This window comes from Eschrichtius robustus, chromosome 20 (assembly GCF_028021215.1).
Source record: "Eschrichtius robustus isolate mEscRob2 chromosome 20, mEscRob2.pri, whole genome shotgun sequence".
Classification (NCBI taxonomy): Eukaryota; Metazoa; Chordata; class Mammalia; order Artiodactyla; family Eschrichtiidae; genus Eschrichtius; species Eschrichtius robustus.
Genome location: NC_090843.1, coordinates 1,610,786 through 1,753,284, shown reverse-complemented (window position 1 = coordinate 1,753,284; position 142,499 = coordinate 1,610,786). Strand labels below are relative to the sequence as shown.

Sequence of the window (142,499 nt, the reverse complement as noted above, 5' to 3'; positions counted from 1 at the left end):
CCACAAATGTCTTGCTGAAACACAACTATACTGTATCTCCATCATTCTCCTGATCTGTAGCCCATTACCTCCACGAAAAACTAACTAGAGACAGTGCAATTTGCTCTTTGCCAACAAGGGCCCCAGGGGCCTTCACTTATGTTTGTAAGAGCTCTTGGGGCCTCTCTGTCTTGCTCTGTGCTGCTGTTTCATTCTCATTTCTACCCCAGGCTTCCACTGCCTGCTCAGACTTTGTCCCCTTCCTAACTTTAGCTCACCTATAGCTTTGCCCCACCATGGGCCTGATTCCACCTCGGGGCTTCTTTTCAGATTCTGGCCGCCTCTACTACTGGCTCACGTGGTTCCTCCAAGAGTGATAATCTGGTTGGCCCAGTTCATCATTTGACATTTGGCCATGTTACAGGTTGTTGGCCTTTCTATGGACTGGTGGCCTGGGTCAGGTGCTCCAGGGCCCCTGGTCCAGTTAGCCATGGGTCAAGTGACGTGGTCCAAAATATGAGCCAGGGAGTCGGGGGAAGGGATGTGGAGGAACCTGTAGGTGAAACCATTTTCCTCACGACGAGGTTCAAGTCCTGCAAGCAATCAAAGACCCACCAGGTGGGCTGGCTCTGAACCCGGATTCGCTGCTCGCTCTTCCATCTCCAGCCAGTCGTTGAACCTTTTCCTCATCTTATCAATGAGGATATTGTACCCTCGTTGTGCTTCTTCTTTGTGGGGGGGGGGGTTGGTTTTGGTTTTAAGATTACTGAGCTAATACATATGATCTCACTTATAGGTGGAATCTAAAGAAGTGACACAAATGAACTTATTTACAAAACAGAAACAAACTCACAGACACAGAAAACAAACTTGTGGTCACCAAAGGGGAAGGGGTGGGGATAAATTAGGAGTTTGGGATTAACAGATACACAACACTATATATAAAATAGATAATCAACCAGGACCTACTGTAAAGCACAGGGAACTCTACTTGATATTCTGTAATAACCTATATGGGAAAAGAATCTGAAAAAGAATGGCTATATGTCTATGTATAACTGAATCACTTTGCTGTACACCTGGAACTAACACAACATTGTAAATCAACTCTACTCCAACATAAAATAAAATTTAAAAAAAAAGCACTTAGAACTGTGACTGACAAGTGTCCTAGATGAGGGAGACATTGTAGGGTAGGGGACACGAATACGACTGGAACTCAGGACACCTGGATTCTGATCCCAAATCTATTGCGGATCCGCTGGGGGACGTCAGGCAAGGCACAGGTGACACGAAGTGATACAGATGGCCACTCTAGATTCTAAAGTTCTTTTCTAGTTTACAGAGCCCTCTCACATCTGTTACGTAACTTACACAGCATAAATATCCAATGACTAGATGATCTTAAAGTTCTAGCTTTTCAATAAAATCCGATTCTCAAGTAAATACACACACACACACACACACACACACACAATCTCATAATAGACAAATCACCGTCTAACCTAATTGAGAAAAAAGAGAGAAAGCCCAAATCAACAAGATAAGAGAACGGGGAAACAATTACAGACTCACACCAATTTAAAACGATTCTGAAATTACTTTGCTCTGCCCGTCCCGTTGAATTTGGGAACCTGGATGAAATGGGCGGTTTCTCGCCCTCTGTCACACACCATCGCAGGGCCTCGCCGGGGCTGGCGCTGCATCTCATTGCTTTCTGTCAAGTCATTTCCCTGTGAATCAACCAGACCTCAGAGTCTGGTTTCTGAAACGCTTATTCTAGCACTTTAACCCAGAGCTAAGATGTCAGAGTGGCGTGGCAGGAACTCGGCTCTTCCGCTGGGATGGGAACCAGATTATCTGAAGACTTGTTTGCTGACTGCCCCTCTGACAGCAACTGCCCACCCGCCCTCTTCTGACGTCAGCGTTATCTGCCACGCTCCGGCGCCCAGCTCTAGAAGGAAAAACAGGCAAGTCCCTGGTCCTGAGAATCCTGCCTCCTAGACCTGGGAGGTCTCACCCTGTCGGAGACTGGATAGCTCTAGTCCCTCCTTTATAGATGAATAAATTGAGGACAAGGGGAATGATGTAGCTGTCAAGTTGAGACTATTTTCATTCATTTTGTGCTCTTTCTATTACACTATCTTTAATGATACTAATATTAATAATAGTAACAACTGATATCTATTGATTTGTGTACTCCTTTATCTCCCCTTAACAACCCTGTTATGTAGGCGGTCGTTGTGCCATTCCCATTTTACAGAAACTGAAGCACAGAGGGGTTAAGTAACTTGCCCAAAGTCACACAGTTTGTTCGTTAGTAAATAGCAGAGTTGAGATTTGATCCCATGTAATCTGACTCCAGAGTCTGTACTCTTACCTCCATTGACTACTCCAAGACTTCTTGTATTATTCTGGGATAATATAGGTCTCGGACTATGGGTATAAAGAAGACACTAGGGATGGTAATTTTTAAGAATCCCAAGAGACATAAGACAAACTATGGTTTATTTGACATTCACCATGTGTCAGTCACGGTTCTGTTTTTTTTTAATTTAATTTTTATTTTATATTGGAGTATAGTTGATTTACAACGTTGTGTTAGTTTCAGGTGTACAACAAAGTGATTCAGTTATACAGATACATATATCCATTCTTTTTCAGATTCTTTTCCCATATAGGTTATTACAGAATATTGAGTACAGTTCCCTGTGCTATATACAGTAGGTCCTTGTTGATCATCTCTTTTGTTAATATATATAGCAGTGTGTATATGTTAATCCCAACCTCCTAATTTATCCCCACCCCTTCCCCTTTGGTAACCAGAAGTTTGTTTTCTGTGTCTGTGAGTCTGTTTCTGTTCTGTAAATAAGTTCATTTGTATCATTTTTTTTAGATTCCACTTATAAGTGAGATCATATGATATTGTCTAAGTGCTTTTTACATGTATTAGCTCAGTAATGTTAAACCCAAATCAACCCCCCCACGCACACAAAGAAAAAGCACAGGGAGTGTGCACCGTCCTCATTGACAAGATGGGGAAAAGTTTCTGTAACCGGCTTGAGACCGCACAGCCAGTGGAGATTCCGGGGTCGGAGCCAGCCCGTCTGAAGGGGCGGGGCAGCATTCCTCACCGCCAGCCACACTTCACTGCCGATTAGCCCGGAAAGTCATTCTGTCCTCATAGTACCTGACACACAGGTGTCACTTCCCACTCACTCACTTGCTTTTCTCCCGTGAGATGAGGAGACAGATGCTCTTAAGCAATTTGCTAAGGCCCATGCAGGGAGCTGGTGGCAGCCCAGCCCGGGGTCCAAGGCCCGTGATGCACTGTTTTCACTCCCCGACCTTTGGTGCTGCGGTCCAAGCTCGCCCTCTGGGGCAGAGCCTCCCACGCGGGTCCCGGGCGCGCGGGGCTCACCTGCGGCTCCGCGGGCCCCGGCGGAGCCCGACACCGCCCCCTGGCGGCAGGCGGGCGCCGGCGCGGAGCACGCCCGGCCCGCGGCGCGGCGCGCTGATTGGCCGGCGCGGATTCGGGCAGCTTCCCGGGGGCGCCGCAGGCCGCACCACCCCGCCCGCGCACGGGGACGCCGGCGCGCTCTCCGGGGGCTTCCTCTTCCCTCCGGTTGTGTCCACGTTCCGCGTCTGCCAGGGTCCAGGATGACAGTCCGACACCAAGGCCAGCACTACAGGCCGAGGATGGCATTTCTGCGGAAGGTGAGCGCGGTCCCATCACCTGGGCGCGGGAGGGGCGCGGGGACCAACTCCGGGAAGTGCCGGCGGCGATGCGGGGAGGGGCGGGGGGCAGCCCTTGTGGTCTTAATAACCACAGGATATCAGTTTCCAGGCTGCCTCTTGGTCCATGTAGGGCGGTGAGAAGCCCGTTACCAGAAGCTTCCTCCCCACTGGGGCCGCACTGTCCTGGGGGTGTTCTGCCCTCCATGCTCTTGCTCCCAGAGGCTCCCTGTAACCCCAGTGACCCACGGAGGGGGGGAACCTGCACACCTGCACAGGAATGCACGGGGTATTGCCCTCCTTTCTTTCCCAGGCTCCCTTTCCAACCACTATGGCCACTTCCGGCCGTCAGTCCTCCCACTGACACTATAGCAATAGGTTTGACAATTATCCCCATTTTACAGGTAAGGAAACTGAGGCGAGTAAGGACCAGCGCTGGAAGAACGGTCGGTGTGATACAGTGAAGCTGGTCTCGCTACAAGGCTAGGAACATAAAGTACAGCGTCTAGTGGGCAGGGGCTTCGGATTCTACTCCAGGAGCAGGAGAGGCCCAGCAGAGGAAGAGCCTTGAATCTAAGACTGAAGGATGCTGCATCGGGGCTTCTGCTGGGCCCAGAAGAGGCAGAAGGAAGGCCCAGGCAGCGGGAGCAGCGTGCGTCAGAGCAGAGGTGTGTGCGAGTCTGGTGTGTTTAAGGCAAGTTGTTCCTTGTTGCTGAGATTTTTATACACGGGGAGTGTGAGGCCAGACAGGCAGGCAAAGATCCATGGTAAAAATCCCCTGTGCCTTTCAAAGGTGGTCTGATTTTTCCCAAAAGAAGCCACGGAGGAATTTGGAGCAGGCAAGCGATGTCAGATTCGAGCTTAGAGAGTTTGCTCAGGGTCCTCCGGTGTCCACTCCAAGTCCAGGTGCTTAGGAAATGACAGGCTTGTGACAGGGCTGGGGGGAACGGTGCTGGTCAGAAGGACCCTTCTTTCTCCTGTGGCTCCCAGGCTGCCATCTCGGGCCCAGTGCCACCCCTACGTGCTCGTGACCACCAGCCCCACGTCTGATTTCTTTTTGCACAGCCTGGTGATGGGCGCCCACCACGGAGGGTCCTGGGCTTGTTTAAGATGTGGCAGAAAGAGCTGGAGTATCCAAAGCCAGGAGCTTCACCTGGTGGAGTTAGCTGATGACACACAGTGGTCCGAAGAGCGTGGCCTCCGACACCCGCAGGGCTCTGTTCCCGGTCCAGGCTGTCATTTCCTGTGTCCCGGCAGCCCTGACCATCTAGGGGGAGGTGGGACAAAACTTGCTGCAGCCCTCTGAAAAGCTTTCCTCTTGATTTAGGGAAACAGGTGGTCCTGGGCGAGGACTGCAAGGAATAGGGATCATAATGAGGCTTGGGCTGATTTATTTATTTACTTATTGAAGTGTAGGTGACTTATAATGTGTTAGTTTCAGGTGTACAGAACAGTGATACGTACATATATATGTGTATATATATCACGTAAATATACACACGTGGCCTTTCTCCGAGCCCCCCATCATCTCTGTTCTGTGTGCATCCCTCCTGCGGGTCCCCTTTCATCAGACACAGGGAAGACCCCCTGGCCCTTTCCCAACACACAGACACACAGACAGACACACACCGAATTGACCCTGCTTTTTCAGATTCTTTTTCAGATTCTTTTCCCTTACTCTACAAAATATTGAGTAGAGTTCCCTGTGCTGTACAGTAGGTCCTTGTTGGTTATCTATTTTATATACAGTCGTGTGTATATGTTAATCCTAGACTCCTAATTTATCCTTCCCCCTCTTTCCCCTTTGGTAACCACAAGTTTGTTTTCTATGTCTGTGGGTCTATTTCTGTTTTGTAAATAAGTTCATTTGTATCTTTTTCTTTTTTTAAGATTCCACATACAAGCGATATCATATACTTGTCTTTCTTTTTCTGACTTACTTCACTTAGTATGATCATCTCTAGGTCCATCCATGTTGCTGCAAATGGCATTATTTCATTCTTTTTTATGGCTGAGTAATAGCCCATTGTATCTACATATACATATGTATATATGTACCACATCTTCTTTATCCGTTCCTATGTCGATGAGCATTTAGGTTGCGTCCATGTCTTGGCTGTTGTGAATAGTGCTGCTATGAACATTGGTGTGCATGTATCTTTTCAAATTATAGTATAGGGTTGGGCTGATTTAGAATTGCTGGTAGCATTTATACAATCCTCCCACAACAAGCATTTATTAAGCACCTACTATGTGTCAGACATCGTTAGATGCTGGATAACAAAGACAGTGGGGCCGTGGTCCCTGTCCTCAGGCGGCTTCTAGTCTAGTACTGGGAGGCGGTCACGTACACCAACCCGATGGCACATCACAGGTGCAATGGCAGATGCCCGGAGGGTAGAGGAAGCGCCCTTGCAGGCATTCACTTTATCCTGGGTGGAGTGTCACAGAAGGGTTCTGGAAGATTTGGTGGTAGTTTAGCTGGAGCTTGGAGGATGTTCTTGAGGCTGATGGGGCGCCGGAAGAGGACCAGGACGCAGGAGGAGGGACGTGCATAGAGCCGTGGATCTATTGCCTGTCTGTTGTTGAGTGGAGCCCAATGGCGATGGCCAACAGGCAGTTCTGTTTCTAGAGGGAGGCTCTGGAAGACTTGACAGTGGTTCTCAGTGGTTATTGGGGATGTAACAAAAGTTATATCGAGGCTGGATGCAGCTAAGAGGCCACATGGTGGGGGGCTTGGGCATTTGGGCTGTGGACGGCAGCGCTGTAGTTGGGACACGAGCCCTTATGAGGAAAGCAAGATCACTATTTACAGCTTTGCACAGCAAAGGGTGTGATGAGTCTTGTTGGCAGGGAGCCCTCTCTGGTTCATGGGAGCACCGCTCGCTGATATCTCGTGGAGAATGACAGCCACGTAATGTGAGAAGAAAACATGAGTGTGGGTGGACGGATGACGGATGTTGAAGCCATGGCTTCTGATACTTCTAGTGACTGGATTCCTTGAAATGCTTGATGTCATACCTCAGTGAGCTGGAATCTGAGAGCGGAGACGCTAGGCCTGCTGTGGGGTCTGACAGGTCAACGATGACCTCTTGTTACAGCCGGGAAGCTGTGATCTGGTCAACTCTGTGTGTGTGTGTGTGTGTGTCTGTGTGTGTGTGTCTGTGTCTGTGTGTCTGTGTGTTGGGAAGGGGCCAGGGGGTCCTGCCTGTGTCTGATGAAAGGAGACCCGCAGGAGGGATGCACACAGAACACAGGGATGATGGGGGGCTCGGAGAAAGGCCACTGCAGCATCCTTTCTGAAGAGCTTTAAAATCAAGGCAGATTTTCTGTTGTTGGTGGACAGAGTTTCTGCTTAAGAAAAGGAGATGGCCGAGGTTGCCTCCCTGAGATCCTAGGAGTCAGTCATATTTTTTTTTGCACTTTACATTTATTATAACTTTTTAAAAGGGAACCACTTAAGTGAATTTACAGAGGAAAATTATTCTGTACCCTAATGGGAAGACTCCTGTCTGAGTCCATTGGGGCTGCTATAACAAAATACCACAAACTGGGTAGCTTCCAAACAACAGAAATTTATTTCTCCCTCTTCTGGAGGCTGGAGGTCTGAGATCAGGGAGCCAGCAAGCAGGGTTGGGCTCTGGTGAGGACCCTCTTCCTGGTCGCAGACTTCTGGCTGTGTTCTCACATGGTAGAAGGGGCGAGGGAGCTTCCGGGTCTCTTTTATTCGGGCACTAATCCCACACATGAGGTTTCCACCCTCGTCACCCCACCTGCTGTGGGAGATGATTGCTTTGGGGGTTAGGTTGAATTTGGGGGGGACACAAACATTCAGACCATGGTAACTCCCTAAGAACATACATGGTGCACACATGTTCCCCGCTTCCTGGCAAACCCTTTGTGCAAAGTGGGCCCTCCCTGCTGGAAAGAAATTTGTCTCTGTTGGGTTTTTGAAAATAGCTCTTGTTAATCCCCTTTGAAGGGTTTCAAATTCTTTGTAGATTGATTTTTTTTTAACACAAAGGGAAAGGAATGAGCCTGCTGATTTTTTTTTTTTTTTTAATCAGAGGAGTTTACATTTCTCACTGGCGAAGCAGGTAAAACGCCTAACTAGCTCCCCCTGATTCTCTACTAAGAAGCTGGTGGCTTCACCCAGCGAAGTACAGCATTTTCAGGAAGAGTTGTGTGTAACCTGCAAAGCTATGAGGGAGAGGATGGAGCTCTAAGCCCTGTCATCAGAAATGAGCGTAACAGGTGTGTGTGTGTGTGTGTGGTGGGGAAGGAGTGACCCCTGCCGCCCGTGGCTCCTCGGTCCCCGCCCACGTCCGGGGGAAGCAGCCGCCCTCCGGCCACCTCCTGGGGTGTCCCCATGCCCCCTTCTCCGCTGGGAGCTGCTCGGTGCCCCCGTGGCCCGAGACGCCCCCAGGCCCCGACCTTGCAGGAGGCCAAGCGCTGCAGCTCCGAGTGGAGCAGAAACGCATCATTTCCGTTCCAGAAGGATCCCGCGAGCCGAGAGCGCGTCTGTGCGGACGAGCTCACGGTGGGTCTTGCACGAGGAGCCCCGGGCGCCCCTGGGCCCCGGCCGGTCCCGCGGGCGGCTGAGGGGCTGGCGCTGGGCCCGGAGCGGCCGTGACCTTGGCCCTGACCTCGGCCGCTTCTCAGGATTGAGGTTCCGCTGCCGGTGCTGGTTTAGCAGCAGGTGGAAATAGGACAGCCCAGCCCTCGGCGCTGACCTAGGACGTCATGTGTCCCGCCCTCCTCCCGCCCTGTGGACGTGGGGGGCCTGCCAGCCTCTGGGGTGGCGGGTGGAGTGTCTCCATTTCAGGGCTCCCCGCATGACCTTTCACCTCCAGCACAGCCAGGTCAGTGGGCACCCACCCCGGCCTGGCCACATCGTGGGCTCCCTTCAAAGTCCGCTCCCTCCAGGAAGCACCCCTTGACCATCCAGAAGATCTCCGCTCCCTCTGAGCTCCTGCGCAGGACCCGTACGCCCAGCTGCGACACGCTTTATCCTGTGCTGTGTGTTCGTCTCTACCTGTCTCCGTATTTTGCTGACCCGGCTCCCAGAGGACGAAGATTGTGTTGTTTATTTGTAGCAATCATACAGTTGGCTCCAGGGGAAGCACTCAGTTCAGTCTCTCTCTTTGGATTTGGTTGTCTGGCTGAGCTTTTCTCACGTAACCTTATTGGTTGACCCCTAAAGGGCATCATGTGACAATAACTTCTATCACTGCCACTCCCACCCCAGATGTCACTGTTCCTACATTGCCTTAGAGATGATACAGCTGTTTCACATTCAGTATTTTCATTTGATCTTGACAGCTGCTTTTTTAAGTAGATGAAGCGGGTATTGCATTTTTTCTGCAGTGGATGAAAACCCTGAGGTTTTCAGGGTTCAGAGAGGTTAGATGACGGGCCCAGGGTCACAGAGCTGGCAGAGAAAGCTTCCGCGAGGCTGGGAAGACCACTGCCCCGTTCAGACCGCGGGTACCTTCATGCCTGTGAAAGGGCTTTGTGAGCTGAGGGTTTATACAAGGTTACGTGGAATTGGATGAACTGCAGGAGCATCGCTGGAGTGAGACAGTGAGATTGAGGGAACAATCGGTCTGGACGGCTTTGACCAGGTGGGCAGGAGGCAGGGCGTTGGTCGCATCTGGGGGCCCCCGCTGGGCGTGCGGCAGCAGGAGGTAGTGGTGGTGGGGGGGGGGGGCGGGAAGGGAGACCCGAGTCCCGAGGGCCGTCGTCCGCACACACGCTGACCCCTCCAGCCCCCGTCCCTCTGCTTCTGCTCTGCCCTCCCCCTGGCTGCCCGTCCGCCCTCCTCCCCCGGAGCTGGGGGCACTGTTTCCAGTCGTCCCCTAGACATTCTGATGACGACCCAGCAGCACGGCGCAAACTGAAATCTTCCTCTTCCGAAGCAGGCTGCTGCTCTTGTGCTTCCTACGCTGGAGCCTGGACACCTTGCGGTCATGTTCTCTTCCCCTCCCCAAAGCGAATCCAGTCTCCAAGGACCAGCATCCCCCCAGTCTCCGGCCTCCCCGTCCTTGCGCTGCCGCCTGAACTGTTGCGCTCACCCGCTCTCTGGGCTCCCACCTCTGCGTGCCCCCCTTTGTGTTGCCTTCTGTGATCTTGTGAATCGAGGCAAACGACGACGTTCCTCCCCGACGGCTTCCACGTGCCCGTTGTCCTGGGCTGAATTGTGTCCCCCAGATTCACGTGTCGAAGCCCTAACCCCCAGCATCTCAGACTGTGACTGTATTCGGAGACTGTCGTAGTCCGTTCAGGATAGCTACGTGCTGGGCGGCTTAAACAACAGAAATCTATTTTCTCGCCGTTCTGGAAGTTGGGAAGTTCAAGATCAAGGGGCCGGCAAGGTGGGTCTCATCCTGAGGCATCTCTCTTTGGCTTGTAGGCAGCTGCCACCTCTCTGTGAGTTCCCAGAGAGAGAGAGGGAGAGAGCAAGCTCTCTGGTCTCTCTCCTCATGAGCTCTAATCCTATCAGATCCAGGCCCCATCCTTATGACCTCATTTCACGTTAATAACTTCCGAGAGGCGCCACTTCCAAATACAGTCACATCGGGTGTTAGGGCTTCAATATATGAATTTGGGGAAGGTGCCAACATTCAGTCTGTAACAGAGATAAAGCCTTTAAAGAGGTGATTAAGGTCCAATGATGCCATTCATTTGGGCCCTAATCCAATTTGTCTGGTGTCCTAATGAGAGGAGATTAAGACACACGGAGAGACACCAGGGGCACGTGGGCCGAGGGATGGCCGTCTGCAAGCCAAGGAGAGAGGCCTCAGGAGAAAACAACATTGCTGGTACCCCAACCTCAGACTTTCCGGCCTCTAGAACTGTGAGAACATAAATTTCTGAAGTTTAAGCCCCACAGTCTGTGGTATTTTGTTACGGCAGCCCGAGCAAACTAATACACCTGTGAAATGATCGTCAAGGCCTATTGGGTCCTAGGTCTCTTTGCTCTTAACGTTGCATACCATGCATTTTTATCCTCTCATGCCTTTGCACGTGTTTGCTCCTCAGTCTGGAACGCCCCTTTTCTCAGTGGCAGAGGCAAAAAATTCCCACCCAATATCCCATATGCTGTCTTAGAACCAACAGACTACAAGCAGTAGTGATACGTGTGGTTTCCAGGCTAAAAGCATTGAAAGGCAGGTGCACATTCTCCACTTTTGGTGTCTTCCCTGCACAGCACTCGTGAAGGCATGTGGACCATGCATGGTAGCAGCCTGCATCCCTGAGTCATGGCATTGAGGGAGTGCCCTGGACATTGCCAGGACAATGAATTAGCATTTGCATAAGAGAAACAAATCTTTGTTGTGTTAAACCTTTGTTACTGCAGCATAACCCAGTCTGTCCTGACTAACACACTTTCATTCTCTGCTGGTTAAAATTGTCATCGTCTACGTTCCAGTTTAAATGCTGCTTCTTTCTTTAAAGCTCTTCTAAACCAACCTAGCCCCAGTCAAATTAATCTCTTTCCTTTACACTTTCACAGCATGTGTAACTTATGTCAATTTGACACTTAAAGCTTAGTATTATGCTTAGTGATCCACACATAGAGTTAGTGACACAGAATGAGTAAGACTGTGAATTCGGGAACCAGACTGACTGGGTTCATATCTCAGCCCTGCCATTTATCAGCAGTGGGACTTTTGATGAGTTACTTAATCTTCCAGGACCTTGATTCATATTTGTTCTTCTAGGACCTGCCAGAGCACCTGGTACAATAATTAATTGTTCCAATAGTACCAGCTTGCTAGCCGCCTTCTGTTTTGTCTTGCAGATCGAAGCATCAGTAAAAGACATGCAGAACCAGAGACAGGGGTCAAAATGCAAAGCCAGAGGGTCCTGTAATCAGGGGTCCTTGTGACTTAACAGGTGATACAGCCTGTAGCTCAGGCCAGGCCAGGCCTGGAACAGACTGCAGTTTTCTCCTACAAATTAACTCAGACTGGAGGGGTAGGACTCAGAGGGAGGAAGGAAAGATACATCTGATCTTACTTCTTGAAACCACTTTCCCTGAGGTCATCATTTTTAGGTGTGCACCAACATGGTTTATGATTCTTTTTTCTACTAATGTGATGACTTACCTTGATTGATTTTAGTATATTGCATCACTTGCATTCCTGAAATAAACCCTAGCTGGATGCTTGATTTTATTTGCTAGTAATTTATTTAGGATTTTGCATCTAATGTTCACAAGTGAGGTTGTTTTCCCCCTCCTGACACCCACCAGTTCTCTAATTCTCTGACACCAACTGGGTGTCTTAACAATTCAACTCAATTTTGCCACTGTCGACTGAAAAGAAAAAACGCACAACCTAAAAGTTGTGAGTTATGTTTTATTCTGGGACCTTACCGAGGACTATGGCCTGGGAGACAGCCTCTCACATAGCTCTGGAGAACATTCCAAAGAGGCAAGGAAGGAGTCAGGATATAGAGGAGTTTTTGCTGAAAAATAAATTGTGTAGTCGAACATCAAAAGATTACTGCTACTCACAAAAAACAAACACGTCAAGTAAATGATTTTAGTCCTTTTCTATGTATGGGGAGATGCAAGGGTCTGGGCTCATTGAAATTCCTTAGATCTGCATCTTAACCCTCTGGGGCCAGTAGCCTGTTTTTCTCCATCTGGCGTTCCCCCGACTTGGCCGCGGGCACCATTCTTTGCTTGCTGAAATGGCCGGCCACTTTTTTTTGTCTGAAATCCTAACTACCTGGAGTTAGGTGTGGGGGGCTCAGTCCCACAAGACCCCCCCCCACTTCAGACACCAGTCCCAAGGCTCAGGTCGCCGGTGCTTCTGACCAACTGGCTGTAAACTGGGGGCTTCCACATACCCGCCCCCACCCCGCCCACCAAGTTTAGATATTTCGTTAAACGACTCACGGAACTCAGGGAAGTGCTTTCCTTACTGCTGCCGGTTTATTGTAAATGACAGGGTTCTGTAATAGGCAAATGGAAGAGAGGCGTAGAGCAAGATACGGGGGTGAGGGCACGCTTGGAGGCTCCATGCTGTCTCTGGGCAGGTCGCCCTCCTGGTTCCTTGATGCGCTCGCCAACCCAGAAGCGCTCTGAACCCTGTCGTTTAGGAGTTTTTATGCAGGTTTCATTATGTAGACACGATCATCGATTGAATCATTGGCCGTGGGTGATTAGCTCAATCTCCATCCCTCTTCCCTCCCTACAGCTTAGGGGGCTGGGCTGGAAGTTTCAGTCCTCTAATCAGGCCTCCTCCTTTCTGGTGACCAGCCCGAAGGGCCTCCAGGCACCAGCCACCTCATCAGCATACAAGGGACACTCTTGTTACCCTGAGATTCCAAGGGGTTCAGAGCTGTGTGCCAGGAACCTGGACAAAGGCCAAATATTTACTTTTATTATATCACAACGTGAGTGACTGGCCAGTGATTTTTCCTTCTTGTAAGATTCTAGTCCAATTTTCTATCAAGGTTATGTTGGCCACATAAAGAGTTGGGAAGTATACTCTGTTTTTCTATTCTCGGGAAGAGTTTGTGCAAGATTCGTGTTATTTAAATATTTGCAAGAATTAACTGGTGAAACCATGTGTGCTTGGAGTTTTCTCTGTGGGAAGTTCTTGAATAACTTCGATTTATTTATTAGATATTAAAATTTTCGTTTTCTTCAGTGGGCTTTGGAAAGCTGCATTTTTCAAGAAAATTTTCCATTTCATCTGAAATTCCAAAATTTTAGTGTAAAGTTTAAAAAATAATATGTTTATTAATCCTTTTGATGTCTGTAGGCTCTGTAGTGACATTCTTTTTCATTTCTAATATTGGGAATTTGTTTTGTTTTTGTAGGACAGTATCGTTAGGAGTTTACCATTTAAAGATATTTTCAGAGAGCCAACTTTTGATTTTGTTGATTTTCTCTGTTGTATATTTGTGTTCTACTTCACTGTTTATCATCTTTCTCATTTACTTCCTTTTATTTTCCTTATATTTAATTTGCTGTTCTTTTAATACATTCTTGAAATAGAAGAATAAATCACTGATTTTCAGCCTACCATTTTTCTAACGTGTACTTTTTTTTTTTTGATGTCTTTCTTCCATTGAATTCTTTTTTTTTTTTTTAAATATTTATTTGGTTGCACCGGGTCTTAGTTGCGGCTCGTGGGCTCCTTAGTCGTGGCATGTGAACTCTTAGTTGCGGCATGCATGTGAGATCTAGTTCCCTGACCAGGGATGGAACCCGGGCCCCCTACATTGGGAGCGTGGAGTCTTATCCACTGCGCCACCAGGGAAGTCCCTCTAATGTGTACATTTTTAAGGTTATAAGTTTCTCTCTGTGCCCTGCATTAGCTGAATCCTGTGAGTTTTTATATAAGTTATGTCTTTATTATCATTCAATTAAAAATATTTTCTAATATCTGGGGGTTTTCTTTAGTTTATGAATTATTTAGGAATATATTTTTAAATTTCCAGACAATGCATATAATCTTTTTATTACTGATTTCTAAGCTTAATTCCACTGTGGTCAAATAACATTCTCTGAATGATTTCAATGTTTTGAAATTAGTTGAGGCTTTCTTTATAATCCACTATATGGTCAATTCTGGTATGTGTTTCACTTACACTTAAAAATGTAAATTCTGTCATTGTTGAGTACAGAATTCTACGTATAAGCCACCAGGTCAAGTTTGTTGTGTGTGTTTTATCTTCTATATCCTGATTGGTCTTTTATCTGCTGGTTGTATAAACTATTGAGGAAAGTGTCTTAGTTTTTCACTATGATTGTGGATTTGCCTCTTTCTTTGTTTAATTTTTGCTGTATGTAGTTTGAAGTTATGTCATTGACTATGTACAGATTTGTGACTTGTTATCTTCTTGTTGGATTGACCCATTATGATATTTCTTTAGTTCTAGTAATGCTTCTTGCCTTAAAGTCTTATTTGATACTGGTATAGATACACTTGACTTCTTTTTGCTAGGGTTTGTGTAATCTGTCTTTTCCCGTCCTTCTACTTTAATCATTCTGTCTCTGTATATTTAAAGTGTCTCTCTTAGAAGTTACATGTTTTTTTTTTCTTTATCCCATCCGACAATCTTAGTCTTTTTCTTGTATTATTTAGTCCGTTTACATATAAAGTAACTGCTGATATAGTTGGATTTATTCCTACTTTCATAGTATTTTTTTTTCTATTTGGCTAATCTGTTTTATGTTCCACTTTTCTTTTTTCTTGCCTTCTTGTGGATTAATACAATATTATCTCTTACTCTATTCCCCACCCCAAACTTGTAGGTTATATGTTCTGTTATTATACATTATTTTCTTTTAGTTGATATCCTAGAGATTAGACAATATGTAATCTTGTCTTATTTCTGTCTAATACAATTTATTACTTTTACCAGTTTCCCAGTACTGCTAGAACCTTAGACAACTTTAGCTTTCCTAAAAGTTTATCCCTTTCCTCTTTTTGTGTTGTTTCATACATTTTTAGTTCTACACATAAATTTAACTCCACAAGACATGATAATTGTTGGGTTGACATTTAATATTTATTAATAATTCCCCATATTTTTATCCTTTCTGGTATTTTTCATTCCTTCCTGCATTTCCATGTTTCTGACTAGGATGATTTTTTTTTTTTAATGATTTTATTTATTTTTGGCTGCGTTGGGTCTTTGTTGCTACATGCGGGCTTTCTCTAGTTGCGGCGAACAGGGGCTACTCTTTGTTGCGGTGCACGGGCTTCTCATTGTGGTGGCTTCTCTTGTTGCGGAGCACAGGCTCTAGGCGCGCAGGCTCAGTAGTTGCAGCACGCGGGCTCAATAGTTGTGGTGCATGGGCTTAGTTGCTCCACAGCATGTGGGATCTTCCCGGACCAGGGATCGAACCTGTGTGCCCTGCGTTGGTAGGCGGATTCTTAACCACTGTGCCAGCAGGGAAGTCCCAAGCATGATTCATTTTCATTCTGCAGACCTATTGACAATGAATTCTCTCTTGCCTGTTGTGACCAGGAAATTATTTTTAAAATCTTTGCTGGTTGTTCTAATGAAATTAATTAGCAGAAAAATTATATTTGGACTTTCTCTTATGCCCCTTCCCTATTCAGACCATTCTCAATCATAAAATTGGGGAACACTGTAATGCCTCTTATGGGGTGAAGGTCAAGGGCCTGAAAAACATCAATTGCGAATATATCAATAGATTGAAGGTGAGGGAGATCTAAGTAAAACGCATTTTGATTAGCATGTTATATGTACGTATATTTTAATCGAAATATATTCACTTAGAAAAGACAACATATACAGATCTTTCGAACATGTTTTCACAAACATGATTTTCACAAACAGAATGTGGTGCATATATTTTAAATCATTAAATTCTGTTTAAAGAAGCAGAATTTTGCATCGCAGGCACACGTTACTCACTGTTCAAGCAGATGGCTTCCTGAAGAAACCTGTGTGACTTTGCACTAAGTGGCCCTCTCCATCAGACCTCCCTGACTGCCCCAGCTGTGATCTTTCTTCTTGTCAAGGTGCCCTCCGCAATCCAGTTCACCTGTGCTTCAGGCAGACAGAGACAGGGTCTCCCAAGCAGCCTTCCGGCTTCCTCTGCCCCCAGGGAGGAAAGTCTTCGTGTGACCACTCAGTACCCTATCTTTCTGCCCCAGGTGCAACTTCACGGAGGTCCAGCTGGATGGGGGCTGTAAACAGAAAAGATTGAACCAAGTCACTTGCATTGTACTCCAGCTCGAGAAAGAATATGGGGAGAGCATCTCTGAAAGAGATGTTCAAAGAGACAAAATGGCTTATCTTGTCTCTAGCACCATGGATGAGAGTGCTTTCACCCAGGAACATGAAGATCTAGCTAACCTGACAGGTACATCTGTAGGGTGAAGACACCCAGTGCCATTAAACTTGGGTATCATTCTTGTCCTGATTCCATGCCATGTGTCTCCAATATGATATACCCATAGTATATGAATCTGGACTCCCATGTAGATCTTCTTTCAAGAAGGAACACACTGTTGGTGAATAAAGTTTGCCAGCTGCCTGATAGTTACATTTTTCACTAGAAAGGAATTACCTTACACTCCAGGTTTATACATTGGTCCCTTTTGAGTTTGGTTAGCATTAGTGTGTCCTCTGGAGCCTGGTTATCTCTGTGCGAATGGTGTAGGTTTCTGGCCCTACAGGATGGAGGACCAGACACTGGAACAAGGACACTGTAATGTCTTGTTACTGTCATCCTTAGGCAGGTCCTGCTTGAAACTGCAAGTTTAGTAACATACTGGTAAGTCACTTCAAAGCTCCCCTTGATAGAGGTTTGCACCAAACACATGAAATTGCCTTAAGAGCTTCTGTTGTTACTTCAGCAGCTAAGTCATCGTGAATAAAGCTGAAGACAGTCCCTGTACTAAATTTTATTCTATAATGTTAGGGCAAGTTTCGAGTGAATGTCACTTCATATATACATACAACATACTTAAGCGTTTCTTAGCTACATTCTATTTATAGCAGGAAATGTTAATCATGTTTTACTAAAGTAGGTCCTTGAACAAATGTCCACGGTTTGTCATTCAGAAGCCCTGAATTGTAGAATTTCCACTTGGAACGATCCGTGTTTTTCAAAGTAATTATTCCTATTGCTTTATGAATAATATGCTGATAATACGCTGATAATACTGGCGCAGTGACGTTAAGATGTTATTTACTGTCCATGATGTACGAAGGAGGAAGCGTGAGGAAGGTTCACTTCCTTTTCCGAATGTTAACGGCTTGTAGTACTTCATTATTTATGGACCAGTTTCTCCAATGTCTGTAAAACTGAAACTATCCTTACTGAAATCCAGTCAGGTGATTTTCAAAAAGTAGTTCTGAAATGTCTTTTGAGAAGTGAGAGTGACTCTTGCACAGGTCTGTGCTCACGTGAATGATTTATGTCAGCGTCTCCCAAAAATGTGTTCTGGTCAAAACCGCGTTGGGGAGATATTAATAGGGTGTTACTCAAGTTTCTGTGGTCAAATGCTTGAGAAACACCCGGCCCAACAGAGTTAGATGAGTTCCATTACTGCAGAGCTTCTCAGAACAATTTAATATTCTATCAGTAACTGTGGCGAGAGACCGCAGTTCAAATCCCAAACTTGTCCATCTTTTATTTTCCCCTCAGGAACACACTGCGGTGAAAGTTTCTTTCTATGAAACATTCCCCCAACACAGTCTTCTAGTATCAGAGAAGGTAAATCCGGTTCACTAAAGAACATATGCTACAGTACAATCAACACACAGTAGGACAGGATTACACACAGTAGGACAGGATCACATATGGTAGGACAGGATCACACAGTAGGATGGGATCCCCCCCAGTAGGACAGGATCCCACACAGTAGGATAAGATGATACATAGTAGGACAGGATCCCACAGTAGGACGGGATCTCCCCAGTACGACAGGATCCCACAGAACAGGATGGCCGATACCATCCTCACTTTAAAATCGAGGACACTGAAGTCAAAGTCTAGGCAGTCAGCGCCTCTAGCGAGCGCGGTCCTGGAAGAGGAAGAACCGCGGCCAGTGCTCCGCAGGGATCTAATCGCCAGGCCCACTTCCGGGCGAGAGCTCGGTTCTGAGCCTCACCCTGCCCGCCCCCCGCCGGGGGAGGCCGTGCCGACCTTCCGGGCCGCCCTCTCCCCCGGCGCCCAGCTCCTTCCAGGGCGCAGGGCCTCGTCGTGCGCCCCAAGTCCTCCCCCCGCATCTGCACACGACGAAACACGAAGACACACTTGTTTGTTTTAGCTACTTGACTGTTTTTCACACAGGCAGCCGGGCGTTCTCTCAGATACACCAAGACAAGCCTAAATCACGTATTTTTAGGGCGGGTTTCACCACGGCCTGAGGAGTTGTAACGAGGAAACAAGTCCCCAGGGCTGGGGGCTCGAGGGGCCAACCCCGAGCCCCCATTTCTGGGAAAGGGCCCCAAACTTCCGGGGTCCGCGCCGCCCACTAGCTCCCCGGAGGAGACCCACACCCAACCGGCGCCCGGGCCCGGAGGGGCGGGGCCGGAAACGGCCGCCGCCGGAAGTCCGCCGCCGGGAGCCTGCGCTTCCTCCCTAGGACTTTGGAGGCATCCGCGCCTCTATGGTCTGGGCCGGGCCCGGCCCCTCTGCGGGAAGGGAGGGGGCGCTGGGGACCGCGGAACCCTTCCCTGCCCTTTCGTATCTGCGCACCTGGCCGCACTGCTAGCAGAGAGGCGGAAATTCCCCTCATCACGATGTTTAAAAACGGAGATGCAGGAACACAGTAGGGTTCCCCCAAACTCCCCATCAGTTTTCTAGCCGGTTTTTACCAGGGCAGGCGCACATCCATTTTTTAATGACGTGGAGTCTAGCTTTCATGCAATCACACAGCTGAAATGACCCTAAATAATTTTTTTTAAAAAAGGTTTTACACCGAAGTGCCTTTTGAACGTGAACCCCAGTCTGGGTGCTGGACCTGCGGCTCTTGTTTTCTTCTCCCAGACGCAGCCCTCTTGTCCCCTAAAACGGCAGGGATGAACGGGCACACCTGTCCTTGCCTCGCGCCGGCGCCCCCTCTGGCTCACCTGTGGATTCAGAGGGTCACGTTAACAACTTTGAGATAGTACCCTCTTATTTGGATTTTCTGGTCTAAGAAGGGAAAACTATGCACGTACAAATACAGAATCTAGAAAAATTAGAATTGTCTAGGTATAAGAAACGTAATAGCACCCAACACAAACAAGGGCGTGGTGAAATTAGTTCATTTTGGGCAAACGGAATGTAAATATGCGATCCTGCTGAAAAACTACTTGGCGCTCTGTGTCAGAAGCCATTGAAGAAGTAAGTTCAGACTCTTGACACATGAGATGACCATCTGTGGAAAACTCATCCCAGTCCAACAATCCGAGAGAGAGGAAAAGCTGCATTTTTGAGGTGACTCTACCATGGACAGCTGTTGATTTTGTTTGCCTAGCACCCAGTGTTCTCTGTTTCTGGTTTTCACACCATGATTTTTCTGTGGGAAACCAGCTAGCTCTCAGTTCACGACTGAGGCGGGCACGGGACGCAGTTCCTGGCCGATCCGAGGACCCTGGCATCGCGTGGAGGTGAGGTGTGAAGTCAGAGGCCAGGCTGCCTGGGTCCCAGTCCTGGCTCTGATGCTTAATCGGGGCAAAAACTTCAGCTTGTTATTTTTTCTCTTTACTCATTAAAAAAATTTTTTTAAATTTTATATTGGAGTAGAGTTGATTTACAAGTGATTCATATATGTACATCTATTCTTTTTCAGATTCTTTTCCCATATAGGTTATTACAGCGTATTGAGTAGTGTTCCCTGTGCTATATGGTAGGTCCTTGTTGCTTATCTGTTTTATATACAGTAGTGTGTGTGTGGTAATCCCAATCTCCTAATTTATCTCCCTCCCCACCTTTCCCCTCTCTTGACTCATTTGTTGACTGGGGGTCTTAATAATAGACAACTACTCCTAGGTTGTTGCGAGCCCTCAGTGAGTGGGTAGGTACACTAAGGCCTGTTATGCGAAACCATTATGATTTCATCTGAGCAGTCTCTTACCACCTTTCTGTTCTTTCCTTTCCTTTTTTGCCTTCCACATACTCCCACACCATCCACTGCACTATCCCAGAATTATATTTTATGTCTTTCTTTTCTACTGGAGACATCTTCAAGGCAGGACCGTGTCTTATTCACCTTTATACCACGGGTGCTTGACATGGTTCCCAGCCCAGAAACGGTGCTCAGTCAAGGTTTGTTGAACAAAACTGAGTACTCCCTGACACAGAGCAGAGAACGCTGGAACAATGAATGAAAATGTCATGAATCCTAGAGGAGAAACAAAAGGGAAATGGTGAAAACCACATGAAACTAGAACAAGTTTCTTAACAAAAATGGTGTGATCCCTGGAGATTGCAGACTCCATTTCTTCCTGGCCCTGGACTTGCTCTCTTATGGTGGGCAGGTGAGTTCCAGCAATAGACTGGTACCCCAGACTGACTTTCTGAATTCCTGCTTCTTTTTTTCTGCCTTGGAACCTATTTCTTCCCTTGGGGACTGGCCAGGAGAAATAACCACCGCCTTCAAGGAAATCAAATCTACCCGCAAGATATCAGACACCGCCCTGCAGGCCCAGCGTTCATGTGCAAAACTTCACACATACGATGCAGAGTGAAGAGTGGGCTTAAAAGGGCAGGCTTCCTTAGGTGCGTGGAAGAGGTGGATCGGGGCAGCCAGAAAACCCTTTCTAAGGGATGATTGCCCAGCCTTTGAGGGTGATACTGGGTGAGTGATACCAGCCATACAAGACTCCCTTGGAGCCACACCCATCTGAGACTCAATCATTCTCAGAGTCGGAAGAGATGCAGCCATTGAGTGTAGTGTAGGTCTTGTCTACAACATCCTAGACCATGGCCTCTTAAGCCGCGAATATTCCAATGACTCCCGGTTCTCCTGGTCCATGAGATCACCTCTGAAGTTTCTGGAACAGTTCTAGTTGCTATAAAGTTTTCTGCTCAGTCTTTATGTAACGATGCTCTGGTTCAGGTTTTGCTAATCCTTAGCAGTTTTTGGTGCTGCAAAATGAATCCAACAGATATAGAAGGACCTTCACCTCCCGTCCAGTGATTCTGTGGTCACTGATGTCACATTAACAGGAGTATTTACACCTCAGAGATTGGCAGTGCCACAATCAGATCTACCCCCTGCCAGAACCAAAACCAAAACCCAGAGACCGCTGCTCACAAGCTGCTGGCTGACCTTATTCTTGGTGAAACTCATCGATTAGCAGGGGATGTAAGATGTTCACCAATGATGTCCCACCCAAATTTGTGCATGGAAGAATGCCACGGGGATGGCATCAACTCAGTGGTGAAGGAATGGGGAGGAGGGAGGTGTCAGCAGAACCTGGCGGGAAAGACTTGGGGGCAGAAAATCCACCACAGGCTGGTGAAAAAGCAGACTTCAAGGCTGGCGAGAGAAAGAAACTCCATGTCGCGGGGCAGTGACACTACAGGTGACAGTTCAGATCGGGCCAGACTGGGAGAGAATGAATTTCATTAGGGAGGTGATGGAGAGCCGCTGAAGATTGTTGAGAAAGAGAGGGGGCCTTATAATAGCAAAACCTGGGGAAAATTATTTCTCTGAGCTTGCACTTTAAAAAATTGAGGTATAATTCCCATACCATTACAATTCACCGTTTTCAAGTGTACAGTTCTGTCCTTTTAGTCTATTCACAAGGTCGTGCAACCATCACCACCGTCTAATGCCAGAACATTTTCATTATCCCCAAGAAGAAACTCCATACTCATTAGCAGTCACTCCTTCCTCCCCTAAAGGTTTGCACTTTTTGCAAAACACCAAATTTGGTTTTCTGTAAAGTGACTTGAGTTTGAACCCAGGAGGGCTGTGTACCAAACATAAAGAGGGAAAGGGAAAGAGCAGAACTGGCTTTTCCAAGGTTCAGGTGATGTAACCAGACATTATCTATCTATCTATCTATCTATCTATCTATCTATCTATCTATCTATCTATCTATCTATCATCTATCTACCTACCTACCTACCTAGAAAGAGAAGAGAGAGAGAAGAGAGAGAAAGCAGTACTAGACCCACACATGGGAGCAGAGAGCATGGGTGAAGTTGATCTTCAAATGCAGCATCTGGGTGACGTGGAAGCTATGGGTGTCAGAAGAAAATTCTTTTTTATTTTTTATTTTTAACATCTTTATTGGAGTATAATTGCTTTACAATGGTGTGTTAGTTTCTGCTTTATAACAAAGTGAATCAGTTATACATATACATATGTTCCCATATCTCTTTCAGAGAAACTTCTCTAGTAACGAACTATAGAAATGATCCCTGAAAGTATAGTCTTAGAAGAAAATTCCTGCATGGGCTAATATTTTTATTTCCTTGGCATCTCCTGTAGCGTTCATCTTCCTGTACCCTTCCAGACATCGCTGTTCCTGGGGAATCCAAGGGAAAGAGAAGACGCAGGAACTTTGGAAGCCCTAAGAAAGACACTTGCTCTCCGTGGACAGAGGTGGCCGCTGGGAGCAGGACAGGGGCTGGGAACCCAGGGTTTTGGAGGCTGAGCCACCCCACAGGCAGGGGGAGCATCTGAGTGTCAGTAGACGACCCTCGCTGGCATGCTTTGGGTTTAAAAATCCTTCGCTGGATGGGCATGTTTGACAAAAGAGAAGGATTTCAGTAAGATTGACGCAGATGGGGTGCACCAAGTAATACATTTTCTTGGGGTCTCTTCTCCTAAGGTGGGTCCCTCTTGCCCCTCTCCCCCACCCCTCCCCGAGCACGTGTGGCAGGAATGGTTGGGGGCACGTCCATGGTGGCACTCAGCTCTTCGGCTCTTTTGAATGTCTGCCACGTGGAATCCCGTTTTGGGGTGGCTGGTCTAAGTCCAGAGAGGCCTCGCTTTGTAGGGAGCGCTAAATCCCACTCTGCCAGACTTCAGGCTGATTGAGCTGTGTATTTATTTACCTTCACTTATTAAAGTCATGTGACTTTCAAACTGGAGGGGAATTTTGAATTCATCAAGTCGGACTCTTTCTTATTACTACTGAGAAAGTAGAGACTTGGAGAGATTACGTGACTTGATCAGATTAACCCCTGCCACTAATTCACGGTGACAGAAAGCAGGTCAGGGGTTGCCTGGGGACAGCGGGGGGAGGGATCACAAAGGGCATAAGGAAACTTCGGGGCGTAACAGATGTGCTCCCCATCTTGACCGTGGGTGTAGTTTCATGGGGGTATGTATATATCGAAACTCATCAAAGTGTGCACTTCAGATACATGCAGTTTAGTGTGTGTCAGTTATCCCACAATAAAGCTGTTAGAAAAAAGTCTCACATCCGGTGAGAGGCTGAGCAGGGACCAGAGAGGCCTTCACACTTCCCCTGAAGCCCTCAGCTGTCTTAAAACGAAAGCCTATTTCAAGTTGTGAAAATGCCTTTTCCCATAATGCCATTTTTTCCTTTTTTAAATTAAAATTTTTTAAAAAAATTGCAGTACAGTTGCTGTACAATATTATATAAGTTACAGGTGTACAATATAGTGATTCACAATTTTTAAAGGTCATACACCATTGGTAGTTATTATAAAATATTGGCTATTATGAAGTATTCCCCATATTGTACAATATATCCTTGTAGCTTGTTTGATACCTAATAGTTTGTACCTCTTAATCCCCTACCCATATTGCCCCTCCCCTCATCCCCCTCCCCACTGGTAACGACTAGTTTGTTCTCAGTACCTGTGAGTCTGCTTCTTTTTTGTTACATTTACTAGTTTGTTGTAGTTTTCAGATTCCACATATAAGTGATATCATACAGTATTTTTCTTTCTTTGTCTGACTTATTTCACTAAGCATAATGCCCTCCATGCCCATCCATGTTGCTGCCAATGGCAAAATTTCATTCTTTTTTCATGGCTGAGTAATATTCCATTGTATATATGTACCACATCATCTTTATCCATTCATCTGTTGATGGACACTTAGGTTGCTTCCATGTCTTGGCTATTGTAAACAGTGCTGCTCTGAACGTAGGGGTGCTTGTATCTTTTCGAATTAGTGGTTTTTTTTCTTTTGGATAAATACCCAGGAGTGGAATTGTTGGGTCATATGGTAGTTCTGTTTTTAGTTTTTTTTAAATTGAAGTAGAGTTGATTTACAAAGTTGTGGCAATCTCTGCTGTACAGTAAAGTGACTCAGTTACACACGTATCTACATTCTTTTTTTAAATATTCTTTCCCATTAGGGTTTATCCCAGGAGATTGGATGTAGTTCCCTGTGCTCTACAGTAGGACCTTGGTGCTTCTTCATTCTAAACGTAACAGTTTGCATCTACCGACCCCAAACTCCCAGTCCAACCCTCTCCCTCCCGCCCTCCCTTGGCAACTACAAGTCTGTTCTCTCTGTGAGTTTGTTTCTGTTTTGTAGATAGGTTCATTCGTGTCATATTTTAACATTTTTTTTTATAAGAGACTTATTTATTTATTTATTTATTTATTTATTTAATTATGTTTGGCTGTGTTGGGTCTTCTTTTCTGTGCGAGGGCTTTCTCTAGTTGCGGCAAGTGGGGGCCACTCTTCATCGCGGCGCGCGGGCCTCTCACCATCGCGGCCTCTCTTGTTGCGGAGCACAGGCTCCAGACGCGCAGGCTCAGTAATTGTGGCTCACGGGCCCAGCTGCTCCGCGGCATGTGGGATCTTCCCAGACCAGGGCTCGAACCCGTGTCCCCTGCATTGGCAGGCAGATTCTCAACCACTGCGCCACCAGGGAAGCCCCGTGTCGTATTTTAGATTCCACATATAAGTGATATCATAGGGTATTTGTCTTTTTCTTTCTGACTTAGTATGATAGTCTCTAGGTCCATCCATGTTGCTACAAATGGCATTATTTCATTCTTTTTTTATGGCTGAGTAGTATTCCATTGTATATATAAACCACATCTTCTTTGTCCATCCATCTGTCTTGGTTATTGTAAATAGTGCTGCTATGAGCATAGGGTGCATGTATCTTTTAGAATTAGGGTTTTTTTGGGGTTTTTTTTTGTTTTTCTTTTTTGGATAAATACCCAGGAGTAGAATTGCTGGGTCCTATGGTAGTTCTGTTTTTAGTTTCTTGAGAAACCTCTATACTATTTTCCGTGGTAGCTGTACCAATTTACATAATTGTCATTTTTAAAAGGTCCATAGCTCCAAATTTTCTATAATGAAAAACAGTACTGCCCTTAACAAAAAAAAAAGTTGCAGATGCCATTTACTCGTTGCAGCCTGACCTGCTCCACAGGTAGACAGAAGTGCACCCAACGGAGTTGGGAAGAGGGTGGGGACAGAGGGAGGCGCGATCGTGTTCTATTTTCCTGTGTTTATCTCTAGCCATGCTTGTGAAAAGTATCACCTCTGGATGCATCCAATGCATTTAATTTAGGAGAAAACAGATAAGGATGGGATTTTTATTCTAGGACTGTACTTGGTGGTGGTATCTGGTAGCCCCTGCTGGGCCAAAATAGTTTGCGAACAATCTCCAGTTGATGAAGAAGCAGGAAACCTTCCAGAAAAGTTCCCCAAAGTTCCTCTTTTTCTCCCTCTCTCCCAGGTCAAGCACTCAGAGCCACACCAGGTGTGGTCCGCTTCTGAGGGTCTCAAGTAGCTTCTTGTGGAGAAGGTGAAAGGCAGGGAGAAGCGTAGGTGTGGGCTACGTAGGGCTCCACCCACACTTCCTTCCCTTTATTGCTGAACTGGCGCTGACCAGTGAGTGTGCAGAGAGGGTCTGTCCACAGGCCCAGTGTGCTCACTGCGTGGAAATTAAGGCCCTCTGAGTTCCCTCCCAGAACTCAGCTATTGCCTGAGCTATTGCTATAGCTATAGCTATTTCATGAGCTATTGCCTCTCTCAGGGGAGCTAGGAAGAAACATTCATGCATCTAAGGTTTTTTTTTGCATATATGACTTTTTAGAATCGCCAGTGTAATACACACTTGTGACAAAATGCAAACGAGACAGAATTATATGAAATGCGAACATGGCCCAGAGCATGGGCAGTGGCCCAGGGAGTCAGGTGAATTCAACGTGACTTCTATCTGAGTCAGGGAGACGTCTGTGCGGGGTGGGTGGTGCTGTCACCGAGCTGTCCAGAGCGCTTGGGGACACAAAATCCAAGATCTGTGCTCTGGGCGTCCACGCTATCGAAGACATTGAACCCATGGTGCTGCTTCTTCACGATTTGCCTCCCCTAAGTCCTTCCCACCCCCAACCCTTTGCCCTTCTCTGCCTGGCTGTGTGCCCTGGGAGGCTGATCTTGACAGGCTGCATCGCCGGGCCTCTATCACCCTCTGGCTTCCGGTCAGGACTGACAAATGGGAGGCACTCAGAGGAGAGAGAGTCGGGGTATTTATTCCGCCAGCACCCTTTCTAGCCATGGCTGTGTCCCTCCAGGATGACAGCCCCAGCATGGCAGCCCCCCACCAGGGCTCTGGCTCGCCATCCCTCGGGCCTGGGTGAGGGCAGTGGCGTCCCACGGTTGCTCTAACCCTCACCCCTCTAAGAAGGTCTCTGCCTGCAGGCAGTCTGAGGCATCCGTCATGGAGAGATGAACTGCTGATGATTCTGCCCTTCCTCCCAGTGTGGGAGGAGGGCACAAGGGCTGAGAGCAGGACGTTTTAAGTTTTATCTCCTGAGCGCTAAGCACAGTGGACTGAACTGAATTGTTGAGTTGACCAGAGGTGTTGGGACATTTTCCTGGGAGGTGACCTTGGAACTGGGGTTTAAAGGGCACTGCTATGTAAATGACCATATCATTGTGCTTGGATGAGGTTTATCCTACAGGGGCCAGGCTCATGGAGATCCCATTGTACGGTATCCAGGGCAGCAGGACCCCCATATAGGTCCCGAATCACACCTCTGTGTTGATGAAGAGGAGGCTGCGGATGACTATAGTGATGACAGTGGTGATGGTGGTGATGGTGGTGATGGTGGTGGTGATGATTAGATGTCCACCTACCTGACCGAGTCACAGGAGAATTTCATTTTAGCACGATGTCCCTCTGCTGCCTTGCAAGATAATACTTGCTTTTTTGGGTCAGTCTTTTTATTGAGGTATAGTTTACAGACAATGTCATGCTCCAGTTTTAAGAGTACAGTTGGATGAGTTTTGACAAACATGATTACCTGTGTATAACCATCACTCCCATCCAGATATAGAGCATCTTAAACAACAAGGATTTACTGTAGAGCACAGGGAACTATATTCAATCTCTTGTAATAACCTCTAACAGAAAAGAAACTGAAAAAATAGACCAGGCAGCTGGCCCAGCAGGGACTTCAACTTTCCTTCTTTATTCTTCACGTCCTTTCTTTTGTTAACCAACATCTTACCAATTCCACGTAGAATTTGCTTTTCCCCTAAACACTTCTAAACATTTAAAAAATTTTTAATTTTTTTATTGGAGTATAGTTGAGTTACAATGTTGTGTTAGTTTCAGGTGTACAGCAAAGTGATTCAGTTATACGTATACATGTACCTATTCTTTTTCAAATTCTTTTCCCACTTAGGTTATTACAGAGTATTGAGCAGAGTTCCCTGTGCTGTACAGTAGGTCTTTCAGGATTATCTATTTTATTTTATTTTTGCCATAAATGTCCTTTTTCTAAAAAATAAATTTTATTGGGGTATAGTCGTTTTATCTATTTTAAATATAGTGGTGTATATATGTTAATCCCAAACGCCGAATCTATCCCTTCCCCCCCTTTCCCGTGCCTTGTCGCCCTTCCTAACCGAAGTCCCATCCTCCTTAAGGGCTCGCCCTCGGCCACAGAGCCTCCCACGCGGGTCCCGGGCGCGCGGGGCTCACCTGCGGCTCCGCGGGCCCCGGCGGAGCCCGACACCGCCCCCTGGCGGCAGGCGGGCGCCGGCGCGGAGCACGCCCGGCCCGCGGCGCGGCGCGCTGATTGGCCGGCGCGGATTCGGGCAGCTTCCCGGGGGCGCCGCAGGCCGCACCACCCCGCCCGCGCACGGGGACGCCGGCGCGCTCTCCGGGGGCTTCCTCTTCCCTCCGGTTGTGTCCACGTTCCGCGTCTGCCAGGGTCCAGGATGACAGTCCGACACCAAGGCCAGCAGTACAGGCCGAGGATGGCATTTCTGCGGAAGGTGAGAGCGGTCCCATCACCCGGGCCCGGGAGGGGCGCGGGGACCAACTCCGGGAAGTGCCGGCGGCGATGCGGGGAGGGGCGGCGGGCAGCCCTTGTGGTCGGTTAGTGCCGCTTGATGTCATTAAGTGACTTACTTGCCTTGTGTTTCTGTCTGTACGTCTTTTCAAGACTCTAATGGTTGGTTAGGTTTCCTTGTTACCTGTTTATAGTGGAGAATCTGCAGCCGAGGGCGATTGCCGGCTGGAGGCTGGAAACAACCTGTTACTTGGGAGAGGAGGCGGGAAGGCAGTTCAGCCAGGCTGGGTCAGATTTGAGACAGCCTCCTGATACTGTTAGAGGCTCCCAGATGTTAAATTAACATGTTTGCTGTTTTTCTGATTCACCACTGCAGTATTTTAAAGCGCGTGTGTGTGGTGAGTGTGTACACGTAGACCGTGAAAACGGTGTGATTTGCAGGCTAAAGGGACACCCCACTTGCAGCGCCCCTAGATTCCTTATTCAAGTGTGTGTATTTGTGGATCTCAGGTCTGTGCGCAGCGTAAGTCAGGACCCTCCCCATGCAAAGGCTTTCTCAGGGCAAGTGGCTGGGCACAGGGGGTGTCCATACTGGGGACTTGTGCGGGGTGGAACGCACCTTGTGGGGTGATGTATTTGGGGATGAAATGGCTCGTTTTGTTCTGGGCTTTTGAGATGACCAGTATCAGAATAGGTCAGCAGAGGATTAGGTCCTGGGTCACTTGCCCGCCCTTCCTCCCATTTGCAGCCACTTTTCACAGTGTGGTGTCCACCGTCTTAGGCTTGTCTTGAGTAGAATTAGCTGAATGCTTTGTGACAGTAAGAGCCCTGCCCCGAGCCCTTGGAGCTCAGCAGATTGGCGTAGTCAAAACTGTCCTGATTTGTCTAAGACTTTCAACGTTAAAACCTGGACAGTCCTGGACACCCTGGGACAGTTGGTCACCCTCGGTCCACCTGCTTCAATAAGCTTGTGCGTATTCCAGGTGGTAGAGGTGTGAGGATATAAAACAGAGGCGGAGTGTGGTCTCGCTGGGAAAGAACCCTGAGAGCCTCTACTGCAGACACCAGCTCCTAAAATCAGAGAAAACTGCCCAGACTGGATCTCTGAGAGCCGTCAGTCATCTTCTAGGATTTCCCAGGACTGCCTTCTTCTCCCAGACAGGGCAGCTCTGGCGCTGAGGCTCTGAGAGCAATTGTCTGGAGACATGCTGTTTGTTTTTGAACCTCAGACATTGTGTTTCATCATGACTGCTATGTGGTCGACGTTCCTGTCTTTACCTGGGCCTTCTGACTGGTGTCTTGGTCTCCAGCCCATCCTCTTCCACCCCAGCCTCCTCTTTTCCACCCCAGTCTCCCGTCCTCCACCCCTGCCTCCTCTTTTCCACCCCAGCCTTCCGTCCTCCACCCCAGCCTCCCGTCCTCCACCCCTGTCTCCTCATTTCTACCCCAGCCTCCCGTCCTCCACCCCAGCCTCCTGTCTTCCACCCCTGTCTCCTCATTTCTACCCCAGCCTCCCGTCCTCCACCCCAGCCTCCTGTCTTCCACCCCTGTCTCCTCATTTCTACCCCAGCCTCCCGTCCTCCACCCCAGCCTCCTGTCTTCCACCCCTGCCTCCTCATTTCCACCCCAGCCTCCCATCCTCCACCCCTGCCTCCTCTTTTCCACCCAGCCTCCTCTTTTCCACCCCAGCCTCTCATCCTCCACCCCAGCCTCCCATCCTCCACCCCTGCCTCCTCTTTTCCACCCCAGCCTCCTGTCCTCCACCCCTGCCTCCTCTTTTCCACCCCAGCATCCTGTCCTCCACACCAGCCTCCTCTTTACCACCCCAGCCTCCTCCTTACCACCCCAGCCTCCCATCCTCCACTGCTGCCTCCTCTTTTCTACCCCAGCTTCCCGTCCTCCACCCCAGCCTCCCGTCCTCCACCGCTGCCTCCTCTTTTCCACCCCAGCCTCCTGTCTTCCCCTCCACCTGCCGGCCTCCACAATACCATTCATCGGCATGTTGGGTTTCTTTCCCAAACTGATGCGGATCCCCTCGACCTGAAACCCTCCGCTGATTTCCCACATGCACAGGGTGACGTCCAGCCTTCCCAGCCCGGCCACAGAGGATCCTGCTCCCAGCCACCCCTCTGGCTTGACCTCCCGCCGGCCTCCCGCACCTGCCCTGCAGGGACACAGAACAGAGCAGCCCCCCTCACTCAGGGGGGCTCTGGCCTCAACGACCTCCTCGTCTTTCCCGGAACCCTGTGCCCTTCAAGCCTCAGATTCCTCCACTGGGAAAGCCCTTCTGCCCCTTCTCACCGGCCGAGCCCCCGTCCCCCCCACTCCCAGGCCCAGCTCAGGGGCCCCTCCCCTGTGGCGGCCGGCTCTCCCCGCCCCCTCTGCCCTGCAGACCCTGCCTGCACCTCAGCGCTGCTCTTTCCCTTTGCCTTGTTGGATGGGGGGAGACCCCCGTCTGTCTGTGTCTTCTGAGGTCCTTGGTCAGATCACAGAGCAGGTCCCAAGAGCCTGTGCCGGGGGGGCCCTCAACCGTGAAGCAGCTGAACGAGGTGCCCAGCCTTCGGAGAAGGACCCAGGCCTAAGGAATGTGGACTTGGGTGCAACTGTCACCCACCACTCAATGGATATTTTTGAAGTAGGCTGTGTCCCCACTGGGAGCCGTACATGCGTGTTCTCGTCTGTTCCATGAGACAGAGTCATCATCACCGTTTTACAGAGCAGGAAGCTCAGAGAGGTGAGGCCACTCGCCCCAGTCGTAGCCGCTAAGTGGTGGAACCAGGAAAAACACAGGTTGTCGCCAAATGTGATCCAGTGCTGTAAGCTTTCCTGTGATGTTGGGTGCAGGGGAGGCCGTGGGAAGGCCTGACCGAAGGTGCCTGGCAGACGCGGAGCTGAGAACTGAAGGATAAACGGGGGTTCTAGGCAGAGAGAAAGAAGACTGTTCCAGGCAGGGGAACGGCGTGTGCTGAGTGCATGTGTGTGTGTGTGTGCGTGTGTGCGTGTGTGCGTGTGTGTGTGTCTGTGTGTATGTGTGTGTGTGTCTGTGTGTGTGTATGTGTGTGTGTCTGTGTGTGTGTGTGTCTCTGTGTGTGTGTGTGTCTATGTGTGTGTGTGTGTCTCTGTGTGTGTGTGTGTGTGTGTGTGGGATGACACACGGTGGACCACCTCCCGTGGCTCCTGTGGGCTCCTGTCCTAGTGCTGGCCCGTCCCCCCCCATCTCCCCCCCCCCCGCCCCTCCCCCGTGATGTCCGGATCTCCATACCAGCCAGGAGCAGCTGCTGCCCTTGGGATGCGCCTCAGGACTGACTGTCTTGGTGCCTCATGGAGAAGCCTCGACTGCTCTGCTTTCCTGTGTGGCGGCCGGCATCTCCTTTTGCTGCAGGGCGAGGGGGTGTGGAAGCAAAAGTGAGGAGACCCGGGCAGAGCACGGGATCTTTCGCTTGTATCATTCTTTCATTCAACACGTGCACAGGGCCGTGCGCGTCTGTGCTGGGCGCCGTGCCTGATGCTGGGGACACTGTGGGATTAGGACACAGCCCCTTCCTCCTGGAGCTTAGGGTCTAATAGAGAAGGACCGCTGTATAAGCAAGAAGAATGTTCTGTAGGTCGTGGGAGACGTCGTTAGAGGAGATGCACGTGTATAAAACACAAAGCAGGGAGTGGTCAGTGCCATCTGGGGTGGGGACCAGCAGCCTTCACAGGGGGGCTTGTAACTGAGTGGAGGTGTGAAAAATTAGTAGGTGTTTTTTTTTTTGCCAGGAGGATGGGAAGATGAGTGGCATTTGGGGGAGTGCAAAGCTCGGAAGTGTGGAATAGCGCTGTGCCGTGGGAGAGTCTTCAGGGGTTGGGGTAGCTGGCTGGGGGGCAGGGGTGGGCAGGAATTTGGTGATGGAAAGGCTGGTAGTGAAGGAGGCTCCAGAACTGGGGGCTTCGCACGTCCAGCCGGGGGTTTGACGCTTTCTGTGTTCGCTGAGAAGCCATTTGACGTTTTAAAATCGGGGACGAATAAAATGAGTTGGTTCCCATGTTAGAAAGATGATTCTGATTAAAGGGTAGGAGTGCTTCTCCACCCTGGCTGCACTTTAAAAAACATTGTTATCAGGTCACCATCCTTAGAGTTTCTGGTTTACTTAGGAGATAATTAAGTAGTTAAGTCAGATGGAGTCCAAACATTGGGTTTTTTTAAAAAAAAAAAATTTATTTATTTATTTGGCCGCACCGGGTCTTAGTTGCGGCATGCGGGCTCTAGTTCCCTGACCAGGAATCGAACCCCCTGCATTGGGAGTGTGGAGTCTTAACCACTGGGCCACCAAGGAAGTCCCGAAACATTGGTGTTTTCAAAGAAAAGCTTCCCATGGACTTCCCTGGTGGTCCAGTGGCTAAGACTCCGCACTTCCACTGCAGGGGGCAAAGTTTCCATCCCTGGTCAGTGAACTAAGATCCCGCATGCTGTGCGGTGCATATATATATATATATATATATATATATATATATGCATATGTATAAAATCAAATACAGAAGAGCTTCCCAGGTGATTTGAATGCACAGCCCAGAGGAAAGCCCCAGGACATTTGGCGACATCTGGGGTTGTCCCAGCTGGGGAGGGGGCTACCCCTGGCAGCTGGAGGGAAGAGGCAGGAACGCTGCTAGACACCTACGGTGCACAGGACAGCCGGCCCCAAATGTCAACAGCACCACCACTGGAGGGCGCCCTGGAGGCTGGGGACCTGCCAGGCCCAAGGCAGAGGCCAGTTGGGCCGAGCCTGACGGTCCAGGAGGGAGCTGAGACGTTCCACAGAGGCCTGTTAGGAGACAGGTCAGAAACAAAAGCAGGGTCCGCAGAAGCTGGCCGGGGTCACGGAGGGTGCTTCCTGGGCTTCTGGCTGGGGTGGCCTAAGCACCGACCAGAGTGTGTGTGGTGCCCCCGAGGGTCCGAGAGGCTTCGGGGTGAGATGGCCCAGGGCTCCGCTGGCCTCTGGGCGGACAGGCTCCTTAGTGGGAGCCTCTTCTGTTTGCCAGACAACCCCGTGGTTCCGGGTCACTTGCTCCCTCCCTGTACAGAAAAGTACTGATTATTATCATCCCCCGGGGAACCTTCTCCGGCTCAAAGGAAAATCCCAGCCCGAGATCTCGCACAGGGAGTGACAGCCAGGAGCGGTGTGGGCGTGGAAGGTGGGACGTCGAGGCCTTCGGGGCCGTTGTTCCTGCTGCTTGGTGACACGCCTGCAGTCGCGCGGAGACACGTGGCATCCGACGCCCCCATCCCGCCCCCAGCTCGGGGTTACCCGGGGTTCAGCACCGCCCGGTTACCCCGCTGTCCTCGTGTGGCCCAGGATCGCGGGGAGCTGAGTCTGGGAGACCGGAGGGGGCCTGACGTTTGGGGCGGGGGTGGCCGTCCCTCCCCGTCTCTGGAGGGATGCCCACCAGGCACAAGGAGGAGGGCGTGAGAGTTGGCAGCAGTTGGGAGCAGACAGGCAAGGGTTCCTCACCCTCTGGGGACCTGGGGACACAACTCGGATTGTCCCCTGTCTGGGATGGGCAGAGGGGCTTTTCTGCTGGAAGCAGAGCTGGAGCGCAGAGCCTGTATGGCTGGGCTGGGGCCGCCACGGCAGAGCACCGCAGGGCCCAGGCAAGGTGTGGGCGGCGTGCTTTCCGGCGGCCTCTCTCCGTGGCCTGCAGATGCCGTCTTCTCCCCGTGTCCCCACGTGCTCGTCCCCCGTGGTGTCTGTGTCCTCATCTCCTCTTCTTCAAAGGACACCAGTCACACTGTCACAGGGCCGCCCTAGTGACCTCCTTTTAACTCAGTTACCTTGTCAAGGACCCTCTCTCCCAATCCAGTCACATTCTGAGGTCCTGGGGGGTAGGACCCCAACCTATGAATTTGAGGGATGGGCGCCATCCAGCCCATAGCACAGTTTCTCAGAGACGGGACCACCAGCCAGAGTCCTACGGTTTCCTTGTTGGGTGCCTGGGGAGACCCCTCAGAGGAACTGATACAAGGAAAGTTCTGAGGAAAATGGATCCAAACCCCAATGGGCTGAACTCCCTCAGAATGTTCTCGAGGCCCCTGTGACGCGCCCTGCTCCCCCAGCCCTTCTCTTCTGTGAAGGTGACACACCTGCCAGAAAGAAATCTGACTCCCCCTCATTTGTGTTTTTAAAATAACTCTCATTACTCCTCCTCTGAAGGTTATTTTCAAACTCTTTATAACTAGATTTTTTTTTTTTTTTTAATGCGGAGAGAACGAATCAAATCCCCTGACTTTCTATCGGAGAAGCTCAGGTTTCTAACTCATAACGGGGGTTTCTATTTCTTCTCCAATATATGGGCGCCCTGACTGCATGAAATGCTGCTGTTTCAGCTGATAAACGTTTTGGAGCAAATGTGGACGTTCCTCTGGCAGTTACCATGGGCAAGGGGGGGGCCTGGGCTCTCATGTCAGAATGGCGGGCACTTCTGGCAGGAGCAGGTGAATCCGAGGCTCACGGTCAGTCAAGAATTCCAGAAAACCATAATGGGAGAGGATATGTATAAAAAAGAATGTCTGTATGTGTGTAACTGAGTCACTTTGCTGTACAGCAGAGACCTGCCCAGCACTGTAAATCAACTGTGCTTCAGTTAGAAAAACAAACTCCAGAAAAGGTGACCCCTGCCGCCCATGGGGGAAGCAGCCGCCCTCCGGCCACCTCCTGGGGTGTCCCCGTGCCCCCTTCTCCGCTGGGAGCCGCTTGGTGCCCCCGTGGCCCGAGACGCCCCCAGGCCCCGACCTTGCAGGAGGCCAAGCACTGCAGCTCCAAGTGGAGCGGAAACACATCATTTCCGTTCCAGAAGGATCCCGCGAGCCGAGAGCGCGTCTGTGCGGACGAGCTCACGGTGGGTCTTGCACGAGGAGCCCCGGGCGCCCCTGGGCCCCGGCCGGTCCCGCGGGCGGCTGAGGGGCCGGCGCTGGGCCCGGAGCGGCCGTGACCTTGGCCCTGACCTCGGCCGCTTCTCAGGATTGTGGTTCTGCTGCCGGTGCTGGTTTAGCAGCAGGTGGAAATAGGACAGCCCAGCCCTCGGCGCTGACCTAGGACGTCATGTGTCCCCCCTCCTCCCGCCCTGCGGACGTGGGGGGCCTGCCAGCCTCCGGGGTGGCGGGTGCAGTGTCTCCAGTTCAGGGCTCCCCGCATGACCTTTCACCTCCAGCGCAGCCTGGCCATCTCTCTCTCTCTCTCTCTCTTTTAAAAAAAATTCTGTTTTATTGTGGTGAGAACACGTCACACAAGAAACTACCCTCCTACATTTTTTTAAGTGTATAATTCACAATGTTGTTAATTATAGAAACAATATTGCAGGGCAGGTTTCTAGAACTTACTTCATCTTCTTGACTGTAACCTTATGCCCAGTGATTGCATCTCCCCGTCTCCCCCTCCCCCAGGCCCTGGCAACTGCCCTTCCACTGGTTCTGTGAATTAGCCGATTTTAGGTAGTGGAATCGTGCAGTCCTTCCGAGACTGGCTTATTCACTTAGCATAACGTCCTTCAGGTTCATCCGTGCTGTCGTGGGGGTCTGGCAGGAGGGGTGGCTGAGGTGGTCTGCCCGCCCCTTCGGTGGTGTTGAGCACAGGGGGCCTGCGCAGGACCCTGCTTTTGCTCCCGGCTCTTCGGAAGTGGCAGTTGGGTTTTTTTGGCCTTTTTTGTATCTTTTTGTCCAGAATTTGCCCCAACTGTGCATGTGCGCAATCATTTTTCGTCCCTTATAGTTTCTTTGTATTTTGTTGCTTGAGGCAACGTGTGTCCAGGTGCGGGCACTGCAGCAAAGGGCCCCAGGTCCCAGCCTGTCTCAGTTCTATTTTTAATTTTGGGAGGAACCTGCATACATTTTGCATTCCCACCAGCCGTGCCCGAGGGTTCCAAATTCAGCCGTTCACTTTCCTGCGTCAAGCATCCTGGGGCCCCTCACACCGTCCCTCCTTTTCAGTACAGCGGCCGGCTGGGAAAATCCTTCTCACTCTCTGCGTGTGATTTTTGGGGATCATCTCAGCCATCCTCTTCTTCTCCTGGCTCTTACTCCCATCACTGCTTTCCCTATTTTTTGGTGCACAATTCAGTCTGCAGTTGCCGTCTAATAAATTCTTTGTGCGTAGCACGGTATTAGGTGCTTTCAGTGCTTCATCTCCTTTGATCTTCACAACATCCGTCTGCTGATGTAGGTACTGTGCTCATCTCTGCTTTACAGAGGATGAGTCTTAGTGAAGTTTAGTGATTTACCTCGCCTACTCATTGGAGGGGGATTTGAACTGGACTTTCTTCGCACGCAGATCCCTAGTGTTTGTCTTAGTTCATTTGTTTATCTTCATACCAATATCTTCCCGACCCTCTGAGGACTGGGAGGCTGTCTTTTACCAACCCCCCTGCCAGGGCTGGGCACCTAATACATGCTCAATAAATACCTATATTTGGATGATTGGTGGAGCGGGGTTTTTATTCCCAGGCATCTAAAGACAGCTCTGCGTGCAAAATTTTAAAGATGCACTGATTATACAGACACTACTGATGTTAATGATTCTACCCCACAAACACTAACAAATATCTCTCCTTATAAAGTATATATCTTTATGCTTATATATCTTTATATATCTGTCCTTACAAAACAGTTTTACACAATTACTTAGATTCTAAGAGGTAACAAAACGCTATCAATCTCGAATATACTGTCATTTTATGGTAGAGGACGGGAATTCAGAGAGGTGGAGCGGATTCCTGCAGGTAGGAGAGAACCTTGAGGTCATGAGAATCTTGGGTTCCTTTTCTCTGGGCCACCAGCACACGCAAACTCTAAAAGGACTCTGGAAATTGTAAAGGGCCGTACAGTGTGAGGATGAGTTATTTTATGAAGCTGCAGGAGAATAAGGGTCATGTAACCAAGCTAGTTAAACTGGGGGAAGCGGTGGCTCAGTGAGCCGTTTTGCTTTGGGTCGTGGTTGGGACGTGGGCAGGTTGGGTTTGAGGGGCGACCCTCCACGAGCATCTGTCCAGCCGTGCGCAGCTGCCCTGACCTCAGGAGAGGGGCTTCCAGCCGGAGGAGGACAGGAGAGGTCTTTGTTTCCACCTACTCGTTCGTATTCTGTGTTTTTGCTTTTGCTGCTCACTGAGCCTTAGGGTCCTTGCCTGCCATCCTTTGCCCTTTCTGCCTCCTAATTCCTGTTCGTCTTTTTACGACCACTCCAGGAGTGCCCCTCCCGGCCACCTCCTGGCACAGGTGTGTTCTCAGGACACCGTGGCCTCACCCTGGTCGCTGTACTTCCCGTGTCGTCCTGTAATATCCTTGCACTAGACGGTGAACTCCTTAAGCTCAGGGACCAGATCTCTTTATCTTTGGTTCCCTGAGTCCACCATGGCTGCCTGTTTGTTGAACGACGGACTGATCGTTTGCAAGCACCTGGGGGGCTGGGGGTGTGCACGGTTTCCCCCTCGCGAGGAGTTTCCTGGAGGAGCATGAACTTTGAAGCGTCTGCATGTGAGGCTTTGTCAATGCCTGTCATCAGCATTGACCAGAGAAGCGCTTGGGTGTCTTTTTGCAATTGTGCCAACCCATCCGGTTTGTTTTAAAATATCCTTCAGTTAAGTTTACTCCCATTAATTTTTTCAAGTGGAAAAATATTTTATATTCATCAATGTTAAAAAAATACTCTAAAGACAATCAGGGCTGTGCTTGGGTGTCTTCCTGCACTTCCAGCTTCCTCCGATGGTTCATGGATTCTCTCTGGTGTCAACTCTCGCGTCGATGTTTGTGAATCGAGTTCATATCTCTGACCGTCGTGTCCTTTGAAGTTGGGACATTCGTTTCCAATTGCCTTCCAGACGTTGTGGCTATCTCAGCAGCCCTTCACAGTCAGCATTCCAAAAGCCGAAGTGTTTGCTCTCTCAAAGTGCTCCTCCTTATGAAGTTTCTATTTTGGTAACTGGCAACTCGGATCATATAAGTTATAAACTTTGCCGTTATTCTCTGCCACCCTGACTGATCCAGTCAGTCACTTGCATGCGCAGTTAATTCTAGGTAATTAGAGTCAGAACGAGGGCTCTAAAAGCCATGCCTTCTTATCACCTTCTCTGCCCCTGCCTTTATTTATTTATTAATTCATGCGCCGGCTGTTTACTGGGTACTGTCCGTGTGCTGGGCGCTGTTCCAGGCAGTCAGAATACAGCAGCAAACAGCAACAGACAAAAGATTTGCCCTCGGGACCTCCCTGGCAGTCCAGTGGTCAAGATTCTGTGCTTCCGCTGCAGGGGACGCGGGTTTGATCCCTGGTCAGGGAACTAAGAACCCACATGCTGTGCAGCGCGGTCAAAAAATTAAAAAAAAAAAAAAAAAAGATTTGCTCTTGAAGACCTTACTTTCTAGGAGCGAGGAAGACACGTGGCAAACGTTATGATCAGCGGGTAGATTATTTCATACGTTGGAAGGTGAGTGCTATAGGAATGCCCGGGGGGAGTCCGAGGTTGCAGCACGAAGTAGGATGCAGCTGGGGGTGGCTCCTGAGCCTATTAGAAGAGGAAGGAGTTCGAGGTTGCAGCACGAAGTAGGATGCAGCTGGGGGTGGCTCCTGAGCCTTTTAGGGGGAGAGTCGGGGGGAAGTGATCCCAGCCATGTAGACCAGTAGGAGAACTTGGCCCCTGACTGAGTGGAATGGCCCTTGCGGGGTTTCAAGCGGAGGAGAGATACAGCCTAAAATAATTGAAAGTCTCGCATGGGCTGCCCTGCTCAGGACAGAACGAGGGGCGGAAGTGGGAGGGGTGGAAGCCCCGTCATCTTGTGCCCGGACTATTGCAGTAGTGTTGAACAGGCCCCTGCTTTTCTCTGTTGGGGCGGGTTTCTTCATGCTTCGATGCGCCTCTCTCAGGTGTGGGCCACGTTTCCAGATGCGGGCCCGATGGCGCTGCTCCCCAGCCAGAGCTGCTGGGACAGAGCCCACCCTCTGGTGGGGGGAACATCTGAGGCCCCCTGAGACCCGGCCCCTGCCCTCCCCCCGTCCCGCTCCCACCCGGGGCGCTGTCGTTCTCCCGTGCCTTGTAGCTCTCTCACTTTCTATCCAGCAAAACCCGTTTTTTGCCAAGTCCCATCTTCTCCTAAAAGCCTCTGCAGCATCTCCTTGTCGGAATGAATCCGTCCGAGCTCTCACACCTGGGCGGGTGTTTGTGCCTCTGATGCACGCGTTTAGTTCTGGCTGCCCGACAGCTGCGCGCTGCCCATCTAGGCGGTGGGCTCCTGGTTATACGTGCCCCGCGTTCCGCTTTGCATCTTTTGCTCCCTCGGTGCTGCCAGAAGGGCCTCACTCAGCCTTCGAGATGGTTCTGCTTAGCCAGCTTTGGCGGTTCTGTCTTGCAGATTGAAGCCCTCGTCAAGGACATGCAGGACCCAGAGATGGGGGTCAGAGTGCAGAACCAGAAGGTCACGGTCATCAGCGTCCCTCACGCCATGACGGGTAATGTATCTTGTGATTTGGTCTTGGCCTGGAACGGCCCGTACACAGAGGTTGGCAAACTATAGCTCGTGGGCCAAATGCGCCCCGTGTTCTGTATCTGTGAATAAAGTTTTATTGGAACAGATACACGCCCCCATTTATGTATTGTCTGTGGCTGCTTTTACTCTGCAATGGCAGAGTTAAATAGCTGTGCATAGACCGTAACGTGGCCCACAAAGCCGAATATACTTACTGCTTACTTGCCGATTCATGCACCACAGGGTCCTTCTGGGCAAGGAGTCAGAAAGGAAAGAGAAAAGAATCCAGTAGGTCACCTTGTGAAGCCATTCCTCCTCCCCAGGAGATCATTTTAAAAACCTTTACTGTTGTTTTTTATTTGATGGTCTTGTTTGATTTGTTTTAATAAAATCAAGTAGCAGAAAAAATACTATTTGGAAAAAAAAAAAAAAAAGAATTGGCCTTTGTTTTCTCCATCCTTCCCTGTCTTCTAATTCACATTCAGACCCTTCTTGACTCCCCCAAGGGCAGGGCACCTTAGTCTCCTTTCTCTGGGGGTGGGATAAAGGGCGTCATTTCAGGATATTGGCAGAAGGGGCTGGACCCCCAGATAAGAATGCATTTTGATCCGTGCGTTGCGTTTGTTTTGTGATTTTGGTTTTGCAGTAAAGAGTCCCTTTCCCACCGAGTCGTGTTGTTGGCAGAGGGGCGCAGCTTCTCAGAGCACGTGCCTGGGACTCGCCGCTGTGCTGAGTCCCCTGTGAGCCCTCGCTCTTGACCTCACCCATGACCTGAGTATTTGTCACTCAAGGTACTGGGGTCTCTGCAGAGGCAAGCCAGCCGGAAGGAGGCGTGTCCCAGCTAGCACAGCGTCTCTTGGGTTCCCTGAGTGTGAGCAACAGAAGGCCAGCTCTGGCTGGTGGGAGCAGTAGAGGAATAGATTGGCATGCGACAGGCTAGCTCACAGAAGAAAAGAAAACTCCAATGGTCTAGACTTGGGAAAGACTAGGACCCAGAGGAGCCTGGGCACCCCAAGACTTTGCAGGCTGTCTCTGACCCCTGACCCCACCCCCTCTCGGCTCCTGGTCGTCATGAATTCTGGCTTGAATTCTCCACTGGATTGGGCAGCCCTCGAGGGGAGAGATCTCGTCTAGCTCATCTGAGTAACCCCTGCGCTTAGTGCAGCTGGGGGTCAGGGTGGAAGTTTAATAAAAGTTTATCGAGTGCATGAATCAATCCTGGTCTCGAACTGTCCAAAGGGCGCTGACGTTGAGTCAGGCACCCTGGGATTGAATCCTTTGGGTGCCCTTTCTTTTTTTTTTTTTGCTGTGTAGCCCTAGTCTCCATTTCCTCATTTTACAAGCAGAAGTAGTGATCCCTGCCCCAGGGGATGCCTGCAGGAACCAGACAAGGCTCTCGTGTACACGTGGCCGGTGCTCAGTGACGCTCCACGGGCCCCATAGCTGGCAGTGTCCCGCACTGTGTCACCCACGATGAGCATAGGGAGAGATGTGACCCCCCCAGCCCTTTCTTGCAGCCGGGGACACGGAGATGCAGAGTTCCAGCATCTTGTCCCCAGGTCACTAAACGCACCCAGGGCTGAGCGTGGGCTTGAGCCCAGCTACACAGCTCCAGCGTCCGTGCTCCCATCCCCCGTCCGGGTTTGTGAGCTGCTTTCCTTCCTGGCACATGGGGCCCCTGGTTTCCTGGATTGGTTCGGGGGCTGCCCACCCAGCCATGTTCTGCCTTGTTCCTCCTACTCGGGTGAATCCCAGCTGCAGTTGGAACCCAGGAGGAGCCCTGTCCTGCAGTGTCGGCACTAATCAAAGCAAACTGCATCAGTGCCACCCGCCTCCTCAGAGAGCAGGTGACTCAGGGCTTAAGGGGACGACGGTGGCCGATGGGGGCGCTGAGCAGCCTGTGGTGCTGTCAGCACAAATCGCGTGGCGGACACACCAGGACCCCCGTAATCTCATTCCATCTATTTCAGGAAGCGGTCAAGTGGACGAGAAAACCTTCAGCCCCTTGGTGGGGAGCGCTAAGCCGTCTGCTGTCCGCCGGGGGCGCTCTTTCCTGGTCTGCACACCACCGTCTAGAGACTTGGGGTGGAAAGTCTAAAACACCCAGTCCTGGGATTTTTAAGTAGGGTTTTAGGTGAAGAATTTTGCTTTTGAATAAGCAAAGCGCTGACTAAAGCCAGGAGCCACAGGGGACCCTCTGAAAGCCGTCGCGGGGGGCACGTGGGCGTGGAGAGCTGTTGGCTGGATGTCTGTGGCCCAGGGCGTGCGCAGGAAGGGCAGTTACAGGGGGTCCATCCTCAGCCACACTGCGGGCAGCTCCTTTAGCCCAGAGAGGGGGGAGGGGCCCTAAGCCCTCCCACCCCCCTGCGGGCGTCAGAAGAAACGCCCCTTCGCCACCTCCAAGCAAGCGAGGAAGTGTCCTTTGTGACAGTCCAGCTACAAGGACACAGGCAGGCGGGGTTTCAGACCCTGACCCTCCTCCTTGGTGTGTTTCGTGGGCCGGTTTCCACGCAGGCAGGGGACGCAGCTCGGCCTCTGGAAAGCAGGCCGGGGTGGCTGGAGAATATGGTTGTTGGCATTTGCAAGATGACGTCGGAGTTGGGGTGCACCTTCCTCCCGAGATGATCCCGCCTGCCTCCTACAAGGAGCGTGTGTTCTGCCGATGGGGCCAGAGGGCCCGGGCCGAGGAGGAGGCCGCAGCTTCCCTGGGGTCCTGCATCAGCTCTGGACTTGGTGGGACCCGGCTTGCCTTGGCCCTTAGGTCGATCTGAACACTTGTGGGGGGCGGGGGGTGCACATTCCCTCCTGATCTTATCCCCGTGTGCCTCCCCCGATTTCTTCCACGCCGGCCTGCGGTCTGCGTTGTTCCAGGCCAGCCCCTCGGCCTCGCAGGGCCCAGGGCGAGAGGGCACACAGAGCCCGCATTCCATGGTCTGAAGTTGTAAATCAACCCACAAAGTGTTCCTAAAAAAGTGTCTCATCTTCCTGCTTTGACAAAAGCGTCTTTACAACGACCTGGGAAGCCAGGTTTGGATTTAGAATTCTCTGACCCCTCAGAGTTCTGCCTGGGAACTTGGGAGTGTGGGAGAACCAGCCCTGCCCTTGGCGCACCCCTTTCCCCTCCCATCCCTGGCTCTGATTTACTCCCCTGGGTCCGGGCTCCATCCAGAGTTCCACGGACAGCTTGCTTTGGGTCTGTTTTTTTTTTCATTGTTAAGTCTGAGTCTGTTTACTTCCTACTCGGTGAATGACAGTCCAGGCACCAATTATTGTAAAGAAAGAGAATAAGTATCACAAGAGAGGTGAAGCCTGAAGGGTGTAGGGGATGTTAGGCTGGAAATCTGGCCGGAGTCAGATCATGGACGGCCCTGAATTATGGGCTGCAGGGTTCGGGCTGAACTTTGTTGGGGGGAGGGGTGGAGGGGCATCCCTGAAGGTTTTGAGTGGAAGGACGAGATCACGGCTGAACAGGGAGGAGGCCAGTTGGGCAACCGTGTGGAGGAGGGCGTGGAGGTCGGGGAGGCTCTGACGGTGGCCAAATGCTTCTGCTTTGCAGGGAGTGATGTTCTCCAGTGGATCACCCAGCGGCTGTGGGTCTCCAGTCTGGGTGAGAGCTCATCTTTTCCTCCTAGACCAAGGGGTGCTGTATGCGCGTCACCCTCGGGGCATCCCTGGAGGGTAGAAGCTAAACGGGGGCTCAGCCCGCGTCTCTGAGAAATTGACATTTTAATTGGAGAGATGAGAACTTCATGGGTAATCAAGAAAGACTTCCTAGAGGGGGTGATGCATACGTACCCTTGGTCTCGAAACAAGTGTTGCCTGTGAATCCTGGAGGGAAGCTCAGAGGGTCTGTCTTACCAGCGGGGAAATTAGCAAAGACGTAAACGTGGAATGAACGAGGAATGGAGCGGTAACAGGGGAAATGGGGAGTAGTGACTTCAGCTGGGTGTGGAGGGCAGTGGACGGGTGGGGTGCACCTGGTACATTCTTGGATTCCAAATTTTATCTGGGAGAGAGGCAGTGTAACCCGTGGAGGGTTTTGCAGCGTGGCAGTGTGTACAGTAATCAGATTTAAGCTGGGATGTTAGGCAGCAGTCTGAAGGATGGATTGGAGCAGAAAGACTCGGGCACCTGACTTGCCACTAGCGAAAAGGCTGTTGGTACAACGAGGGTCTGGTCTCTGATAGAGGGAGGGAGGGTGGGGAGGAAGCCTCCCCACTCCTGGGAGGCTGACCTGTGGGACGGGATGTGGGTTGGGTCCCTGGGCCTGCAGGATGGGAGGGCTGGGATTCTCTCTTGATGGTAGAAAGACACCTGCTGTCATTGGTGCCTCTGAGAATGAACCAGGACAGTTTTCCTTTAATCGGTGCAAATCCAGAACCAAGACTGTGTTTCTGAGCAGACTGGAGGCGGGTGGGAGTTGAAGGGAAGTGGCAAGGAGCCGAGGGTCTGGACCCAGGGTGCAGGCAGAGTTGAGCTTGGGGTAGAAGTTGGCCATAAACACAGCCTCCCCTTCCTGCCCCTCTCGGGATGAAGACGTTCTCTCCCTGCTCCTCTGGACTTCTCCAGACCCAAAGGGCCCAGCGGTGCTCCTCCAGGATTTCCCCATCCGTCACCCCAAACGCCTGCAGTGGATGACCTGTGGCGCTGTCAACACTGGGGTCACTGACTCCCCTCCAGACTTACTGAGTTGTCATTCGGGGGTTGGGCTGGGGGACCCTCCTTTTAGCCTTGGCTACCCAGCTGGTACCTGTCCACAGCTAAGTTCAGGAACCACTGTCCCCACTTCTTGGCTGAAGTGCTGTTAGGATGGGGGTACCTGCCTTGAGTTTGGGGTGCTATGCGGGGGCGGGGCTGTGAGCTTCTGCCCTTGGCCTCCGCTCTTAGCTTCCTTGTCTCAACCGCTTCTCCCCAGAGGCACAGAACTTGGGCAACTTTATTGTCAAGTACGGCTACATTTACCCCCTGCAAGACCCCAGGAACCTCGTTCTCAAGCCTGACAGCAGCCTCTATCGATTTCAGGTGAGCCTTGGCCTTGACCTTGGGTGTTCACAGGGGGTTAGTGTCATCTGAAAAGATAATTGGTTGGCTTCACATCCTCACAGATCTTTAGAAACAGTGGAGGGGGCTGAGGCAGCTTTATGTTTTAAGCTACAGGGCTGGGGGCCAGGGGTTCACAGCCCAGTGTGTAAGCCTGGTTCCCTGGTTTCTCTTGTAGACACCGTATTTCTGGCCCACCCAGCAGTGGCCGGCTGAAGACACAGACTATGGTAAAACTCCGCCCCTCCTCCTATGCCTTGGGGAGGGCTTACCATGCTGCTTATTTACTCGCTGCATTTTGGTGACATTTGTCTTGCTGTCATCACAACAGTCAGTTCTTTACGTCAGTTCTCATCTGTATTAGGAGTGATTCCCAGGGGAGGGACTGGGTCTGCTGAGTGTCCCCTTCACTAAGCTGAGCACAACAGGCTCACGCATAGAGGGGTTTTGAAATATGATGATGATGGAAAATGTCATTGTTTTCTTTTCCAGCCATCTATCTGACCAAGAGAAATATCAAGAAGAAAGGGGTTTTAGAAGAATATGAAAAGGTATAGAGATGCTTTCAAGTATAGGTTCTTATAATTGAGTGGAATATAGTCTTGAGTTGTTTTCCCCTGTTCCCCCCATTAATCGATTCATATGTACCCTCATCATCCATCCATCCCTCATCCATCCATCCCTCCATCCCTCATCCATCCATGTCTCATCCATCCATCCATCCCTCATCCATCCATCCCTCATCCATCCATCCATGTCTCATCCATCCATCCATGTCTCATCCATCCATCCATCCCTCCCTCATCCATCCATCCATCCATCCCTCATCCATCCATCCCTCCATCCCTCATCCATCCATCCCTCATCCATCCATCCCTCATCCATCCATCCATCCCTCATCCATCCATCCATCCCTCATCCATCCATCCATCCATCCCTCATCCATCCATCCATCCCTCCCTCATCCATCTATGCCTCATCCGTCCATCCATCCATCCCTCATCCATCCATCCATCCCTCATCCATCCATCCATCCCTCATCCATCCATATATTTAGAAGCAGCCGGCTGAAGTAAATTCTCCTCCATGTGGAGGTTCAGTTTCTCCTGCTGTAACTTAAGCCCTTGCCTCAGTAACTACTGGGTACACAGTAGCTACCACTTTCCTTTTGCTGTCCCAAAATAATAGGACTTAATTAATATGTGTGATAATGCATATTACAGGATGGACAAATTTGAACTTGAGTTTGAGATGGGAAAACAAGAGTGCAGACTTTTGTTTTAGGCAGGATGAGTCATATTTCTCAAAGAACACACCCTAACCCTCAAAAGTCTAGATTTCTGGGCAGAAAGCAACAATCTTGCTGTTTTTTTTTTGCTTTTTACAAACATGTTTTTAGAAAGCCAGCATCACACCAATGTTAGGGCTTAGCTTTGTGGATTTGTTATGCTATGTTGTTGAATATTAAGTTCCCATATTCTCCTCCACGCTACCCCCCTCTTCCTTATCAGATTTGGGATACATTTATTAAAACAAAATCCAACCCGAGGGTTAAAAACAAAAACAAAAACAAACAAACAAAAAATCCAAGCCAACTTGTGGCTTCTGTTTTGAAGGCTTGTCGAGAATTCGGTGCTACCCTTTGAATGACTGCCTTTGCACAGCTGGGCTGGGAGACCGTTTGGCTGGGTCTCGTTGTTGACTTAGGACTTCCTGCCCTCTGCACACAGCGTAGGTTGTGGGGCTCAGTGTTCTCATTTTGTTTTCCTCCTCTAGGAAGATTATAATTTCTTGAACAAAAAAATTAACTACAAGTGGGACTTTGTCATCATGCAGGCCAAAGAGCAGTACCGGTGAGTCAAAGATCTTGTTGGTCCCCTAGGTGTCTTTCCTCCTCCCTTCCTTCTTTGTTTCTTTTTGATAAAATTAACTTTTATTGGGTGTGTATGTGTTAAACAGTGGGTGAGGCATAGGGAAGGTAGAGGCATCGTCTAGGGAGCCCGGCAGACAAGCAGACAGGCCATGATGCCTCAGTGAATTGAGAGCCCCACGTCGGGGTTTGGAGAAGGAGCTGCAGAAACAACATTGAATCTGGAGGCTGCAGAGGGTGTATCCAGGTGAGGGATGGTGGTGGTGGATGGAGAGGAGAGGAGAGGAGAGGTGGGAGGGAGGGTGCTCTAAGCAGACAACCAGAGTTTGCGGGCATGGGAGTGCCCGCCTGATGCCGTCCCTTGGAGCTGGCACAGAGAGTGCAAAGCCCCAAACTGGCGGAAGTGAGGCTGGATGTGTTAGCAGGAGCAGATAGGGAGAAGGTTCTGTGCTCAGGGCTGTGGGGAGCCATAGAAGGATCTTAAACAGGGGACAGCTGTCATCAGAGTCACCTGTTAGAGCCACTCACTGCTCGCCCTCATTTGTCGGTTCAAAACTGGACCTGAAGTTCCCCCTGGGGGCCCTGCCTTGTCTGTAAGGGCCAGCTGTACATGTTGGGGAGTGTGTATCAGGACGAGGTTAGGCTGTCGTAACAAACATCACCCAGCAATCAGAGGCATGAAACCACAAGGCTCATTTCTTGCTCGTGTCACGTGTCCACCGTGGGCCAGCTGGGGCCCTGACATGCTTGCACCCACTCCAGGACTCACGTCACTTCTGCTCACAATTCACTAGCCAAGGCAGCTCATGTGGTTATGCCTGCTTCAAAGGAGGGTGCACGGGGTGTGCAGTCCTCCTGTGTGTCTGAGATGCAGGAGAGTCAGGAATATCTGGGGACCAATACCAGTGATCACCAGAACAGTGAGTCCAGCCGGCCCGGCCTCACTCACCCTGGCAGGTCCAGACCCCGGGAGGTCTAGAGTGGCTGGCACATGGTTGGGCTGGATGGTGGAGACCCCGTCCTCCTGAAGCAGCCCTGGAAGAAGAGTAGTGGTGGGTGAGTCAGGGTTCTCCAGAGAAACAGAATCTCGATGTATTGATCTAGCTAGAGAAGAGGTGGGGGAGGGGAAGGAGGGGGGAGAGAGAGGAGAGAGACTGAGATTGAGATTTATTACGAGGTATTAGGTCACACAGTTGTGGAGGCTGAGACGTCCCAGTACCTGCAGTCGGCCAGCTGGACCCCCAGCTGATGTTTCAGCTGGAGCCTGAAGGCAGGAAGAGACCGATGTCCCAGCTCGAGGCCACCAGGCAGGAGGCACTTCCTCTTCTTTGCAGGAGGATCAACCTCTTTGTTCTATTCAGGTCTTCAACTAAAAGCACCCTCATCCAAAGACACCCTCACAGACACCCCCAGAATAATGTTGACCAATCACCTGGGCACCCCTGGGCCCATAAAATTAACCATACCAAGTGGTGAGCACTGTTATGCAGGAGGGCCATCCGGGAAAAACAGAAATCCGAAAGGCAGAATGGCTTTATTGCTCACGTGGGGAAAATCTGTTCTCAGGCCTTAATTCATGCGGAGGGGCATTATGGGGAGAGCTGGCTCTGCCCTTTCACCACGAACATGCCTCTGCCTGGGTATTTTTGAGACAGAGCGGCAGGGGGGCAGTTTGCTAATCTTTTGTCACGTGCATTTGTGTGTGAGGCTCCACTGGGTGGGTTCCGTGCACTGTCTCATCCCACGCTGGGGCGAGGAAATGCCTGGAGCAGTAATTCTTGTCGCCCCTCACATCTGCAGCTGGGGAAATGGAGGCTTAGAGGGGTCAGAATACTTGGCCAAGGTCACTTGGTGAGGTCGTGGTCCAGCCTGGCCTAGTGTTACTCCCATTCAGTGGGCGGTTTTTAGTGCCTACTGGGTTCCAGCACTGGGCCGGGCCCCAGGGACACAGAGTTGGCTGGGATGTACCCGCGTCCCACCCCTGACCCCTCTCCATCTTCCTCTGCCTCTCTGCTCCGAGCAGGATGAGCCCATGACCCAGAGGACTGTGGACCCGCGAGCTGCCTTGCAGCACAGAGGTACCCCCAGTGGCCCCCGCGAGCCCCACCACTCAGGCCTGAGTGTAAAGCTCTGAGCTGCCCACATCATGGGGCAGCCCCTTGGCCATTCGCTTCTAGACGCCTTGGGATGAGCGCTTCCTGAAAGCCACTCTCCTCCTGAGATGCTGGCTTTTCCCCACTGATTCCGTTGCTTCACTCAAAGCCTGCCTCAGATTTCAGGTTTAGGATCTGTGATGGTTAATTTTATGTGTCCGCTTGGCTGGGCCACAGTGCCTAGAGAGTTGGTCCAATACCCATCTCAGATGTCACTGTGAAGGTGTTTTTTAGATGAGATGAGTATTGAATCGATAGACTTTAAGTAAAGCAGATGACTCCCCGCAACGTGGGTGGGCCTCATCCAAACAGTTGAAGGCGTTACAAGACTGAGGTTCCCAGAGGAAGAAGCAATTCTGCCTCTAGACGGGCTTGGACTTGAGTTGCCGCATCAGCTCTTTCCTAGTCCTCCAGCCTGCTGGTGTGTCCTGCAGAGTTTGGACTTGCTGGCCTCCTCAATCGTGTGGGTGAATTCCTTGAAATAAATAAATTCTGTCTCTGTCTCTCTCTGTTTATTCTCCTACTGCTTCTGTTTCTCTGGAGAAGCCTAACTAATACAAGTACAAGATCTCACCACAAAATCAGGTTGGCCGTGTAGTCTGGCTCATGAGGCACCCGTTTCGTTCCCCTGAGTCTCTGCACACAGACCTCTCTCCTGAATCCCAGACTCAGCATCTCAGCTATAAACTCAACTTCTCACGTTGACGTCACACCTCAGCCTGACCTTGTCCATGCTTGAATGTTTTCCCCTTGCTCCCCAAGCCTTCTCTCCCTTCAGCGTTATGCGTAGCAGTACAACGAACCCCCATTCACCTCTCCCCGACCCATGTCCTGTGTTCAGTCATCCAGTCTCGCTGGTACCGCTGGCAGAACCCCTCTGCCACACCTGTCCACTTCTGTCTGCTTCCGTCACCCTGGAGCCAACCTCACTGTCAGCTGGACCGTGGCAGCATTCTCTGCTCCCACATGCCCCCAGTTTTGAAACACAAACAGGATCCTGACCCACCCTTTCGAGAGAGAACCCTCCGTTCAAATGTCATGTGCTCAAAGAAGCTTTTATTTCTTTTTTTGTTTGTTTAAGTTTTATTGGGGTATAGTTGGTTTACAATGTTGTGTTGGTTTCAGGTGTACAGAAAAGTGAATCAGTTAGACATAGACATATATACACTCTTTTTTACGTTCTTTTCCCATTCAGGTCGTTACAGAGTACTGAGCAGAGTTCCCTGTGCTGTACAGTAGGGCCTGATTAGTTATCTAGTTTATATATGGTAGTGTGTGTATATCAGTCCCAATCAAAGAAGCTTTTCTGATTAGCTGTTATTCTGCACACAATCATCCTGAAACTCCATGGCTCAGAGTGGCAACAGTATTTTATTATCTCTCAAGTGTTTTGTGGGTCTGGAGTTTGGGACGGCTGGGCTGGGCAGTTGTGGATCAGAGCCTCAAGTGCTTGCAGCCAGAGGGCTGGAAGGTCTGCCTTGGGCTTCCTCACAGCACCAGGCATATAACACTGCCTACAGGTGGTTGGAAGCCCCAAGGGCAAATACTTCACTGAGGAGGGTGGCAGCTGCCCCACCTTCGATGGCCCAGCCTCAGAAATCACACAGTGCCGTTTGTGATATGCTCTGTTGGTCAACACAGCCACAAACCCCATCTGGTCTCAGTGGGGGAAGACATAGACCCACCTGGCAAGGGAAGGAGGGTCACAGGACTGTAGACATACTATTTAAAAAGTACCACACTGGCCATCGCTGATTCTGCACTATAGTACACTGAATGTGTCCTCACAGCTCACGACACAATTTGTAATTTTATATTTATTTCTTGACTATTTGTGGAATGTTTAGACCTAAAGGTACTCAAGGAAGGGCAAGAAATATGTCTGTGTGTCAGTCTGCTCAGGCTGCCGTATCAGAGTATCATAGACTGGGTGTCTTAAACAACAGACATTTATTTTCTCACAGGTCTGGAGCGGGGGAAGTACAAGATCAAGGTTCTGGCAGGGTTTGGTTTCTGATGAGGACTCTCTTCTCAGCTTGCAGACAGCTGCCTTTTTGTTGTGCTCTCACATGGGGGAGAGAGACGGACAGACAGAGAGACAGAGAGACTCTTCCGGTATCTCCTATTACCAGGGCACTAATCCTGTCATAAGGGCCCCACCCTCATGACCTCATCTAATTACTTCTAAACCCTAATTCCTTCTTAAAGGCCCCATCTCCAGATACTGTCGCATTGGGAGTTAGGGCTTCAACGTATGAGTTTTTGGGGGACGCAAACGTTCAGTCCATTACAGTCTATTTGGTTCACCCGAATTCTCCCAGTGTTTGGAACATAGTGGAGATCAGTAAATACATGATTGAATCAAAGTGTCATTGACGAAGGGATACCGTTGCTGTAAAGATCACAACATGACAAACTAAGATAATTCTTCGTTTACTGGTTCTCTTGAATGCCGTTCATCACCACTCTCCTCCAATAACCTCTGTCACACAAGAGCACAAGAGCAAAGCCAGAAAGGGCATTGCAGTAAATTAGCGATCAACTCTATTGCCAAGGTGGTCCAGCATTATGGAAAGTCCACAGTGCCTCAGGCCATCTGCAGCCCATCTTCCTGAGGACACGGGGTAGTTAACGCGGTAGAATATCCATTTCAGTTGGCAAGGGGGAAGTTGGAGTGACAGTGTTTATAGTTAATTTCCAGAGGAGGCTGCAAAACACCCCACTGGAAGGGCACTCTCCACCCACCTGGCTCTCTGGATATTATGTTACTCACAATACATGAGCTGGCACATAAATCCGCCGACTCTGTCTCGAGGAGGGCGCGTGCGTCATCCTGCGTTGCCTGGGCAAACAAGCATCACCGAGCGGAGCGCAGGTCGCCGTGGCAATGGCACTGGATGGGGTATGATAATGAGCCCTGCCTCACCCCTGTCATTTCCTACCTGTAATGGGAAAGAGGGAGACTGGGAGATGAGAGGGAGCGTGAATAACCTTTCACAGTAATCAGCTGGGCTCAGAGAAACCCTGACTTGGTGCGAACTCTTTGAAGTGACAGAGTGGAACTGACAGAGAGAAACCAGAACTCCCCAGAGCCCGCGTTTTCCCCATCCCAGGCTCTGGCATTGCCGTTGCCTCCTGACTCAGGTGTTGATTATGTTGTTTATCAGAGCAGGGAAAGATCCGGAAGCCAGGTGGGCCCAGAATGTCATCCACGCTCACTCCAGTGGCGACGCTGGTGGAGGTGGTCTGATCATGGTGGCACGATCGCATCTCACGCTGCTGCTCTCAGGGGGAGCTGGACTCTGGGACCAGATTCCTGGTTCAGGTCCCACCTCTGCCCCCTGGTGACAGCATGACCCTCAGTGGGACATTCAACCTCTCTGTGCTTCAGCCCCTGAACTGCAAATTGAGAATTGCTCACTGGCAGGATCCGAGTTAATATGTATAAAAGTATTTAGCAGGGTATTTAGCACATAAGTATGATATTAATGTTCGCTATTTTCATTATTCTCATTATGGCAAAAGCACAGATTATTTGGGCAGATTGAGAGAGTGGTCCGGAATGCGGTCCAGCAGGAAGGGGGTCCATCAGTGAGCAAAAGATGCAAAACCCTACTGGCCTTTAACGTGGCTTTTGGCTTTTCAGGGCTGGAAAGGAAAGGAAGAAAGCAGACAGGTACGCACTGGATTGCCAGGAGAAGGCGTATTGGCTGGTCCACCGATGCCCCGTGAGTGCCATCCTCCCTGGTTTCACCCATCTGTTCTTGCGCCTGACCACTCCCAACCTTACTCCCCATCCCCCTTTTGTGGCTCATCTCTGCCTGGAGCTAGAATTGAATCTGCAGGAGTTGCTGCTCAGTGTTGATTAACATCCAAGGGCCTCTGGCTGGAAGAGGAAATTCACCATCTGGATGGAGTCCACCGGTGGCCCATCCCTTGCTGTTAGGACTGAGTGCATTTCCATAGCGGAGGGACCTGAATGAGTCTGCCTTGTGTGAGGGCTAGGACTCGATGCCTTAGAGGAGGAGTGTAAGAAGAAAAAAGTAGGACACAGGCTCCACCGCAGGAAAAAATCACACGTGTAGGGAACCGGAAGCTGGCCTCGCCACGGCCATGCTGTGTGTCTCTTGCTGCCCTCCTTTTCCTCTCTGGATCTGGTCCCCGGCGGAGATGGGGGCCAGGGGATAAATGTGTGCTCAGCCTCATGGCTTAGAACACGTGGCGTCTCTGGCTTTGGGACGTTAGGTGGCCTAGAGGCACAAGCTGTACATACGAGATGCGACTTGTAGCAGCTCATTACTTGGGAGGGAAGCCACATCCCCAGCGTGGAGAAGCAGGCTGTAACCGCCACCCACCGCGGGGGCCTCTGCCTCCTCGGTTCCCTCCTGCATCAGACCCGTATGCTGCCTCCCGGGCACTGGAGGTGGGAGATGTGGAAGGAATTCTGCAAAGTGGAGCATTCGGAACACACGTTCCTCTCTTCCTCCTTTAGTTTTCTTGCCTGGCCGGGAACCAAGTTCTCAGAACCAGAGAGTGAACTGTGTCCCTCACGGGGCCAAAGCTTCTGGAGTTTTGAACTTGGAGCCCATCAGATTTGGGCCGTTTTGCTACTTTTCTTTCTGCATTCAAGACAGGCAGCCCATAAGGTGTTCCAGCTGCGAGGGCATTGGTTTGGATGCCTTGTTGCCGAGGTTAAGGCCCTGGGGTTGAGGCGTGTTTGGTTTTGCTTTGTTTCAGGGCACCTCCTCCAGCTAGACCACTTGGCTGATGCCCGACCCAGGTCCCTGGGGGCCTGAGCGGAAGGCTGGTTGACCGAGCACAGGGTCCCGGAGGTCAGAGCCCACACCCGCCGTCCCGCTGGTAGCGCAGGAGTGAGATCTTTGTGTGAGAGGGAGCCAGACCTTGCTCAGCCCATATTGTCATCTGATCCTGAAGGGGGGGGACCCTTGGTGAGGAGAATGGCGAATGGTGGATAAGCCTCTCAGATGGTAAGGGGCGCTGGTGCCCTGTGGCACCCATGACCGAGGCGGTCCTGCTCCTTGTAGGATGGAAAACGGCCTCCGTATCACGTGTGGAGACTCCATGCTGTGGGATGCCCGTGTGCCTGCATCCCTTGCTAGGCGACAGAGTCTGACTGTGCACGCGATCCACCCTGGGACCCTTTCCTCCCCTCTGTCCCTGCAGCCAGGAGGTCTACAGGGACACGACGAGAAGCAGATTATCCGCGTTGTTCCCAGGCCTCCTGGGGCAGCTCTCAGCCCCGACGCCGGGCAGGTGGCCGAGTGGCTCTTCCCTATGTGATGCAGAAGCACAGACGTTCAACAGTGTGTCCCTGGCAATGGCTTCTACCACCACCTCCCCCGTGGTCCCCACTTCCTCCACCTCCATCACCTCCGTTGTCACGGTCACCGTCACCGCAGACCTGAGTGGAGACCTTACGGTGCCCCGGGCTGTGCGCCAAGCATCGTTCTGCACGCACTTTCTCGTTCCACCTCTGCGGCCCTACCTGAGAGGCCACGTAATTAGTCCCGTTTTGCTGATGAGAAAGCAGAGGCCCAGGGCTGCTGCTGACTTGCCAGTGACAGCCAGTGAGTGAGCGCCAGGGGACCTGGACCCACAGACTGCAGAGCCTTCCCTCCTGGTCTCCATGCTCCTTTGCCTCCGATGACAGTGTCACGTGATGTTGTTGTGCGTTTAGGGTCTTTTGTCACTAGAGCATCACGTGGTTGCTGCCACTGTCATGCACATGGTGCAGGGTTCAGAGGTGCCTGTCCCTCACTGGTGGCACTGGGGAGCCCACGTTCAGAAGGAGGCCTGATGTGCTTGGAGCAGACATGAAGCTCCCCGGACACAAAACCTCTCTCCCCGCCCCGGCCCTCTCACCGACGATCCCCTCGCCCAAGACCGGACCAGGAGTCGGGGACGGGCCCGGGTGGCCCTGGCTCCTTCTCTCCCTGACTTTCGTAAAACCTTCAGCCTCTCGGTGGCCCAAGAGCGTCAGGATGAGGGACGTGTCCTGTTTGAAGAGCACCCGGTTTGAGGTCTGTCTCGGCTGGAAACTGAGCGATCTGACTGACAACCCAGCAGCCCAGGCGCTTGGGGGCTGTCAGACCGTCTCCAGGGGCCCCAGACACACTGTCAGCTGGGCGGGAAGAAGCCAGCCGGGCAGACAAAGCGTTAGGCTGGGTGGGGTGACTGTAGCCAGCTGCTGTACTTACTGAGCAGATTCATCCCCTGTTCGCTGGTCTGTCCCTGAATCCGTGAAACCTTCCTGGGGCCCTGAGTCTGCACCAGCCGAGGAGCCGGGCGCTGGGCGTGAGGTAACAGCTGAAGGCCGCTGAGTACCTGCCACGTGCCTGGGTTAAGCTCTGGCTTAAGTGCCTGGCTGATCCCATGGACCTGACAGAAATGCTGTGGCATACGGGTGTCATTGCCCCGTCGTTCAGGTGGGGACATCGAGGCTCGGGAAGCTGCAGCAGCCCGGGCAGCGCTGGGACGTGAACACACCTCTGTCTGACACGCTGCTGCCATGGAAGGTGCACCCACGGGTGGGCCCCTCTCTCAGCTCAAGCAGCTCCAAGTCCAAACTGCTGACCCTGGTGAGCCACGCCCTCCCGGAGCTGAGACCTCAGTGTGAGGGGCACAGCGAGGGGGGATGGATTCAGGGAGTGGGGGGCATCCTGTCACGAAGAAAAACGAGGTTCCTCTCACATTTTTCCCCAGTGGAACAGGGTACAGATCTGGGCACGACGCAAACAACGGTTCATTGTGTGTAAACGAACAGAAGGAGAAACGGTTTCTTTAGAAAAGTCATCTTGGGGCCTCCTGTGCATCGTTGCTGTGGCATCCGTGTCTCCCCAGGATACAGGCCGCTGACACGTGGGCCATGGGTACAAGGAGGGTGTGGTCTGGGGACAGAGGCGGCCTGTGGCACGTGTGCTCTAAGTCGGGCGGTTGCTGGTCTGAGCGTCGAGCTGAACGGCCTTTGTTTCAACCACAAGTGCAAACACTCAGCCGAGAGGATGCCTGTCCTCCACTTCCCGCTGAGGTTGGACTGAATGTCCAGAGAGGGGCAAAGTAAATTAAGTTCTAGCTCCGTGACTGAACGCTGTGACACTATGAAAATAATATTTTCGAAGGCCATTTGTGAACCTGGGGAAGTGGTCTGACATACAACGTTTTACCATTAAAACAGGATGGGAGAGTCCATTGACTCTGATCCAAATTAAGAAAAAACCCCCGAACATCTGTTTTGTGAATTTCCACTCTGTGCCAGGGGCTTAGGAGGCAATGGGGGGTCTTTGCTCTGGGAGCCGAGACAGACGTGGCCCTCAGGGAGCTTACAGTCTGGTGGAGGGTCTGAGACTAGAACTGCTGCACAGCGAATGTGTCCTGTGCGGATGCGGGGACAGCTGTGAGGGGCGGGGTCCTGCTTCAGATCCGGGGTCTGGGACCAGCTCTCCGCGGAAGTAACGTTCACGCCAAGGTCAGGCTCCTGCAGCCCTTCCCTCCAGTTCTGTCTCTCCCTGCGTCAACCTCATCTCTCTCTCTGTCCCCTGTTTTGTTTTGTTTTTAAAACGATCTGGTGTTTTATTTGTTCTTTGTTCTCTGTGCTGCGCACCAAAAAGGTCCAAACTGTACGTTAGGGGAGAGAGTGACGGTGAGAAGAGGAGAGAACAAGACAAGGGACGGGAGGGATGTGGTGCAGCCACGTGTCACTGGGACGTGGCACCGGCGCCCACCCCGGCCCTGGCTCTGGGACTGTCCCCTCCTCGTGAGCAGACCTTGGGGGTACGAGGGTCCTTTCCCAACCTGAGTTAAGGAGCTGTTAGCAAATTGTCTCTTTGGCTTTCGCGTCAGGGATGTTCTCGGGCACCACGCCCTGGCGTTCACACTTCCTCTGGCTGGAGGCGGTGGTGGTGGGCTTGGCGTCTCTGGGCAGGCGGGGCTTCCTGCACTTGGCCGGGGCTGCACGCGGCTGCACGGCTCCCTGTCTGCTGACAGCCCACCGCCAGGCCACCGTGGCCCTTGTGTCCTGTGCGCTGACGGTCAGCTCTGTGGTATCTGCGTTCCGGCTGCCTCTTGCAGCCCAGAAACTGTGTCAGCAGTGGCTCTGGTGACTGTTGTGGAGAGCAGAGACCCCCATGCTACCTGGTGAATGAGTGGATGAAGGAATGAGTGGATGGATGAATGAGTGAATGGATGAATGAGTGAGTGCATGAGTGAATGAGTGCATGAATGGGTGAATGAATGCATGCCTGAATGAATGAGTGAATGATGAATGAGTGAGTACATGAGTGAATGAATAAGTGGACAAGGGAATGAGTGAATGATGAATGAGTGCGTGAGTGAATGAATGAGTGGATAAGGGAATGAGTGAATGAATGAATGAGTGCGTGAGTGAATGAATGAGTGGATAAGGGAATGAGTGAATGAATGAATGAGTGCGTGAGGGAATGAATGAGTGGATAAGGGAATGAGTGAATGAATGAATGAGTGCGTGAGGGAATGAATGAGTGGATAAGGGAATGAGTGAGTGAATGAGTGAGTGCGTGAGTGAATGAATGAGTGGGTAAGGGAATGAGTGAATGAATGAATGAGTGTGTGAGTGAATGAATGAGTGGGTAAGGGAATGAGTGAATGAATGAATGAGTGCATGAGCGAATGCAGCCTGGGAGTCTCCCAAAACAGCAGCAGGAGAAAGGCAGCCCCATGCAGAGGTCTGAAGGCAGGGCCCCGGGGTGGGACTGCAGCTGGATGGGAGCGGCTGAGAGGTGAGGAGGGGCCGGCGGGGACCGGCCGGCAGGACAAGGCCCGCCGGGCGGCTCCGGCTCAGGGTCCTGCGCCGATTACACAGGTGCACCGTGCAGCAGCTGAATTCACATCAGAGTGTGGATCAAGTTCAGAGCAAAGAGTTGGAGAAGGGGCCCAAGACGTGAGCAGACGACTGCGCGGAAGCCCCTGAGGCTGGAGGGCCTGCTGGGGGGCAGGGGGCCCCGAGGGCGCGGGCCGGGGGGGAGCGTGTGTGTGTGCGTGTGTGTGTGTGTGGGGGGGGGGGGGCTGTGCCGGGACATACGTCTGTGAGCTGCAGACGTGAGCACATGTGCCTGTGTTCGAGCGTGAGTGCATACCTGTGAGAGTGCGAAAGAGTGATGATGTGAGTTGTGAGTGGGAGGGGGTGTGTGCACGTGAGCGAGTCTTTGAGCGTGAGAGTGAGTGTGTACGTGTGAGTAGTGTGAGAGTATGCGAGTGTGCGTGTGTGGTGTCTGTCTTCCGTCACCCTGGGGGGATTTCTTTGTCCCAGACGGGTGCCCGCACCAGACAGACAGAGGAGGTGGAAGACCCGAATTGCTGGCCCCGAGGGACTGAGAGACGGAGCAGGACTGGCTGGGGAGGTAGCTGCCTGAGGGAGACAGACAGACGCTGAGGCCGGCTTTGGGCCAGGTGTTCACACACGTGATCCTACGATGAACACAGCTTTTGCTTGGTAACAGGGACGCTCTGCTGAGAGCTCCATACTCCATCGTGCTAAATCCTCACAGGAACCTGACAGGCAGCAGGGATCGTCTGCAGTTCTCAGGGGTGGGAAGGGCAGAGAGGAGAAGTGGTTTCCAAGATCTTCCTCACAGCTGGGAAGTGGCAGAACCGGGATTGGAAACTCTGGGTGCCTGACGGAAGCCTGGACTCTCCAACACAATGAACTGTAGAGCGGGAAGGGAGTCGGGAGTCCCATGTGCTAATCCCAGGGAACTCTGATTGAGTTTGCATGTTGTTTATCCATCTGTGCACCCACCCACTCATTCATCCATCCCCCTACCCACCCCTCATCCATCCATCCATCCATCACTTATCCATCCATCCATCCATCCACCTACCCACCCTCCATCCATCCATCCATCCATCACTTATCCATCCATCCATCCACCTACCCACCTACCCACCCTCCATCCATCCATCCATCCATCCATCCATCCATCCATCCATCCATCCATCCTCCCTCCCTCCATCCCTCTCTCCATCCCTCTGTTTTAGGCTCTGGGGATGCTGTGGTGGTGGAATAGCCCCATGAAACTCACCAGCTCACCTGGAGAATCGTACACACCCCTGTAGCTCCCCACAGGCTGGACCACGACCCTCAGCTTGGTGTCACAATTGGCAGCTTGACCAAGATCCAAAGTTTTTTTTTTTTTTTTTTTTTAAATAGGTGTATCGACTATTATACTACCGCAACTGATTTCTTTGTGTAGTTGATTCCTTTTGACAAGGTTACCACCATAGGCTTTTTTTTTTTTAATTAATTAATTAATTTTATTTTTTTTATTTTTGGCTGTGTTGGGTCTTCGTTTCTGTGCGAGGGCTTTCTCCAGTTGTGGCAAGTGGGGGCCACTCTTCATCGCGATGCACGGGCCTCTCACTATCGCGGCCTCTCCTGTTGCAGAGCACAGGCTCCAGACGCGCAGGCTCAGTAGTTGTGGCTCACGGGCCTAGTTGCTCCACGGCATGTGGGATCTTCCCAGACCAGGGCTCGAACCCGTGTCCCCTGCATTGGCAGGCAGACTCCCAACCACTGCGCCACCAGGGAAGCCCCCCAAGATCCAAAGTTAATCAGAAACTGGAGACTCTCCCAGCGGTGGTTCTTATGTTGTTTTTGTTTTTGTTTTCCCACTCAGCCGGGAATGAATGACGTGCTGGACTATGGCCTGGACCGAGTGACCAATCCAAATGAAGATCAGGTAAAACAGGTAGGTCTCTGCTGCATACGTTGGGCGGGGCCTAGGTCAGGGTCTCAGGCTGGGAAGGTGTCCACATGTCTGTTGTCTGTTTGTGTCTGTGGGGCACTGGTACCTCCCCTTTGAGACTGCCAAAGAGGGGAGGCCTATGGGCTGTGTGGTATCAGAGCAGGGAGGCCATGGCAGGGGTTCTGATCAAGAGAGACCGGAGTTGGCAGCGTGCAGGTCAGAGCCAATGGGATCTAGATGGTTGGTTTTCAGACTTTTCTGAGTCACTTCCCCTTTGAAGACCTGATGAAAGTTATGAACCCATTTCACCCAGAGATGCACAGACAGGCATTTCGCACACAATTTCCGCCAGTCCCCCCTCCCCCGCCCCGAAGTCTGTAGGCCACAGGCTCACAACCCTTGAATCAACTGTGGGTTTAAACCTTAATCCGCGTGACCGGACCTGGACTGTCCCAATTTCTTTCGCGTCTCGTTGGGTGGGATCTTTGCAAAGATTCTCCTGTGCTTTTTATTTTAAAAGGACCCTTTTCCCCCAGTAGGCCACCATTGATGATGGATGGCTGATTTCCTAAGACGGGTTTTTATTTAGAGAAAGGTGGTGCAGAAGCTGCTGAAAGAGTGGGCACCCGGTTAGGGTTTCCCGACCGTGGCACTGTTACTTGGGGCCAGACCGTGCCCTGGGGGCTGTCCTGTGCATTGTGGAGTGTTCGGCAGCATACCTGGCCTCCGCCCCCTGGATACCAGTAGCTCCGAGCCTTTCCCTGCCTGCCCCTCAGTCCCAACTATCAAAAATGTCTCCAGACTTTGTCCGGTGCCCCCCCGGGGGGGCCAGGATTGCCCCAGCTGAGAACCACAGCTGCCAGTAAACCAGCCTAAACCCACGTAAACTAGCGGTAGATGGTTTCCTTGCTTTCTGTCTACCGTTGTCTTTGGGCAGCAAGGGGTCAGGGGCCTTGTTAGCCTAGTGTGTCATCCGTGAGCCAGTGCCTAAAGCCCTGGGCGGGGGCCGGGGGGTGGGGGGTGGGCCCGGAAAGGAGGAAGGAAGGAAGTCGGAGGGGCAAGAGGAAGGAGCACGCGAAAGCTGGCCGGGAGGCTCTGACTTGTGTATGCTGCCCACCGGGGCCTGGAGCTCAGGATGGCTTTGGGGACCCCCCCCCAAGTGTGTGGGCCAGAGGCCCAGGTTTCGGCTGGAGTCCACCTGGAGGGGACGTCGCGTCCCCAGAGGGCATCCCCCGGGGACGTTGCTGGGACCCTCATCCGTAATTCAGAGTCACCCTTCCTTTGATGCACGCTTGGCACTGTCAACCTTCAGCGGCCTTTCCTACGTTCCCCTCGTCAGATAACAGATAATTGCCGGGGCCTTGTCAGGCTTGGTTACCAAGGAAACAGAGTCATCAAGGAAAATACTGAACCGGGCTGGAAGATTTGCAGTTATTATGGATCAGGCAGCTCTGGAAAGCTCTGTGGTGTGGAGGAGGGGAGGGTGGAGGGGGAAGGCCCATCACTCGCTCTGACCAGGCGCTGCTGTGTGTGTGTGTGTGTCTGTGTATATGTGTGTGTGCGCGCGTATGTGTATGTATGTGTATGTGTATGCGTCTGTGTACGTGTGTGTGTATGTGCGCGCACGTATGTGTGTGTATGTGTCTGCGTCTGTGTACGTGTGTGTCTGTGTGTGTCTATGTGTGTGTCTTGTGTGTGTATGTATGTGTCTGTATGTGCGTGTATGCGTGTGTCTGTGTCTCTGTGCGCGCCTGTGTATGTGTATTTGTGTGTGTGTGTGTATGTGTGTGTTTGTGCGTGCGTCTGTCTGTGTGTGTATGTGCGTGTATGCATGTGTCTGTGTGCGCACCTGTGTGTGTGTATGTGTATTTTGTGTGTGTGTATGTGTGTGTTTGTGTGTGTGTGCGCACGTCTGTGTGTGTATGTGCGTGTATGCATGTGTCTGTGCGCGCCTGTGTATGTGTGTGTGTATGTGTGTGTGTGCGCACGTCTGTGTGTGTATGTGCGTGTATGCATGTGTCTGTGTGGCGCACGTCTGTGTGTATATGTGCGTGTATGCACGTGTCTGTGTGGCGCGCGTCTGTGTGTGTAGGTGCGTGTATGCACGTGTCCGTGTGCGCGCCTGTGCACGTGTGTGTGCGCACGTTCGTGCTGGGGCGGGATCTCTAGCTTCAGCCCTGGCAGGACGGTGCAGATGCTGAGTGAGCTGCCTCCTCTCGGGCGCTCTCTGGGGTGCCTTCCCAGGTCGGGCGCTCTCTGGGGTGCCTTCCCAGGAGGGCGGCCAGGCCCCGCCGCCGAGGAGGTGTATCCAGGCTCCCTGGCGGGCAGGCTCGGGGCCGAGATGCCTCCTGCTCTCCGAGCCCCTTTCCTGGCAGACGCGGGCCATGCTCTCAGCCCGGGGTCCGCGCACGGGCCGGGGGTGAGGCTGCGGCCGTGGCGCTGTGTGACCGGGGTGCTGTCACTGCCGTTTACGCTCTGTCTTCTGTGTCTCTCTCCCACCAGCTCTCTTTCTCCTGTCTGCACTCTGGCTGCCCTCGTGCATTAAGAAGAACAAAGAACCGTAATCCTCCCTCCGTCCTCCTCTCGGCCAGCGCGGGTCACAGCCAGCTGTTAGGGGCTGGGCTTTACCTGTGTGACCTTCCCCACAGTGGGACCCAGTGTCCCCTGTTTATCTGGCCTGAGAGGAGAGGGTCCGGAGGATGGGGCGTGTGTCCAGGAGGCCTTGGGGGTGCAGAGGTGTCGGATTGCTGCCTCGATCAGAGAAGATCTCTCAGTGCCGGTTTGAAGAGATGGCCTATTTCCAAGAATTCGTAAATTCTTGAAAAGATCTCTTTTTTCCTTAAACAGGGGCAAATGATCCAAGAGCCATAAACACCATCGAGCACAGGAAGGAGGCTGTGGGGTTGGCAGGTGTCCACGACCCTGGGTGACCCACTTCCTCAAGCTGATGGCCGCTGGCCGCTGGGCACCCAGCCCTGGGAGGAGCCAGCCAGAGCCAGGGTGACACGTAGGGAGCGTGTCCTCTCTCAGTCCTGATGTCTGGAGGTGGGGGGCCACCTTCCCGTTATCTCAGAGAGGATTTGGCCCTGCAGGGAGGGGCTGAGTGGTGGCCGGGCCCCAGCCTGCTGTGGGCAGCAGTGCCCAGGGCCGGCCCTCCCTCCTCGACCCCGACAGGGTCACCAGGGTCATTTTGTGACGAGGGCCAGTGCCGTGTGCTCGAGGGAGCTCTGACACCAGAGTGACTACAGCTCCGCCACCCTCTGGAGCTGTGACCTTGGACAAGCTCTTGAGCTCAAAGCCTCAGTTTTCTCATCTATAAAATGGGAATAAGAATAGTTCCTTCTTCAGGGGCCTCAGTGAGGTCATTTATGTGAAGTGTCTGGAACGGAATCCGACGTGTACACAGCAGCTTTCACTATCATTACAACTGTCTCCCTGCTGCCAGAGAGCATTTATGGGGTCTGGAGGCCCTCGACCCTGCTTGGGGGACTGTCCCTCGCCAGTTTCCTTCTTGTCCTTCTCGCTTCTCATCCTTCTGCCCCGGCTGGGGGTCGGGGGGAGGCAGGTACACACCAGTGTCCACACCCCTGCCTGGTGCCTCCAACGGCTGCCGAGAACAGCACTGTTTACACTGGCAGCCACACCGGCCTTTGGGCGAAGGACAGAAGTGTGGCTACACAGACGTAAGTGCTGTGCTCTGCAGAGCCCCCGGCCTGGAGCCCTCCGTGAGCGATAACCCCTCCCGCCGTGTGTTCCCCCCAGCTGGGGACAAACGGCTGCCTTCCTGGGGCTCCTGCGTGACCGGTGGTAGCAGGGGGAGGGCTGAGGCTTGCCCACAGCTCCCTGTGTGCCGGCCATGGGGCCGGCCGCTTCACCCCTGGTCAGGGCTCTGCAGATTCAGCATCTCATGAGGTAGAAGCTCTAGCATCTCTGCTCCACAGTTGAGACAGGCCGAGGGACCAGGCAACGTATCCGAGTCACACGTCGGAGATGGTGAAGCTGGGGTTTGCGCCCCAGCGGACGGGCCCCTGAGCCCACTCCGTGTCCTGCTGACGTGCCCTGATGTCCGTCACGCAGCTTCTAGAAGCTTCGCTGGATTTTATTACCTTCTCCCAGCAGCTTGGGAAGTGAGGCTTATATAAGTTCCCTTTTTCAGAGGACAAACCGGAAACAGACAGATTGAGCCGTTTGCCCAGTCTGGGCCAGCCACGGGGACATTTAGGGCCTCTGGGTACCACCTCTGCTCCCCGACCGCACCCTTCGGTGCTGCACCCAGGGCCCCTTTCAGGAGCAGACGGCCTGTGCTCAGGCCCCCAGCTCCACGCTCAGCAGGCCCGCACTTGCCTTGATGTTCTGCTGTCTTAGAATTCTTACTACTTTTTCGGACCAGGGGCCGGGCATTTTCATCTTGCCTTGGGCCCTAGAAGCTGTGTGGTCATCCCCCCCCGACCTGATCGGGAAGGACATGGCAGGACAGACCTCCTTTGGATGCTCACAGCCTCGGATTCTCGGCCCCTTGGCTGGCCGGCTGCCCCCATCTCTTTCCTGTCTGCTTTGCGATAAGCGCCTCAGTTCCCGGATTTCCTGGTTTCTGGCTTTTGACCCTTTCTCTGCTCTCAAGGCCTGTGTTCCCCGATTCCCTGTGGTTCTCCCCACCTTGCGTCTCACTCCATGGCTTGCCCGGCTCTCAGCCCTGTTTACACAGATTCCTGCCTGGCTGCCTGACCCCAGGGTCCCTGCTCACCCCTCTCTGGGGCTCCCGCGCCTCTGTCCACTGTCACTCCAGGGTCTCCCAGGGGATGGGCTTGAACCCTCCTGCCCTGTGACAATCGTCTGCAGCCTGCATCTGGGTTTCAGGGCCAGCAAGCTGGCTGCAGAGCTGTGTAAACAAGATCTGGATGCGTCCCTATTTGGGCAACTCTGCAAGTGAAAAATCATAAGTCAGAATCCCAAGAATGCAGAGTATTTGACAATTCCTTAGGCGGAGTGTTCCTGTTGTAGTGAAATGTGTCACTGGGATGAAGGATAAAGAAGTGACTTCATCCCAGGTGGACCAGCTGCTGAGAAAGCCGGGGTTTGTGCATGCCTTCCAAGGTGCGACAAATGTTTATTTCTTATTTTACCATGAGGTGGCTTTCTTTGAATTGCTTAGAAGTGTGTGTGTGTGTGTGTGTGTGTGTGTGTGTGTGTATTTTTTAATAACTGCACTTTAATGTTTCTTATGGCCTTTGGCTAGGTAATAATCATATTGAAAGTAGGTTTGTGAGGTTTAGCGAGTAAAATACAGAATGCCCAGTTAAATTTAAATTTCACATAAGCAGCGAATAACTTTTGTTGGCGTGACTACGTCCCCGGTATTGCCTGGGCATCCTGTATTTTATCTCGTAATTGGGGCTAGTGCCGTACCCTGTATCTTCTCAGCAGCAGTATCTGAACCCTAATCAGTAGCCAGGGTACGCTGAGTCCCCGCCTTATGCCAGTCACTTAAGGATTCTGTCATTTAATCCCCCCTTTTCTATTCCCTTTTACGAATGAGAAAACAGAGGCTTTGAGATGCCAAATAAGTCATCCAAAGTCAGGTCACCGATTAGTGACAGAACAGGGATTTTGACCTTTCTGACCCCAAAGTTGATACTCTTTCTTATAACGACTCCCACCCCCATCAAATTCTCTCTCCGGCTTTCAGAAAAGTCCAGCTCCCTCTCCCTCACTGCCCAGATACACATGCACTCCTGAAAGCACAGAGATACCCTATATGTCAATCCGCAGGAGGCAGATCCTATGTACAGCTTTTTTTTTTTTTTTTTAGTATTTACTTGGTTGCACTGGGTCTTTAGTTGCGGCAGGTGGGCTCCTTAGTCATGGCTCACGGGCTCCTTAGTTGTAGCACGCGAACTCTTAGTTGAGGCGTGCATGTGGGATCTAGTTCCCTGACCAGGGATCGAACCCAGGCCCCCTTCATTGGGAGTGTGGAGTCTTAACCACCACACCACCAGGGAAGTCCCTGGACAGCTGTTTTTAAAGCTAGAAATGCTGAAATCCGCACGGACAATCCAGGGTGGAGGTGGGCAAACTCTCAGACTCAATCAAATCCACTGCAGTCTGATTCCCAGGAGACAGCTGGTAATCTGGGGACTCAGAAAACCCACAGCAAACCACACCTTCGACACAGAGCCCTAAAAGGATAGCAAAGTCAAGAAGGGAATTAAAATATAAAAATCTTAAAACCCCGAAGCTTGAGATAATGACCCCAGAAATAAAGGTATTAAGCCGAAGTCAGACCACGCTAAGTAGACTGGAAATGAGTGTGCTGGTGACCGGTTTGCAAGCACAGCGCCCCGGGGAGCCCAGAGACCATCGGACAGGCTGAGAGTCTGCCTGTCTTGTCTGTATTCGTGCACGCAGGGTCCCCGAGGCCAGAGGACAGTGGCCCACAGGATGGCTCATCCTGGGGCCTGGGCGCTTCGAAGGAGGGTGTTTGTGATGGTGCCTGCTTGATAGTACAATTGCCATCTTTATACCAATGTTTGTGCTTCCGGACTCCAGCTTCATTGAAGTATCATTGGCGCATAACATATGTAGGTTTCAGGTGTACAATGTGTGATTAGATGCATGTAGATATTGCAGAATGATTACCGCCAATAAGGTGAGGTAACACCTCCATCCCCTGACGTAATTGCGATTTTTGTGGTGGTAACAGTTAAGCTCTACTTTCTGACCAACTCCCAAGTATCATTAATTATAGTCACCATGCTGTGCTTTAGGTCCCCAGATCTTATTTCCCTTCTAGCTGGGAGTGTGTTTTCCCATCACTAGTGTTAATTACAGAGTGTCTTCTGTGTGTGTGCTTCCTCTTGTGATTGGGGCCCTAGCACTCTTTTTTGTTTTAATTTTAAACTAAATGGCCGGACAGAGAAGACATTTCGTTCGGCGGTATCCTCAGCTTCAGGGCAAGGAGGAAGGCATTGGTGAAGAGAGCAGATCATTTTCTGTCTTTCCTGGATCACTCCTCGGCTTTGCAAAGGGCAGATCTGGGTTTGAATACTGCCTCAGCCAGTTACTGACCAGGAGATGTCAGGGCCTTGGTTTCCTCAGCTGAAAATCAGAAAAATAAAACCTTCCTCCCTCAAACTCTGTAAGGGCTCAGAGAGGTGTAAATTGCTTTGTACTATTGCTTGGTGGTTATTATTACACAAAAGTCCAGCTTCCCTACTCTGACCCCAGGGTTCTTTTCTACCTGAAACATGTGTCTTCTAAAACAGCCCTATGTTAGGGCTGTTAGAGAATTAGAACAGATAATCAGTGTGATTGCCAAAATATTTGGGGAGTGTTCTCAATTTTTTAAGTGGAAAAATATTCTGTTAACCTTAAAATACATCTCCATTTTTCTAGGCCTCCACGCACACTGCAGTCATCATTTGTTTGACATTTAATGAGCACCTACTCTGTGCCATACATTATGCTCGGGAAGATAAACACGGCCTTCCTGCTCTTAATGGTGCTTAATCGGTGATACATAGATTAAACAAAGAGTCACACAAACAAATATCTAATTATACTGTGATCAGTGCTATGAAGAAGGAAGTTTGGCGGGGGGGGGGGGGGGGGGGGCGGGGCGGCAGATTAGAGAGGCCTACCTGAGCATTACCTTTCTGAGTTAACTCTCCTTACCCCACCCAGGAAGAAGGATTTCCTGCGAAAAGCAAGCACATAAAAACAATCTAAGGATGCAAAATGAAACCCAGCGTGGATTAGAAAGGAGAGACTTGTGTATGACGTTCCAGATCAGACCTTCCTTGATTCCTTGTTAATGGGCTCTGGTCCAGTACTTATTTTACTAACTGGCTAAGGGAGGTCGTGTCCTCCTTGGACTTCTGACTCTATTTCAAGCACAAACCTGGCGGCACTCAGCAGCATGGGTTTTAGCAGCCAGCAATTAGATGCTCAGCTTGAAGTATAAGAGTCAGCACCAGGCAGCCCCTGGACCAGACCTAGGAAAACTGAATTGGAATCACCCACCGTGCCCAGCCTCCAAGAGTTGCATGGGGCAGACAGGTGGTACCAGGGAAGCATGTCAGATGGTAGGAGAGTTTAGTAGGAGACAGGTCTGAATGGTTTCCAGGAGCTTCCAAGACCCTAAACATGGAGCCCCTCTTGGAGCCCTCCTTCCTCGGCTATGACTCGAAAAGTCCAGAGAGAGGACGCGAACTTGCTTCAGCGGCTTCAGAGAGGATAGGGCCCGGTGTGAGCTCTTCCACGTTACAGCTCAGCTCTTGGACTCAGCTTGCAGTGGAGGCTTCTCTTGAGTCTTTTAATTGTGTGCTTTGTTTTTGACAGCGTGGCTTTCCCCCCGCAACATATGGTATTGGTCAAGTTGCTAGTTTCCCCCCCTCCCCGATTCCATTTCAGACGTTCTGTAGGCGCTACGGTGGGTTGGGAGCAATCCCAAACTTAGTCTTCAATTCATCTTGGCTTTTAGGAGAGTAGGATAAAGTTACAGTGGTAAAGCATCCCCTTCCCTCACCAAACCTCTTAGTTGATCTTATTCTCTCTCTAGTAGTTGTGTAGAATAGGGTGGAAGGGGTGGTGATGGGGAAATTCTATCTTTTAAGTCAAAAGAGACAGGCAGTTTCCTCTCGGGGAAGGGTTTTTATTTTTCAAATGGGTTATTGGACTGTAATGATTTCATGACATCTGTTTAATGGTTTTTGCTTCTTTGTTTTACAGAAACAAACAGTGGTTTCTGTCAGAAAAGAGGTAATTAGTCTCCCAGTTTCAAGGGAAGTCTGATTTTTAATCCTCTTAACAAATTATATGTACTTTGGCTTCTTGCTCTGCACTCAGTGATGAAATGAAAACCATGTGTGACGTTCAAACAGTTGTTTCCCGATTAACGGACGGCACAGAATGCCAAAGCGTCTCGTGTAAGATCTGGATGGGGCTGATGCTCACGCTCAGGCTGTGAAATGCCCTCCGGAGGCTCAGATCTGAGGGACGTGGGGCAGGTGCATCCACCCTGGTCCCTGCTGCTACCGTTACGGGGCCGCTCAGCATCTGTCCAGGGTGACAGGCTACCTGTGTTGGCAAATCTTGTATCCGGGGCGCAAGACAGAGAGCCCTGGGGAGTGTTGGCCGTGAGGTTAGTTAGGTCTGCTTCTGTGAGTCAGAGGCATTTGGGGGCAAAGCTAAGCTTCTGTGTCTATCCCATGTCTCACTTGAACGCACCTTAGAACTTTTTTTTTCCCAGTTGGTGCCTTTTCCGAGACTAACACACGATGAGATGAGTGAAGGAGGCATGGGGGCCACCCATCTGCTGCAGACCTGAGCCCTGCTGGTCCTGGGGTGGCCGGCTTGCGGGAACGGAACGGGGTGCTTTGATGGGGACATGGCTTCTGGTTTGGAGCCATATGTATGTGTCGGCGTTGGCGACACCCCGGTGGGGCAGTTGGACATCTAACAACTGTGTCTCTTCCAGATCATGTATTACCGACAGGCCTTAATGAGGTCCACGGTGAAGTCTTCCGTGTCCCTTGGCGGGTATGTCCCTGCTTTGTTGGTCTTGGTGAGGTTTGCACGATAGTTAGGCAGGAGGAGAACTGCTTCAAGGCGAGCTTGGCAAGTCATAGGTTGATGTAAGAGCCTGAAGGACTCAGAGGGACAAAAGCAGTCTCTTGGGGGTTTAGTGCCTAGTTCTTCACTCAGTGCTAGTCTCCAGGTCTCGGGCTAGGCAAAATCAGGGTTGGGTGAGGCCCTAGACAAGCCTGTCTGTGTGGATGGGAAAGTGGGAAGAGTCAAAAGTTCACCGGCTGGATTCTGCAGTTCAGTGTACTGATAAGTATCTGTTGTTAATGTTTGATTTAAAATCCCATTGGGAGAAACTGGAAATTTATGTTTGATCCTTGAACGTTCAGGCTACTTTGATCCAGTCTCCCAGAGTGCATTATTTGGAAGACATGAAAAGGTTTAGTGCCCCCCAAATGTAAGCAATTACCCTTTCAAAATGTGGAACTCCTTGGAGGATCACCTTTCTAGCTCTGCGATTTTCCTGCACACTTGAAAATGGACTTGGCTGATTTCTGGGGACACACAACATGACTAGTCATTTATTCTGACCACAGGTACCCATCGGGGTGGGAGATACTGTGTTTTGTCCAGTGCCTTTCTTCCAATGCGGTTAGGGTTAGGCTCTTGTAAAAATCTTCAAGTATCTTTTGACATCATCTCAAACCCCTAGTTTGCAAAACTACCACCTGCCCAAAGATACATGCCCTGACCTCACCCACCTTTTGCAGTGACTTCTGTCTGTGGCTGCTGAGTCACAGGTGGGTCTGCACCCGGGTGCTCGGTGGGCGCTCGCTTTGGGTTATAATGATACTCATTGTTCTGTGATAAAGTCAGACCCATCTACTCTGATGTTCCAGAAACCCAGTTCCGTGAAACCAAATAGAAAGTCCATTAGAGGAGGTTGGAAGGCTACACTGGATACTCCGTAGGCCCACCTTCCAAGTTTTATTTGTCTCAGAGCCTCATTACCATAATTTTGACGTCATTATACTGTTTGGACCTGTGGATGCATTTTTTCCCCTTCCCTTCAGCTGCTCCGCTGAAAAGGTCTGGTAAGAATAAGAAGGTCGTGGGGGAAATGGAGCCCAGGGGCTTGAGTTCTGCACAGAACTGTAAACCGAGAGCTCTGATGTATCTCTCGGGCATGGTCCTGCTCTATCAAACTCTCATGGCTGTGGGCAGACTTCGTGGCAGGTGCCTTACGTGTATACTACGGATGCAATCCCCACCTATAGGGTGAAGGCATGCCAGGTTTTTCCAGACTGCCAGATACCAGGACACGTGTTGACTCAGAAGGTCTAACCCGACTAGGAGGAATTAGCTCTTGCCCACATTTGTCTCAATGAGACCACCGTTTTGAATACTGGGTCTGAGTTCCCAAATGCAGGCATTATTTGACCAAGGGTGGACCTCAGGGTGGCAACAGAATCTCACCAAGTCCGTGGTGACCTTGTGCTTCCAAGATGGTGCCAAGACACCTGTGTGAACACGTGCAAACAGAGTCAGCTTTGCATTTTGAAAACTCGTGATCAAATGTAAAGAGGCTGTATTTTAATGAAATAGGTACAGAGAAGTCACAAAGAACTGGTTTGGGAGACGACGTTTCATTTCACAACTAGAATAGGACAGATCTTGTTTAACACCTGCCAATCCCGAGGGCTGTTAGAGCGTTTTTCTAAGAAGACAGTAACAAGTATGTAACGAAATCCATCAAGTTGAAGGAGGACAGCCTGGTCGATCAACCTGAGTGTTGATTTGGTCTCTGGGGTGTTGAACTTCTAGGAAATCGCTTTCCGTTTGCTTTTCAGGATCGTCAAGTACAGTGAGCAGTTTTCGTCCAACGACGCCATCATGTCGGGCTGCCTTCCTAGCAATCCTTGGGTAACAGATGACACCCAGTTCTGGGATTTAAATGCCAAACTGTATGTATTCGAGATATCGGGGTCCTTTTAAAAGTAACTTTTTGAGTTAGAATTCACACACCATATAATTCACCCATTTAAAGTGTACAATTCAACGGTTTTTACTATATTCATAGAGTTGTGCAGCCATCACCACAATTTTAAAATGTTTTCATCACCCAAATAAGAAACCCCCTACCCTTTAGCTATTACCCTCCAAATCCCCCTCCCCCCAAAACCCTCCAGCCCTCGGCAACCACTAAACTTTCTGTCTCCAGAGGTTTGCCGATTCTGGACATTCATATCAATGGAATCATACAATATGTGGTCTTTTGTGATTAGCTTTTTTCACTTAGCATAATGCCTTCAAAGCTTATCCATGCTGAAGCAGGTGTTCATACTCAATCCCGACTTATGGCTGAAAAATATTAATTTATATGCATATGCCACATTTTGTTTATCCATTCATCAGTTGATGGACATTTGGGTTGTCTCTGCCATTTAGCGATTGTGAATAATGCTGCTATGAACATTCGTTTGCTAGTTTTTATGTGAACATATGTTTTTCATTTCTCTGGAGTATGTACCTAGGAATGGAAGTGCTGGGTCAAGCGGTAACTCTGTTTTAACAATACATAGATCGTTTTCGAAAAGAAAGCAATCATCTTTATGGCTTTGCATTTTTGACTTCTGATTAGAGTAAAAATAAGCTCCTGGAAGGCAGAGCCCTAAACTTGCCTTGGGGAATTACATCACTCACTCCTTTGCTGTTTGTGAAATTTGAACAGTTGTTGCTGCTACCTGTGTCTGCGTAAATCTGTCGTCTGGAAGAGTGGCAAAGGCCAAAATGCAGAAGGGAAAAGCCCAAGCTAACATAGGGAGAAAGAAGAGAAGGGCAGCTCAGCGGGAAAGGTGGAGGAGGAGGAGAGGGGAGAAGGGGCCGGGATGAGCGTGTGAGATGGGTGGGGAGATTGGAAAGACAGAGGGCGTCAGGTACGTGCCACAGCTGGGTCAACGCCAAGGCCATCACCACCTAAGGCATGAGGAACACCCAGGAGGCACAGATCCGGCCAGGTGAGCAGGCGTAGCTGCGGAGGCCTTTCACCCCCTCCGTGTAGCCTGCTGTGGGCAGCGGACAGGTGAAGGAGGGCGCTCATCTGGAGTCGGGGGTCCACCGCAGAGCCCAAGACTCTAGAACCATCTTCTGGGGAGTCTTCCGGGGCCTCTAGTTAATAGGACGGTTTTCTGGAGCTTGTGTCTCTCTCGCAGTTATCAGAAGGGAGAGGCAGCCTGAACCTCCCCGTGCACAAGGTTGTGCAGAAGTCGGGTCTTGTGGGGGAAAAGGCAGGGCCACCTGGCCAGGACAGGGATTGTCCTGAGAGGGTTTCGGAAGGAGGCGTGGATGCTGCCGGATGCTACGTGAAATGGAGAGTAGAGTATGGAAGCTTGAGGTAGAGATTTGCTGGTGAAGAAGAGAGGTGATGCTTATGTAGGATCCCTTGCTCAGAGGGTACTGAGTGGATGCCAGATGAACGCCCCCCCCCCCCCAAAAATGGGAGGCCTTCTTCTTAATGGTTTAGATTTTAGAACGGTATTAACATCACCTGGGAAGCTTTAAAAAAAAACAAAAACAGGGACTTGCCTGGTGGTCCAGTGGTAAAGACTCCACGCTTCCAATGCTGGGGATGCGGGTTCAAACCTTGGTCTGGGAACTAAGATCCCACATGCCGCGCATTGCGGCCAAACAAACAAAACAAACCAGACAAAAACCCAATATCCAGCCCTTATCTCCAAAGCCTCTTGTTAACTGGCCTGGCTTACCTCCTCACCCCCATCAGCCCGTTGATCTCAGTGAGCAGCGAGGGTTCACAGGACGGGCTCGGAGCGTCCGCCCCCAGGGCTGGCCACGGACCAGCCGCATCAGGATCCTCCAGGAACTCATGGGAAATGCAAGTTCTTGGGCCGCACCCGAGACTGAATCGGGAAGTTGGGGGATGGCACCCAGCAGTCCGTGTTTTAATGAGTCTCCCAGGGGATTCTGATGTCCGCTGAAGTTGGCACACCTGTTTGACGCCGGGCCCTGCTTCTTACTGTGTGGGCCCGGGCAAGGGTTTACCCTCTCTGAGCCTCCGTCGTCTTGGAAATACAGTGGGGACGATGCTATCCAGCTGGCCGTGTTCCCTTAGGGACCCAGCGATGGGTGTGTGTGTAAAGCACAGTGCATCACAGATGGTGACTCCGTAAGCGGTAGCTGTTTTTCCGGGATTCTTACTGTTTCCACGCTGATGTTAGGGAAGTGTAAGCTCGCCTGACCGACTTGAGATCCCACAGACATCACTTGTACCCAGTCACGGTTTCAGCTGTTGCATCAGTGGGCAACGTGGTGTCTGGGACTTGGGAACCTCTGTTTCCAAGGGGCTGTGTTGGGTTACGGAGAATTCCATAAGGAATAAGAGAAAAGCCAACAGTTTTCCGGATTTTCTGGACCGTGAGACCCATCCCATGCTAGCTGGGCTCGCATGTCCTTCCTGAGATGGAGGCATGTTCAGAACGAGCAGGGGTGGAGTGGGCCTGGCATCGTAGGGGAGGCTCTGGGAGAGGGTGCACGGCTGGCAGGGCCTGTGGGGTGTCTGCCTGGGGGCACGGGGCCTGAAGCAGGGCAGGAAGGGTCACCAGATGTCCCCGTAGGGAAGGGGCGTCGAGGGGGTGGCAGTGGCCGCAGCACCCATCACCGGGGCCGTTCTGGGGTTCTCCCTGGTCTGGTGTGGCAGCCTGGCCCCCTGGTCTCCACAGGCCTTGGAGGGGGCGTGCATGGCCCTCTGCCCTGAAGGGTTAGCGTGAGGCTCTCTGCTGGGGACCTCCTTCCCCCCGCTGGGGAGGCCAGATCCTGAGACGAGGCCCAGGGGACGTGTCTGAGGCTGCATTTTCCAAGCAAGGGGTTACTCGGCTTGTTTGTGCGGGGATGGGGCAGGGGAGGGTTGGGTCGTGCCCTGGGCCGGGGGACTCACGGAGGTTAGCAGGGGCTGAAGCCCCCTCGCCCCACCCAGGCCGCCCCCTGGCACAGCCCCGAGTGTCTGGAGCACTTAACAAATCGTGGTCCTTGCAGGGTGGAAATCCCAACCAAGATGCGGGTGGAACGATGGGCCTTCAACTTCAGTGAGCTGATCCGAGACCCCAAGGGCCGACAGAGCTTCCAGTACTTTCTCAAGAAAGAATTCAGTGGTGGGTCTCTGAGTTTTTTAAATAAAATATTTGCTTTTAGAAATATTCCTGAACGTCTAGCCTAGGGCTCCGAGGATGCTGGGCAGGTGTTTCCATAGCTCTGCCTGGGCCGACTCTCACCCCGGACCCGGCCTCTCCATCGGCTCCCGGGGGCCCCGCAGTCGGGGGAATTGCTTTGCTCACAGAATCCACGTGGACATGACTCAGGTTTCCAAGGCTTCGTCCCCTCTGGCTGCCCTCACTGGCTCGCCCTGATCCCTGGCTCTCCCACCCCCGAGCTCCCAGGTCTGCTGCCGCCATGGGCCTGGTTTTCTTCAGCTCAGGGCTCCTCTGCCGTGGCCGCCCGTTCAGTTCACCTGGATCCCATCCCCAGAGGTTTCTTTTTAGTTGGTTTGGGGCGGAATCTCTGAAGTCTTGAAAACCCCCCAGGTGATTCTGACATGTGGCCATGATCGAGAGCCACTGTCTCAGCTCCTGGTCTGCTGCTTCCTTGGAGGATTTGAATGGAATGGATGGGGCCACATTTTATACCCCAGCTCCGGGCGGCTCATTGTGGGAGGCCCCTGCAGCCTCGTAAATACACTGCAGTGGGAGACACCTGGGAAAAGCAAAGGCCAGATCAGGACCAACTTCCCTAGGCGGAACATGCCATGGGCTTCACCACCTCCCCTGAAAGATTTACTTTTACGGGGTCCCTTTATTTCTCTCCAAGTCCCCAGTCGTGGGGAGCATCACATTTGAGCCTTGACACAGCCTGGCTCCCCAAGACCCACTGGCCTGTGAGGTTGCACCTGAAAGCATCCCACGGGACTTGCCATGAGCCTGTTTGACTGCCGGGTGCACACATTACATGCTAAGATGGATTCTTGAAAAATCGCTTTTTTCTGATTAAGCCTAATTGCCGTGAGGTAATAAAACCCGGAACAGTTGGATGGGAAAGGGAGCTGCTTTTAGGACGGAAGCAACTGGTGAATAAGTGGATCCGGCGCCATCTAGTGGTCGGCTAACAAACTACACCCTGAGCTTATCCCACCCACGCCTTGCTTAGTGTTGGTAAGAATCCATCCCCAAGATTTCCCTGCGTTATTAAAAGAGCGCTATTGGTGATCTCGGGATGAGATTCCCGAGGCTTCCGGTACGAACAGAACAGGTAAATAATCAGTTCATTTAATTAAAATTTAAAAAATTGAGATATGCTTCACATGCTGTAAATTCACAGACCGTATCATTCGCATGCCCTTTTAAAGTCTGCCGTTCAGTGCCGTGTAGTAGGTTCACAGAGTTGCACAACAATCACCACTATATAATTCTAGAACCTTTTCACCACCTCAAAAAGAAACCCCTGACCCATAGAAGTCACTCCCTTTTCTCTGTCTTCCTCTGCTCCCAACTCCCCGGCCCACCCCCCCAGCCCTAGGCAACCACTAATTTACTTTCTATTTTCATGGATGTGCCTATTCTGGATATTTCCATTTATATTTCCATATAAATGGAATCATACCATATGTGGCTTTCTGTCCTCTTTCACTTAGCATAGTATTTTCAAAGGCCGTCCACGTTGGAGCATGTAACAGTGCTTCATTCCTTTTCATGACCAAATAATATTCCATTCTGTGAAGATACCACATTTTGTTTATCTACTTCTCAGGTGGTGGACATTTGGGTTGTTTCAACTTTTTGGCTATTATGGGTAGTACTGCTATGAACATTCACGTACACATTTTTCTGTGCTCATTTAATTTTGTTTACCCTGGTAAAATATTCATAACATAAGACTTACCATTTTAACCATTCTAAGTGTAGAGTTCAGTGAAATTAACATCATTGTGCAACTGTCACCACCATCCCTCTCCGGAACTTTTTTATCTTCCCAAACTGAAACTCTATCCCCATTAAACACTAACTCCCCGCTCCACTCCCCACCAGCTCCTGGGAACCGTTCTACTTTCTGTCTCTATGAACTTGAGGACTCTAGGGACCACATATAAATGGAATCATACTGTATTTGTCCTTCTGTGTCTGGCTTGTTTCACTCTGCATGCTGTCTTCAAGGTTCATCCACATTGTAGCTATGTCAGAATTTCCTTCCTCTTTAAGGCTGAATAATACTCATTGTACGTATGCACCACATTTTGTTTATCCATTCGTCGGCTGATGAACGTGTGGGTTGTTTCCGCCTTTTGACTAGTGTGAATAATTGCTCATTTAATTTTACCTTTAAGCAATTAACCGTCTTGCCGTGGGCAAGGTGGTCTACGGGGCACTTGCTGTAAGGCCAACGGCTGTCACTTAAGAGCACTGCTGGCCTGTTTACTCATGCTTGTGACCTCGGTCCCAAGAACACCCTGAACTTTATGCTGAAGAGGAAGGAGCTCTGTAGAGTTACGGGACAGAGGTCAGCTAGCTTAGGATCGTGCAAACTTTTCCAGTCTAAAATGCCTGGGAGCCTTCCAGAGAATACTGGGAATGGAGAGGAGGGGATGGTCTGGTCCATTTCCGCCCACCATGGCATTCCGTGATTCACCTCCCCCCCGCCCCACATGCACACACATGCACACACACACGCGCACACGCGAATACGCAGACACATGCGCACGCACAATGTACACACATACACGTGCACACATAAGCTCTTGCTCTCCCACTGGAGTGACCCCCTTTATTTTCTCAGGCGAAAACTGGCCACCTGGGACGGTGCACCGAGGTGTTCGCACTACTGGGGGCTGGGAGAACCCATTAGAGAAGTTGGAAGGAAATGGGGCGGGGCGGCAGCTGGCTTTTCTCCTGGGACCAGAGGCGCAGACTCTCTGGCTCAGGTGACCAGGCCTTCCTCGAGAGCCAGCCCATCAGCCTCGCCGCTTCGGCAGCATCTCCGTGAGGGTCTTTGGCTGGAATACGCCCCGCGAGGAGCCCTAAGAGACGGGCTCTCTGTGCACAAAGGAGGTGGGAGTCACGTGCGTCATCGACCAGGAGCAAAGTCACCAGGACCCTTCACGGAGAAAACCGACAGAGCAGCGACGCATGCGTCCCAGCCTAATCAGATGTCACTTGTCCAAGCAAGGTGTGCGACATCCTGGATGAAAAGGAACGAGACCGCCTCTGGGGGTTCATCTGAGCTCTGACTTGCGTGCCCTGGGGGAAAGCGCAGGTTCCCGGCAGACACGTAGGGCTACACACAGGGCATGTGCCCCCCTGGTTCACTGCCGGAGCACGTAGGTGCGCTCACTGGGGTAACAAGCCTTTCCGGGCCCTGGACGGAGGACGGGCTCCTTCTCCCCAGGAGCGTGTGGTCCCGCCCCCGACGTGCTCGCCGCTTCAGGATGGGATGTACCCCAGCTGACCCGTTTCTTTTCTTTCCTCCCTTCCCCTCCCGTCTGGGCTCCTGTGGACCCTTCCCCCGCCCACCCCGCCACCCCCCCCCCCCCCATCCCGGCCCGCGCAGGGGAGAATCTGGGATTCTGGGAAGCCTGTGAAGATCTGAAGTACGGAGATCAGTCCAAGGTCAAGGAGAAAGCGGAGGAGATTTACAAGTGAGGATGAGCCAGATTGGTGGGGAGCCTCCCCGCGGCACCCCAACCGGCCCCCCAACCCCGGTTACGCTTGAGGTCGGAGACTGGATGGAGGCCCCCCCACGCCTCGCGTCCCCATCGGTCACCGCACCTCGCGCTGTGGACACCTCACCCCTGCTCCGGGAGGCTGGAGGTCCTGGGAGAAAGCTGGGGGAGGGTCACCCCACCCACTTTTTGCTCTCTGCCAGAGGTTGGGAATTCCAAAGTCAAACACAAGCTCACATTCCCGATGCTGGCAGGGCTGTTTTCTTGCTTCTAGGAAACGTTGCTTGGCGCCCTGTTCAAATGCTTTAGTGTCTCCTAAAAAAAGGACCACTTTCACCCCGGGGGACCCAAGCCACGTCTGTCAACCCCTCGCTCCCAAGCAGCTGTGAACTTTTCATTCACTGACTTGGTCTGGCTGCTTTTGCTGACATTTTCCTCCCCGTCTCAGGCTGTTCCTGGCCCCAGGGGCGAGGCGGTGGATAAACATAGACGGCAAAACCATGGACATCACGGTCAGGGGGCTGAAGCATCCCCACCGCTACGTGCTGGACGCCGCGCAGACCCACATCTACATGCTCATGAAGAAGGTAGGCGCGGCCGTGGTGAGGGTGCACGGAGGCCCGGAAGCCCTTCCCTCCCCAGGTACCGGGAAGGTTCTTTAGATGTGGGGAAAAGGGAGAGAATGTGTGGTTGCTGCTTTGCTGGTGTTAGATGCAGAGCTGTCAACTCTCTCTTCCTCCTGCCCGCCCGGCTGGCCCCTCTGTGTGTTTCTGAGCCCTCTGGCCAGGGAGGACTGCCTGCCTGCAGAGGCTGTGTGCCCTTTTTTTTTTTTTTTTTAATCTATTAATTTATTTATTTTTGGCTGCATTGGGTCTTCGTTGCTGCGCACGGGCTTTCTCTAGTTGCAGCGAGCAGGGGCTACTCTTCGTTGTGGTGCGCGGGCTTCTCAATGCAGTGGCTTCTCTTGTTGCGGAGCACGGGCTCTAGGCACGTGGGCTCAGTAGTTGTGGCAGGTGGGCTCAGTAGTTGTGGCTCGCGGGCTCTAGAGCACAGGCTCAGTAGTTGTGGCGCACGGGCTTAGTTGCTCCGCGGCATGTGGGATCTTCCTGGACCAGGGCTTGAACACGTGTCCCCTGCATTGGCAGGCGGATTCTTAACCACTGTGCCACCAGGGAAGCCCCTGCGTGCCTTCTTAAGGCTTCTCACTCTGCAGTCGTCGTATAGACCGTCGTGACATAGTGGCTGCACCAATTTACATTCCCCCCACCGTGTAGGAGGGTTCCCTTTTCTCCACACCCTCTCCAGCATTTGTTATCTGTAGACTTTTTGATGATGGCCATCCTGACCAGTGTGAGGGGATAACTCGCGGTAGTCCTGATTTGCATTCTCTAATGATTAGCGACGTGGAGCAGCTTTTCATGTTCCTGTTGGCCATCTGGATGTCTTCTTTGGAGAAATGTCTATTTAGGTCTTCTGCCCATAGTTCTCATGACTTTGACTGCTACTACTTCGTCTTTAGAATGGTACCGTTTCAATAAATTTTTTAAAATCCTCAATTGGTTGTTAAGAGATTCTCCTAGATGTTTCTGTGGGCTTTGTCCCATGTATGTTACGACTAGAGTTTGCAGTCGGCTTGCGGGGAGCAAGCGTTGAGGAAGCGACTTCCCTGAACCTGCCGAGGGTCCCAGCAAACAGCCACACGAGAGGAGTCTGAGCCTGGGGCTTTGTTTGGTTGGGCTGGGTTTGGTATTCTCTTGCCTTTCTACTGAAATTCAGGGGAGAAGGGGTTGTGAGTGGGCTTCGAAGTGGAGGTACTGGGTGGGCAAGGTTGGAAGCAAGGGTCTGCCGTTGCGTGCGTACTTCGCCGAAGAGCCCTCGAGATTCTTTGGGGGCGGCTATGGACCAGGGTTCTCCAGCGCAAAGGGTAGCAGCATCTGGCCAAGACTCAGCATGTCCCACAGCCCGGGTCTCTGATTCAGCAGGACTGGCGTGGGCCTGAGAATGTGCATTTCTAGCAAGTGGCCAGGTGAAATGGATGCTGCCGGCACGGGGACCACACTTGAGCACCGCGGCTTTAGACACACATCTGAATGCCTTGCACACAAGGATACAAATCCTCTTAACTTTGCAATCTCACTGCCGAGGGAAGGCTGGGGAAACGGCAAGTGTATTCGTTTGATGTGACACTTTCCCTCTCATAGTAACTGCTTTTCTCTTGTTCCCGCTAGGACTCTTATGCCCGCTACTTAAAATCCCCAATCTATAAGGAAATGCTGGCCAGATCAGTTGAACCTCAGGAAACCACCAAGAGAAGGCAAGTGGAATGGGTTGCAATCACTCATTGCCTGCTGCTTTGTTTACAGGGAAAGGAGGGTCTCTTTCAGCCAAATGGCTATTATCAAGATATTTGCCGGATGAAAATATTGGGGACTGGGAAGTATTTCTTAGGGTCTGACTGCCTTATTGTCTTCACCATGCTCTGAAATCATGCTGGCAAGATGTACATAGTAATTACCGCCAGTAAGTTTTGTTTCCCTAACACTGGTTTCAAAGAGTTTTGATTATGAGCTGGGATAATGACCTTTATTACAAATGGAAGCATCTCATTGGCTTTTTAATTGCTACACTTCTCCACCTCCAAACTGATGTGTAGGAATTAATTTAGCTACATCCTGGTAATGTCCTTTGTAACGGCCTAAGACTGTGGAGAGAAGAGCAGATTGCACCCCAAGAAAAATATAGACTCTTAGGGAAAATGTACAGGAAAACTCTAAGTATTCTTGCTGACCCCGGGGGACTGCCTCCTTTATTCATTCTCACCTTCCTCATTGGAGATATGGAGCATATCTGGCAGAGCCCATGGGCAAAGGATGAAATGTTCTGAGGGGCAGTTTGAACTCCTTTTTTGGAGGAAAAAGAAAACTCTACAGGGACTGAAGATTCAAAAGAGTAGCCAAACGGCAGCTTGAACAAAGACGCAGGACTTTGGCGGAGGTTTTCCCAGCGCCAGCGCATGTCCTGTCCCCCCCTCCCCAGGCCCCCCCTTAGTAGATGTTCCCCGCCCCGTTTGCCAGCTCAGCCCACGCTGGGCTCTTTTTCCAGAGTCTCCAGTCAATTCAAAAGAGGGGTGGTTGGACCAGAGCCTTTGTCAAAGGAGCTTAAAAAAAACCCCAACTTGGTTTCATTCTTGAGGATAATGGCCCTGTTATGAAAAGGAGAGAAAGGAGGTCTTTGTGGTGCTATTCTTCTAGGTTCACGGGGTAAGGAAGGGAGTTCAGTGTCCCTGGGGACTTGAAAGCTTTTCTTTAAGCCACAAGAAAGGGCCATAATAGCTCCAGAAGTTCTGCCAGAAAGTAGTGGGGAAGGGAGGAGAGCCTTGTACGTCTCTCTCCAGATGTTTTTTAAGTTGACACAGACCTGAGAAATCAGCTGAGAGCTTTTGTGGGGCATCCGGGTGCTTGGCTGGGGTGGCACTAGACCACAGGTGCAGTGCTCGGCTGTGAGGTCGGGTACCGCGGGTCCGGTGATGCTGTCACCGCTACCCGGAGTGAGAACACCCCCGTGGGATGTGGGAAGCCCGGCCTGGAACTATGTGGGGATGGCAGGGCGGGTATGAGTTTGTCCCGTGACTCTCAGGCGTGAGACAGCGCACAAAACTTAATTTTTCCAGAACAAGTTAAATGGAGCTCCAGGAAGTCAGGGCTGGTGGGAGCCCTGACTTACGGGTAGGGGAGCCCTCTTCCTCCCTAGGGTGGATGCTAGAGTTCCAGGGGCTCACGTGGTCCTGAAATTTGGGGAGGTCCTAGGTTTTGTCTCTCCTTGCTGCTGAAATGCTTATTTTCCAAGCCTGCTCTCCATCGCCTGCCTCACTCAGATACCTGGAGCTTTGTCGTGGCTCCCGAGGTCGTGGTGGAGCGTTTGGGGTCGGGGATCCATGCTTCGCTTTCGCGGACGGGCTGACGGCTCGCGCATGCGCACAGCGCTTTGGAGGAAGGGTCCGCCGGGTGTGGTGCATGCGCACAGCACACGGCTGCTCATCAACCCTCTTCCAGACCCTTCCCCTTGCTCTGCCCGTGCAGCCTCGCTCTTCGATGGCCTCGCTCTTTCCTTCCTTTCCAGAACCTTGGCTTTTGAAAACAAGCGTTCCAATTCTCCCTGGAGGCAAGAACCGCTGGGTTTTCAGTATCCAGACCCTCCTTGTCCGCTTCTTTCTGGAAGGGCCTCCAGGAAGATAAGATGCCTCGTTGATTTCTAAACCTTATGAAAGGTGGTCTTACTTGGCACCATCTGAGTCTTCCTGGCCGCGTCTAAGCCTAAGATCTGATGGCAGCTGGTCCTCAGTCTGGTCCCATCCTCCCAGCGGGGAGAAAAGAGCCACGGCTGGATGTGCCTCTGAGGGCCACCCTTTGAGGTTCCCCGCGGGGATAAGGGGCCGATCCGGAGTCCGGCCTCACCTCCCGCCCGGTGTGCCAGTGTCGCTTCGGGGAGCGCGTGGCCCTCCACCGACCACCGTTCTCTCCTCCCGTTCAGATCGAGCCTCCCGTTCATGCGGCGCCCCCTGCGCTCCAGCCCCAGCCCCGTCATCCTCAGGCAGCTGGAAGAAGAAGCCAAGGCTCGGGAAGCGGCCAACACGGTGGACATCACCCAGGTCATGAGCAAGCTGGACCGCAGGAGCCAACTCAGAAAAGAGCTGCCTCCCAAATAAATCCACAGTTACTTATTTATTCCTGGGGGGGGGGGGGGAAGCACGCGAGCGAGGGCGGCAGAGGGGGTAGGGGGAGAGTCTAGAGGGTTCTGCTCCCCATTCATGGGGTGGTGGGCCAGTCGGGTTCACCCCCGATTCCTCGGACCCCTGTCTTGGGCTTCCTCCTACCCCTCCAGATCGCCAAGGGGCCGGGCGGGCACGGGGGAGGGGGGGGGGGAGAGGGGGGCTGCACCTGACTCCGTTGCTGTGACATCGCCTGTCTTACCCTCCGGAGTCCTTGGGGGCGAGAGCCAGAGGGAAAAGCTGCTTCGTGAACCGCCACTGGCGAGAAGGGCGTAGTTAACTACCCCCAGGGTGTCGTTCCGCACGTTTGTTTCCAGTAGCTTCATGAAGCTCCTCCTCCCGTCTCTCCAATTCAGACTCTGCCTCTAAAGCAGCCAGGGACGGGCCCCCCAACCAGGGGCTGGCTGCAGGGCTCCCCTGTAGATGCCCTTTCCTGGGGCCCCTCTGTCACACCTGCCTGGAGAAGCTCTGCTGAGACATTTCTTTTGAGCTTGTTCTTAGTCCTAAGTTTTGAGGGTTGGTGGGCTCTCTCCTTCGCTTTTGCCTCCCCATCCCCCTTTTACATGGTGCCAGGGGAATTAGTAGCTTGTAGGAATGAAGGACTTAGGCCAGAGGCTTCCAGAGGCTTCCAGAGGCTTCCAGATAAAATGGAGCATCTTTTTGGTTAAAGGACGAAGGTGCCGATGTCTTCATTCATGGGAGGAGGGATGGTTAGAGGCCTGTGACATTTTCAAAATGAGTCAGGGTCAAAGATAGTACTCTTTGGGATATCTAGATGTTGGTGCTTCCCTCCTCCGTAGCTTTAGATTAGGCTAGCCTGTGGTCAGGGGTGGGGGTTGGGGGGGCGGTGGTCAGGACAGTTCCAGCTCTGACCTTGGAGGCCTAAAGGTAATTCTTGAAGTTGGGTTTGCTCCTGTACACCTGTGTAAGAATGCAAAAGAGATAGAACAAGTGGATGAGCAAGGTACCAACCTTCTGCATCAAGAAGACTCACTCAGCAAATTAACTGAGCACCTATTATGTGCCAGGCATTGGTGAATAACATAGACATGGTCCCTGCCTCATGGAGCTTATAGTCCAGGACTGACAAAAAAATAAGGTGTATCAGGTAGCGTATCATGTAGCTGCTGCTGTGTAACAAACAAGCACACAACTAGAGTGGTATAGAAGAATAAGTGTTCATGGCTTATGCGTATAGGGTCATCTCTGTGGCTCTGTTGATCTTGGTGGGGCTCATTCCCACGCCTGGTGAGGGTTGATCTGTGGCAGCCTAGGCCGGGATGAGTTGAAAGATTCTGCTCACATGTTTCTTATCCTTCAACAGCCTGGCCTGGGCATGATGCTATGAGGATGGCAAAATTGCAGGGGAGTTGGTGGAAGCACGTAAGATTCTTGAGACGAAGGCCTGGAACTGGTGCCTCATCTTAATAACCAAAGCAAGTCACAAATCCAGCCTAGAATCAAGGGCTGGGGAAATCGATTTTACCTCTTCAGTGAGAGAAATTTCAAAGTCTCCTGGCAAAAGACAGGGAGATGTGGAGGGCTGAAGAACTGAGGCCATCCTTGCAATTGGCAACTCAAACAAAAATATGATAAAACCCATAGAATGTGCTTTAATGCATATGGTGCCGTAGCAGGGAGGATGAGACATGTGTGGACTCGGGGGGGGGGGTCTCTCTGAGGTGGTGGTGGATAAGCAGAGGATGCAAAAGATTTGGCCATAGAAGGAGTGCAGGTGAGGCAGGAAGAACTTTCCAGGCAGAGGGAGCTGCATGAGCAAAGGCCCAGAGGTGGGAAATGGCTCAGACTGATAAGGCCAGGTGAAAGGAGCCTGGTAGACAAAGGGGCAGTGGTACCAGATGAGGTTCAAGAGGTGGGCAGGGCAGGCCATCGAGGGCTTTCCAGGCCATTGTAAGAGGTTTGAGGCTCTTGGTTTCATGTTAGCAAAGGGATTCTATTACCCTCCCCGTCTTCCCCAGTCATAGACTGGTTTACACTCTGGAAGAGCAACTAGAGAGATGCTTTGTTCATCTCTCTTTTGAAGAATGTTGGAGTCCTCCAACTCAGGGGGAGCGCCTCAAGCAGAAATTTCAGATGATGAACCATTGTAAACTGAGTGACATGAGGGAAGGGACCGTATCTCACTCACTATTTGGAATCTGATGCTTTAGATCTAGTGAATTCTGCATAAACACATTGCATGGATGGATGGATGGATGGATGGATGGATGGATGGATGGATGGATGGATGGGTGGGTGGGTGGAAAGAGCCCTGAGTTTCGAGAAGGCCTCTCAGGCTCTTGTCCTCATTCTGTCGCTAGCCATGTGGTCTTGAGCAAGTCACTTCACCTCTCTGCTTCATAATTTTTGAAATGAGGGGTTGGGACCAGATCCATGTTTCTCAAACCAGACTCAGTGAATTCCAGGAGCATACCCAGCCTGGGGCATCAGTTTTACTTGAAGATTTGCAATGGAAGGAAAGTTAGATAATTTTTAAAATTTCACATTAAAATACTCATGACTATATTACGAATTAGACTGCAAGATGTACATGAATTTTTTAAGATAAAAGCTGAGACATCAAAGATATCTCATGCCTGACTGTGGCAGCTTCAGGCTTTTGCCCTCAGACTCCTGGGAGAGCATGGTTGCCCAGTTCTCCTGCTGTTTGGCCTGCTTCTGTGGGGAAGTTTGAGAAGCATGGAACTGGAGGTATTTGCCATCCATCCTAGTTACCCCTGTATGAGTTGAGGTTACACACCTAGCAAAATGGTGGTGGGGTGGTGGGAGAGTTGAAACGCACCTTGAATTCTTCAGGACACAGAGCAGGTCTTGGTCATCTTTCACTCAGCGATTCACCAGCCCACTCCTCACTCATGAGACATGTCTGCCTCATGTGCCTGTCAACCTCCTGCAGAGTACCCAATGCGCTGTGTCAGACGCATAGTAGGTGTGGCGCACGCATTGATGGAAACCTTCTCAGGGTCAGACACACAAGGACCCCCAGTCAAAGGAGAGGCACAGACATGTCAACAAAGTAGGTTATCGTTCCTTATTGGACGGATGGGTGCTTCCACATTACCCTTCTGAAGGAAGGGAGATGACACACGGCTTCACTTCTGGATGCGTTCCACAAGTGTGTTCTGTATATTTTTTATTATTAAGGTATAGTTGGTTTACAATATTATATTAGTTTCAGGTGTACAACATAGTGATTCAATATTTTTATAGATTATACTCTGTTTAAACTTATTATAAAACGTTGGCTATATTCCCTGTGCTGTACATTACGTCCTGGTATCATTTATTTTATACCTAGTAGTTTGTACCTCTTAATCTCCATCCACAAATGTATTTTAAACACCTGTTTTGTGTGAGAGCCCGTGGTGGGTGCTATGGCACAGATGCAAAAATGGCCGAGGTGTTCTCTGCCCTCAAGGGGCTGACAAGGGTGCATGGAGGCGGTCTAGGCTGGGTGGTGTACAACATACTAGCAGAGCACAGAGATGGGGGAGAGTTGTCTGGCGGGGGTCGAGGGGGATCCACCAGGAAATTCTCATGTTTGGTAGAAAGGAGCCCTACCCAGTTTTGAGGTTTTGGAAGTGTGTCTGCTTTTAGACTCCAGCCACTGGTATCTGCTCCTGCCAGCTTTGATGCACTAACAGTAGCCCCACAGGGTCCATTTGAATCTCAGATGGTGTAAAAATAGTATTTATTTGGACAATAGTATTGATACATTTAAATTACTATGATATTCTCTATTCTGCCACGTCCTTAGGCACCGTCTTAATTCCATTAATGCCATATTGTAAACAGCTTGAGTTTCTCTACCCATGTGGTGTATATCCAATGCTAGAATATGTTATGCCATAAGGTACCAGGATTCATTTTTAGGCTTGGCTTTTAGAGAAAAGACTGCTTTTGTTGTGAGGGTTGAGTGGAAATACAAGGGCTAGGGAGTAGAGTAGAGTGCTTAGGAAAATGCCTGGCATATAAGTGCTCAGTAAATGCTAGCTGCCGTGATCATCATCACAACCATCATTATTATTACCATCACCACCATCATCCCCATCATCCTTACCATCACCATCATCATCATCAACATCACCATCATCAGCACCATCATCATCATCAATATCACCATCATCACCATCATCCTCACCATCATCATCACCATCATCACCATCATCACCATCACCACCATCATCACCATCATCACCACCATCATCATCAATATCACCATCCTCATCATCACCATCATCATCATCACCATCATCCTCACCATCACCACCATATCATCATCAATATCACCATCATCATCATCACCATCATCCTCACCATCCTCACCATCATCCTCACCATCATCATCACCATCATCCTCATCAATATCACCATCATCATCATCACCATCATCCTCACCATCCTCACCATCATCCTCACCATCATCATCACCATCATCATCAATATCACTATCATCAATATCACCATCATTGTCATCACCATCATCCTCACCATCATCACCATCACTATCGTCATTGTTGTCATCAGTATCATCAGCACCAACCCTAGTAGCTTCATGGTCTTAAAGTAGCTTGTTCTTCCTTGCATTTGTCAGTGTTGCCCAATACGGTGGTTCGTTATTCTTTATTATTTAGGGCATTTCCTGAGGTGTATTTAAAGCCTTGTTGACCCAAACCATCTTACTTTTCTTCTCTCTCAGAGTCTAGCTCTCCAGGGACCATTAGGATATATTTGAGGGGAAGAGAGTGGGGAATTGATGTCATGTCGTATGTCTGCAGTTCCTAGGAGAGGGCTGACCAGCAGCAGTGTAGTGACTGGTCAGTCCATGGGTCCCCAGTTTCGTCTGTTCAAGATGGGAAGGTCTTGCGCTGGGCGGTGGCAGATGAGCTGACTGGTACGAGAAATGGGGTGTTTGCCCATGTGGATTTTTCTCCACGGGGCCAACTGTGCTCATTTGCTTTTGGGGGCAGCAGGGAAAGGGCGAGTGAGAGGGGCTGGGAAGGGGGGACCGGTGCATGGAAGGCGGCCCTCTCCGCCTGCCTGCTCCCAGGAAGTGGCCACAGGGTCTCCTGCAAATTCTCAGCCAGTTTCTGTACGGAAAGTGAGTTGCGTCTCTGCATCATCTGCTTTGCCTTTCATGAAAAGCCTGTGCTCGTGTTCTCATGCCACTGAACCCACTCCACGTCATGCTCTTTCTGCAGCAGAATAAAACAGCAGCACGAAAGAAAGCCAAGCACTCCTTCACTGTGTCTCTGTTGTGTCATTTCTTTGCCACGTGCCTCGCATGCCGCTGCTTTGCTGCTTCACACCCGTGGTGGGTATGGGAGGGGCCAGGGTCGTGGTGGGAGTGGGTAGAAAAAGGCATCTTGCTTAGAGTGTCCAGGGCCAGTTGGGCTGATGCCTGTTTGCCCAGAAGAAGGGACCTTCTCAGGCCAGGTAGGTGCAGCAGGACAGTAGCCATCTTCCTAACGTGTCCTGTCATTCATCCTGGAAAAAAGCAGGTGCTGGGGGGGAGGAGTGGGGTGGAGAGGAGGGGCCAGAATTGGGCGGGGGGATGTGGCGGGGCTTGGCTGTCCTAAGCTGTATCGTCTTGGTCAAGCTGCATCATCTCCATGAGCCTGTTTTTTATCTGTAAAGTGAGGATTATAGCAGGAGTTGACCGCAAATTCTGAGTGAGTGGGATTTAAGGTAATGAACTGGGGGTGGGTGTGTCCTCGCTTAACTCCATGCCTCTCCATCTCTCTGAACAAAGCCTGGTTCCTAGTTTGGCGTTTTGGCCCAGGACCCCAAGTCCCGTCCAAACCCCCCAGGCAATGGGCTGGCAGCGTGGACCAGTAGGAAAAGCAAAGGCTTTGGGGTTACACGGACCTGGGGTCAGAGTCTCATTTGGTCACTGTATTAGTTAGCGATCACCGAGGGACAGATTAGCACCGACAAGCACCATTTATCAGCTCGTAGTTGGCCGGGTGAGACTGGGCAGGACTCTCTGTTCAGGGTTCGCAGTCAAGGTGTCGCGAGGCTGTGCGTGCTCTCATCTGGAGCCTCTTCCACGTTGTTGGAAGGATTCCGTCTCCTGTTGTGGGACTGAGGGCCCCCTTGTTTTTGCCAGCTGTCGGCTGAGGGCTGCTCTCAGCTTCCAGAAGCCGCCCGAACTCCTTGCTGCACGCTCCCCACCCTCCATCTTCAAAGCCAACCGTGGAGAACTCCTCCCTCGTTGAATTCCTAATCATGCGCCGAACCTCTCTGACTTCTGTCTCTCTGGCTTCTAGACTCAGATTTGAAGGGATCAGGTGATGAGATCAGGGTCACCGGGATAATCCCTTTTTAGAGTCGCCTGTGCCGTATGCCATAGCCTGACCTTGGGGATGACTGCCCCGTGACTTCCACAGCTCACACCCATCCTGAAGGGCAGGGGCAGGCATCTTGGTGCCACCTTAGAGTTCTATGTTCCCAGTCACTGGTTTGTGGTGGGAGCATGGGGACGGTACTGAACCCCTCTGGTCCTCAGTATTCTGGTCTCTAAAATGGGGTGGTTATAGATGCGTTGAGCACCTGGCACATCGTAAGTGCTTCATAAACTGCAGGGCCGTACACCTGACAGTCATCTCCCAAACCCTTCATCAGGGCCCAGCCGTCCCTCTTGTTATTCTCCTTTGCAAGCTGTGCCCTGTAGGAGACAGGTGTCGGAAGTGCAGTGCACAGCTCCCTGAACTTACTGGGTCTTGCTTACTTGCAAAGCATCTCCTTCTCACAAGCAAAGTTTGTGAGACTTTGCTTTCCCTGAGTACCCCCCGTGAGGTTCTCCTCCAGTGGGTCTTGGGTGGGGCTGGGATCTGCATTTGTAACGGGCATCCTGCGCGATTCTGACCTGCAGCCTGCACTGAGACATCCGGCTGGCGTCACCCACGCAAACTACGGAGCCAGTGAGCCTGGTTTTGCAAAATCTGCTCACCGTTCCCGTGTTCCTGGGGCTTGGCTTCTGGAAGCCTTAGTTTTCTCATCTGTAAAATGGGCATAATGAGAGTTGACTGCCTCACCGAGTGGCTCTGGGAGATAAATGCAATAGTCCACATAAAGTGCTCAGCCCAGAAACTCACATTTGCTAAATTGTCACTGCATGTTAACAGTAATCACAATGATGATTAGTGTAATAACCCAGTGGCCTCAGCTCTGGGCCTCGGCTCTGGTTTGTCGGCCTGTCTGAGCAGTGGAACAGCATCAGTGGCTCCGAGCTGCTGTTTCAGAACCGAGTGTTGCTTGAGCTTCAGGGAGCTGGTGGGAGAGAGTGGAGACGGCCCTCCCCCACCCCGGTGGCAAAGCCCCCTGTGGCCCCCTGGCCTTGCTTTTCCTCTCAGGGCTGTTCTCGGATGTGCCCTTCCCTCTTCAGGTCGGGACCAGCACACTCCTCAGAAGCCAGGAGACTCCAGCTCAGCGCCCGGAGCTGCCCTCCTTCGGCCCCAGGGCAGTGCCCAGGCCCCTGGGGACAGGTGGCTCCCTCTAACGGGGACGTCTGTGTGGCTGTGACAGTTTCAAAGAGGCTTTTTCTTCCCTGAAGGCATTTCTCTCCTGGAGGCAGTGTTGGTCCAGCTGTCCCGGGAGCCCTCTCCCCGCCAGGGCCAGCACAGCCCCCAGCTCCGTCCACACTGGGCTTTGATGTGGCACGTGGCCAGGGCAGGCCTTCGGGGTGGTGGGGGGACACAAAGCAGGCCGAGGAGAGGTGAGAGCAGAGAGCCTTCCTGCTGAGGAGTCGGATTCTAGCTTCCGCCGTTAGCTCAGACGAAGCTGTCTCGGGCTCCTTCCCGACAGCGTGCCTGACCCCATGCTCCTGCCCCCTGGTCGGCCCCCGTGGCCCGGGGAGGCTGATCTGCTGACCTGCTTCCCCTTTCCCCACCCATAACCTCCTTGTCTGTGTTTCCAGGCTCCTTCTCCGCGGAAGGTCCAGGTCCTGCTGCGCTGCCTGCGGGGAAGGGCACGGGAAAGGGTGGGCCCGGTCATCCCCAGGGGAGACCCGTGGACATGGGTCGGGGCTCAGGACCAGACGGGTGGTCTTAGGCCTGGGGGGGGGGGTCAGCACGAGCTCCTCGTGCCGCCCCCGCTGCTCTGTGGAAAGGGTGTTAGACGCCTCCAGACTCCAGGCGGTACCGAGGACGGAGAAGGGAGGGCATGATGGACCGTGGGTGCAGGCGGTGCTCGCTGGGGGCGGAGTCCAAGGCCGATTGGAAATCCAGCCTGGCCACACCCCTGTCCCAGGCCTGGAAGAACGGCCGTCTGTGCCCTGGGGTGCAACCCCCCAGCTCTGGGGACGTGGCCAGGGCCTGGGGACGGGCAGGCCCCTTGGGGGGAGGTCTGTGTGCGGCCTGCCCTCGGCCCAGGCGGCGGGGTCAGCCGAGCGCGGCCCGCGGGCCGTGGACCAGCCACACGGCTCACTCGGGGCTCTCCCCCTCCTTCTCCGCAGCCGGGCCAGCGCGCGGCGCCCAGCCCTCACCTGGCCGTGTACACCGGGACCCGCCTGCCCCCCTCTCCTTCCAGCCCCCGCTCCCCGCGCTGCCGCTCGCCGCGGAGGCCCTTCCCCTCGCCCGGCCGCTTCCTCCGGCGGCCCAGCAGCACCGTCTGCCCCTCGCCCATCACGGTGGCCTTGGAGGGCTCCCCGGGCGAGGAGCAGAAGCGGGAGGCCGCCCGCGGGCGCGCGGATGCTGGGACCGGCGGGGCCTCCGCGGACCAGCCCCGGCCCCGGGCCCCTCCCAAGGCCCGCGTGGCCCTGTCCCTCGGCCTGTTCCTGAGACGAGGCTGCTTGGCCTCCCCGGCCTTTGCCAGGCTCTCCCCCAGGTGCCCCCCTGTGCCCCACGGGAAGGTGCAGCCGCTGGGGGACGCGGGCCGGCAGCTGCCACGACCGAGGTCCCGGAGAGCAGCCAAGTAAGGATGGAGGGGTGTGTGTGTGAGTGTGTATGATGGAGGGGTGTGTGTGTCTGTGTGCGCACGCACGGGCACGTGGATGTCTGGTGAGGACCGAGGCTTTGGGGGCTGGGGCTGGGGGCTGGGCTGGGGGGGCAGTAGGGGGCTGGGGACTGGGGGCTGGGGGCTGGGCTGGGGGGCAGTAGGGGGGCAGTAGGGGGCTGGGGGCTGGGCTAGGGGGGCAGTAGGGGGCTGGGGGCTGGGTAAGGAGGATTCTGGGAGAACAGACACCACCCACAGGCCCATTAAACTCCTCGGGCCTCTGGGTCGTTTCCAGACACTCAGTGCTGCCCTCTCCTGTCTTTCTGAGGAAAAGGAGAAGAGTGCCTTTCTTTTCCATCTTCTTTCCCCCTTTTTATACTCTTGCACCCACCCTGCTCCACCCCCAAAACGTTAACCTAATGAATCCGTCGCATTTTTAAAGGTCCGGAAAGGTCAGTGGCAGCAGTGGGACCCACAGGCGGTGCTGGGGCCCCGGCACCCCCTCCCCTCCCCCACCCCCTCCTGCACACACCTGCCCCGTGGCTCAGAGGCGCTGCAGGGATGCTGACCGTGTCCAGTCTCTGCGCAGGGGTGGCCCCTCTAAACCCCACTGTGGGTGGTGCGGCTCCCACCTCTGAGGACCCCCTGCCCCGAAGCAGCTCTCTGGGTGCAGAACAGAGGCTCTGAGGGGCGCTTGATCACTCCCGGACCAGGGGCAGAAAGAAAAGTTACAGACAGTGCAAAACAAAGAGTCAGCCCCCATCTTTATTTGGTTGTGGGGGGAGACAGCAGGCGGGGGGGCAACCTTGCACCAACCAACAGGCTCCTGCGTTTGGCCCTGCCAGGTCTTGGAGAAAGAAGGCGCCTGCTGAGGTCTCAGGTTGCCATGGAGACCCACGTATCTGGCCTCTGCTGTGCGCTGTGCATCCGGGCATGGGGGAGGGGAGGGGTCAGGATCCAGGGTGAACATATCTGTTGATTCCTCCCAACTGGCTCTGCTGAGGGAATATTCTAGCTTTGTGGCCACAGCCAGGCCACACATACAGGCTTGGGGCTTTTAAAACTGTTCTCAGTGGCCACCACTTCATCAGAAGGCAGTTTAAAGGGGCTGAGGATTAAGTCCTGGCATGTTCTATAGGAACATCCTGAATTCATCAAAACCATAAAAACTCAAGCCCCTTGAAAATGAAAGTAAAGCATTTTCTGAGTTATCCTTCATTCAGCAGGAAAATAGGAGCCTCCCTCCTTCCCCAGTGAAAGGGTTCCGCCGAGCCAATCCCTGCACACACAGCTTTTGGCAAATGCACCTGTGTCCATGCTTCTTCAGGGATGTCAGGGTGAGTTGGGGATTTGGTGACCTCCTGTCCCCACACACCTGCTTTCCTCTTGTGCCTGAAGCTTCTTCCAGATCAAAATGGATGTGCCTATGGGGAGCGGGACCTGTCTGATGGACTTGGAGGACACGGGGACAGGAGAACGGAGTGACCAGGCCATAGAAAAGGAGGTCATCTGCCCCTGGGAGAGCCTGGCCGAGGGCAAAGCTAGCTGAGCCCGGGGCCTCGGACTAGGCAGTCGCTCCCGCACACTCGGCTGGATGGGGCCGCGGGACATGCTTGCTCTAAACCAAAGCGCATTAAGATCATATTTGGGGATTGGAGAGACAAGATGGATGGATGATGGAGAAGAGTGCTGTGGCTGGGCTCCCCCTGGCCAGCCCCTTCCCTCGACCCTGACCCTCGGTCAGAAGAAAGGCATGTGGACCAGAGGACTTGACTGGCTGCCTTAAAACTGATAAAAGGTTACCTTGTCAAAGTGTTTTTGGATTGGAATGTTAGTGTGTGTCTGGTTTTATTAGCTATTTATGAGATAATCTCAAGTCTTCTTTGGTTTTCTGGACCAAGGGAACTGAATCACTTCCAAGAACTCCCTCCCTGTCTAAACTGGGTTTTCTGTGATGCTCTCATCAACGGAGCCCCCCAGGAGGAAGCCCCAGGCTGTGGCATCACTCAAGAAGAGGGGGCTGGGGAAAGGCATCCTTCTAGAATGCCAGGTGTGCTCCGATCCGCCCAGAAGCAGAGGCCAAGATGGGATGAGGTGGGCAAGGGGATTGCTGGTGGAGACACCTGTGAAGGATGATGGGTGGAGGCTGGAGAGCAGGGTGAGGGCTCTCGGACCACGGTGCAGGGCTGACCTCTGGGGAGGCGGTGGGCAGGGAGTCTCAGGTGGCGGAGCATTTCCAAGAAAGTTTTGGCCAGGCTGCCCGGGTGTCCTTGAGCCGGTGTCTCGTGAGAATGGTTCTGCCTTAGGACCCCCACCAAGCAAGGTCATTGGCTGGGAGCCCCCGTGGGCAGCCTGGCCCTGGTGTGGACGTGCTGGGGACCCTCAGTCCATTTGCCCCCTGAGCGCACATTTTCACGTCCGCTGCACGAACGTAGGAGGCACTTCTGGAGGTTTGGGCCTCGGTGCACCCGGCCCACCTCTCCTCCAATTATTAACGCAACACGCCTTGACGGAGCCCCAACAAGCATTGACGGAGCACCCCCTATGAGTGCAGTCTGCGCTGAGCCCTTGTGGAGGCAGCTGTGACTTCTCAATGCGTGGAGTTCATCTAGAGCACCGGTTCTCAACCAGCGTCCAGCTCTGCCCGCAGGAGACGTTGAGCAGGGCCTGGAGACATTTTCAGACGCCATGACTGGGGCGGAGAGCGGTCCTGGCATCGCGCGGGCAGAGGCCAGGGTTGCTGCTACACATCCTACAGCGCACGGGGCAGCCCTCACCCCCCGACGGAAGATGATCTGGTCTCAAATTTCAGTGCCGCTGTGGAGGAGCCCGGGACTCGAAGCTACAGGTTACGCCCTGGGCTGCTCGACATTGTCATTGGTTTCTGCCCAAAGCCCTGAAGTGTTGCCCCAAAGGGTCCCGCTGGGCTCATACTTGGATTGGACAGTGGGTTGAGATTAAGGGTTACGTGGTGAATAAAACATTTCTTAAAAGTTGCCTGGAAAGTCCTCGTCGGAGGAAAGATTGTAAGTGATTTGCCAAACACTCATTATGCCCTTCACCGTTAATCCTCAGCTTCAGCAGAAACCAGTTAGCAGGTAGGAGCCCCTCACTTGCTTGTAACCTCAGACAACTTACCTTATTTAGCCCATAAGTACTGGGGCCGCTGAGCCATCTCTCTGCACGCGTCTGAAGATGAATGCAGGTAGGTGTGTGCCCAAGACCCGGACTCACTGCCCCTGCAGGGAACACAGATGCTTCACCACTGAAAGAGTGTCTCATCTTAGATTCTACAGAATCCACTCTTTGGGGCTCACAAGAGTCCCTCGTCTAGGGGAAAGGAAACATCTCTCCCAGAGAGTAAGCAAAATTGGCCAGATCTTTCTTGGAAGGCGAGCAGGCCAGTTAATTTGATGCCTTTACTTGCAAAGCTCGCCTACAATGAGATTAAAAGCAAATCCATACCCTACCAGCAGCCAGTGTGTCTAGAAATCAGGAGAATTTCAACCCTGGACTTGCATACTTGTATTAGGGGGCTGTACTCCTAGGCCCCCAGGGTCCTACAGAGAAACCAAGCCCAGCATCAATTATGGGAGACTGGAGGATTCCCTGGTTGGACTAGGTGAGGTCCAGGCCAAAGAGCAGTAACAAAGAAGCCTGGAAGGGAGGCAGTGGTTCACACGTGGAGGGGTTTCTGTCTCTGTCACATCCTTGCTCAAAGGCAGGAGGCGGCCCAGGGTGAGTGGACTCCAAGGAAGAGCGGAAATCCAGGGACCGAGACGTTTTCATCTTGCTGCTCCACCCCTCCCCTCGGCGCTGGTATGATTATTCTCTGTCTTGTCTGGACGTTAGAATCTTCTGGTCCAATCAAGTCAGAATCTGGAGGTGGAGCCCTGGCGTCAGAGGGCTTTTTTAGAGCCTTTGCCCAGGTGATCCCAAGGTCCAGACAAGGTGGGCAACCACTGCCCTGGGGTAGTGACTGAAGCTGATTCACCACCCCCACGTCCATGGTCATGCCTGGGAAGACAGTGGGAAGAGAGGAAGGGGTGGGTGTCATCTCCACCCACCTCCCATTGGCCTGTACTTGGTCACGTGGCTGTACCTGGGTGCAAAGGAAGCTGGGAATTGTAGTCTTTCATTAGTCCAGCTTGTGACTAGCTGAACTTCTGGAGGTTCTAATACTGGGAAGGAAGGTGGGGAGAATGGATATTGGTGGATACATAGGCACTCCCACACTGGAATGGTTACACTGTCTTGGTTGGGGGATGGGAAAATGGGAGGATGCAGGAGGTGGGGCAGGAGAGGATTGGAGTGCTGGTTAGTTTTTATGTAGCCAAATAGTTTGTAAATATCTATGAAATGCAGTCATGCTCTATTCCATGGCTGGGTGGCTTTTCATTCATTCAGATGGAATGCCTGTGAGGTGCCGAACACCAAGAGAGGGGGTAGGAAAGCTGCTTACCTATGGAGCTCTGTTCTTGCTCAGAAGAAGGTGGGGAAGTTGGGTCTGTGGGTCTTTGGTGGATTGTAGGGTTGTGAGATGCTTGAGCTCCCCCAGCCCAGCCCCTTTCCAGCTTGGGACAGCTCCTTGATTTCTGTGAACCCAGGGTGATCATTTGACGTTCTTCCTAGGGTTATTTGGAGATACATAAAATGAGGTGATACATATGTAACTTTTTGTCTGTTCAGAACTTTATAGGGTGCAAGAGGAAAACAACTGTATTTCCCCACCAACACACACACACCCCATTCTCCCTTTAAACCTACACTGTGCATTCCTTCTTTTCCTAAACCCTGAATGAAAGCTCTGGCAAGTCCTGTCTCTTTTCCGGTCTCTTTCAGAAAACAAATCCTCCAAGCACTGTCCGTGACAAAAACCATCTCGAGTTAATTCTGTTTGCACTGCAAATGTTAGCGTAATGAGCAAACTCAGAACTTCATCCAGAGGTCAAGCTCCTTCCTTCCTGCAGCCTGCATTGTTCCAGGCTGCGCCGCCTGCGGTGCTCGGGCTGCGGAGACAGGGGTCAGCTTCTTCTCTCTTGTCTGCCTTGCTCTTCTTTCCTTCCTTTCTCACTCGTTGTGGAGCCTCTGGCCCCTGGAGCGGGGAGGTGGGAGAACAGGGAAGCGCTTAGTTGACTGACGCAGAAACCACCCGTCCTGCTGACTCTTACTTGGGTGGGGGGTGTCCTAGATCCTTGAGGGCTTTCTGGCTTCGGCTTCCGTAGTCAGAAGGGACCACGAGTCCCCTTGCTGGTTGCATGAGGGCCTCTCTGGGCCCTTGAGCGTCCCCTGGTCCCCATCTTAGTTGTGGTCACATCTCCAGTTGCCTGGGGCGAGATTCTAATGGCTGCAGCCACTCCCTTCCGCGCAGCCCCTCCGACGCCAGCATCCTTGCCCCAACAGGGCACCTGGTCCTCCCTCCGTCCCCTCTGCTGCGTGGCCTCAACTGACCTTCACTTTCCTCCGGTCCCGCCCTTCTCACTCTGGAGCACAAGCCAAGCCCCCTGAACGGCCCTGTGACACCCCCTCACTTAACTGAAGAGAGGGCACAACCCCTCTTCCCCAACAGGCTGGACGGCAAGGATGCCTTTTGGTCCACCAGGTGGGCACACCTGTCCAGCACCTTGTCTGGACCTGGGCGAGTGGTGGGCACCTACCGGTTTATTCTCAGTCTTTGGGGCCACAGCAGAAACAGAGACAGAATCCCGTTACCTTTGTCAGAGTTTTGGGAATGTGCTTATTTTCCTGCTTTTGAAAATTGATCACCAGGGCCATTTCTCCAGGAGTCCTCAGGCGTTTGTCCCTTGGCCCTCTGGGGAGGGGACCATTAGTGGCCCCCTGGAGGCTGTGAAGTCGTTTATCCTTAGGGGAGACACAGCTGCCCGTTGCTAGTTTTAGGAAACGGAAGAAGGATCGTGACGTCTGCGTCAGCCAAGGGCTCTGGGGTCCCAGGGTGCAGAGAAGGCGAGCCGGGGGTCTGTGTGTCTGGGGATACGGGGCGTCCCTCTCCTCAGCCTCAGAGGCCCCGCCCTCCGCTCTGGGGACAGTCCCCTCCCCACACTTCACCAGAAGGGGGCGTCCCAGGCTCATGGATCCCCAAAGAGGGGCGGCTGGGCTTTCCCCTTAGGGATTCAGGGACCTGTTGTGGAGAAAGTCCTTTCCTTGTTGGAAAGCCGGATTGGGGTGGCGTGGGGAGCAGAGGGGACCGGGCTTCCCCACGCACCCCGTCCTCAGCCCCAGGGCCCCCGGAGCCGGCGAGGTGGGAGCTGATGGTGGCGGGCGGTGGGGGGGTGGGGGTCGCCGCAGGGTCTCCTGGCTGCTGTGCCCTGAGGGGATAAGGGGCCTCTGCCCTGTTTCTAGTGGCTTCGGATAAGTGTTGAGACTCTGCCGAAAACCTCGTGCAGAAAGAAAACTCCCTCCCTGGCCTGTGGACCACGGCCAAGAGAATTCCTCCCTTTGAGGGTCATCTCTGTGTGTCCAGCTCCAACTCCTGGCACCGCAAAGTGATCAAGCCCCCTTCATCTCCCCTCCTCAGCCTGAGTGATTCGTCAGCTTCTCCGCTGAGCAGGTGAGGTTGGGGGCTGGGGCATCGGGGGCGCCTGCGCGGGGTGATGTGCAGGGGGAATAAGTGGTGCCAGAAAAGAAGCTTTCTCCGCTTCTGGTGGGAGGGCGCTGTATGGCCACACGATAGGGGATTGAGGGAAGAGATGGCTCATCTTCTTCTCAAGAAGTGAACCAAGGGTCTCTGAAGGCCGCTGTGACTAGAAGGAACGTATTAGGGACGGCGGGGTGAGTGTACAGGCGCCAGTTTATTGGCGTCAGCCGCGGAGGGGAGGGAGCCGGCCCATGTGCATGACAGCGTGCGCGTTCACACGTATGCACGCACAGGGACCACGTGCGAACGCCCTGTCCGCGTGTGTAGGGAGTGCCTCTGTGCTGCCCACATGGCATGCTGCGGGTGTGAGCCAGGTTCTGGCTGCAGTGGGCGCACCGCGTACGCCCAACACAACAGCAACTCAGCGGTGAACTTGGAGACCACGATGCACGTGGCAAACATCACAGGATGTGTCCTTGAGATGTTGGTGACGAATGCCTCTGTCTTCCTTCAATTCTTTCCCTTCCGTCCCTCATTATTTAATTAATTTATTATTATTATTATTTTTATTTCTTGTGGCATGCGGGCTCAGTAGTTGCGGCACGCGGGCTCTAGAGCGCAGGCTCAGTAGTTGTGGCGCATGGGCTTAGTTGCTCCGCGGCATGCGGGATCCTCCCGGACCAGGGATCGAACCCGTGTCCCCTGCATTGACAGGCGGATTCTTAACCACTGCCCCACCAGGGAAGTCCCTGCCTCTGTCTTCCTGATCCCAAGTGTTTAGGGAGAGGGGGCACTGCATGTGAGACAGGGTGCTGGGGTCCAGGGAGATTCAACTGACCTGACCAAGCCCATGCTCTGGGCTGGTCCTGGGCAGAATTCCTGCAGGACTCTGCTCAGAACCTTGAGAAAGAAATCCTTTTTCCGTCTTCTAACCGGCTCTTCTTCCTCAACCATAGGCGGCCACCAAGCTGTGTTGTCCTGAAGTTCCCCGTCTCGGGGAATTAGGGATTTGGGCAACCACAGCTTCCAGGCTTACACTGAAAGAGTCCCTCCATGAATTCTTGCTTCATTTCATTCTCACCACAGCGCTGTGGGGGGAGAGCATCTCTACCTTCATTTTGCAGGTGTGATTTCCCCACTTGTAACAGGTAGAAGCACTCCAATGGAATCTAATGCACCTTATTTTCTTTGTGTGTGTGTTAATTATAATTCAATTTTGGAATTAAAAAATACATAAAAATACAATGAATAACATAACAAACATCCATATGCACATCACCTAGAATTAACTCATGTTAACATTTTGCCCAAATTACTTCTAATACTTAATAAAAAAGCAAAACAATATTTCTATACTCCTCCCTGCATCCATCCTCCCTTCCATCTTCTATGTCAGCAAAAATGAACAGACAATAAAGATATGAACGGATGCTTAACATCACTAATCTTTATGTAAATGCAAGTTCAAACCACAACGAGATACCACCTCACCTCTGTTAGGAGGGCTACTATCAAAAACCCCTGAAAACAAGTGTTGGCAACGATGTGGAGAAATTGGAGCCCTTGTGTATTGTTGGTGGAAACGTAAAATGGTGCAGCCGCTCTGGAAAACAGTATGGTTGTTCCTCAAAAAATCAAAAACAGAGTTGCCATATGATCCAGCAATTCAATTTCTTGGTCTATACCCCAGAGAATTGAGATCAGGGATTTGGACAGATATTTGCATATTCATGCTCATAGCAGCTTTATCCACAAGACCCAAAAGGTGGAAACAACTCAAGTGTCCATCAGTGGAAGAATGGATAACTGGAATGTGGTCTATCCATACAGTGGAATATTATTCGGCCTTATGAAGGAAGAAAACGCTGACACAGGCCACACCATGGATGAACCTTGAGGACATTACACTGAGTGAAGTAAGCCAGTCACAAAAGAACAAATACGGTATGATTCCAGTTATATGTGGTCCCTAGAGTCGTCAAGTTCATAGAAACAGAAAGCAGAGTGGTGGTTGCCAGGGCCTGAGGGGCAGAGGGGAGTGGGATAGAGTTCCAGTGTGGGAAGGTGAAGAAAGTTCTGGAGATGGATGGTGGTGATGGTTGTACAACAACGTGAATATACCTAATACCACTGAACTGTTAAAAATTGTTAAAATGGTAATTTTTATGTCGTGTATTTTACCACCACACAAAAAAATGGAAAAACCATTTTTACCACAAGGGCCATATGAAAACAGGCTGTTGACTGGATTTAGCTCCAGGGTCAAGGTTTGCCAACCTTGATGTTATTATTAGTACCATTACAGTTTTAAACAAATGAGTCATTGTGACTGTTATTATTGTTTATTATAGTCAATGCTGATTTAGCTTCAACTGCATGTTTACCCAGCTCTTTGCTCACCATCACCCCTAGGATCCCACTTCCTCCTTCCAGGTCCACTTTCTTTTTACTGGAGTGCATCTTTTAGTGATCTTTCATCAATGGCGTTGATTAGGAAACTGAGTTTTTTGTCTGAAAATGTCTCTGTTTTACCCTCATTCTTATTGTACCCTAACACTATTTTTTTCTTTGAGTATTGCTTTAGTTTTATTTATTTTTTATTTTTATTATTTTTTTTTATTGAAGTATAGTTGATTTACAATGTGTTAATTTCTGCTATACAGCAAAGTGATTCAGTTATGCACATATATATATATTCTTTTTTTTCATATTCTTTTCCATTATGGTTTATCATAGGATATTGATATAATTCTCTGTGCTATACAGTAGGACTTTGTTGTTTATCCATTCTATTTATATATAAAAGCTTACATCTGCTCATCCCACCCTCCCACTCCATCCCTCCCCCAACCCCCTCCCCCTTGGCAACCACCAGTCTGTTCTCTATGTCCACCTGTCACGATTTTTATCATTACCATTAAATGATTATTTAGCTGGATAAAGAATAAGTTGAGAGTAATTTCCTCTCTGCATTTCAGATATTATTTCATCCTTCTGCCCTGTCTTGCTGCTGATGAGAAGTCCAACTGTTGTTATTTTATAGATTTTCTTCCCCATTTCACTTCCAAGAAGAGGTCTTTACCTTGAGGGTCCTGCAGCTTCCCTGCCGTGTGTCTAGAGGTGGGCGTGCGTCTGTGTGTCCTGCTCAGGGTGGTGCTTCTTCAATCTGAGGAGCCAGGTCTTGCTTCCATTCTCAAAATTCTCATCCACTGTCCTTTGAATAACGTTCCTCTGTCCTCTTTCGGCAGCTCCTATTATATGTTTGCTATACCTTAGGGAGAAGTCCTGTCTTTTATCTGAACCCCCTTTTCCTGTCCTGGGCAGCCCTTCAGGTATTCCAGCTTGATGGAGGGGACCTGGGTCTGATCCCCCAAGTCTCTGAGCCTCCTGTTGTTCTCCCCCAGGGCCTATGTAATTGTTACCTTCATTTAGGATTATTTCTGCATTTTATAACAGAAGGGAGTCCGTGTTAGCTCAGCTGTCCTGTTGCTGGAACTAGAAGTTCATCCGGGGTCTTCTTTTCCACTGCAACACAGCTGTCTGACATATATATATATATACACACACACACATATATATGATATATATGTATATATATGATATATATGTTTATATATAACATATATAATATATATTATTATACACATATATTTATAAGTATACATTTCATATAAATTCTCAAATTATACCATTTCCCTCTCTATTGTAGCCCCGTTTAAACAGGGATCTCTGGCTCAAGAAAATGCATCTCCAAACTTAGAACGGTAGGCACCTCAGCAAGCTGTGGATGTAATTTGGTGGCAGGCAGATTTATACGGAACGTCTTGTGAGGCTGACTGTGGCTCTGGCCCTGCTGTAACATGCCTCTTTACTCTCCACCCCAAACGCACAGATGAGTTTATACCATCCACTTTCATCATTCCATCCACCCATCCATCCACCCATCCACCCACCCGCCCATCCATCCACCCACCAATCCACTCATCCATCCATCTATCCAACCATCCATCTGCTAGTATCCACTTGGACCCACCAATGTGATATGAAGCCTATTTTAAGCTGAAAATATCTGAACAAACAGCAGTAGCAGCAAAAACCTTACCTGACTTTTTTCTCTTTCTGACTTAAAAAAAGCCTCAAAAATGCAGCTGCCATAAATCCCCTCTCTGGGAGGTTTACAGCCAGAAAGGAGATGGACCACTTGCCCCTGCATGAGAAATTACATAAACAAAACCTTATCAAAACTTTCCATACCCTTTGCTTGTTTCTCCTATTTGTTTCTCGTTAGTTTCCCACCATTTGCTTTCCCTTGAAGTCCTAACCTCCCTTTTGATTAAGATGACATATAGACCCTTAACTAGTTGTTCAGGAGCCATTTCTTTGTGTGCTCTCATGCTCATGAATAAACTTTGTCTTTTCTCTGTCAATCTGAGAATTAACCTCCATTCTTTAATCTGTTAATCTGTCCTTTTGTCAGTTAATTTGCAGGCCCCCAAGCAATGGACATAAATTGGTAGAGGGAAAAGGTTTTTCCTTCCTATCATTTCCATCCATCCATCCAATTACATAGAAGGCCAACTAGGCATTTGGTATGTTGCCATGAATAAAATTAGGTACTGCTCTCAAGAATTCATAGTTTAGTTGGGAAACATACTTTCAAACTAAGAATTAGAATACACTATATTAAGAGGTGGGGCAGAGCATGACAGTAGGAGCACACTGCCTGGTGCACAGCACCTCGGGGCAGATCCAGGTTCTACCCTTTCCTAGCTGAGTGACCTTAAACATTTAATAAAACTCTCCAAACTTGGTTCTCTCGTCCATAAAATTGAGATCTGTGTAATACCTGCCTCATACAGGGGTATGAAAATTATGGGAAATTTTATGTAAAAAACAACTCAGTTCAGTGCCTGGTACCTAGTGAATGCTCGATGACTCTTTGCAATTTTTACATGCAAGGTTGTGTTGATGCAAAGAAGAGCCTTCATAAAGTCTTTCTGGCCCCAGAATGTGGCTCTCTGTGAGTTGGGCTTCTATGGGGAAGGATTTCGTTCCCTTGAGGAACATGTGAAACATATCAAAATAATCTCAGAGCACTGACCTTCAATAAAATGCAAAACAACGTGGTGAGATGTTATCCATATAAAATGAGAAGGCATAGAACGAAGGAGACACCCATCTCGGTGAGGAGCTGGCATAAAACACCTTCTGGGATCCAGTTTCTAGAAGCCCAGGGAAGGAGGACAGACCAGAGCCTATTTCAGCCAGCAGGGAAGCATGACTACCTATTCTGGGAGGAGAGCAAGCTTCATTCCCAGTAGGGCGCAAACCTTTGACCCAAGCCGTTAGCTTCTATTATGTGTTGATATGTTATTAATTAGATGTTAGAGAGACCTAGGTTATGGGTTTCTACTTTCCTTTCAGCATCCCTGGTGCTGGTCCTTCCCTGTATTAATCCTCTATATTCTCTCATTCTTTGGCTTTGAGGCAAAAGGAGAGCTTGAAGCATTTGTACTGCCCATTACTCTCACCTCAATCAGTTTCAACAAAGGGAACTTCTCCAGGGCAGGAGTCACGTCTATAACCTCATCTTTGTACAGACCCCAAGGCAGTACCACACTTAGTTTGGGGTTTAGGGGGTTGAGGATGTCGGGTCACCTATAAAAATAAAAATCTCCTGATTACACAGGAAACGTCCAGATACATCACTACACATTGCGACTAATACTGTGGATTGGTGGCCCTATTATTACCTCACTTTTACATCTCATATTACTTTCTATTATTTTTGTTGAAATAGGTGAAAAGTCAATGACTTCACAGCAGTTATGGGTGTCCAAATTTTTATGTTTTAAAAAAAAAAAATCCCGGGACTTCCCTGGTGGTCCAGTGGTTAAGACTCCGCGCTTCCAATGCAGGGGGCACTGGTTCGATCCTGGTCAGGGAACTAAGATCCCAAATGCTGTGCCGTGCAGTCAAAAAAACAAAAAAATCCCTAATGCTGAATTTACTGAAACGTTAGTCGTGCTGGATTCGGTTGGGCCCTAAATCCAGTGAATGGAATCCTAAGAAGAGGAGACGATACACAGAGACACACCGAGGGAACGTGAAGACAGAGGCAGAGATTGGAGCCATGCAGCGACAAGCCAAGGGATGCTGTGAATTGCCAGGGCAACCAGAAGCTGGAAGAGGCAAACAAGGACACTCCCCAGAGCCTTCAGAGGGACAGTCTGCTCTGAAAACAAGGACAGTGCCCTGCCTGCACCTTGATTCCGGACTTCTAGCCTCCAGAACTATGAGAGAATGCATTTCTGTTATTTTAAGCCCCCTAGTTTGTCGTACTTTGTCACAGCAGCACTGGGAAACCAATACATTTAGTTTGTATCATGGTTTGATTATTCTCCTGTAGATGAACTTTAAGTTGTTTTCAAGTTTTCATGAAAACAAACAATGTTGCAACCAACACCGTGGTGCATTCCGCTCTGGGCACATCTGCAAGGACCTCTCCAGGACAGAAACAAAAAAAGAATCCCTGGGTTAAAAAGTATGCATATTTTAAAGACCAATCCACCATAACAAATTGCCTCTTTTTTTTTTTTTTTTTTGGCTGCGTTGGGTCTTCGTTGCGGTGCATGGGCTTCTCATTGCGGTGGCTTCTCTTGTTGCGGAGCACGGGCTCTAGGCACGTGGGCTTCAGTAGTTGGGGTGCACGGGCTTAGTTGCTCCGCGGCATGTGGGCTCTTCCTGGACCAAGAATCAAACCTGTGTCCCCTGCATGAGCAGGTGGATTCTTAACCACTGTGCCACCAGGGAGGTCCCCAAATTGCCTTTTTAAAACTCTGTACTAATTCAGATTTCTACCGATCTGAAGGTCTGCGGGCAATCATTTCCTTGCATGCTAGCCGGAGCTGATGTTGACACTGTTACATTGTCTGTGCTGCATCTGCTCAGCACGGAGACCACCTGGGCTCGAGCACTTTTTTCTAGAGTCTAGGGCACGAGGCCAAGTGTGCTGGGGCCTTAGTCTCTCTGAGCACCCCTGACCCTTGGGGGACAGGACAGTGGGGATGGTCACAGAGACTGAAGGACATGTGCCTCCCTGCCTGTCCTCTGGGGCATCCCAGCCTCGCTGGGGCTTTGGGTGTTTGTTGTTTGGTGTCACTGTCACCCGGGGTCCCAGCCTACAGCTTAACAGGAAGTGGAGGAGCCTTTATTATGACCTCAGTTACAACGCATTTTGTGTTGTTTCAATATGTGGTTTATTTTCCCTAGAAGCGGTGACGTCCTTGGGATCACGTACACGTCGGTCATCTTTGCATGGATGCAAAAGGTACAGAAAAGTCCGGTTCCTGGAGGGTAGAGAAGTGAGAATCTGTTTCCAGCCTTCTCTTGGGTGTTCTTCCCTTGAGGCTGCTGGTACCTCCACATCTTCCCCAGCAATGAACTCTGTGTCTGGAGACGTAAGTGTGATCCAGACGTCACACTTAACAGGTCTCAGGGTATCAGTTACCAGGTTGGGCCGCCCTGACCCCAGAAAGTGACTCAGGTCCCTCAAGGCCACCCGGCACGCTCACAGTGGGAAGACCCACCCAGGAGAGGCTGGCTCCAGGGCTGTTGAAATAGGAGAGGCGGGTTCTGCCGATGACTGCTTAAAATTCATGTTGCCATGGCAGCGTGGCATTAGGCCACGTTTGATCCCGGCTGCACAGAGCTTTCATCTCGGGGAAGGCAGGGTTTCTTCTGCTCTCGAGCTGGTTCCGAGGGGACTCTGCCTTGGGGTCAAGCTTTGGCTTTGCTCTTGCGCCTGGGGATTGTCCCAGAAGTGAAAAGCTGGGGACGAGAAGACAAAGAAAGAGGCCCTAAGAAGTCAGCTAAGCCCTGAGACTGAGATTCTAGTCTGGGGGTGTTGGCTGGAAACCCTCAGGGCAAGAGATCTGGGTCTGAAGAGAGAGCAGTTGGGCGGGTCTGTAATGAGGGATGCGTCTGCGCTGCTTGACTTGTGAGGAAACGCCAGTGAGATGGTGTGTGTGTGTGTGTTTAGCAGCAGAGCCGAGGAAGAGAGTTCTTCATCCACATATGTGGCCTGGCTCGGCAAGTCTCAACAACCTGAGTAACTTAAGGGTTCACTGAACACCCGTTATGAGGATTTACGCACAGCTGTTGCTGGAAGATGCAGGAATGGATCGCACGGCCTCAGCCCTCAAGGACTTTCTGGGTAGTCAGAGCGCTAAGACCTGCATTAAAATGATACAGAGCAGAATGTGATCAACTGCCTAGACAGTACAGAGCTTCAGAGAAGGGAGAATCACCCCACTGGTGCCATCAGGGTTTTCATAGATGAGTTTACGTTGAAACTTAAATGATGGGAAGGGGAGAAGGAAAGCGTTCCAGTTCTAGAGGGACCCACGAGGACAATGCGGTGGCCAGAGGATAGAGGGGGGGAGCATTCCAGAACAATGAGGAGCCCAGCTTACTAAAGGGCCAGTGGGGGATGATATTGTAGCTTCGGTTGACCCCAGAGCTGAGCTCAGGAGGATGGACGCAACTTGATAGGTGACGGGAGAGTCACAGGAAGCTTTTGAGCTTGACAGTGGCTGATCAGAGCCACACTTTGGAAGAATAACTCTGGGGACAGGGTTTGGGATGGATGGAGCCACAGCAAGCTTGCGAAATCTCCATAGGGCTGGAGAGGTAAGGGGACTGCACAAGGGTGACAGCAATGGGACTAGAAAGGAAAGAGCAGCCAGAGGTCGAACAGACCTGGAACACGTCATCAGGGGAAAGGAGAGGGTGAAGGCGAAGGCACTGAGACTGGGGAATCCTGTGAGTTAGAGAACGGAGCTGCCTTTGATGGGACCAGGAAACCAAGAGGAGGGAGTGGTTTGGGGGAGATAAATTCATGACGTTGAGTCTGAAGACGCCGAATGGGTTCCTGGGAGAGGAGACGGGAAGGGTGATGTAGCTTTTGTGGGCTTCCTCAGAGACGTGATGGGAGCATTGAAGGCCTGGTGTTCGAGGAGGATATTGAGGGACAGAGCAGAGGGAGAGAAGAGATTCAAGCGCAGAATCCGGGGGAGAGTGAAGTGAGAAAGGGCCAGAGGAATGCGGAGGGTGCCTGGCAGCGTTGAGGACCCACTGGCGGTTAGAGGCCATGAGTGCACGTTGATGGCGCCCAGGGAGGGTGTGTGTTGTGTGGCCACTCGATGTCACAAGCGTTTTCATAGGCAAATGCCTCAGCCCCACCACTTACTTATGTGTCTAAATATGTGTTCTTTAGTCCTTTCTCCCTGTAGGCTGACTCTACATATTTGACCTCATAAGCCACAGTTTTGGTGACTTTCAACTCTTTCTTCTTTTTCCCAAGACATAGTTGAAATTCCCTGGTGTTATCACTCCTATGTAGAATACAGAAAAAAATGCTTAGTCCTCAAACAACTTTTTCTTTCACCTTTCTCTTCACCCACTTGGCCCACCATGTATGATGAGGGGTATACAGGTAATAATATTATTTTTTCCTTCCCTCATCAGTATTTATGATCATCTGTGTTCTGTGTGTATCTCAGTGGTTCTTAAACTTGGCACTAAATACCTTTTTATTATTCCATCACCATCCTGGTGTCCATCAACAGGAGAAAGAATAAACAAAGTTTGGTATATTCATACAGTAGAATGCAATAAAAAAGCAATAAAAAGAAACAAACTATTGGTATATGCAACAGCATTTCTAAATCTTGATATGAATTTAGAGTTTAAAAAAATTTCTTACAAAGTAATTCCACACCTAGGAGTCTAGTTGGAGGAAATTATCTGAAATGCAGTGTTATTTCCTAAAGTAAAAACAAACAAACAAAAATCCCCAAACAAACAAACAAAAACTCCCTAGCACTTTAAGTACTTCTGTAATGTTGCCATTAAAATTATTTTCATAGGTGACATTTAATGGTGTTAGAAAATGCTTGTGATAAATGAAAATAGAAGATAAAGCTGACTGTACAATATGCTTTTAGCAATAGAAAAATGCAGTTAAAAGGTAAATTGTGCGAGGTAGTTTTTTGGTTGGCTTATTTGAAGAACATGCCTTATTTTCCCCTTTCTATGCATTATTTCCCCCCGTAGAACAGTGGTTGCAAATTGTTAGTCATGGGTTGAATTTGGCCCACAATCATATTTGTTTTGCCTGGTGTTTTAAAAACAAAAAAGATTTCCAGTATTTAAAAATTGAGATATTTTACATATAAATTCTGATTTTCAGGTCCTCTTGAAGATCTGGCAACAATGCTCCCACATGGCAACTCCTCATTAGAGCTGTGTAGTGGTTCCTACAGGAAATGTGCCCTCCGATCATTTTTGTTCTCACTGGTGCCTTGTTTACACCACCTTGCCTCCACAGGCATCTGCTTGTGCAATCCCTGATTACATGCTGAATTTAAACCTTGGATTTTATCAGAGCATCAGAGCATCTTTTCCTCAACCACACCACTTCAGCTCTTTGGCTTCAGCTTATGGACTTTGTTACTATAATCACTGCAGGCAGTTGTTGAGGAGGTGGTTCTCTGCATGTCACAGGGTAAATTTTTCTCTGCACTCAATGCTAGAACATACCTCTGCTTCTCTCCAGCTATGTTTTGTTTTTTTTTTTTAAATCCCATGGATGCCTTGAATCATGTGACCAATCATGGCTCTCTCAGCACTGGCTTCTGGGAAGGTCAGAGCCAAGTTGTCCATAAAGTACAGCGTGTACTTTCTCTAGATTCTCCCTTTTCACTCACCCCCAACCCCTCACAACCTGGTCACCAAACTCCGGGTTGGGGAGTTGGGGGTGAGTGAAAAGGGAGAATCTCTAATGTATAGAGAAAAGAAGGGAAGGAGATGCATTTGAGCATCAACAGCAGCAACATAGCTGTTTTCCTAAAAGCAGACCCTGAGATGGAGATTCGTGTGCAGGTGATTTACTACGGAAGTGCTTCCAGGAGAACCTGGTCGGGGAGGGGGAAGCAGGATAGGGATGGGGAGGAAGCCAAGTCAGAATGCAGTCTCAGTATAGTTAAGAGTAGCTCCAGTCTCCTCCCACAGGGAAACTCAGGAGTGTAAATTATGCCTCACCGCATGCTCTACTCCTTCGCGTATAGTCTGCCCAGCCACCTCTCCCTCTCTGCACATTCGGGCAAAGCAGCTCCAGGATCCTGAAAGTAGCCCTTCAAAGAGAGTCACAGGTGCTCGTGGTGAGAAGCAAAGCCACACTGGACCCAGGAGAGGAGCTCCAGAAATGGTCGAAGGAATCCGTGGGCTCTCAGTGGAACACCAGAGTCCACTCCCCGGTGATCATTTCTGAGAAGCAAGCTTATGTGTGATGATTACACTTTTTGTACATTTTAGTAATGTTCAGATTTCTACATGATTAGAATATATTATTTTAGAATTGGAATAAAGACTAAAATAAAATGTTAAACCATCTCTTGATACTATTTTCCTCTAGCCACTGGCCTTTCTTCTTTCCCTCTTTGATAAGCTCCCTTTAAAGAACATTTAAGATAAATTTAAGATAAACTTTATTTTTCTTATTAAAAGCACTACAGAAGTACTCCACAGTCATTGTAGAAAGGATAGAAAATACAGATTAGTAAAAAGAAGAAAATAAGTGCCCTTGATCCTACCACACAGAATAACCACTATGATCACCTTCAAATATATTCTTCAGTGTGTATGTCAAATATCAGTACAAATAAGACAGGACTGTAAATATCTGGTTTTTAAGATATTTAGACAAACTTTTACATTTGAGAATAGTTTTAGATTTACAGAAAAGTCGTGAAGTAGTACAGAGAGTTCCCACGTACTTTTCGCCCAGTTTAATACCTACTTTTTTCACTTAATTTGTCATGAACACTTTCCCATGACAATAGATATTCATCTCAACATCATTTTAAATAATCAGATTGTATTCAATTGTAGGGAATATAGCATATTTATTGAACTAATCCCATTTTGTTGGCTATTTGGGTTATTTCTAATTTTTCACTTTTACAGGCGTTTCTTACCAAAAAATTCCTACAAGTATTGCTTGTCAAGTGAGCGGAAAAATTTGAATGCTCTTCATACCTGTTGGTCATTTGCCTTCCAGGAAAATACTCTCAGCAGAATATGTGCGAACCCATTTCACCTACTGTGGGTACTACAATTTTAAACGTACATTTTTTAAAAACACCACTTTAAATAGAGTTTGGTTCCCTAAACCCATCATGCCACTTCCTTCTTCCAGAAATTTTCTCACACTCTTTTATCATCCTGCCTGGTAAACAGTCATCCATTTTTCCAAGACTCATTTCCAGCAGCACCTTCTCTAGGAGGATCTTATGTACCCCTCTTCTCTCCTCTTCCAGCCCCCTACTTGGCCTTCTTCTCCTTTGTGCTCAGCCCTTGAGGTCACCTTAGGCAAAGTCAAGTTCTCAGCTTCCAGTCTGCCAACATTTAACACATGTGCCACAGGTCCCTAAGGTGGTGGGAAGACAGAGTCTGGTTATGTGTAGAGTGCAGTGATCCAGGTAAGAAGATGGCGTGGATGGGATGGTGTGGGTGGGAAAGAGGGATTGATTCTGGAGATAGTAAAGAGGTGAAACCAAAGAGTTTGGTGACCGGGTTGTGAGGGGTTGGGGGTGAGTGAAAAGGGAGAATCTAGGTGTTATTAATCAGTGTTCTCCAGAGAAACAGAACCAAAAGGAGATACACAGGTAGGTATGTAGGTAGGTAGATAGATAGATAGATATCGAGAGAGAGATCTTAAGGAATTGGCTCACATGATAGTGGAGCCTTGGTGAGCCTAAAATCTGATGGGGGAGGAAGGCTGGGGAGAGCTGCAGTTTGAGTCCCAAAGCTGTCTTCTGGCAGATTTCCTTCTTGCTCGAGGGAGGTCAGTCTGTTCTTCTGAGGTCTTTGATTGGATGAGGCTTACCCACATTATAGAGGGCAATCTGCTTTACTCAAAATCCACTCATTTACATGTTCATCTAATCCCCAAACACCTTCACAGAAACATTTAGAATAATGCTTGACCAAATACCCAGGTACCGTGATCCTAACCGTCACGCAGAGGCAAGTCCTACTTCCTGACTCGGTCTTTGACTGGCTGCATGATGTCTTCCAGCTGGCGCTTTTTGCTTAGCTTTGTCTTTTGATCAGATCGTCAGTACCTCAACGCCCTGATTGCCCACAGCACCAAGCGCCATGTCGAGCATTCAGTAGGTGCTCAGTGATTCCCCCCCCCCCCCGCCGTGGTTCATAAACTGGTTTCAAATTCAACTCACCCTTTGTTGAGTAGCCATTCCAGGCCAGCACTCTGCTGGGCTCATTGACCTCCATGGGCTTCTGCTGTGCCAACATCACTAACTTGTAAGGTAAATGTAGTAAGTTAGTGAATGTAGTTGATACAGGGCTTTCAAGAAAAGTCTAGAAGGCTTAAAGGATACTCTAGTGGTATGGGTGATGGCTCTCCTACCTTTATCTTCTAGGGCAGGGATGTTCAGACTGTTCTGACTGCCATCCGTGATACAAAATACGTCTTACACGGTGGAGCGAATGCTGCTGTGCTCCATGTATATTGCCTTGGTCTCCCCCAGCGTCCTCACAGACAGTTTCTCTGCACTCTGTCCCATCCCTCTGCCTGAAGGGGTTCTCTGGCCACGGGGGCATATTTGGTCTACGTACGGAGCGTCCTAGAAGCGACAGGGAGCTAATACCCAGGCGAGACCCTAACCGATGGAGGACAAGCCTTTGTGGACCAAGGTTTCAGCTCCCTCATTTTTGGTGGGACAACTCAGAATGTCCCCAGAGGGACGGAGCTCCAGTGGCCCATGGTGGCAGCCCAGTAATTAACATGCAGTTCACTGGCTTTCTTCCTTCTTCTCTCATTTACCCCGCCTAGCACGGAACTTTCTGGAATCACCCCCCCCCCCAAATAAGCGACTTGCCCCCAGATCCTTGTCTCAGGGTTTCTCTGGTGAGGAAGTGGTGGTGGTGATGCGGTAGTTGACCCAGGGCACTCAGATCTGAAGTAGAGTTTCAAGGAACAATACGTAGCCTAATACATCCAATGCATTCTGATCTTTCCTTTTCTTTTCAGTTCTGCTGGACACAATCCACTACATTGATTAGATGACTCACTCATGGGTCTCAGCCTGGAGATGGAAAAATCACCATCCCAGAGGGCGGGTGTATTCATAGGAACTGGGTCTTGATCAGAAGGGCGGTTTGATAGCTGACCTCTTCCTTGGGGGGTACAGCGGGCAGCTGAGGTCAGCCGGGGGGCGGTGTTCTAACAGCCTGGGGACGCCTCCGTTTCATCAGATTTCAAACCAACACTTCTTGTCAAGGGGCTACTTCACTGGCCTCTGCTGACCATCCTGGCACGAAGCCAGATAGAAACAATGCCCCTGTTTTCTCTGCAGTCCTTCGGGTCACCTCGAAGAGGACCAGGGCTCTGAGGGAGGGTGGGGAAAGCAATTAGTAAGGAGGAGGAGGAGGAGACGTGGATTTTCAAAGGTCAGCTGGAGTATGATTAGCAAACGCTTGGAGGTTTATTCCAAGGGCCTTTCCTGACTGGAAGAACAACAATAAAAGAAAAAAAAATGCCCCAAACCCACAAATGGGGTGGAAGTTGAAGAACACTTTAATTCATAAGGAAAAGGACTTGAATAATTGATGCTGCCGCCATGCCAAAGATAATTTCAGCTCGCTCTCTATCTCACAAAGACATTTAGCATTGATTGAGATCAAAGCACCTAGAACCCCTGCTGCTGGGCTGAATGGCAGAGCTCGCAGCCGCCTTTCTCCGCTCTGATAATGTCGTCTTTATGTAGTTAATAAACTGCACACTTCAGTCAAACTACATCATTACAGAAGACTTAGGGAGCTAATAATTTAAAAGCAAAGAATTGCCTCTGTTCCTCACTTTGAACTAAACAACATTCTGTTGAATGAGGAGCACATCAAAGTCTTGTCACTATTACCAGTGTGGATTGAGCAAAAGGCCGTACAGAGTGGGTACTTCAGTCATCGAGGGGGAGAGAGACAGACAGAGACAGAGAGACAGAGACTGAGAGAGACAGAGAGAGAGAGACCGAGACAGAGAGAGAAACTGAGACAGAGAGACAGAGACAGACACAGAGAGAGACAGACACAGAGAGAGACAGAGAGAGACAGACACAGAGACAGACAGAGAGAGAGACAGAGAGAGAGAATGAAGATATTGGCTGATCAACCCAAAGGCAGTGCCAGGTGTTTTATTATTATTTTTCCTACCATGCAAGCATCAGGTGGTTTGCTTATTCAATGAGCATCTTTGTTGCACGGATGTACTTGAACGAGGTCACAGTGCCCGTTTTTCACCTTGGCCCCATTCTGGACTTTGTCTCAGCTGCCTCAGCCTGCCCACCCCCTCACCGCTCCTGGACCCCCAGGTTCTGTTTGCTGGCTTCCTTGGCCTCTCTCCGTGAAGGGCAGGGAAGCTCCACGCCACCTTCTCGTAGCGCTGGCTTGTTTGTTATTGCACGGCTTGTCTGCTCCTACTTCGCCTCGAGACTCACTGGCTCGCTGGGTGAGGGCAGCCCGTGCACGTGTGTTTGGGGAGATGCGTCCATTCAGAGCAGGGTGTCCTGGGATGGAGACCCCCATTCTACCAGCACACACGCTCGTGCTGCCTAGCTGTGTGGTCACGCGCTTTAAAGAGTGACAACCACACAATGCACCTAAGACCTCCCACCTGACGCCCCCCACTGCTATTGGATGGGTGTTTCAAGATGGATTCTGTGGAAGGGATTCCCAGGGAAATGATCTACTGATCGAGGAAGGCTCTTGGGAGAAAAGCCTTTAAGGAAGTGAAGGAAGCGGGCTAGAGGAAGAAACTCAGCCGCGATGTGGTTCAGCTGAAGTCCGGTCTTAACCTGATCCCGTGGGGAGCTTGGGAGCAGGAATGGAACCACGGGTTGTGCCACCTTGAGGCCAGGGAGCTGGCCTTCGCAGCCTGTGTCAGTCAGCCACTGGCTGCGGCCTGCCCTGGGGGCGGGCTAACATGCCAGGCACTTCTCAGGTGGGTGGCTCCCATAGGCCAAGGGCGGCGCTCCAAATGACAGTGCAGCTGTGAGCCCTTTGCAGTCAACGCGCCCAACAGGTGGGAGACAGGTGCACCAGGCTGGCAATGGGGTTCTGGGCAAGGGCCATGGAGGGTAAATCAAAATAGTTCTCAGAAGATTTTAGAAAATGTACCTATCGTTTAACCCAGCGGTTTTGTTTTCTTGGCCCTTGTTTATCTATTTTACCTATAGTAGTGTGTGTCTGCTGATCCGAAACTCCTAATCTATCCCTCCTCCCCTCTCTTTCCCCTTTGGTAACCTTAAGTTTGTTTTCTTTTTTAAAAATTTATTTATTTATTTATTTTTGGCTGCGTTGGGTCTTCGTTGCTGTGCGCGGGCTTTCTCTAGTTGCAGCGAGCGGGGGCTACTCTTCGTTGTGGAGCATGGGCTCTAGGCGTGCAGGCTTCAGTAGTTGTGGCGTGGGGGCTCAATAGTTGTGGCTCACGGGCTTAGCCGCTCCGCGGCACCTGGGATCTTCCTGGACCAGATATCGAACCCATGTCCCCTGCATTGGCAGGCGGATTCTCAACCACTGTGCCACCAGGGAAGCCCCATAAGTTTGTTTTCTATGTGGACCTATTTCTGTTTTGTAAATTAGTTAATTTGTAACATTTTTTTTTAGATTCCACGTATAAGTGATATCATGTGATATTTGTCTTTCTCTGTCTGACTTACTTCACTTAGTATGATAGTCTCTAGGTCCATCCATGTTGCTGCAAAGGCATTATTTCATTCTTCTTTATGGCTGAGTAATATTCCATTGTATCTATATACTACATCTTCTTTATTCCTCTGTTGATGGACATTTAGGTTGCTTCCATGTCTTGGCTATTGTGAGTAATGCTGCTGTGAACACTGGGGTGCATGTGTCTTTTTGAATTAGAGTTTTCTATGGATACATGCCCAGGAGTGGGATTGCTGGATCATATGGTAACTCTATTTTCAGTTTTTTAAGGAACCTCTAGCCCAGCAGTTTTGTTTTTAGGTTTTTATCCTGAGAAAAATAGAGATGTGTAAGAAGCTGTGTGACTGTCACCATCACCGTCATCACCATCTTCATCATCCTTGAAGGAACACGTTTTTGCTGGGCACTTTACACCTTTACATCTACTATCTTATTTAATTCTTCCAACGACTCTGTGAGGTAGTGCCAGTGTTTTATAAATCAAGACACTAAGGCTTAGAGAGATAATGAGACTTGTCTTAGAACCCACAGCTGAGAGTGGCCTGCCCATGGGACGTGCGTGGCAATGTTATTTACGGTAATAAAGATTTGGAGATTCAGACAGTCCCCGACTTAACAGTGGTTTGACTTATGATTTCTCAACTTTAAGGTGGTGCGAATTTGGATCTTTTCCTGGGCTGGCGATACGAGGTCCGATCCTCTTTTTTTTTTTTATATAAATTTATTTATTTATTTATTTATTTTTGGCTGTGTTGGGTCTTCGTTTCTGTGCGAGGGCCCTCCCCAGTTGCGGCGAGTGGGGGCCACTCTTCATCGCGGTGCGCGGGCCTCTCACTGTCGCGGCCTCTCTTGTTGCGGAGCACAGGCTCCAGATGCGCAGGCTCAGTAGTTGTGGCTCACGGGCCCAGCCGCTCCGCGGCATGTGGGATCCTCCCAGACCAGGGCTCGAACCCGTGTCCCCTGCATTGGCAGGCAGATTCTCAACCACTGCGCCACCAGGGAAGCCCCCGATCCTCTTTTGAAGCTGTGCAGAGGCAGCCAGGCGATCACGAGGGTAAACAACCAACACGCTGACAACCACGCTGGATCCAGACGACCATTCTGGATTTTGCTTTCGGTCCGGTATTCAATAAATTACATGAGATATTCAACACTTTATTATAAAACAGGCTTTGTGTTGGATGATTTTGCCCAGGCTAACGTTAAGTGTCCTGAGCACTTTTAAGGTGGGCCGGGCTAAGCTATGATGTTTGGTAGGTGAGGTGATTTAAATGCATTTTTGACTTAAGGTGTTTTCAATTTACAGTGGGTTTATTGGGATGTAAGCCCATCGTAACTCAAGGAAGACGTGTCATGAGTTTCTCCAACACTGGGTGCACTAAGGTAAGTGACTGCACCCCAGACAATGGCACAGCATGAAGTCAATAAAAATGCCATCATGACACAGGCATGGGTCCACAAGGCATCGCTACATGGAAAAATTAGGCCACAAAGCTGCGTCCTCCTGGGGTGCGTGTGTGCGTGCACGTGTGTGTGTAGACAATATCTTTTCAACATTAAGGGATATTTCTGTATCTCCATTTCCTTTTACCCTTTGCTGAACTTCCTCCCAGACCGCTATCTCGGAATTAAAGTTCAGCTCTTTGGTGCTTATTGCCTCGGGGAAGGGATGTAAAACAGGAAGCAGTGGAAAAGGAGAGTCTCAGGGTTTGGGGCTTGAAAAACAGAAAGGTCTTGAGGGCTGCCACAACAGAAGGCACGATGGATAAACTTTCCCCCAGCTCCACCCCAGAAAATGTCCTCTGGGGTTAAGATTGGAGGGGGGGGAGGGACAGAGGGATGTTGGGGACGGGGTAGAGGGAGAGAGGCTGAGAGTTTAGAGGCTGGAGCGTTCCTGAGAAAAAGTCCTGGGACTTCCGCAGTGGTCCAGTGGTTAAGACTCCACGCTTCCCCTGCCGCGGGCACGGGTTCGATCCCTGGTGGGGGAACTAAGGTCCTGCCGTGAGGCACGGCCAAAAAAAAAAAAAAAAAAGAAAAAAGAAGAAAAAGTCCTGAGCCTTGCTCCTCACTTAGGCCGAGGCTTCCGGGGGGCTGCATGGAGGTGGAGGAACCTTCAAAGGCTCTGAGAACCAAGGGCGTCGGAGGCAATTCCCCTGAGGCCTTTGACCCCAGAGAGAGGGTGCTTTGTGGAGAGGATCCTGTGATGGGGCCTCAGACCGCCTCTATGGCAGGCCCCGGCTTGCCCCCAGCTCCAGGGGACCTGCGGGGCCTGCAGATGGGAGTGAGGGGCAGTGGGCAGCAAACCACATAGATGGATGCCCAGAGCCATGGACCAGATCCCCCGGCCCCCAGTTCCTCCTCCTTCTCTCCTCCACCCACCCTGAGAATTTGGATACGACTCCAGTGAAAAGAAGGGGGTTGAACTGATGAGGTGAATTCCTGCCTGCAAGGAGGTGGGCTCATAACAGAATTCAAGCTGAACTAGAGGAAATCAACATCTATTTCTTGCCCACCTGAAGCTGGGGACCAGGGTGTATGGACAGGAACGGAGTAAGAGGACACACCACAGAATTACGATCCGGGGGTTATCGCTGAGCGATTTCTGTCTCCTTCTGGGTGCGTTCCTGTGGTTTTCATGTGTTTGGCAATAGAACATCCTTAATTTTGAAATTAGAAAAAAACTTATTTCAGATCCTTTTCCAACAACAACAGTAAGAGTTTACATTTAGTCAGGAAGTTCAATATGCCGGGCATGGGGCTGGCTACTTTATATCACCCCATTCATTCCTCACAACTGCCATGATCACATTTTACAGGTGAGCAACTTGAGGCTCAGAGAGGTTAAGCAACTTACCTGAAGCGGCAGAAATGTGTCAGTCGTCCAGATCTGGCTCCGCAGAAGCAGATTTGGTTCTCTGCTCTTTCCATCTTACCCCGTGGTCTATCAGACAACTTTTTTTCCTGCCGAACGCAAAATTAGCCAAAGCATCTGGGATGGGGTTAGAGGTTCCAAGCGAGCACAGGTGCTGAGCAGAGCTGGCCTTGCCAATAAACAAGATGAGTCCACACAAAGGGCCGGCCAGCATGGGGCCTGGGACACAGCTGTCTGTACAGTGTGAAAGGAAAGCTTGCCATGATGAATTATACTGATGCAACAATGAAAGAATCGTTTTTGAAAGAATTGAACTGTTTTTGAAAGACAAAGGCACATGAATCACATCAACATTGATCTATTCAGTGTAATTTTTGAGCCAGGCGGTCTTTTTCTTTTTTAAGGTACATTCTCATTGAAGTCTGACATAAATAGAGAGGCTCACACAGCGAACCAGGGTACAGCTTGATGGATTTTCACAGGCATTTCAAGAACCCCAGGAGCCTCCCTGGTACCCCTTCCAGTTTCCTGCCCCTTGATGACAATAATAACCACCCTGACTTCTAACACCTTAGGTTAGTTTTGCCTGATTTAAACTTTATGTGGATGGAACTTTCTGAACATTATATAAATGGATCACACAGTATGTTTATGAGATTTGCCCATGATGTTTATCTAAAGTTTGTTCAAGCTCATTGACATACAGTATCCACCGAGTAACTACATTTAACAACTGTGAGTCTACACAGTAGATTTTACCCATTCTCCTGCCGATGGGCATTTGATTGTTTCTGATTTTTTTCATGTTGTTCGGTGAATGTGTTTCTTTGGGGCACATACCTAGGAGTGGAATTGTTGGGTCACAGAGTCTATGTGTGTTCCGCTTTGGTAGATCCCACCAAACAGTTTTCCAAAGTGGTTGTACCAGGTTATGTCCCATCCTCACAGTGAGTAAGAGTTTCTCGTGCTCTGCTTCTTTGCCAACACTTGGTATTTTCTATTTCGATGGGCACGTAGTGGTATGTCATTGCCTTATTGAAGCTGAGTACCTGAATACCTCTTCATGTGTTTATTGGCCATTTGGATATCCTTTTTTTTTTTTTTTTTTATGAAGTCCTGTTCAAGTCTTTTGTAGAGAGTGCTATTTTAAAGAATAATTACTACAGTCCTTTGTGGTATAATTCTGGTTCTGTTGATAAGTTGAACACTGGGGTCTGTGTGGTATGATTTTTTATGTTTCCTTACTTAAAATATATGTACCGACTAGTCTTTTCACTAATGCCTGAAAGGTCTACATCAAACTTTCTTTTGAGGTAAGACCTGCACGTGTTAGGCGGAGAGAAAGGTATGATAGGTTCTTTTAAACTGTATGGAACAGGGGTGCGTTCAGGCTGTGTTAATGGGGTTTATGATAAGGGGACCCAGGGAATCTAGAGAGACAGCAAACATCTTAGCAGCTGCATAGCCACGCCCCACAAAGAACGGGAACATCTTATACCATAACAGGAGTTATGGGATTTTGATAGCCAGGTTTTTCAATAGGGCATTTCAAGAGTTAGGGTATTTCCATGGCAACGCCGGTCATCCAGCAGAGTGACTTGGTCATACTATTGCCCTTTGAGCAGAAGACATCTGTTAGCTGCCTGGCCAGTAGGTCCCTGCTGCTATTGACATAGTGGCATCAGATTTCTTTCTTCCCGTTTCCTGGATGTTGCCATGTTAAGCTTCTAAGTCTCAGACCATCTATGACATCTCCTGTCTTCTTCTCTCTGTGTGTCTTTCAGTGGCTTCCCCCACCCTATAATCACACCTCTCTCTCTTTTTCTCTACAAGCCTCATTTTTCAGTGAGAGAATCTGATTGGATGGCCACTGTAGGTCACTCCTGGTGAGTAGAGCTCTTCCACCAAAGCACCGCAAGGGCCACTGGCCAGCCAAGACCACTGCTCATGTCAGTTGGCTGTGCCCGCATCAGTTGGTTCAAAACACAGCAACACATGCATAGGCACCTCTTCTGACCACTCTGCTTGGAAGGAGACGGTGGCAGAAGATCCGATACACACAGATGCTTCTCCCGTAGGCCAAGACATCATGAGGCATAGATGCTGTTCCAGTTAGTCAGATCAGCTGGGCCCACAGGGAGAAAGACGTGGCAGAAAGAATTCTTGTGAGGCCCTTGAGGCTGGGAGACTTTCCATATATGTTTATGTTATTTCTAATAACAATTACAGGTGGGAAACAGACAGTGCATTATTTCCATTTTAAAAAGGAGGGGGTTAAATTCCAGTACATTTCAGTGGCTCCTGTAATTTTCATCTTATAAACGGTAGATCTGGGATTTGAACCCACCTCTGTCGTATTGTCATCATTCATTCTATGGCATCCTTGCAATGGCTCGGGCACCTTTCTGGGAACTAGACACATCAGTGAACAAAGCTGACCTACCGGTTCTCAAAGAACTGAGCCCTGCGGAGGAGGCCAAGTCTAGGTAGGGGGCTGTATTAGTCAGCATTGTAAGTGACAGAAGCCAACTCGAACCAGCTTAAGGGAAAGTGAGTCTTTGATTCGAAGGATACCGAGCGGGTAACAGGGCAGCTCTGAGGACCTCAGAGTCACAGACTCTCACTCTGCCCTCATGTCTGCTTCTTCCTGGGGGGGGCACCTCCTTTCTCTCAAGCAGAGAGCATGGCTGCTGGTAGCTCTGGGGTCCCGTTCATCACCATGGTATGGGGTCTGTGATTAGACCATTCTAGCAAATGTGTCCATCCCAGCAACCAGGGAATTGGCATTTTTTGTGAGAAGCTGCAGGTAGGGAGCAATGCTGAGAAGACAAAAACTAGTTCCCCAGGTGCCTCAGAGGGGCCCCCCTGAGTAGCCGGGAGTAATAAGAAGATGGGATTCACAAGGGATTTGACTCCAAGATGAACTTGGTCTATATTCAGGCAATATTCATTGAGTTCCTTAAAATATCAGGCCCTGGGTGTGCTGCTCCGAACAAAGGGGTAAATAAGGTATCGTTCTTATCCTTGAAAAACTCAGTCCGGCCGGAAGATAGTGACATTTGTCTCACATTAAGTGATAACAGACAAAAAACTCTGTTGTGACCACATGGTCAGGACAGATGGGCCCCTCTCAGACCCAAGGGAGAAACCGTGATTGGACGAAGCCAAGTGTAATCCCCAGTTCTACGGATTGGCTTAGGGTGTGGTCATGTGACCAGATTTGGCCAATGAGACACTAGGAGAATTTCGTGGGGAGACCTCGCGCATCTTTTTTTTTTTTTTTTAACATGACATTCTTTTTTTTAAAAATTTATTTATTTATGGCTGTGTTGGGTCTTCGTTTCTGTGCGAGGGCTTTCTCTAGCTGCGGCGAGCGGGGGCCACTCTTCATCGCGGTGCGCGGGCCTCTCACTGTCGCGGCCTCTCTTGTTGCGGAGCACGGGCTCCAGACGCGCAGGCTCAGTAATCGTGGCTCACGGGCCCAGTCGCTCCGCGGCATGTGGGATCCTCCCAGACCAGGGCTCCAACCCGCGTCCCCCGCATTGGCAGGCAGACTCTCAACCACTGCGCCACCAGGAAAGCCCTCGCGCATCTTTTTGACTTGAGAATGGTTGTGTATAGAGACGGCATTTGGAGAGGTAGCAGCTAGATTGGGATCAAACCAAGGATGAAAAGTCAAATGCTGAGTTTCACAACATGGAAAGAGAGAACCTGATTCCTAGAGGGCCTCGTAGAAATGCTGTGCCAATCCCAGAACCCCCTCCCCCTGGATTTTTTCTTAGGCAGGACGATCAGATCCCTTCAGCCACTGTCAGGCACTGTACACCTGGGAGCAGGACACATCCCAGACGTACAGAGGGCTGAGGACGTGGAGAAGGGAGTTGGGTGTCGAAGGTGGGACAGATCACGGAAAGCTTCTTGGGGAGGAAATTTTTGAGGTGAACCCCGCAGTGTAAATAGATGTGTTAGAGAAGTGTGGGGCGGGGGAGGGAAGAGAAGGAACACCCCAAAAGAACAAGGCAGAACTGCACGGCATTTCTATGACTTAGCCTTTGACATCACATGGTGTCACTTCTACATCCTCAACTGGTCAGGCAGCCCTCAGGCCCACCCTGGTTCAAGGGCAGGGGGATGCCAAGGTTCTAGAAGAGCATGTGGGGAAAGAAGACATTATTGCAGCCATCTTTGGAAAATGCCATTGGCCAGAATCCTTTACCCTGGGCCCCAGAACTACTTTACAAGTCCTAGGGCTTTCATGAAGGTAAACGTATCGGAGGGAGAAGTGGAGAAAAATACAGCTGCAGCCTGAGACAGAGCAGGTGAGTGGGTGTAGCGGCCAGGTGGCATTTCTGTGTTCTCCACATCTCTCCCTCTGGACATAGAAGCCACCTTTCCATTCTGCTTGTCCTCAGCCTCAGCTGCTTAACCTGGCCTGACCAATCACAGTGCTTATTCCATTTCCCACCCCGCCGCCATCACAGTGATTGGTTCAGGAACAGTCAAGGGACCCAAGGCAGGCCTAGCAGAGTCAGCCCTGGGAACTTAGCTAGAACTACTGGGCGAGTCCTACTCTTTTCACTGTGATCATTGGCTCTAAGGACCAAGCAGGCTTGGAGCTACTTGGGCAGCATCTTTTTGAAGGCTCCGTGTGTAAGAACCTGCCTAAGAAGGAAGCTGGAACTGAGGAAAGTAAGGCTGAGGGATGAAGAGAGAGAAAGATTTCTGATCACATCGTTTATGGACCTGGTTTCAGCTATAGGCAGAGGCAAATCCACCTCTGGAGTTTTGGTTTACATACACCAATAATTCCCCTCAGGCCTTAAGCCGGGTTGGGTTGAGTTTCTGGCACTTGTAACCCAAAGTGTTCGATTAACATAGTGAGCTTTGTACATAAGTATTAACATGAAGAAGTTGGATCAGAAGTTTGCAAGATGCTCCTTGGAAAAAAGATTCAAGGTTCCAAGGAAATCAAATCACTTCCTCCTCCTCCGGAATGGACAAAACAGAGGCAAGGCTGGGCCTGAAAGAAATGAACCTACAGCTAAGTGAGACTTGGATGGCTAAAGAAAGATGGGACACATTGGGTTGGTTCTGCTGTGTTTCTGAACCTGATCATGTCTATTGTGACATGGAACCCTGGGCAGGAGAGAAAGCATCTGCTGGTCTGATAGCATCTCCATCCACCTATTCATCTATCCATCCATCCATCTCTGCATTTGCCCATTAATTAAACAAATATCAATTGAGTTTAAATAACTGGCACAAGAAAGTAAGTCAGACAGAGAAAAACAAATATCATATGATATCACTTATATGTGGAATCTAAAAAAAATGATACAAATGAACTTATTTACAAAACAGAAATAGACTCACAGACATAGAAAACAGACTTATGGTTACCAAAAGGGAAAGTTAGGGGAGGGATAAATTAGGAGTTTGGGATTAACATATACACACTACTATATATAAAATAGATAAACAACAAGATCCTATTGTATAGCACAGGGAACTCTACTCAGTATTCTGTAATAACCTATATGGGAAAAGAATCTGAAAAAGAATGGATATATATGTATATGTATAACTGAATCATTTTGCTGTACACCTGAAACTAACACAACATTGTAAATCAACTGTACTCCAATATAAAATAAAAATTAAATAAAAATAATAAAGCTAAAAAATAAATAACCGGCACAAGGTGTTATGAGGGAGGGGAACTGAAGCACTAAGTCATAGTCAAATAAGCCTTCCGTGCCTGGAGGCTGGGACTCAGTCAGATGCCCTCTTTTTCATTAGGAAAATGAGAAAACCTAACTAGATACTTGCTCACATCCCTTTGAGGCTATTCTATGACGATTCAAATGGTTTTCAAAATGGATGATAATTTAGAGTGTTACCTGGCCCGATTTTCTCACGTCTAGGGTGAGAACAACCAAACTTTTGGTACCCAAAGACCTGACACCCACTCCACTCCCTCATGACTTCATCATTTGCTGATGGCTGGTGGGCGGGGAGAGAAGAAAGACTGTGACAGAACCGCTGCTGGTTACAGGCAACAGGGCTGGTTAAAGACCAGTGGCCGCTGCTCTTGTGATGGTGCAGCGAGGGGCGGGGGGAACCCGCCCAGGCAGCAAAAGTGGAAGAAAAGAGCTGGGAGCCACAGAAAAGCTGCCTTGGGGTTCTTTCCCCCAGCAGTTGAAACACAGAGCATCTCTGCCTAGACTGGGAAAGGAAACAGGCCCAGCTGCCTTGCGGGACACGATTTCTGAGCGGTGGCCCTGGGAGCATGTGAAATGCCACTCCGGGCAGGCTCGTGGGGATGCCAGGCTGCTCTACCCAGTAGCTGTTGCCCTGACTCCCCTCCTTCAGAAAGGAAACGGCAGGCTTGTTACTGCTTTGCTCAGGACCGGGGATTATGGAGCTTAAACTCTCTCCTTCAAGCCACGTTCAAGTTTTTGACTTAAAAGGGAAATGTTTCATTTTAGGCCAAATGCATCCCCCTCTTTCCCCCTTCCTGGACCCAGAACAAAGCAATTCAAATCAGAAAACAGAGGGAACTCCGTGTGCACTGTCCACAGGGACCCGGCTCCCAACTGGATCTGACGGAATTTGATTGAAGTACAACTGAACCCCTCCGCGTTTGTTCAAATGTCATTTCAATAGAAACGTTTCAAATCTCTGCCAAGGAACTGCCCAGGGGGTGGCGGGCAGCTTGGGCCGGAGACCGCAGGGGCGGGACCCAGGCGAGGCTGACTCAACCCAGCTCAAAAGGGTGGGGGTGGGGGAGTAGTGGGAAAAGGGGAGGAGGGGAAGGAAGGAAGGGGGTAGAGGTGGGCTTTCTGGGCAGCTCTTACACTGCAGAGGCAAGATATAAATGAGACACGAGATGCCTGGATTTTGGCAACGTATTTTCCTTTTATTTTTTTTTTTGTTACAGACAAATTCAAAGCCTGGAAGGATTCATATCAGAAGAGTGACGAGGCTTCAAGACTTGGCTAGTCACCCCCTTGGTCCACGGTGATCCAGCATGAGCGCACCACGCTTGTCAGTTTGGAAAGGGGACCATGTGTCTGGCTGGCCTGGGCTTGTCAAGGCAACTGAATAGGATTTTGGTTTGAGGTTGGGGCGAGGAGGTGGCTCTTGGTTTTCTTACCCCGCGTGGTCGGTAAAGGTGGCCGAGGTCAGGGGCTTGATAGACAAAACAATCTTTAAGAAGTAGACCTAGGGGCTTCCCTGGTGGCTCAGTGGTTAAGAATCTGCCTGCCAATGCAGGGGACACGGGTTCGAGCCCTGGTCCGGGAAGATCGATCCCACATGCTGCAGAGCAGCTGAGCCCGTGTGCCACAACTACTGAGTCTGCGCTCTAGAGCCCGTGAGCCACAACTACTGAGCCCACGTGCCACAACTACTGAGCCCGCGTGCCACAACTACTGAAGCCCACATGCCACAACTACTGAAGCCCGTGCGCCTAGAGCCCATGCTCCACAACAAGAGAAGCCACCGCAGTGAGAAGCCTGCACACCGCAACGAAGAGTAGCCCCTGCTTGCCGCAACTAGAGAAAGCCCGTGCGCAGCAACGAAGACCCAACGCAGCCAAAAATAAATAAATAAAATAAATAAATAAATAAAATAAAATAAAAAATAGACCTAAGTTGGAAGACTCATACATTCTCGATTTCAAAATATAGAGTAAGCTACAGTAATCAAAAATGTATACAAAGCTATAGGAATCAGGACTGCTTGGTCCTGGCATGAGGATAGACCTGTGGATCAATGGAATAGAATTGAGAGTCTAGAAATAAATCCGTATACTTATGATCAATTGATTTTAGACAAATGTGTCAAGACAATTTGGTGGGGAATGAATAGTCTTTTCAACCAATGGTGCTGGGACAATGGGACATCCACATGCAAAACAATGAAGTCGGACACCTCCCTCATACCATATACGCGAATTACCTCAGCATGGTCAAAGACCTAAATGTAAGAGCTAAAACTTTTAGAAGAAAACATAGGTGTAAGTCTTTATGGCCTTGGATTGGGCAACAGCTTCTTAGATATAACATCAAAGGCAAAGAAATCCCCCCAAAACTGATAAATTGAACTTCATCAAAATTAATTGCTTCAAAGGACACGATCAAAAAAGTGAAAAGACAACCCACCGAATGGGAGAAAATATTTGCAATTCATATATCTAATAAGGGCTTCATATCCAGAGCTCTTGTAACTCAAAAACAAAAAGACAACTAACCAATTTTAAAAATGGACAAAGGATTTGGACATTTCTCCAAAGAAGATGTGCAAGCAGCCAATAAGCGTATGAATGATGCTCAACATCATTAGCCTTTAGAGAAATGCAAGTCAAAACCACAACGAGGTAGCACTTCACACTCACTAGGATGGCTGCAATAAAAAAGACAGACAGTAACAGATGTTGGCAAAGATGTGGACAAATTGGAAGTCTCCTCCATTGCTGATGGGAATGTGAAATGGTGCAGCCATTTTGGAAAACAGTTTGGTAATTCCTCGAAAAGTTAAATATAGTGTTAGCATATGACTGAGCAATTCCACTTTTTGGTATATCCCAAGAGAACTGAAAACAAGTGTCTACACAAAAACTTGTACATGAATGTTCATAACGGGATTACTCATAATGGCCAAAGGTAGAAACAGCCCACATGTCCATCAACTGATGAATAGATACAAATTATTCCTACAAGGGAATATTTTTCAGCCATAAAAAGGAATGAAGTACTGATACATGCTACAACAAGGATGAACTTTGAAAACATTATGTTATCTGAAAGAAGCCAGACACAGCAGGCCACATATTATACGAGTCCATCTATATGAAATGCCCAGAATAGGCAAATCCATAGAGACAGAAAGTAGACTAGTGATTGCCAAGGCCTGAGGGTTGGAGATGGGGTAGAAAGGACAATGGGTACAAGGTTTCTTTTAGAGGTGATGAAATTCCTCTATAATTTTAGAGGAATTATATAGTGGTGATGGTTGCACAACTTTGTTAACACACTAAAACCACTGAATTGTCTACTTTTAAAGAGTGAATTTTGTGAATATGAATTATACCTCAATTGTTTTAAAAGGCCATGGGGATGAATTTGGGGGATGGCTTAGGAAAGCTAAGAGGGCACGTGAGAGCTTAGGAGGTAACAAGACTCATTTCTCTTGGCCACACTAGGGTTTTTCCTTAATTATCAAATATCAGTGAGGCATGCAAGAGGTCACTCATGCATAGTGACAGCGGCCCAAACTAAGTGACTGAGACATGCATGTTTTGGTCTCGTTTCTTCCACTGCTAAGGGACTTTAATCCGGTCATTGGACATCTCCTGATTTTCTCTTACACACGTAGGTGGCTCCGTACAGAAGAAGGAACTAGAGCTTCAAAGCCAGGCAAGGCTGTGTTGCATCTTGGTTCTGCCCTTTGCTCGCTGGGGGACCTTCGGCAGGTTACGTGGCTGCCTTCACCTGCATTTTCTCATCTCCATCGTGGGTTGGTGGGAAGATGCAATGGCAGCTCCGGGCACCTGCTGCATACCCAAAATGCCTTGCTTGTCCCTCCTCCTTATCTTCCCAGAGCCTTGTTTATACGTGACAGAGAAAGAGTACAGGAAGGCTGGGCGAAGGGACAAATTATACTCCCCCCGACCCCATGCACCCTCTCCAACAGGAGGGGAAGCTGATTACAACCAAATCCTCCAGGTCTACATTTTGTCTGAGGGCAATGTCAGAATTGGGCTTACTGTGCTATCTCTCTAGGGCTGCCCCCAAAGGATGGTGAAGAATCCCATTCCAAATCCCTCAGGTGTAGACTTTGAGGGCAACTTCCCATGAGTCCTACAAGAATTCAGCTGGACCACAAGGCTCGGGGCCAGATGCAAACCACTATAAACTAGGTAACACCCATGAGTTTTCAGGAACCCAAGCTTCTGTTGCCCCCTCTCCCCCCCCCACCCCCGGAAAAATTCAGATTCCTTGTCAGGTTCCCAGGTGCCTGCACCACTGCAATGGCTGCCATGATGTCACTGGACTTGTCCTCGTGACCTCCCTGCCACCCCCTCCTTAACACCAGAGAGAGCCTTCGGTGGATGTGGAAACTGAGTCAGATGGTTCCTTCCAGAAGCCACTTCCCCCTCTCCCCGCCCTCCCTCCCCACTCTCTGACCCGCAAGCTGGTTTTCATTCTCCATCTCTCTCAAGCTGCGAAGGGTATGTCTTCCCTTGTCAAAAATTAAAGCGAGACCTGCTTTCAAACGTTCTGTCTGTGCTTGCCGCCAGGAAAGCAAGTCTGTCTCCAAAGAATTTGCATCTACAGTTCCAAATATGCACTGGTGCTCAGACGAAAGAATGTCTTCCCGCTTTCAAGCTGGGTTTGGCGTGACCTCTAGGTTTTAATATTTTCAACAAAGTGTCATTTGACAATGCCACCGCATTCAGAAAGAGGAGAAAAGTGAATGTCCTTTCATATACGTGTAGCCTGGCTTGAGAGTCAGATGAGAAGAATTAGCCCAGAGCCACCTACTTGATTTTATCTTTTGCTTTCACCCTTTATTTAATTTAAAAAACCTGCACAGAAGCATTATTGTTTTCATTTCTAGGTTTTAACTGCTGTTTTGGTGAAGGGGGTCAACCTGAGTTTTTTTAAGAAGACCGAGGTGTCTGCAATTCCTAACACAAGAGCAGCAAGTCAAGCCCTTTCTCCTGTGTCTCCATCACTGACCTCATGCCCAGCCCCCTGCCACGCACCCTCTCCCCAGCTCCAGCAGGAGGGGAAGCCGATTGCCCCAGGTCTAGATTTTGTCCAAGGGCAACGTTGCACGAGTCCTGCAAGAATCCGGCTGACTGAGCTCTCTCTAGCGCTGCCCCTAAAACATGGTGACCGGTGGGGTTCCTGCTCAGAGTGGTCGGCTCTGGCCACCCCCAGACAGGGAGCCCCAGGGGCTGTGACAGGCGCAGTGCCCCGGGTGGCCAGGAGGAGGGCGTCTTGTGCTTCGGAAGGTTCTCTTTCAGGGCCGTGGTCCCTGGCTCTTAGCTGTTATCCCTCTGTCCTTCATGCACAGAAGGCTCCATCTTGACAGAAGTGGCGGCCACCGCACGGCTCTGCCTGTCCATCAGCTTGTCAAAATAATCAGCGCTGCCCCAGGCCACGCCGCCCAGTTTGACTTAGAAGTCGGCCCAGCGGTGGGTTTCTCAGCTTCACTCAACACCCCGACAGGCCTGGGGGCCCAGGATGGGCAGGTTGACACAGATGTGGGCCTCTCGGCGCCTGAGCAGGTGTCCGATAACCTCATTCTCCACCCTCCCAGTGAAGAGCCCCCTCGTGCTGGAGGGAGGAGAGGCCGGTCTTTGGAGAAGACTCGGGGGGACCCATCCCCTGCCTGTGCTGCGGGCTGGCTGGGGAGTGGGAACTTGAGCTGAGGCTGGGGGGCCGTGGCTTCGGTCCAGTTTCGGGAGAGCACGTGCACGCTTCCCATAAACCCTTCATCAATTCATCGCGGCCGCCCCTCGAGGTGTTAGTTTTCCCATCTACACCCCCGAAGACAGGCTCAGATTCACGAAATTCTTCGCCAGAGGTCACAAAACCAGGAGGTCTCGGAGCTGGGCCCGACCGGAGGCCCTCTGAGCTCTCGGCCCAGGCCTGTCCCCCTGCCCCACCTGTACAAACAGACGTGACCCTTCGGAGGCGGAGGAAACAGCCAATCATCAACACGTGCTTTCAACCTGTAAGAGCCTTTCCACATCTACTTCCGTTATCTTGTTTGCTTCTCCCGGGAGATCTCTGATGCCGTGGAGGGGGGAGACGGCAGTTCTGGCGCTGCCTCTCCTCCCTGCTGACCTCTCTCCCCCAAGGGACCCCACCCACCGTGTCGGGCAGCCTGCACCCCGGAGTGTGCGGGCGGCCGCCCTCTCCTGAGAAGCCCGCTTGGGCGCAGTGGCCTTCGTGGGCCCCATGAACCGAAGGAAGATGCCCGAAAGTTCTTTGAAGTGTTCTATTTTATCTAAAGAAGAAATTTCCCGGAAAATTACATTCAACTTCATCACCTATCTGCTTCTCTTTTTTCTTTCTTTTTTTAAAAAAATTGTAATAAAACGCATATAACGTAAAATTGACCATATTAGCCGTTTTTAGCTTCAGTGGCATTAAGTACATTCACACTGTTGGGAAACCATCACCATCACTCACCTCCAGAACTTTCTTGTCTTCCCAAATTGCAACTCTGTCCCCATTAAACACTAACTCTCCACCCCCCCCTCCCCCCAGGTCCTGACAACCACCGCTACTTTCTGTCCCTATGAATTTGACCCCTCTAAGTACCTCACATAAGTGGAATCATACGGTGTGTGTCCTTTTGTGACTGGCTTTTTCACGTAATGTCCTGAAGTTTCATCAATGTTGTAGCATGTGTCAGAATTTCCTCCTTTTTTAAAGCTGAAGAACATTCCAGTGTGTGTGTGTGTGTGTGTGTGTGTGTACACACTACGTGTTATCCACTCATCTATACCTGTTTCTTTCAAATAAAATGTCTTAAAATTACTTACTGGTTAAACAGATTATTCGCACCATAATAAAGTCTGGCAAATAGGGCCAGGGGTCAGCAGATGTTTCCCTAACAGGCCAGATAGTAAATATTTTAGGCTTTATAGGCCATTATGTTCTCTGCCGCAATCACGCTACTATATAACTGCCGTGGTGGTATGACCACCATGGACCAAGCAGAAATGAATGGGGTAGTTTGTGTTCCAATAAAACTTTATTTACAAAGGCAGGCAATAGGGCAGATTTGGCCTGTGGTTTATAGACACCTGTCCTGGGGGTCAATATGGTATCTCATTGAGATCACAGGTTAGTGGGATGATTGAGTTCACACAAAAAACTTCCCTCCCAGGCTCACATGGTCAAGGCCCGGCCAGCACGCTCCGTCCCGAGCCACCCTCAGCCCTGATCTTCAGGTTCTGTGGCCACGTCTGCCACCCTCTGGCCAAAGTCCTTTTCCCAGCGCGACTGATTCTCAGATGACCCAGGCCTTCCCAGCACCACTGCCCCACGTTTGCCAAATACATCTGCCAATGACTGAACGACAGTTGTGTACAAGAAGATTTTCCCCAAGAGGCCCTCAGTCCCTCAGGTCCCAGATGGAAATAGACACCTGTGGAGTTGGGTGTTGTAGCTCCAGATGCCGGGAGAACCTGATGCCCAGCACTGGCCCAAACAAGAACCCTAAGTCACTGTGTCCCAGTGAAATCTTTGTCGTTTCTTGCGAAGTATCCCTGTCTGTTTTCCCTTCTTGGGAGGGGTTTCACCTGGGATACTCGGCCCCCGGACTAGGCCTCTTAGAGATGCTCTCTCTAAACCAGGAATGTCTCAGGAGCAGAACACAGGAGGCTGGGCACCAGGCAGATTGTGCAGCTGGGAAAACAAGATTCCAAGGGGGGACTTTCTCCTCTGCCTTCTGGAAAGCCTTAAGACATTTTAAACAACAGCTTTCTTAAGGTGTAATGGACATATAATAAGCTGCACATAAAATGTACAATTTGACAAATTTCGACGTACATCTATATCCATGAACCATCACCACAACCAAGAGAGTGAACCTCTCTCTGTCCCCCTAAAGTTTCTTCATGCTCCTTGTTGATATTCCCTCTCTCTCCTCCCCACACCTTTCTCCCCAAGCAACCATGATCTGCCTTCTGTCTTTATAGATTAATTTGCATTTTCTGGAGCTTTATATAAATGGATTCATGGACTTCTCTGGCGGTCCAGTGGTTAAGACTCTGCAGGTCCACTGCAAGGGGCACGGGTTCGATCCCTGGTCAGGGAACTAAGATCCCACATGCCATGCGGCATGGCCAAAAGATTTTTTAAAAAAAAGGATTCATAAAGTATGCACTCCTTTTTGGTTCACTTCTTTTGCTAAGCATAATAATTCTGAGGTTCATCCATTTCATTGAATGATTCATAGTTTATTCTTTTTTGTTGCTGATAGCTTTTCACTCTAGGCGTATAGCACAATTTGTTTTTTCATTCCCTGTGGATGAGCATTTGGGTTATTTCCAGTTAATTAGGTCAAGTTGGTTGATAGTGTTGTCCAAATCTACTACATCTTTGCTGATTTTCTGTCTACATGATTTATCAATGATATAGAGAGGAGTGCTGGGATCTCCAACTATAATGGGAATGCGTCTACTTCTGCTCTCAGGTCTATCAGGTTTTGCTTCATGGATTTTGAAGCACTGTTATTAGAAGCATAAATGTTCAGGACCATTACGTCCTCTTGATTCACTGATCCATTTATCATTATGAAACAATTTTGTTTATCTCTGGTGCATGGCCCAGAAGGCAACATTTTTGTTGCTTAAACTTGGTTTCACCAATCAAGGCTGCAGTGACTGAGTCAGCCCCTGATGGGAGGCTGAGTCAGTCTTGTACTTGGCCTGCCTTGATGGGCTGTGCGAGGTACCATTTCCAGTTTCCTTCCCGTGTTTCTCCACTGGGAGGGGCTTCATGAAAACCAGACCCAGGGTGGGGTTGGGTTAGGGCTGGGGGCCCAGGACTTGGAATTTCTTGGTTTATTACTGGGCACGATCCCCAACCTGATGACGTATGAAGACCCAGGGGTGGCAAAGAGGTCATGATGACCCTGTCTAGACTCTGAATTTATTTTTAAGAGACAGTTTTGTTGGAACCAGGTCCCAGACTGTTCCGTGTGTTCTGAGATGGTGCTAAAAGGATCTTCTGTACGGGGGCCATGTCCTAGGTTTACAGTTTCCTAAGTCCGCCATAAACTTAACTGTCTTTTCTTGGGCTTTGAAGCCCTAAGACTCCCCTTTCGGCACAGGACTCCCGCCCCCCGCACACACCCAGATTCCTGGCAGGAAGCACCGGCTGAGGATCCAAGTGCCAGGGCGTTGGCACTCTCCCTCTTCAGGAGGTGACGTCAGGGAGAAGCCACGTTGCCAACAGCACGCTGGAGCGTTTGGAAGCAAGTGCCCGGGCGTTGCTGCTTCTAGGCCCTGCCCTGAGTGCTGTCTTGAGCACCAGGGATTCCAGCTCATCATCTCGTCTGCCCAAGCCCACCTTCTATGGCGCAGGAGCTCTGCCGAGTCTGCCAGGTCTTACCCATGTTGTCTTAGATCTCGTGTTATTCTCACTACAACTCTGGAAGCCAGGTATTAGTGTACCCATTCTACAGAGGAAGACACTGAGGCCTGGGTGAAAGTAAAGGTGTTGAGTGAAGATACACAGCTAGGAGGTGTAGAGCCAGGGCTCAAACCCAGGTCATCTTGTTCTAAATTCAGGGTTTGTTCCATTATGCTGCACACCTGTATCTGTTTCCTACGGCCGCCATGAAAATTATCTCGAAACTGGTGGCTGAAGGCAACAGGAATTTATTCTCTTCTACGGTCCTGGAAGTCAGAAGTCCAAAATCAAGGTGTTGGCAGGGGAGGTTCCTTCCAGAAGGAGATTCTGTTCCACGTCTCTCTTCAAGCTTCTGGCGTTCGATGGCTTGTGGGTGCCTCGCTTCAGTCTGTGTTTGTCTTCACACGGGTCTTGACATGACCTTCTTCTTTGGATAACAACGAAATAAGTTGGAGAGTTGGAGGCCCGGTGGGAAAGGTAGTCCAAGACGGAAGGAGGGTATAGAGTCAGGGACTTCTAGGCCTGGGCAATCAACTCATGCTTTCCACGCCTGAGCCTCCTTCCTCATCTGTAACATGAGACTAGTGACCTCAGGGGCTCTTGTAAGAGTTAATTGTATGCAAAGTGCTTCGCCCCAGGCCTGGCACCAATGAATATGAGTTATGAAAAAAATAAGATTGATAAGATGGCTCCTATTTCCCTGCAAATAAAGCCCGAAGTCTTTGCCGTGGTCAACAAGACCTTCCATGATACGGACCCAGTTCTTTCCAACCTCACTTCTGACCCCTCACCCCTCTGTTCTTGGCATTTCAGCTGCTCTGACCTCATGGCTGTTGTTCCCTGCATCTGCCCAGGGGCTTTGCATCTGTAGCTGCTTCGGCCTGGCTTGAGTCTGGTCTCTCTTTAAAGGTCATCTGATCTGAGACCTGCTCTGGTGTCCCTATTTAAAATGCTACCCAATCAATCAATCAATCAATCAATCAATCAAATTCCACCCTGGTCCTCCTATGTGTCCCCGTTTCCAGCACTCTGGCCCCCGTGGGCTGCTTTCTTTCTTCTTAGCACTTAGCATTAATTGATGTATTAAATACTGTTGACACTTGAACAACGCGGGGTTTAGGGGTGCCACCGTGTATAACTTTGCAGTTGACTCTCCATATCCTAGGTTCCTTATTTGCTGACTCAGCCAACCGCGGACTGTGTTGTACCGTAGTATTGACGGAAAAAAAAACCCTGCATACAAGTCGACCCGCGCAGTTCAAACCTGTGTTGTTCAAGGGTCTATCGGATTTATTTATCTGATTATTTATTTCTGTCTTCCTCCGCCAGAGTGCAAGCTTTTAGGGAAACTGTTTTTTTCACTGCCAAATCCCTAGTGCCCATGACAGTGGTTGGCAGGTAGTAGCTCTCAATCTCTCTGTGACATGCATGCATGAATCCGATTGGGCAGCCCAGTTGGTAGTGTAATTCACGTATACAATCTTGCCCCACTAGCCATCTTTTGAAGAGGAAAATGACATTGAGCATCTACCACCTACTCCAGGCACTATACTCAGTGTCTCAATTCACCTCACATCTACTTTTGTAGGTGAAGAAACAGGATCAGAGAGGTTAAGTCAGTTGCCTAAGATCACACAGTTCATCAGTGGAGAGATGGAATTCATACCCGTGTCTGCCTCTTTCCTGCCCCCGGTCCCTCAAGCTGAGGTGTCCCTCAGCTTTTGATTCTAGAGGAAGAAACTGGGGAAAGATGGAATCTGCCCCCGTTAGGGGGCTCCCTGGGAAACTCTCCAACCTCGGCTCCCAGAAGAGGGTCCTGGCCTCTGGAATTCTTGGCAGGAGGCAGGAGATGTGCCTGGACCCTCCTGTCACTGACCTTGAAGAAGTGTCTTCAGAAACTCTTTTAATCTAAAATCCCCTGCAGCTTCCAGCCACCCACATCTTAAGTCATGTCAGCAGAGCCTCTCATATTTGACATTCTTTCCCCGAGTTCCTGACCCCAGCATTCTCCAGCACTGCTCTCCTCTGCTTTCTCCCCTCCGTGGTTACTGGTGCGTCGGGGAAGGAGGGGTGAAGGCCGGGAGGGACCAGACCTTAGCGCCCCACCCTCATGGGGGACGGGCGGGGAGCCGCAGGTCCTCTGGGGCTGTACCTCAGAAAGCCCACCTCTAGGAAAGGCTCCAGAAGCTGCCATGAGAGGCTGGGGTCCTCCAGGGGATGTCTGGGGTCAGGGGCCATGGGCTTGTGGCTCAGCACGTCCTAGTCCAACGTCGGAGGCACGGGCCCACCGCGTGGGCCAGCAGAGTCGTCCTCAGACAGCAGGACCCGCACCCTGGGCCTCCGAGTCCACCCCGCACGGCTCCCTACCCGCCACGGTGTCTCCAGCAGGACCGAATCGAAAACGCGTATGGAGCCAACGTACAACTTGTTTGGGGCTCTGGGCCTTCTGTGCCCACCTTCCCTGCCCATCCATTGCCTGCTCAAGACCTAGCCCAGTTCTCAAAACCATCCTGAAGGCTCCCCAGCTTAACCTGCTCCAGAGTTTGACACCGATTCCAGCATGTGGGGTTTTTCCCCAACCACAACCGAGCAATTCTCTGTGACACCAGCGGGATGTCCTGCAGTTCAACTCAGCTCTGACACTGTCTACCCGGAAACAACATCAGATCCTACAGGCGAAGGGCTCAGTCCTACAGGACTGCCCCTTGCCCTTCAGACACCAGCTGAAAGTCCAAATTGTCGCCCGCGTGTCTGACTGAATTGCTACAGATCCGAGGGTCCAACGACCCCCTCCTTGGGTTCAATTAATTTGCTAGGGTGGCTCACAGAACTCAGAGAGACATTTTACTCGCTAGATTACCCGTTTATTGTAAAAGGATATGATTTAGGAGCAGACAGATGGAAGAGATGCATGGGGAAAGCTTGCGCGCCCTTTCCAGGCGCGACACGTTCCTCAGATCTCCACGTGCCCTCCGAACCCGTCCTTTTCGGGGTTTTTATGGAGGTTTCATTACCTAGGCAGGATTGATTAAATCATTGGCCACTGGCGACTGATTCAACCTCCAGCCCCTCTCCTCTTGGGGTAGGGGGTGGGGGGATGGGATTGAAAGTTCCAACCGTCTAATAACTCGGTTGGGTCTCCTGGCAACCAGCCCCCATCCTTAGGTGCGGGTCCAAAAGTCATTTCATTAACATAACGAAAGACACCTTGATCGCTCTCATCATTTAGGAAATTCCAAGGGTTTTAGGAGCTCTGGGCCAGATGAGGGACAAAGAACAAATATACATTTCTTATTATAAATCATCATATCACGTTGCTCAACTCAGATCCCTTCAAACTGCAGGCCACATGGGGGCCCAGGTTCCCTCTAGAGCAAAGATCTGATGAGGAGTCTCGCTCCTGGGTCAGGCTAAGCCCCGGGCTTTCCAAGCTCCTGGGACACCCGCTTGACTGTCTCTCCAGCCTCATCTTTGCTCTTCCTGATCCCTGGAGCCACACCACCACTGCAGCCACTTTCTGTGGCCTGCCTTTCCCTTTCTTCTTCCTGCCTTTTTTGCGTGCTGTCCCTCCTGTGGGCGGTGTTCCCCACAAGCTTGTGTCCTTCCCAGAACCGCAGAATGTGAACTTCTTCGGAAGTAGGGATGTAATTTGTTAAGCTGTAGGCCTACTGGAGTAGGGAGGGCCCCGAGGAGACCAGAAACACGCAGAGGAGAAGCCAGGGAAGATGCAGGCAGAGATTGGAGTGAGGCGGCCGCAAGCCCAGGACCTTCAAGGCTCGCCTGCCACCACGAGAAGTGAAGATAAGGGCAAGGAAGTCTCCTCCCTTTGAGCCTGGCCCTGCCAACACCTTGAGTTTGGACTTCAGGACTGTGAGAGAATAAATTTCTGTTGTTTCCAGCCATCCGTTTGTGGTGCTTTGTGACGGTGGCCCTAGGGAACTAGTCCTTGCTGCATGGACACGGCTTCTCCCCTCCCGCATCACACCTCACTTTCCGACCTCACCAGGTGGGGTCGTCCCAAAACGCATCGTGTATTTTTCCTATTGGAGCAATTTCCTTGTGGTCCCTGGAGGGCCAGATTCAGGACTGCGGCTCTCTGAGCCATTGCAGGCAGATTGCAGCCTGTTTCCCAGAGCATCTACCAAGAGAAGACTCCCCCTGAATGAGCTCTGTGGTTGTACTCGCCATGAAGCCATGGGCGCTCTCAGATCCCCTTGCCTGTCTTCTTCCCCGCTCTGGGCTGGCGTCCTTGCTCTTCTTGAAGACTGAGATGGAAACTCACACCTCCAGATATGGAATCTGGAATCACGGCTGAGGGGTCTGGAGAAATCCTGTGTGCCCAGCAAGCACACCTGCTGGGCAGCCTCGTGGTCAAGTGGTACCCAGGGGGATGACGCGTCGTGTGGTGACGCTTTGCACCTCTCCTCGCCCCCTTTCTCCTCCCTTCATCCTTACTGCCTTTATCCTCACAAATAAAGCATCAGCACTTTCTTCTTTGTCTCCTAGAGGGCCCAGTCTAAAATAGTGGTCAAATAAGATTAGGAAATACTACCTATTTTACCCCACTCCCTGCTTCCGGAGTCACGTAAGCACATAAGCATGTCAAAGACTGAGCAATTCTGCAGTAAAAAAACAAAAAACAAAAACCCAAAAATCTGTTTACCTTCCAGGCTAACATTTATTGAACACTTACTCTGTGGTAAACATGATTCTAAGCATTTTACATATATTGACTTGTTAAAATTCCCATGACCACCCTCTGAGGTAGGTATTATCTTTCCATTTTACAAACAGGGAAACTGAGGCACAGAGCATTTAAGTAATTGTCTAAGGTAGCACAGTGAGCCAGTAGAGAAGCCTGGCCCGAGTGCCTATGCATAGTCATAATGCTGTATATACTCTTGCTCTCAGTCAGAATTGCCTTTGTTTTTGGATGATGGATTTAAAAAAAATCATATCACCTACGAACATCGACTGAGCTGGTTCTACCGAAAACAGTTTGCTCCAAGTTTATCTTAATTTCCTGCAGAAATGTCGTTGCAGCCGGCAGTGATCCTTCTGCCTTGATCTGCTCAGAGACCTACCCCAACCCCCATGAGCTCACAACTTTGCCCTATAATAAATGTTTGAGGAAGGGAAGGAAGGAAAAAAGGAGGGAAAGTTGTCCTTATAAAAAAAGCAGGATCCCTGTCTTAAGAGCAGGAACCCTGGACAGAACTTCAGTGGTACTTTCGATTCTCAACTGTGGCTCCCACATGGAAAGAGACAGTCTTCTTCTATTACATACATCATCATCAGCTGCTCTACTACTTTGTGGCTTCTAAACGTGGGGATGGCAGAGAAGAAAACCAGAAGAGGCTGCTGCGATAATGAGACACAGTTCCCTGGTTTCTGGAAGTGGAGCTGCCTCGTACAGTCGTATAGGTTGCACACTGCACAACTGTAGGGGTGGCCATTCCCATGATTGTCCATTGCACGATTGCCCTGAGCGGGAAGCACACAATCCAGCAGCCACAATGCTGAGGTTTGGGTGGGGTGGGGTGAGGGTAATTGCAGGACTATAATCATTCCAAACACAATCTGTCTTATCTGAGTGGCTCAGGGTGTAGTCCATGCCATATCACAAAGCACCAGGAAGGTCTGACACTGGCGCCTGGAAGCCTGCCCAGTCTGAGGCGAGGCCTGAGCTCTAGCGGGAGTGTCTGCAGTGGCATCGCCCTGACAACCTGGCCTTGAGTGCCCACTTCCGCCCAGTGTCCTGTGGCCCCTATCAGCGGGTTGGGCCGGGTCATTCTTTGCTGTGGGTGTGCTGCCTGGTGCCTTGAAGGATGTTTAGCACATCTTTGGTCTCTACCCCCAGATACAACCAAAACTGTCCCTAGACATTAGCAAATGTCCCCTGGGGAAGAAGATCACCTGGGATTTGCAAAGCAATGCTTTCGAGGTTAACTCAGTGTTGTCTAGATGGTAGCAGCCGTGGCTCTCGAGCACTTGGAATGGGACTGGTCCAAACTGAGATGTGCTCTGCATGTAAAATACACACCAGATTTCAAAGAGTTGGTATTGGGTTGGCCAGAAAGTTAGTTTGGGTTTTTCTAGCACAGCTTACGGACAACCCCGAACGAACTTTTTGGCCAACCCGTTACAAAACAAAACAAAACAAACTGAAGAGTGTCAAAGATCTCCATAACAATTTTCAAGCCTTGAATACACATTAAAATGACAATATTCTGGATAGGTTGGGTTAAAATATAACATTCTTTTCATCTATTTCTTTTTACTTTTTTTTTTTTAATGTGACCCCTAGAAAACTTAAAATTTACATGTGAGTCTTGACTGCGCTTTCTGCTGGAGAGCGTGAGGCTAGCTGTTCCCCGCCCCCCCCCACCCCCACCCCCCGTCATCCAGGACTCAAGGTAACACTATGGAATGACTGTCCTGGGCCTGCCTCTGTCTTACCCTGGCCCCCCTCCTGCCCCACCCCAGGGAAACTCCTGCTGCATCTGAACACCCAAAGACCATGCTCAGGCCCAGCCCCTTTAAAAACACCCGATGGATGAAGTGAGAGAGTTGCATGGACATATGTACACTACCAAACGTAAAACAGATAGCTAGTGGGAAGCACCTGCATAGCATAGGGAGATCAGCTCGGTGCTTTGTGACCACCCAGAGGGGTGAGATATGGAGGGTGGGAGGGAGGCTCAAGAGGGAGGGGATATTTGTATGCATATAGCTGATTCACTTTGTTATACGGCAGAAATTAACACACCATTGTAAAGCAATTACACTCCAATAAAGATGTTAAAAAAAACAAAACCAAACCAAAAACCCAGTGCTTGAAACTTCACCCTGTCAATAGCTCCAGGGAAGAAGGACCCAATAGGCCTGCTCCTCTATCCCAGCTGGGCATGCAGGGACCTCCCCCTACCCTCAAAAGCATCTGCATTCTTGTGTCCCCCAGTCATGGGGTTCTACTATTTTTGCCATTCTGGAACCATTCCATCAGTTTCTTAACTCTTTTCCTGCTGCAATCTTCCAGATGCATTGCTCTGATCCTATTGATTCCCCCGTTTAAGAACCTTCAATGGCTGCCTCATGACACCGAGACAGCCCAGACCTCTTAGCTGGGTGTTCAAAACCTGCTGCAAACTGGCCACAACCCACTTCAGGGGTTGGGACTTTCGGTCACAGGGTTTCCTTCCTGTTCCAAACAAATGGGTTTACTTCCTCGTATGTCCTCTGCCCTTGGCATTGTCTCCTCCTGCCAAAGCCTATTCATCCTTTAAGACCCTTTTCAATCTCTCCTCCTCTAAGAAGCCTTCCATGTTTACACCATCCATGGTCACCTTTCCAATTGTCAGACCACATCTGCACCAAGTGCTTGGGAACAGTCATCTGATTGTCTTGAGGAAACTCAGGTATCTATTCTTAAATGACTGTATCACTCCTTAGCTTTTCCTGGGTTTAGATCTTCTTTACGCACAGAGTTTGTAAATTCCTTGGACTTGCCTTCTAGGAATATACTCATGAGAATAACTAGACCCGATACTTAAATATGAGGGCTCTCCCTCTTACATTGGAGATGGATGGTGATTACGTTTAAGCCTCTTGCCATTTCCTAAAAGCCCAGTACTGTGCAAGGTGCATCTACGTATTCACAGATGTTGGCTGGAGAATAAGGCCCCCATTCAGAAGAACAAATCAGTTGGGAGGGGTTCAGGCAGGAGAGAACCTTGGAGATGCTTTGGGTACATGTATTGCCACCTCTTTGCTATGACTTAGATATGCGTGTGTAATCGCCCCACCTCTGATGTTCTTCTCTGAGCGGGGAGAGGATCGGGGGGCATGGCTGGCAACGGCGTCCCACATTCTTTGACGGAACATCTGAGGTGCAGTCTCCCTGGCTCTCTTCTCGATCAGCGATTTCCTCGGAAGTGGCGATCCTCTCCTCCTGCCACCTTACAGCTCAATATCTGAACTGGCAAATTATGGCAATTAACCAGAATGGTGGGCCTCTTTTCTCTGCATCAAATGGTGCCGGGCCCTGGAGATGGGGCTGTAAACCCTGACTCAAAGGGAGACGGCCAGCCGAGGAGGACGGTCCTTCCTGAATAACACACTTCATGTACAATCGACCTGCGAGAGCCGTCACTGCCCCTCCATTTATATGACGGAAAAACCACCCTTTGTTTACCGGGCTCTAAATGCTCTGCCCTCTTCTTCCTGACACCTAAGCTGTGAGCAGCCTCTCATCATCAGGGGCCGATGCTTTGCCATAAAAGTTACTCCTTCCCTTTGGCTTTGTCCTCAGCAGGATGAGAGGAAGAGATCTGGGTCTTCCCGGGCCTTCTCGGGGACAGTCTAGCCTGGCCCGAGAAGGGGCAGGACAGACAGAAAACCCTGCCAAGTAGCTGTGTCCATCTGCCCTCTCAGGCCTGAGCCTGTTCCAGGGCCTGTTCTCAGAGCCGCCAGTAGGTGGCTCTGTGACACACTGATCACGTCCCCTCGGGTCCTGCAGGAGGACGGGCACCAGAAACCAGATGCTGAGAGGCCTTCCTCCCCCTCGGCCCAAACTGCATCACCCACCTTGCCCAGGGGACTCCTCAGGTCCTCTCTTCTTGGCAGGAAGCAGGAGAGGGCATTTTAGGGACACGGAGAAGGCTGGGCGGACCAGAGCAAGTGTGACTCGACGGAGAGACCGGGGAGAGTGAGGTTTGCGCAGAGTGGAGGAGAAGCTGGGGGCGGTGGGCGCACCCTCAGTACCAGGCGGGCAGGAGGTGGGGGAGGAGGGAAGGGGCCTGGTGGAAGGGGGGTGCTATTGCAGAGGCGTTAATCTCACAGCCCCTGGAGGAAGGGCTGAGTCTGGGTTTGTCTCCTAGCTCGAACTCCTACAATCTGTGTGGCTTTAGGTAAATGACTCAACCTCTCTGTTTCCATGGATTCATCCATAAATTTAAGACACGCTACCTCATAGGGTTCTTGAGATAAGAGCCTGCATGAACAGTGCCTGCCATGTAGTAAGCACTCAGTGAATCTTAGCTATTGCTTTTTTTTCTTATTTTTTTCTTTTTGGCCACACCACATGGCTTGTGTTCAATCCATAACCAGGGATTGAACCCACGGCCCCCTGCATTGGAAGTGCAGAGTCTTAACCACTGGACAGCCAGGGAAGTCCCTTAGCTATTTCTTGTTAAATAGAATAGGCAGGCTGGCGAGGCTGGTGCAAACTTACCCTCCCCCCACCTCACACACACACACACACACACACACACACACACACACACTCCCTTTAAAGACAGGAAGAGGAAGGCAAGAAAATAGGGCAGGGAACAGGAATGATCCTTTCCCTTTGGCGGTACAGAGAGCTGATACCACCAGGGGATTAGATGAAGTCTCCGTGATA

At 50.5% G+C, this 142,499-nt stretch overlaps 1 protein-coding gene, 1 long non-coding RNA gene and 1 pseudogene across 3 annotated transcripts; 2 read left to right on the top strand and 1 right to left on the bottom strand.

Annotated features, from left to right (window-relative positions):
* Window positions 1-22,516: 22,516 nt before the first annotated feature.
* LOC137755699 (small nucleolar RNA U3) lies at window positions 22,517-22,598 on the bottom strand (annotated as a pseudogene).
* A 5,720-nt stretch (window positions 22,599-28,318) lies between these two features.
* On the top strand, window positions 28,319-94,652 carry RGS9 (regulator of G protein signaling 9). Of its 2 annotated transcripts, none has more exons than XM_068530058.1 (19): window positions 28,319-28,391; window positions 39,777-39,873; window positions 43,447-43,497; window positions 44,806-44,912; window positions 45,109-45,160; window positions 45,423-45,481; window positions 46,707-46,783; window positions 52,600-52,681; window positions 59,624-59,686; window positions 68,420-68,449; window positions 69,168-69,229; window positions 71,065-71,178; window positions 74,264-74,379; window positions 77,822-77,909; window positions 78,382-78,520; window positions 80,162-80,247; window positions 82,464-82,581; window positions 91,178-91,635; window positions 93,055-94,652. In XM_068530058.1, the coding sequence occupies exons 1-19, from the start codon at window positions 28,335-28,337 to the stop codon at window positions 93,203-93,205; spliced, it is 2,007 nt and encodes a 668-aa protein (XP_068386159.1). In that variant the 5' UTR covers window positions 28,319-28,334; the 3' UTR covers window positions 93,206-94,652. The 2 variants fall into 2 exon arrangements, with proteins under 2 accessions (XP_068386159.1, XP_068386158.1); XM_068530057.1 differs by having other exon boundaries at window positions 59,624-59,695.
* A 3,339-nt stretch (window positions 94,653-97,991) lies between these two features.
* LOC137755200 (uncharacterized) lies at window positions 97,992-109,025 on the top strand. Its single transcript, XR_011071978.1, has 4 exons — window positions 97,992-98,224; window positions 100,082-100,195; window positions 105,524-105,581; window positions 108,504-109,025. It is a non-coding gene; the product is annotated as an uncharacterized lncRNA (long non-coding RNA).
* The last annotated feature ends 33,474 nt before the right edge of the window (window positions 109,026-142,499 follow it).

Excerpts from the sequence above, each read along its gene's own strand:
- RGS9 (XM_068530057.1), top strand. The coding sequence starts at position 28,335 with ATGACAGTCCGACACCAAGGCCAGCAGTACAGGCCGAGGATGGCATTT. Across the intron at positions 74,380-77,821 it reads TCTCAAGAAAGAATTCAGTG|GGGAGAATCTGGGATTCTGG; the intron begins GTGGGTCTCTGA and ends CGGCCCGCGCAG. Across the intron at positions 77,910-78,381 it reads AAAGCGGAGGAGATTTACAA|GCTGTTCCTGGCCCCAGGGG; the intron begins GTGAGGATGAGC and ends TCCCCGTCTCAG.